Below are 142494 nucleotides of genomic sequence, written 5' to 3' on the forward strand. Positions count from 1 at the left end.
TCTCTGCCTATCCTACCATTGCCATAGGCCTTGGCCACTTGGGGACAGACACAGGTCCTCAAACTCATGGTCTCCCTGACCCTCTTGTCTCCTGGAATCCCGGTTCTCTCCCACTGTGCACCATGCTTTACCAGGTACCCGAAACCGCCATCTCCCTCACTCATCACGCCCCCCCATCACCCAATGCTGCAGATTTTATTTCCTAAATTTCTCTTAATCTATTTTCTCTATCTCCACCAGGCCCACCTCCCCTGGTCCAAGCTAGTTCTAGTGCCACGGTTTTCTAAGTGGTATATGCCCCATTATTCTGGACCATTCCCAAGTCCACATGGAGCCAGAATGTTTTTGCAGACGTATTTAATTACATCATCACTCTCTACTTAACTTGTTCACCCATTGCTCGTAGGATAAACAAAGCATGGAGTTCAAGAACTTTTATGATTTTACACTCAAGTCAGCTATGTAATGAGTTCTAGTTATACTGCCTAAATTTGTAGCCTGACTTCATCACTTATTGTCAGTGTGACCCTGGGCAAGTTACTCCCTAAATCCTCCTCACCTGTAAAATGGAGTAATAATGGTACTACCTCATACAGTTGTTGTAAGAATTAAATGCATTTAGCATTTAGAATGGTGCCTGACATATATATTACGATACATGCAATAAGTGTTAGATTTTTCTCTGTCTCCCCACCCATCTCTCCCCTATTTTCTATTCTTTGTTTAGCCACATTGGCTTTTCTTTAAGCCCTTATTCTCACCATGTTCCTTCTATCCTCAGGGCCTTTGCACATGCTATCCCCACTGACCTTTTTTTCTTTTCCTCTTCAGCTATTCAGTGCCTGCCTGTGCAGACTTCAGAATGCAACTCAAGGCCCTGGTTGGTGGCTCAGTGGATAGAGTATCAGCCCAGTGTATGGACATCCAGGGTTTGATTCCTGGTCAGGGCACACAAGAGAAGCAACCACCTGCTTCTCTCCCTCTTCCCCTTCTGCAGTCAGAGGCTCGATTCGTTCAAGTGTGGCCACAGGAACTGAAGATGGCTTGCTGGTTCAAATGTGTTGGCCTTAGGTGCTAAAAATCGCTTAGTACTCGAACATCAGCCCCAGATGGGGTTACCCAGAGGATCCCAGTTGGGGTGCATTAGGGAATCTGTTTATCTCCCCCCCTCACTTAAAAATAAAGAAAAAAGAAAAAAAATTAGAAAAAGAATGCAACTCAAATGTAATTTCCTTGGGGGAACCTTCGTGGAATTCCCTAACCAGTACTGGTCATTGTTAGTATTTTACATTTATGTTGTGATAAGAACACTCTATCTCAGGGGTCCCCAAACTTTTTACACAGGGGGCCAGTTCACTGTCCCTCAGACCGTTGGAGGGCCGGACTATAAAAAAAACTATGAACAAATCCCTATGCACACTGCACATATCTTATTTTAAAGTAAAAAAACAAAACGGGAACAAATACAATATTTAAAATAAAGAACTAGTAAATTTAAATCAACAAACTGACCAGTATTTCAATGGGAACTATGCTCCTTTCACTGACCACCAATGAAAGAGGTGCCCCTTCTGGAAGTGCGGCGGGGGCCGGATAAATGGCCTCAGGGGGCCGCATGCAGCCTACGGGCCGTAGTTTGGGGACCCCTGCTCTATCTCCACAAAAGCAGAAACTATGTTTCTTTTTGTAACTCCACCACCTTGAAAAGTGTTTGACAAATCATAAATACTCAGTGAATATTTACTAATGAATGAAAGAGGAATGAACACACACAGAGGCCTTTAAGACTGTTTAATACATAGTCAATCTGACAAGACACATTCCCACTTAAGAAGTTCTAAAGAGTCTCCCTCAACCTCAGATACTTCCCCCTCTGCCAACCACCATGCCTAATAACTCTCCAGTTAGAGTTTATCCAAGAAACACCAAATTCTCCCATCATTTGGTAAGGGTGTTATAATTTTTGAGGCCTAAACATTTACTAGTAGACACTTTAGCAAGAGATGAGCTCCTATGATTAAGCCTTTATTGCCCACAGGTGGTGCAGAGAGCATTCTGTACCCTGAAGGCACAGAACAAACACTAGAGTATCTGAGCAGGAAGGCACTTTGGGGACCACCAAGCATCTACCTCATTGTACAGATTTAGGAACTGAGGCCCAGAGAGGGAAGGGAGGGGTTTAATGTCACACAGCAAGTTTGTGGTAGAGTCAGGATGAGAACCTAGGTACCTGACAACTAGCCCAGGGCCCTTTGCACCGCCCATCACAGTTCACTAATTCATTCATTTGATAGGTATTAAGCACCACTTTGGGTAAGAGGAGGATGCACACATACAGAAAAAAACTTTGATACAGGACGGTTGATGTCTATGCTTGCATAAGAGGGCTTGTACCACGCTGTAGTCAGTTCTGGCTAAAGCAGGGCCTGCTTCATGGAGGAGGTGGTGATCACTGAAGTGGGCCCTGAAGACTTAGCAGAGAGAAGCTGGGAGAGCCTGGGCAGAGCCCTGGGTGTGAAGAGATCACATCCATCCTGGGATTCAGAGACCAGGCTTGGGGATTTGTCCAGACTGCTTGTAAACTACAAGAAAATTAAAAGGAGGCAGAGACAGTGTCCTGAAGAAAGTTAGGGCCACGCAGAAAGAGGATTAGAAGTTGGAAGAGCAGCTGCCCCAACCTGATCTTCTGCAAAAACCTCCCTAAGCCCCTGAGAGCTGCCATTCTCTCCCACCAACACTAGGTCAGTAGAGGCCAGACAGTTTTGTCCCCAGCTCCCTGCAGGCTATGCTAGGTGCACTTTCCCATAAATAGCCACTGTTGACAGGCCTGGAAGGTGGCAGCAGAGAGGCCATGGGTCTGGCTCGTCAGGGTGTATAACCCAGGAGGAGTCACCCATGTTCCAGATGGGAACACTGAGATGCAGTCTGGCAGAAGGCCGTAGCCAAGGTTAATACAGGGGATGAAGCTTGAAGGGCATGGGGTAGAGTCTTGCCGAGGGTTGGAAACTCAGGCTCTAGGTCTGTCCCAGCCTTGATCTTGCTCCTGAGCAGTGCTGTTTCTCATCAGCCTCTGTCCCCTGCAGAGGTCACAGAGGGCCAGGTCAAGACTGGGCTGCTGGCGTCACTGGATACAGCGTTGTATTCCCACAGCCCTACTTCCTCTAGCTCCTCCGCTCCATCAAAACCCTGGTTACCCTTTACCCACCTTGCTGGAGAGTTCATTGCTGGCTGCCCTGCCATCTCCCCTGGGGTAATAAATCAGGGTACAGCAGAACTGCCACCATTGCAAGTGTGGAGAGTATAAAAGGAGAAGGGTTCTGGGAACCACAAGGCTTCAGTGGATCCCAGAGAGAGCCAGGGACCCGGGGAAGCATGGACCGATGGAGCAGAATGCCTCGCTGGGGCCTCCTGCTGGTGCTCTGGGGCTCCTGCACCTTCAGTCTCCCCACGGACGCTGGCGCCTTTCGAAGGTAACTAGGGCAGAGGGTGGCAGGGTGTGGGAGTTCCCACCTTCCTAATACTGCTGGCTTTCAGATAAGTGATGTCATCCAGTCCTCACAACCAGCTGAGCAGGGAGGTATAGTGTCTGAGAGGTCAGGTGCCTCGCCAATGACCCACAGCCAGTAGTGGCCCTGGGGTCCTGGAAGCCATGCCTTTTGCTTCTGGCATAGATCACCCTACTGGGCACTGTGGGGGAACTCAGAGAGGAGCAAGACACGCTGGCACCTCCCGGCCTGTGAGGAGGTCATCACCTAATTATTAAGAAGGCTGTGGTATGGTTAAGTCTACCAAGGAAGAAGCACAAAATAGTGCTTACCCACAAGGCTTTGAGAGCTGAATCATCTGGTTTAAATTCTGCTCCACTAACAGAACTAACTAGCTCTGGAACCAGTGACAAGTTGCTTAACTTTCCCAGTCTCAGTTTACCTTTTTTTTTTTTTTTTGTATTTTTCTGAAGCTAGAAATGGGGAAAGACAGACAGACTCCTGCATGCGTCCGACCGGGATTCACCCGGCACGCCCACCAGGGGGCGATGCTCTGCCCCTCCGGGGCATCGCTCTGTTGCGACCAGAGCCACTCTAGCTCCTGGGGCAGAGGCCAAGGAGCCATCCCCAGCGCCCGGGCCATCTTTGCTCCAATGGAGCCTCGGCTGCGGGAGGGGAAGAGAGAGACAGAGAGGAAGGAGAGGGGGAGGGGTGGAGAAGCAGATGGGCTCTTCTCCTGTGTGCCCTGGCCGGGAATTGAACCCGGGACTTCCGCACGCCAGGCCGACGCTCTGCCACTGAGCCAACCGGCCAGGACCTCAGTTTACCATTTTTAAAACAGGTAATAATAGCACCTACTTCTCTAGCGTTGCTTTGAAGAGTTACTGGGCTGGCACAGGTCAAGCCTGTGCTTGGTGCCAGCACACTGTCAAAGCCCCGCGGGGCAGTGCTGCAGGGTGGGTTGTTACAAACATCACGGAAAGGCTTGAGGCAGCCCAAAGGGAGAGAGGAGAGAGACCTAGCTCAGGCGGTGCTGCCCTGTGGAAACAATCAACTCATTCAGGCTACAAAGGAGAGAGGCCGGTGGGACAGAGTCCAGTGGGGAAAGGGCTTCTGCTTGGGGAGTGCAAATGCACCAGAGAGCTTCAGGTAAAAGGGCGGGCTTTACAAAAACTAATAGTTGCGAAGCATATAAAATGCTTAGCGTTTCACAGAATCATTTCACTTTTCTCATCTCAAATCATCCTCTCAACAATCCCATTTTACAGATGAGCGCACTGAGGCTCAGAGAGGTCACATGTAGAGGCTGAACCTTGACACACACTGGGCCTTTTGTTTCCAAAGCCTCTTTCCCTGCTCCCAGGCTCCGAAGAGCAACAGCTGGTTTGGGGCGTGGGTGAGAAGCTGGGGTGCCCCAGCAGTACGCATCTGGGTGTAGCCTCCATCCCCAGGGTGAAGGCAGAGAGAGGTAAAAACATTCTCTTTTTCTCTTCAAAGAGAAAATAAAAGTAGGATGGGGCCAGGAGTGGAGAGGGAGTCATGTTTTGGAATACAGCTATAAGGATTTGGTCACCTGCTATGGGCCAAGCATTATACCAGACACTTTGGGAGACCTGAAGACAGGACAACCTTCTCAAGGTGTTTTCATGGTGGGCAGCTCATTTAATCTGTGCACTGATTCTCCGAGGTAGGTATTACCATTAAGTTCATTTTTAGAGAGGAGGTCACAGGGGCTCAGACAAGGCCCAGAGAAGCTAGGCAAGTTGCTCAGAATTACACAGGGAGTAAGGAATTCAAGCATGTCCCCACCACCACTGTGTCCTCACTACCGGACAGCACCACCTCTGTGAGCAGTTGGGGATGTGGTGCAGGCTGTGACCACCATGGAACACGGAGAAGGAGCCTAAGCAACCGTGAGGCCAGGGTGAATTGGAGTTCACTGGCATGTGAAAAGAACTTTGTGGTGGGGTGAGAAGAGAGGGACTTTCTGAAAGGAAAATGGTAAAAGTGAAGGCCAAGAGCAGAGGCTGTTCTGTTCTGAGTAAATAGCGAGAAATGCATTCATTCCTTTGGGGTCAAGCCTTTTCTGCCCCTCCATTTCCCATCTGTAAAACGGGAATAAAAAAAATTACCCACCAGGTAGGAAGGCTGAGAATTGAATAAGATCATAATTGCAAAAATACTTTTTGAATAGTAAACTGTGATATATGACGTTATGCCCATTAAAATATTATTCAGACAGGCATATGAAATGTGACTTCCATACGGTATATAAAAGTGGTATTCATAGTCACGGGCATGATGGGGTAGGTAGAATGAGGGGAGACAACAAGTACAGGAGGACTGGAAGCTGAGAAGTCTGCGTAAATCCCCAGGCTTCAATCCGCCCCCGCCCCCCCCCCCTCCCTCCTCCCCTCCCCGGCGCACACCACGGCCTTCCCCAGCAGCTAGGAACATCTTCCTTCAGGTTCCTGCAAAGCAGGGGGCCTTTTTTGGGAACTAGGAACAGCTGCTACTTCAAGTCCCTGTTCCAGTACTTCTGAGCCGCCTCATCGCTGTGAACCTATAAAGTAAGAACAACCCTAGTCAGCTGGGTTGTCATGAGGTTACATGGCGGAGTGGCAGTTCAGTATGCTGTGAGTTTTTCAGGCTCTAATTCTGCTTCCCAAAGGTGGTAGGAATGTCTCAGGACAAACAGCCTAGGGACTGGGATTAGGCTCAGAAAGGCACATCTTTCCAAGGACAGGGTGCACAGGCATTCTGGCGATGTGGTCTCTCTCTCTCTCCCCCTGCCCAACCCAATTCAATTGGTTGGCTCCACCCCATAGTCCTGGCTGGGCGCCTGCCCCAGGCATTCAGCGACCCTCAGGCTGCTGCCGGTGTCTGCTGCCACCTACAGGTCTCATGTGGCACTGCCTCTTCCTGTCCAGCTGGAGGGGGCACCCCCAGCCTTCCTCTAGTTAAGGGGGATGTCATTGTGTTTCCTCCTCTGTCTCCTGCCTGATGGAGTTTCTTGAAGGCAGCTATGACCTTCATCATTATATCTCTAGTCTCCAGCTCCGTGTAGTCACAGAGAAGGTATTCAACATGTGATATGGAATGAATGAATGAATGAATGAACAAGTGGCCTCACAGTGATCAAAATTAGACAATAGGAGGAAGGTAGTTGAGGGTTATTTACTACTACTGTAGGTGACTCGTGGAGGTTTGTGAATTCTCCTTTGGAGGCCTAAGGGCACAAGAGTCCTTCTTAGGTGCCTGGGCCAAGGTTAGGAGTTATGGTCCTAGATGTCCCCAGGGCTCTTCCATTATTATGGGGGAGTACAGAGTTCTTCTCTTTCTTCCTTTCTTCTCTGGGCCAGGATCTCCCTCAAGAAAATGCCCTCAGTCCGGGAAAGCCTGAAGGAGCGCGGAGTGGATGTGGTCAGGCTCAGGGCTGAAGGGGGCCAGCTCCCCGCGAGGCTCTCCGTCAGCAACAGCACCTCTCCCGTGGCCCTCACCAACTACCTGGACGTGAGTCCAGTCCCTGGCCCTCCCGGCTCCTTTCCCTCTTGGGCCTATGGCTTTCTTCACTCTTTCTGGCTGTCTTGGACCGAGTTGCTGAGGATCACTAAGCACCCTACCAAATTCCCATTGTACAGCTGCAAGCCTGAGGCACGGGGGTGGGGGGCAGGAAAGAGGGTTAGGTTTAGAACTGGGAATCCAGGCTCTGGGCCTCAAGCCCGGGAGTCACTGGGACAGGAGATGTGAGCTCAGACGCACGTTTCTGTGACCGGGCTCAGTACAAACCACTGAGTGGGTTCCTCAAGGGCTGGGGAACCTACCGACTTTGTTTTCAGTACTTTTATTTCACCCGCTTGTCTCACTTCTTGGGAAGTCATAAGACGATGCTAAGCCTACCATTCAGGCCCTGCTGGAAAATGGAAACCCACAGAGGCTGTGTGACCTGCCGGGTCTCGCCACAAGTGCCAAGGCGGGGGGGGGGGGTTTACAGAGCAAGACGCCAAGGCCCGATGCTCCCCAAGTCCCTCCTGCCGCCTCCTTCTCTCATCCCCGCAGACCCAGTACTATGGCGAGATTGGCATTGGCACCCCACCACAGACCTTCAAAGTCATCTTCGACACAGGCTCAGCCAACCTCTGGGTGCCTTCCACCAAGTGCAGCCCTCTCTACTCAGCCTGTGGTGAGCCCCAGACCCGCAGCGTCAGTCCCCACGCCCCGAGCCTGCCAAGCCTGGGCAGTCCTGCCTCACACCCAGCTAAACCCCTCCTGCTGCCATCTGAGCTGCTTCCTCTCTGCCTCTGCTTCCATTGCCCCTGAGAGGAGAGAGGGAAATGTCCCCCATTTTCCGAATATGACCATCCAGGCAAAACAGCAAGCTTCAGGAGTCCCCAGCTCACCAAGAAAGCCATTTCTCACCCTTGCTGAGACTGAGAGAGAACTGAATTCTCTGGCCCTCCAGGCACGCTCTCCCTAGTCAACAACTTCTTACTGAGTGCTCACTGTAACCAGAATCTTCTCCTCACCCCAGTGTTGGGAATTATTTTAAAATGCTTCATTAGAGACAAAATTCTCAGAGACACGAGCACATAGCAGGGGCCCCAAAAACATTCCTTGATTGATAAAACACATTTTTTCCCAAGCCCTCAACCAACCTCAGGACCACCCCCTCCCTGCACCTAAGTCCTCAACCACAGAAGCCGTACCCCTATGCACCTGCCTCTGAACCCCCTTGCCTGGACCTCTCTGGGACAGACCTGAGCCTATGTCCCTCTCTCAGAGATTCACAGCCTCTATGACTCCTCGGAATCCTCCAGCTACATGGAGAATGGGACGGAATTCACCATCCACTATGGATCTGGAAAAGTCAAAGGCTTCCTGAGCCAGGACATGGTAACTGTAAGTGGGACCAGCCCAGGTCATCTGACCCCCTGCCCTGTTTGTCTCCAGACTTCAGCTGCCACTCTAAGGTCCATACTTGAGGAAGATGCCATCCCATGCCCTTGGAGTCTGGGGACAGGCTCTGCCACTGGACAGAGCAAACCTGAGCCCCTGGCTCAGCACTGGGTGATTTATACAGACTTTTGCATCTAACTCACACATAGGGCTTGTCTGAGCCCTGCAGCCTCCACTCCACTCACTCCAGTCCTGCCAGAGGTCACCTAGCTCGGACTGAACTCTTCACCAGGCCCCAGACTGAAGTCAGTGTCAGAGATAGGGTCAGCTGTCCTGTTGGCATTGTGGTCAGGTTAGTTTTAGGGTCACAGAATTTAAGGTCCTACTTAAGGCTAGAATATAGGATTAGGGTCAGGGCCTGGTTTTCTTTTCCATTTGGCCTGTGTCTGATCCCTTCTCCATTCTAGGATTTCTCTAGCTCCTGGTCTGTCAGAGATAGGGAAGGGCTACTCATAGAACCTGAGAGGAAGTCAGTGTGAGCTCTTACCCCTCCCCTTGTCTGTGAAACCAGGGGGAGAGGAACATGAAAGGCAGGCCGGGCTGTGCTGAAGAAACCCACAGGCCAAATGCAGGTGGGGTCCTGAGACCCAGTCCTGCCAAAGTGGAAGCCGGGCCAATTGAGAGGGGGCCTGGGAGCTCCTGGCAGCTTTTCTATTACTGCTTGGAAGCACCACCCTCTCAGCCTTGGTTTCTTCCAGTCACTGGGCAACCGCAGTTCTCTGTAGACCCAACAGCCTAGCCAGTGGTCGGCAAACTCATTAGTCAGCAGAGCCAAATATCAACAGTACAATGATTGAAATTTCTTTTGAGAGCCAAATTTTTTAAACTTAAACTATATAGGTAGGTCCATTGTTATTAACTTAATTAGGGTCCTCCTAAGCTGGCCTTTGAGCCACACTCAAGGGGCCAAAGAGCCACATGTGGCTCACGAGCCGCAGTTTGCCGACCACTGGGCCCTAGACGCATATTAGGAGAGAGGAAATGTGTGGGGATTGATGAAATGAGCTTACCCCAATTGCTATACACTGGAACACATGCATCCCCAAGGCCCCCACTGTGAAAGCCCAGACTAAACCCAGCTGTCGGTTGGGTAGTGGACTTGGTCTCCTCTGGTCCTTCCTCCCACAGGTGGGAGGAATCACGGTGACACAGACGTTTGGAGAGGTCACGGAGCTACCCCTGATGCCCTTCATGCTTGCCAAGTTTGATGGGGTTCTGGGCATGGGCTTTCCTGCACAGGCCGTTGGTGGGGTCACCCCAGTCTTTGACCACATCCTCTCGCAGAGGGTGCTAAAGGAGGACGTCTTCTCTGTCTACTACAGCAGGTGGGCCTGGGACTGAGGGGCGGGGGAGGGATGAGGAAGGAGGCAGAAGAGCTGGCAGAGTGAGGAGAGCTGGACCGGGATCCTGACGTGTTCATGATTAGGTGGTATTCCATCCATATCTAGAGGTGTGCTATCCAATATGGAAGCCACCTTTTAAAATTTAAATAAATTGAAATTAACTACAATTTGGCATCCAATTCCCTCCCTAGTCACACTAGCCACATTTCAAGTGCCCAAAAGCCACAGTGGCTACTGGCAACCATATTGGATAGCACAAACAGAGAACATTTCCATCATTATAGAAAGGTCTGTTAGCACTGCTCGAGAACAAGAGGGAATGGGGAAGGGTGGTGGGAAGGGATTGCTGTAACCTGGGGGCCTTCCCTCTCAGGGCCTATGGTTCCTCTCACACAGAGAAATGCTCTCATTCATTCCTTAATTCCCTCATTTATTTGCTTATTCAATGGTTCAATAAATATTGGGCACTTGTGAGCCAAGCCCTGTGCAAGGTGCTCAAGGTACAACCATGAACACCATGTACAAGACAGAGTCTGGCCCTCACAGAGCCTACAGTCTCGCAGGGAGGACAAGAAACATGACACCTCGATGCAACAGCAGGTAGCACAGGGCTGAAACTGCAGGGCTTTCCAACTCGAGGCTGAGCTTATGTGCAGGTCGGCTGGGAGCTGACCAGGTTTGCGGTCTGCTCCAAGCTGTTGGGTTGAGAAAGATGGTCTGAGCTAGAGACAAGGATCATAAGGGCAAGAATACCAGGCCAGTGGCAGTGAGGACAGAGGGGAGGGTCAGACTCCAGAGACAGCTCAGAGTTAAATGAAGTGTCTGGTTTGGTGAGAGAAAGGAAAAGGAAAAGGCTACCAATTGGCTCTGCAGCCAGGTGAGTCTCGGAAGAGCTGGTTTAGAGGTGGAGCCCGGCAGGATGGCAAGGAGTTAACAGGTGAGTATGGGTGTCAGGAAGTGAAGGGCAGATGTAGGCTGCCCTGAGAAATTCAACAGGGAAAGGAATGTCAGGTAGGGGTGCAGGTAGAGATAAAGAGAGAAGCCTGGAAAAGAAGGGTGGGTGTTTTTAGCAGCTAGAGGATACCTGAGCTGAGCATGCTTGCTGGTGGAGGGAAGGCAGGGGGAAGCAGGAGATTGAAAATGTGGGAAAAGAGATGACAATGGAGGGCACAAGAGCCAGGAAACCATGGAAGGGAGGAGGGTCAGCACCAGAAAGAAGGCAGCCTTGTTGATGGAAGGGAACATCCAGAGAGATCTTTAAGTGTTGATAGAGGGGCAGAGAGAACTTGTACCAGCACACACACATGCATGCTAGATTTGTAAAAGTGCAATTAACTGTACTTGTACAAATAGCATGTGCATAGCTACACACCTGTATATACAAAAGCATGTACACATGTTGCTGGTTTTGAATGCTGGAAACCCCATCACATACACACAGAGGAACCAGCCCTACGGTAGGCACTGAACCGGGGTTGGTACTGTGTAGGTCGGAGGGGAGGAAGGCAATGGGGATCAGCTTTAGACTGGGCCCCAGGGCCCCCACCCCTATCATCTCACTTAATGCTGGATGACTCCAGGCAAGTGACTTCACCTCTTGGTGACACACTTGCCTACTTGCCTGAGGGGTAAGAAGAGTGCAAAATACCCCCTCACCACCACCAGGCTAGTGAGGCTCTATTGAAACAAAGGCTTCCTTTCTACTGTGTCTCTTTCTCTGCAGAAATTCCAAGTAAGGCGATGATAGTCCCCACATGGCCCAGACCTTCGAGAGCACCTGGCCCAGAATCATACCCACCACCTGCCCAAAACTCACTTCACAGCCTAGGCTCTGCTGGATGATGATGTCCTCTGCCCCTCCTTCCCGCTCTCCTCATGCCCCCCGCCCACCCCACCCAACAGCTCCCCTCCCATATACCCGTTCAACCCACATTTACCCATTCAACCTATAGCAAACCCAAACCCAAACAGAAACCCAAGTGAGGTTGGGGCCAATTTGTGTCTGGTTTGCTCTCTACTATTTGTCCTGATGCCTGTTCTTTTCTGTGACCTCGATGGTGATGCTTTATTGGGTGCAGCTGGACTTTCATGGGGGGAAAACGCCACGACTTGGGCTAGGGGAGGGGCGAGGTGGAGAAGCGGCAGGTGCTCCAGCATCCCAGCCTTGCCGTCCCTGCCTTCCTGGGCCCCACCTGAACCCGGGCCCAACTCCCCTTGTGCTGAGGTCCTTAGGTCTCCAGGAACCTTTGATCTTTCCTTTAGGAATTCCCACTTGCTGGGGGGAGAGATTGTGCTGGGAGGCAGTGATCCCCAGTATTACCAAGGGAATTTTCACTACGTGAGCATCAGCAAGACTGGCTCCTGGCAGATCAAAATGAAAGGGTCAGATATCCTCCACCCTCTCCACTCTCCAAAAATGCTGCTGCTAACGCGGGTGGGGCGGGGAAGGGGCAACGTTGCCATCCTGCCCTCTTACGGTGCAGGGACTTCTTAAGGCACAGCCAACATTTGTTCTGTCTAGGGATGGGGAACACTGAGATGTGAGGGGCGGTGGGGGGAGGTAGAGGGTCACTAAGCACGTGCTGAGGGAAGGGCAGTACCTTTCTTCTCCAGCTCCTGCCTTACACATCCTTCACTGCATCACTGGACCCCCAGCATGGCCTCCTGTCACCTGCCATCACTCTGGAAAGCTGTGCAGCCTGGTGGTGCTCATCAGTCTCTCTGTCTCTCTGTCCGTCTGACTATGGCCTTTCCCAGGGTGTCTGTGAGGTCAGCCATCTTGCTCTGTGAGGAGGGCTGCACGGCGGTGGTGGATACTGGCGCGTCCTACATCTCAGGTCCCACCAGCTCCCTGAGGCTGCTCATGGAGACTCTGGGGGCCAAGGAGCTGAGCACAGATGAAGTAAGAAGCTGGAGACGTGGTACCAGGGGTGGGGGAGTGCTACCTGGTCCAGACCCCCAAATCACCCCAGGCACCATTAGGTCCCAAATGAGGCCATTTCCAGCCTTCAACTCCTCACCTCTCACACTTTTCATGTGTGGCTGGGTCCTCCCTGGGCACAGGGCTGTGTCTCTGCTAGGAGGCCCCCACATACTAAAAGGGCCTTCCTTTACTCTCCTCCTAGTATGTCGTGAACTGTAACCAGGTGCCTACACTCCCTGACATCTCCTTCTACCTCGGAGGCAGAGTCTACACCCTCACCAGTGCAGACTACGTATTACAGGTGAGGTTCCACTTTGCTCTCCGGCAGCAGGCAGGAAGGGTGGGCAGGAGCCCTCAGAAAGCGACAAGTCATCATGACAGACTACCTACTAGGCCAGCAGCTCTCAAACTTCGCTGTTGGGAGTCACCTGAAAGCTTCTTAAAATCCCAACAGCAAGCCACGTCGCCTACCTATTAAATCAGAACCTATGTGGGCAGCACCTGAGCATGTCTTCAAAAGCCCCAGGTGATTCCAATGTGCAGCCAAGTTTAGGAATCATTGTGCTTGGTGCCTTGTCTGTTTTCTAATCAATGCCGTGTTCCTGTATTCCAATCCCCCTTTTACACTTAATAGACTTAAAGACGTTAAATGACTTGCTCAGGATCAGCTCTGCCAGACAGCAAGCTCATATAGTGCAGTGCCTCCTGCTCTGTGTGCCCAGCGTCTAGCACAGCGCCTGCACCCCAGAGGGGTGCGGTCCAGGATGCAAAGGAGGTGCAGTGTGGAGGGGGGAGTGCTAGGGCGATGTTGCTGAGGAAGGCTGCTGGAGTCAGGCAAAATGAGGGCAGAACGGTCACATGCTGGGCAGTGGGGAAAACTGTGTGCCTCCTGCCAGGATCCCTACAGTACTGATGACCTGTGCACACTGGCCCTCCATGGTCTGGACGTCCCACCACCCACCGGGCCTGTCTGGGTCCTGGGAGCCAGCTTCATCCGCAAGTTCTACACAGAATTTGATCGGCGTAACAATCGCATTGGCTTTGCTTTGGCCCACTGAGGCCCTCTGCTGCCCTGCGCCCCCTCCCCCCTGCCCTGGCCTAGAGCTGGAGCCCGTTCTAGGACCGTCCCTGCTTGAGCTTGTGTCTTCATGTGGGGGTATAGGGTGTGGAGCTCCTCCTGGATGTTTGCCCTGCCCCAGCATCAGCTCTTCCCTGCTTTGAGGACAAATGAAATAAAGACTTCATGTTCACAGCCCTATTGCACCTGGGTCCACTAATGTTTGAACCAGAAGGAAGGGCAACCTCTGTCACTCTGGAAAGTGATCACGTGCAGACAGGAATGTGGCACAGAATGACAAACACACTCACCTGATGTCTGCAGGGCTCAAATGGAGTTGTTTACACAACCTTGGCTGAGAAGTTTGCAGAGAGCCAGCCCCTTTCTCCCTCTAGCCCCTCGAGGACCAAGGCTAATGCTGTGACAGTGGGCTGTGGGTCAGAAAGATGCTCCCAGCTCATGGAAGCCTGCCCCAAGGTCAGGCTCTGCACTGCTGAGCTAGCCAGGCCTGCCTCTTCCTGCACTGTAAACCTCTAACACAACCCCCACCCCCCTCCACCCCGGGAGCTATTTACAGTGCAGTCCAAGGCACCACCACCTAAAAAGTGGAACAGCAGAGATCTGATTGACACTCCCTTTTTACATATGGGGAAACTGAGGTTGGGAGAATGGAAGGCGTTTGGCTGAAATCTCTCAGTGAAGTGTAAAAAAATCAAGACTAGAATCCAGTCCATCAGATTCGGGCCCTAGGGGCTTTCTACCTTGCCACAAGCAGGCAAACCTTGACAGGGAGAGCCCCCACACCTTGGCATGGGGCCACGTGCCCAGGTACACAGACACACACTGCTCTCTCTGTCTCATGAACTGGGAACAGGATGAAACCTTCTCCCATTCCTACCACTTGAGCTGTCTGCAGGAATGTCTAGTTCCTGTAGCAGGAAGCAGCATCCACCCAAAGCCACTTATGCTGTCTCTTTTCATGGTAGCTGTTCACCCCTCTACTGACCAAAAAGGGAAATGCATTGAGTAGCCTGACCAGGTCGAAACCTCACACCTCTAGAACCTAGAAGAGCAGCCTCTTGGGATTGTGTGGGAACGCAGGGCTCCTCTAGGGCAGCATTCTTGCATGGATAGCATCCTTCTGCAGAGCCAAGAACATGATTGTTTAAGTTTGCTTGCCTGCCTGGCTTCCATATGCAAAAAAGAAGGTCAGAGTCAGGGTCCTTTCCAGCTCCACGTCCTGAGGCTCCCTGACCTTAGGTAAGCAGCCCTTCCGCCACCATCATCTCCTATACTCTATACTATGATAACCATATGTGCCTATTTACATTAAAATTAAACGTCACATCAGTCACATTTCAAGTGCTGGATCATCACGGGTGGCTAATGGCCACTGTACTGGTGGACAACACTAAATAGAACATTTCCATCATCATAGAAATTCATCCCGGCAGAGCTGGATTCTGGACAGCATTAATGATGGGGTCTTGCGGTTGAAATGAATAGGCCAGAGACAACTTTGGGAAATAGAAACGGACCCCTTCTCTGTAGGGACTTTCCTGGGTGAGGCAGTGACTCTCCCACCAGGCTGGTAACTAGTGAGATGACCATTAGCACACCCACCTCCAACAGACATCACCCAATGTCCCTTCTCCATCGTTGTGTTGTTCATGGTGTGTGTGTAGGAGAATATTTTGCTTGGGCACTTCCCTGCAAGGAAAGGTCCCGCAGAGCCTTTTCCAGGAAGTAGAGGCAGAGAGCTGGGCACAGGTGGGCCAAGCAAGCTGACCTCTTCTTGGTCACAGTCGTTTCTCCCTACAGTAGAATAGCATGGGGAAACAGGAAGAGCTCTACACCAGGGAGAGAGGCTCCAGCCAAGGTAGCAGGGAGCAAGCCCTGGGTGGAGGCGGGGACGACCCAAGCGGGCCAAACCGGGACCCGGGGGCGCCCACGCACTTCGCCCTTTAGCCACGGGCCTTCTCTCTAGTCCTGGCCACTGCCCCGCCCCCACCTTTGTGTCACCGCCCCGACCCCGGCCCCGGCCCCGCCCCCGCTCCGCGGCCTCCCGGGGGGCGTCAACCCCGCGCTCCAGGTAGCGGCGCCGTAGCGGCCGAGGGTGGCAGGCAGAGCTTCCCGCGGGCCTGGGCCGAGAAGGGGCGGAAGGGGGCGTTTCCACGGCCCCCGCCCCGCGGCCCGCGCCCGTGATGTCACAATCACGGCCAGCCCCGGCGTTCCCGGGTCGGCTTGGGGCGGCGGGCTGAAAGGCGGCGAGCGCGGCAGGCAGGGGCCCCAGAGTCATGGCCTGCCCCCGGCCCCTCCCCCACCGCGCCGCCCCCCGTGCCCGGCCCCCCCGCCGGGGCTAGCGTGCGCGCGGCGGCTCCGAGGGGGCGGCCGCTGGGAATGGCTGCGCCCCCTTCGGCTCCCGTGCCGCGTTCGCCCTTTTACCTGAGGAGGCCGGCGCCCAGCCCGCAGTGCTCATGGGGCATGGAGGAGAGAGCGGCGGCCGGCGCGCGCTGCCGGGAGCTGCCGGGCCCCCTGCGGGCCGCCGCCGTCCCGTTTTTCGGAATCTCGGTGCACCAGGACGACATCCTGCCCGGCGCCCTGCGCCTCATCCAGGAGCTGCGACCGCATTGGAAGCCCGAGCAAGTTCGGACCAAGGTACCCCAGTGGGAGTGCAGGACTTGGATCCGCGCATCCTTCCGGGCGTCGGTCCCAGGGGGCGCGGCCGCTGGGCAGGAGGGGTGAGGTGCGGGTTTGTCTGTGTGCTTGGTCCGCCATCCACCTCCTGCGCTCCATTCGGGCTCGCAGGCAGGCCCCCCGCAATTCCACCTGCCCGCTGTCAGCGTGCTGCGCGTGTGGGTCCCACCCCCAGTCGCGGCGCGCGGCTGCCCCTGGCTGCCCACCGGCTGCCCACGGGCGCGTACCCAGCTGGCTCTGAAACCTGCGGCGGCAGGAACTTTTCAGGAAACCCCACACACTCACACACGTTGCTGCCCCTTCTGCACCCTGTGATGGTAGCAAAGCCTCCAGGCTCTGAGCGGCCTCTGCCGGCCCAGGAATTCGGGCCAGCCCTGCGCTGTGTGGAAGTCCTCCCCATCGTCCCGGCTTTGGCTCAGCCCCCCGCCCCAACCCCGCCACACACACACACACACACACACACACACACACACACACAGCACCTCCCCAACCCCAGATGGGCACATTCGTTGGGAAAGAGATGGGCAGAGTCTTTCACTGAGGACCATCAGGCTTACTTCCCAGCTGACTTGCATCCCCTGCCCACCCTCCCATCTCTTCATCTCTTCTGGGAGCTGCCAGTGGAGGAGCGGCCCCAGGGGGTGGGGGGCGGTACTAGGGAAGCACCTGCAGCTTGTGCTGGAGTGATAGAGGCTCCATGATAATGGGCGTTCTGGGAGGTTCAGGACCAAGTGGGGAGGCTGACAGATCCCTCTAAGGAGAGGGGTGGGCAGGCAGCATTTTCAAAATAAAAGGCCTGCCTTGGAGTGAAAGTATCAAGGCATCAAGCAGGCCTGAGGTTAATTCCAATATTGGCCTAACATTCTATCTGCCAGCCCCTCCCTCTTAGGTTCTCAGTTTCCCCACCTAGAATTAGTGCAGATGTTCTCTAAGGCCCCTTCCAGCTCTGACACACTGTGCCCTGTAAATTCCATGGTTCATTCCTCCTTGTCACCCCCTTAAAAACCTGGTCTGGTTTCAGCCCAGGGTCTGTTGTCTCTTCTGGTATGGAACTCAGAGGGCCTAAGAAGCTCTGACCACCAAAGCCCTGTGGTGTGTGCCAACCTCAATATGCTCAATGGGGAGGAGGGACAGCAACAAACCCTCTGCCTACAGGCGGTGAGAGGCAGTTGTGGGGCATGTCCTGGTGATCCTGGCCCTCCTCTGCCAGGACATTCTGGTCTGTGGAGGTTTCTTTCAGGTCCAGGATGGAGGAGGAAGGAGGGGAAGGGGGCTTCCAACCACCAAGTGATGTGCAGATTCCTCTACCACTAAATTTCATCTACGGGAGGCAGACCCAGGAGAAATACGGGTGTCTGGGCTGATGCCAAGCTACTTGCCACTATTTTTTGAACTTTCTAGTTGATCCCAAGTGTTGGGGACAGTGTTGAGCTCTTTATTAAGTGAGAGGGTAATGGATGGGGTTCTTTGTGGTTGTGCTCAAGCACCTGTGCTGGAGCTGGGCAGCCATGGGGCAAGAGCAGAGATCCTGCCCCACGCACCCTTGCGCTGCCCTCTCCCCATGCTAGCGCTTCACTGATGGCATCACCAACAAGCTGGTGGCCTGCTACGTGGAGGAGGACATGCGGGACTGTGTGCTGGTCCGGGTGTATGGGGAGCGGACGGATTTGCTGGTGGACCGGGAGAACGAGATCAGGAACTTCCAGCTGCTGCAAGCACATGGCTGTGCCCCCAAACTCTACTGCACCTTCCAGAACGGGCTATGCTATGAGTACATGCGGGGCATGGCCCTGGGGCCTGAGCACATCCGTGAGCCCCGGCTTTTCAGGTGAGGAGGGTGCCTAGGGTACTATTCATCTACATAATTTCTCAGGCCTTGGGCTCTGACATCGTTGGCCAGCTTCCATGGTGAAAAGTGGAATCCATGAATGAGTCATAAGATCTGTGAACTCTGAAACTGCATGAAAAGTGGATGTGTGTTTATGTGCATTGCTATGCAAAGAGGGAATATAGCTTTGTATATATTTTCAGTGGGGTCTTCTAGAAGGATGAGTTCTTGAGAGAAGCGCATGAGAACTTTGGTGAACAGGGGACCAAAGGACCTAGCACCCTAAATTCAAGCAGAGATCGCCTTCCTGGTCTGTGCTTCAGCCTTCTGCCCACCCCATTCTGACCTGGAAACATTTCTGAGCCTAGGAAATGAAATCTGAGCCAAATCCCCAGAGCTTCCTGCCCCTCCCCCTGCTGAGAGCTCAGGCATGCTAGGGGAATGGCCCTATCAAGGTGAGCATGGCTTTAGCAGCCCAGAGGGATGCCATCCCTCCCCCAGTGTGAGTGAGCCCCTTCCAGATTCCCTGACAAGGTGGGAGTCCAGGTTTGGGGAGCTGCTGAGGCTTCCAGGAGCTCACAGAGCCCATGGTTCCCGGGGAGCCACTCCTGTTAAATGCCTAGCTGTGTAGGACCTTCAAGCCCTGTGGGTACTGTGGCTGTGGGACCTGGAAGGAGGAGAACCAAAGAAGAGGCCACGGTGTACTCTCCTCTGATCGTGCTGGGCAGAGAGCTCAGGCAGGCTCCTCCCTTCCTCCCTCCAGCCCTGTGCAGGACACTCAGACGCGAGTTCCCAGGTGGGCTGAAACTTACTCCTGATGCTGGGGACAATGGCATGGAACCCTTGGGCTCTATTCTCTCCCACCCACAGGGAAGGAGCCTTCCAAATTCCAAGAGGCAATAACAAAGCCCACCTAGGGACTAGACCAAGAAGTTCCTTCGCTCCCTCACCTGCTACAGTGAACCCCAAGTTAATGCGCCTTGCCCTATTTGCAGGAAACTCCTGTCAGGCTCTCTAGGGACTTGGAGGGAAGTGAATCTAAGAGCCTTACCTCCACCCCCAGTGCTCCTGAACACGGATTCAGGATATTCTATTGAGTTGTATATTTAGCTGTGTGTTAGTGCCTGGGAGTGGGAGATATGTAAATCAATGCGAGGGGTTTCTCAGACTCCGGCTGAGCATCTCCCCAGGCACCCCACCTGGAGAGGTGAGGTCAGACCACGGTAGGGGGCTGGGGAGCCCTGTCTAGGCTTCCCTCACCGACTCCCCCCAGCTTTTGTACAAATAAGTTCAAATATCGGCAGGTCTTCACCATTCCTAGTGTCTGCCACTCCTGTGGATCTGATGTTGTCACTCATTCTCTCCTGAAAACAATTACCACTGTCAGGAATACTGAGGATGGATTTAGTTTCAATAATTAGAACTTTTACATTTGGGGGAAAGCCAGAAATTGGGCCAAGTGTAGGAGGTTGCCCTCCCTTGATACTTTTCCTAGGATGGACCATTATCTTTCTGGGGTAACTGTGGATCTCTGAGAGAAGGTGGGGGTGTGGAGTGGGAGGCCTTAGGGAGCCACTTCACCGTGTTGTCCTGAACCCCCCCCCCCACCTCCCACCCTTGCCTGGCCTATTGAGGCTTTGCAACACAAAAATGCTGAGTGTTGAGGTTACCTTTCATTGCTATTCCAGACAACATCCCTATTGATATTCAAGGAAACACTGTTGGTGCTCTATTCAGAATCTTCCTTTGGGAAGGGAAGGCCTGGGTCTCAGGTCTGTTTCCCACCTTGCCCAACCCTAGTGGGCTTCCTCCTATTCCAGGGCCTCTGGCCTCTGAAAGCACAGCCTTCATCTCTCATCCACTCAGTTGCTGCCACACCCCCAGCCCCCCTCACCCTTTAAGAGGTGGGAGCTCTGGTGGCTTCCGGAGGAGGAGCCCCCAGAGTGCCCTGTTATCCTGTTGGGTGATGGACTGCCCCTTCCCAGGACTTGGCAAGGGGTGGGAGTGTCGGTGTCGCTGGGACAGCTTGGCAACAAGGTTTCAGACAGCCAATGCCTTTGTTGTCTTTCCTCGTGATTATTATTTGAGCAACAGGCAGAGGCGAGGGAAGCTTGAATGTTGGAGGCTTGGCAGCGTGTGGGGGGTGGGGCTCCATAGGAGAGCTGGCAGAGGCCTGGGGGAGCCCAGCTGGGACACAGGGCCTCAGATGCTGGAGTCCTTATCAGGGCCCTCCCTCTCTGACTGGTCAGCCCTCCATCCACCCCCGCCCTCTCACAGCAGCCTGCCCCTGAGCTGCCTTCTCCCCCCACCGTCCCTCCTCTTCTCCTGGGACCTTGGATAATGTCCACAGAAGAACTTGAAAATACAGCACTGGTTTGTTTTGCGTCCTTGGCACCCAGCCTCCAGCATCAACTCCCTGCCACAGAGGAAGGGGCTGCCCTGAGCCTGCCTGCTTCTCTCCCTACCTCGGCCAGGCTCGTGAAAGGCGGACATTTCTTTCTGCTGAGCATTCCCCCCCCCTCCCTTGGTGCCCTGTGCTCACCTCCCCCTGAGGGCATGGGTCAGAGTCCAGAGGGGAGGAGGAGCTTTGCCTCATCCCCTGGTGACCCCTCTGCCCTCAGGGGTTGCTCTAGGTACATGACCTTGGGGTGGGGCAGAGTTATTGACCTGTGGCCAACAGCCCACTGCTTTGCCCTTCTGCTACCTGAACTAGGCCCAGCTCTGGTTCTGAAAAGGGAGCTGCTAGCCTAAAGATTATATCTCATTTTCACACCTTCTGCTGAGGTGTAGAGAGCTCTTAAAAGATTTATAGTCGTCTCACACTCTGCCCTCTGGCTAGTCCCCTCATGGACAGTGTAGGACCCCTTTTCTGGTCAGGAGGGGCTGAGTGGGGAGTGCCCATCCCACACTGATACTCTGCCCTTCCTGTTTTCTGCTGTAGGCTAATCGCCTTGGAAATGGCAAAGATTCACACCATTCACACCAACGGCAGCCTGCCCAAGCCCACCCTCTGGCACAAGATGCACAGTTATTTCACCCTTGTGAAGAACGAGATCAATCCCAGGTACAGAGATCTGGGAGGGGCCGAGGCTGCCACCACCTCTACCTCCTTAAGGTGATCCCACTTCCCATTCTTTTGCTCTACTCTACCCCCCCACCCCCCAGCATAGGAGGTTTAGGGATTTCAGTCATGACTGCTGAGATTCTGTCTCCAAGAAGAGTTGGGCCAGTGGAAAAAAACTGAGAAGCTTAGATCCATGTGCTTATTTTTCCTTGAGTCTTCTGGTTATGGCAAGACCCAGGGTCAAGGGCAGTATCTCCCCATTTTACTTAAAGGAGACAGGCTCAGAGACTAAGCTTTGCCCAGTGTTGGGGCCTAGTTCGTGGCAAGGCTTCTGTTCCCAGCCCAGGGCCCTATCTCCCTGAGCTGCCTTTTGAGCCATGAAGAGGGAGGGCCAGCCCTCTGAGAATGGGGTGAGCTGAGTTACTCAGAAGCAGTCAGCTCATCCACTGACAAGCCATTGGGACATTAACACTCCTGCTACTTTCCTGGATGCCTCTCATCCCCACTTGCCCCTGGGCACCATGCTTTCCAACTTGTTCAGACTGACAGCTTGCTGTTGTCTCTCTGTTCTTTTCATCCATCCTGACTTCACCTTTTCCCAAATAAGACAGGGTTCTCAGGACCTTCCCTTACGCTGTCTGGCTGGCCAGCTGAGAGTCCTTCTAGCCTTCAGACACCTGGCTCACCAGCATACCATTGTTGAGACAATGGGGGCAAGGAAGAAAAGAGTAGTGTCACCCTCCAAAAAAAGACTTGAAGACCCTTGTTCTAGATGTTCATGGGAGTGAGGTACACAGGTTTGGGGGCAGGCATCTCCCTTCCTCCTTGAGATGACAAGACAACAATGGACTCTCCTGATGGTGGGTCTCTGTCACACTTTTGCACATGTGATGATTTTATCTGGGTCCTCTCATGCAAGGGTTATTAAGCACTGCTTTGGGACTATTTGTCCAGCGTGGCCCATGTGTAGACATTCTATGTCAAATGTTATCTCTGAGACAAGAACTGGCTTGCCCCTGAGGACTAGAGCAGCACACAGAGGGGGATCCTCTGGTACCTGAGCCAAGAGGACCTTCGGATCCCTCAGCCCATCACTTTCATTTGACAGACTAAGAAACTGAGACCCAGGATGGGGATGAGACTTGCCCAGGGTCATTATGGTGATGGCAGGGCCTAGGGTCAGGGACAGTATCTCCCCATTTTACTTGGGACTATTTGTCCAGTGTGGCCCATGTGTAGACCTTCTATGTCAGATGTTATCTCTGGGGCAAGAACTGGCTTGCTGCTGAGGACTAGAACAGCACACGGAGAGCAGGATCAGTGGCAGCTCAATGACTAGAGTCGAGACCTGATACTCAGGCCTAACCCTGGTTACTGTAGCTTCCTTTGATTCCGTGGTCACTATGTAATCTTTGTGGGGTGTGACTTTGTTGGGTGGGGAGTAGGCTCTGGAGAAAAGCTGACCAATTGCCTTTGTCACACCTTTGACCTTGGGCAAATCAAGTTGCTTAACTTTTTTGAGCCTCTTTAAGGAATGATGCCTGCCCTGAACTGCCTGCCCTATCCCAGAGCAGGCTGCAGTGAGCACGCACCTGCATGAGATGAGCACCTGAGTTCCACAATAACCCTGTCTTATAACTTGCTTAATAATAACCTTGACTTGATCCATTTTTCATTTCACAAATGCTGATTGATTGGGATTTAAAACAACAAAAAATACAAAAGTGACACCGACCTGACCAGTGGTGGTGCTGTGGATTGGGCATTGACCCGGGACACTGAGGGCCCTGGTTTAAAACCCCAAGTTCTCTGGCTAGAGTACAGGCTCGTTGGCTTGAGTGTGGGGTCACCAGCTTGAGTGCAGAATCTCGGCTTGAGTGCAGGATCATCAACATGATCCCAAGGTCTCTGGCTTGAGCCCAAGGCTGCTGGCTTGAGCCCAAGGCTGCTGGCTTGAGCCCAAGGCACTGGCTTGAGCAAGAGGTCACTGGCTCAGCTTGGGCCCCCCATCAAGGCATGTATGAGAAACAATCAATAACAACTAAAGTGATACGAGTTTATACTTCTCATCACTCTCTTTCCCCCCTCTCTCCTTTCCTGTCTCTCTCTCTCAAAAAAAAAAAAAAAAATGGCATTGGCCCTGCCAACAAGTTGTGTAGGAGCCTCTGGACAAAGAGGGCCTGCCCATGCAGAGCTATGGAAGAAGGCAGGGTGTGTAGTGCATGCTGGGCAGAGATGGGAAGGGAGGCCATCTGGCTGGAGGAGGCAGCATGAGCACAGTTTGCTGACGGACGATGAGTACATGAGTTGCTTGGAGCAGATCTTCAGGAGGGACTGGGAGAGCTCTTGGAAGATAGAATGCAGAGGTCGTGTGAGTTAGAACCAGATTGTGAGGGGCTTTTAATGTCAGATTAAGAAATGAAGATTGAGGCCCTGGCCAGTGGCTCAATGGATAGAGCATCAGCCTGGCATATGGATGTCCTGAGTTTGATTCCCAGTCAGGGAACACGGGAGAAGCAACCATTGGCTTCTTCCCCCCTTCCCCATCCCCCTTCTCTTTCTCTTCCTCTCCTATAGCCAGTGCTTAATTGGTTTGAGCATGGCCGCGGGTGCTGAGGATAGCAAGGTTGGTCCAAATGCATCAGCCTCAGGCATTAAAAATAGCTTGGTACTCGAGCATCAGCCCTTGATGCAGTTGCTGAGCAGATCCTGGTTGGGGCACATGCAGAAGGAGTTTGTCTCACTATCTTTCCTTCTCTCATCTTAAAAAAAAAAAAAAAAAAAAGAAAAAGAAAAAAGAAATGAAGAGTGAATTTAGCGGTAGTGGAAAGTGATTGTGAAGGAATTTGAACAGGGGACCAGGTCAGTAACCTGACCAGGACTGTGGTGGAGGTCTGAGTTAGAGGAAGCAGGGATCTGAACTAGGGAGATCAGCTGGAGGAGTATTGGAACTGAATGGGCAACATCTTGCACTAGGGTTTCCCAAACTTGAGCATGAGATTACTCTGGGTGCTTGCTAAGTGCAGGTTCCCAGTCTGACCTTGGAGAGTGTTGGGAGATCTCTCATTGGATCCTAGGAGTCTGCAGTTCACAGATTCCCCTGGTGACTGTGAGGTGGGGTTCAGGGAACCACTTTTGGAGGAGCCCTGCCGTAGGCAGCTCCACAGAGGGTGGAGTGTAAGGGCTGAACCAGAGGCCTTGTAGAAAGAGTGGTGGCCTAGGCATTCGGGTAGGCATGGAGGTATCCGGGTGGCCAGGAAGATGGGGGGTTGATAATGGCTTTGGGGCATCAAGTGGAGACTGAGATAGGCTGAGGGGTGTGAGGGCCAAGGTGACGTGAGCTTGCACACTTAGAAAAGTCTACCTTTCCCCCGCTCTGATCCCGAGAGCTGAGTGAACACTCGCCAGACCTCAGTCTCTTCATCAGGAGCAACCCCGGTCCCCATGACCCCCCTCTTGCGCCCTCTGATGGACAGAGGAGCAGCTCTGCCTGAGGCGGGAAGGTTTCGGGATGGCTGTTCTGCCAACCTCATAGCCTTGGGAGGCTGTGGCGGTGTCCCGGCTGAAGGAAGCGTGACGGCGATGTTTCAGGTGCTTGGGGGAGGGAGGGAGAAGGCCAGGATTGTTCCCACAGTAACCATCTGCGTGGCCTTGGGGTGGGTAGTGTGGGGGTCAGACAGAGGTCAGGGCCTGGCAGCAGGCATCTTGGATGTCAGAGCCATGTTTTTCAGGCTGAGACCCGGGCAAACAAAGGAAGCCTCCTAATTCTTATCTTTTTGGACAGTCTCAGTCCGAGAAATAAAAGAATCTTAAAAGGTAGCTCCTTAAGGAGAGCCAAGAGGAAAATGCATTCTATATAGCCCTGTCCATACAGATAAACTCCAGTGCGGTGGGGTGGGGCAGGGGGTGGGAGGCCTCCCTCTTCCCCCCGCCCCCATCAGCGCCTAACATGCCCAGGCTTGGAGTGGCCCGAGCAGAGCCTCTGGGGGGCACCGGGCACCAGGTTAGGAGGCCTGGCTTGATTTCAGATCCTTGGAGGAGCTGCGGACTGATATCCTTAGTGAGGAAGTAGAAGGTCTAGCTGTGCAGTGACATCTGGAGGTTGGAAGGAAGACTGCACTTCCTTGAGCCTCAGTTTCTCCATGGGGTTGGACTGGAGACCTAAGATCCTCTTTAGCTTTGACCTTCCCAAGCCTGGGAGGGAGCCTGCTGCTCATCCTTTTCCAGGCATGGGGACACCTTAGTTGCTGAATGCTTTTCTGCATGCTCTGGTTTCTAGGCTGAATGAGGGGGTGGTGGGGCCATCCCATGGGACTGTAAGGAGGGCCTGTCTCATTTTTATCTCCTTGCACATACTCTCACTGCCCCAGATGAGAGAGCAAACAGGAGACTTGTGAATGGAGATAAAGCCCCAGCACCCTCTCTCCTATTGGTGGTTCTGCAGTTTTAAGGGTTCTGCTGACTTTCTGGCTTTTCAGTGTACATGGACCTGGGCTTCCTGGGGACCACAGTTCAGAACTTCTGTGTGCAGTGTATCCTCAGCTTCCCATGGCCTCTGATGGACCCATTCATTCATTCATTCATTCGTCAGCATGTGTTTCTTTCAGGAGCAGTGCCTATGTGTGCTGTGGGTGGGGTGGGCCAGTGTGGCCTCCATGCATCTTTGTTCCTGCCCTCACGTTGCCCACATGCAGTCTGGCAGGGGTCTGGGTCAAGGGAACTCATATTCTTAGTACAAGGTGGAAGCGGCTACACAGCAGTACTTTTCCATTGACGTCTCCTTGACCTTGTAGGAGTGAGCCCAAGAAGCAACTTCTTTGCTTTCGTATGTGAGCTTGAGAGGTCTCTCTGTGGGATGTGAAGTTAAACTTTATGATCTCTCTGTGACACCAGCTGCTAGAGCGTGAGGGAGACGTCCCAGGACATAACGTCAGCCTCCTCAAGAGAGCGCCCACACCCCAGCCCTCCCCAGGGCAGTGGGTCCCTCCACTCAAGGGGCTTCGCCAGGGAAATTCTGCTAGAGAGCATCCCCTTCCCCTAGGAATTTTTGCTACACCCTCAGAGCAGGTCTGCCTGCATCTCTGCTCTACGGCCCTTGTCCTCTTAGTCTGAGATGAGTGAATTTGGACACTCATTCTCCCCAGCCATCCTTCCTTACCTCTCTCCTGTCCTCCCCTGTGCCTCCTTCCTTATCTCCCTGTCCCTTTCAAAAAAGTAGCAGGGACACTATTCAGTCAGAGGTTATGGTGCTTTGCCAAATGCTTTAAAGCCATTGTTTTAATCAGCTTCTTAGAGTGACCACAGGACATCAGAAGGACAGGAAGCCTTAGTGCCATTTTGCAGATGACAAAAGATTGGTCATTTGTCCAGGGTCCCTCTGCAGTAAGAGGTAGTGGGGAGGCCTGGCTTCTGAGGCCAAGCACCTGCCTACTATCAGCCCTCCCTCCACTGACCACCTTTTCCGCCACTGCCAGCCTTTCTGCAGATGTCCCTAAGATAGAGGTATTGGAACAGGAGCTGGCTTGGCTGAAGGAACACCTGTCCCAGTTGGACTCCCCTGTGGTGTTTTGTCACAATGACCTGCTCTGCAAGAATATCATCTATGACGGCACCAAAGGTACGGCTTCTTTGGCCCTGGCTGGCCAGCAGGGTTCTCCTCCCGAGGCTGGTACTTGGACAAGCAACAGGAGACCTTTGGCTTAGGTCTTAAATTAATTTGTAGGAGAGAAATGGAAAAGGAAACAAACTTCCACTTGGAACTCAAGGTCCTGGTTTGTGGAGGTAGCATATTAGGCCATCCGAGTTATTGCCCCTGAATGTTTTGGGCTCCCAGGGCTTTCTAGCTGCTCCAAGCCTCCTTACAGGAAGAACCTCTCCTGATGAGAGCTTCACCCAGGGAATCTTTTGCTTTATGTCTAGTCCTCAACCATGCTGAGGACAGATGTTTTTAGATGGGGAGAGTCCAAGGATCCAGCTGTGCGAGGGTGACAGCTGGAGCTGGGGGGAGGGCAGGTGGGCAAATGGACAGACAGAGGAAGCAGCTTAGGAGATTGCTGCTGAGGAGGTCGGGTATGGTGCATTGCTGCAGAGGCCAGCCAGAGACAGCGTGAACTCCGGAGGGCCGTGCACGCTTGGCAGGCTTGTCCAGGTCTGGGGCCAGCGCTCACGGTCTCCTCTCCCTCGCAGGTCACGTACGGTTCATTGACTATGAATATGCTGGCTACAACTACCAGGCTTTTGACATTGGCAACCATTTCAATGAGTTTGCAGGTGAGAGGGGCATTATTATTTGGCCTGTGCCCAAGATGCCCTCCTGATAATGTATGGCCAAGTCCAAGGAGAGGATGAGAGGGGGTTTTGTACTTGGGGGGGGGGGTAGAGGCTAGACAGCTCCTGTCTTCTGAAATGTCCCAGCTTGAGGGGAGGACAGCCTGCTATGAGAGAGCGCCGAGTCCCCCGGGGCAGGCAGGACCCACCTACATAGAGCACGCCCCTGCTAGCCAATATGGAGGTTTCCTGCAAATTAGGAAAACGTGCCCACTGTAGGATTCCTGAGGATACTTGGCTTGGCATTTGATTTAGAAAAAAACCCCTTCCTCTGGGTACATGCAGCCCATGCCCGCGAGGCCAGCACAGGACAATCTCAGCCTCCACTTATGCCCAGTACAAACCGCGCAATTGTAAATAGGGCCCAGCATGCAGGTAAGGAGCAGAACAAGCAGTAAAGTAGCTACTTGCCTAATGGCATTATAAAAATAATCTAGGTGGAACTAGTTAACAGTATATACTCTGCAACTTGACTCCTCAACTGTAAGTCTGGGCTTTGTTGTTTGCTAGCTGTCTGACCCTTGGGCGGGTTACTTCCTTTCTCTGTGCTCCAGTAAAATGGAGATAATATGAGGGGGTAGCTGTGTGAGATACGCACACAGGTATTGCACAGACTAAGCATATCGTAGTAGTTGCTGCTGATGCTAGGAAGGGAAGCTCTTCTGCAGCTCGGCATCTGGAGCAGGCCTAGGGTAGAACGAGGGAAGGGTTCCCCAGGAGTAGACAGCAGTTCTCTAAAGGCACAGTACGTACAACAGAATCATTTGTGTAAAGGAAGCAAGGTGGGTTTTTCCAGTAGGAGGGATTCCTAAAAACAATTAGATGAGACAGAAGAAGCCAGCCCCTGGACATGGGGCTGGAGGGACAGCCCAGAAAGGCACTATGACATGCTCAACGTGATGGGCCAGCCCGAGGCTTAGGATAGGTGAGTCAGCCGTGGAGCCACCACCTGGCTCAGCCTCAGCCGCTCCCCAGCCCCATCTAGGCCAATCATGACCCGTTTGGAACCCCAGGTGATCGGTTCTGTCAAGCACTGATTATTCCTGAGGGTATGTCTCCCCGGTGTGGCCACCAGCTGCATTTAGGAGCCCGAGGGACCATGGGGCCTCAGCTAGGCAGAGCAGCTGAACTGTGGGGGGTGGCCCAGAGCTGAGGCTGGCACCAGCAGGGCCCTGGGCCTGTGCATGCTCAGCAGCCAGACCCACTGACCTTTCCAGAAGGGATCATTCTCAAACATTTTAAGTTTTTCTCACCCACCACACAGAGCAAAGTCCAGCTGGAATTTCTCCAAAGGGGCAGATTGTGTCCTGCTCCTAAGTTGAGAATGAAGAAGGAGAACTGAGCATGGGGGGAGGAGGGGAGGGGGAGGGAGCAGATTGGGAGCTAGGGAGAGAGACCGCTGGGGTTCTTGGGCACAAGAGGACCTGGAACTGGGAGCTCGGAGATGAGTTCCAGCCCTGAGCCCACCTCTGACTGGGCGTGACCTCGAGCACATTTCTTCTCTCTGGGCCTTAGCTTCTGCATCTGCACGAGAAGGTCCTTTCCAGCTGTAGTCTTGGGGCCCTAGGAGACTGAGTGTGCTTCTCCAGAAATGTGAAGCTTGGGAAGGACAGGAGAGAAGAGGGAGGAAGAGACTGGGGAAGTTAGTGTGATCCTAATTCTGCCTTTAAAAAGGCTGCTTTCCATATCGCTCTGAAGCAGGGCCTCGCCCCCGTGCCCAGGTTGAGGCTGTGTGTGTCGGGCTGGCCGCTGAGGACGCAGGGAAGGGCACACGTGAAGGGACCGGGGCTTCCAAACCTGGCCGTATTTCCCAGGCATCTGGAGAAATGGGCAGGGGGCGGGTGCCTTGGGATCTATGTTGTTACCAAGCTCTCCAACGGATATTTGAATTAGTGGGCTCAACACTGATGCAGGAAGCAGTTTGGGACAGACAGAGCCCCTCCCTTTTATCAGAGGAGAGATTTGGGCCAGTAAGAGGAAGGGGCCTGTCAGCGGTTAACTGGAGGTTAGAGTTGGACCTAAGACATCCAGGCTCTGAGTCAGTGCTGTCTCCAAGTGCCTCCTCTGTGACATCGTTTTATATAGGGCACAGGGGAGAAAGTGGTGCTTATGGGTCCCCATCACTCCCAGGACTGTCCCTTGCTCCTCAACCAGCCTGCCTCTCTCAGTGCCCCAGCTGGAGTGGGGCTCGACCCTCTACACACTGTAGGTGATCAGACAAGCTGCATTCCTAGGCATCGCCCACATGGCAGTGCTGATGGACGTGTTCAGTAAAGCAGGGAACACCTGAGCTGGAGGAGGCCCCCAGGTGGGCCAACTCCCAGCAACTTGTGTGCCACTGCCTCCACATCAGGTGTGAATGAAGTCGATTACTGCCACTACCCTGCACGGGATACCCAGCTGCAATGGCTGCGTTACTACCTGCAGGCACAAAAGGGGATGGCTGTGACCTCCAGGGAGGTGGAGAGGCTCTATGTACAAGTCAACAAGTTTGCCCTGGTGAGTGCTCGTGCCTGGGAGGGGGGAGGGGGAGGGGGAGGGGAGCCGGGAGGCGGGATGCAGTACCCATCCCCAGCTCTTACCCTCTCACAGCCTTGTGGAGGGGGAAGCAGAGCCCAGGGTCAGGTGTGAGGTCTTGGGCAGCCCTGCCATGGGCTCCTGAACCCCACCCTAGAGGTGAGATCTGGGAAGAGCCATAGGGCATCCCCATGATACTAAGACACCCTGTTTCCTGGTTCCCCGACGCCACCAGGTCTAGGCTCTCCCCTAGATTTGAGAACTACTTTCAGGAGAGACCTCGGCTTTCTACTTAGCAGTTCTCTCATTTGGACAAGTAGTCCTTTTTTTTTTTATTTAAAAATTAAATTTGCCTGACCAGGCAGTGGCACAGTAGATAGTGCGGCAGACTGGGATGCAGAAGGACCCAGGTTCGAGACCCCAAGGTTGCCAGCTTGAGCGCGGGCTCATCTGGTTTGAGCAAAGCTCACCAGCTTGGACCCAAGGTCACTGGCTCCAGCAGGGGGTTACTCAGTCTGCTGAAGGCCCACAGTCAAGGCACATATGAGAAAGCAATCAATGAACAACTAAGGTGTCGCTACAAAAAACTGATGATTGATGCTTCTCATCTCTCTCAGTTCCTGTCTGTCTATCCCTATTTATCCCTCCTCTCTGTCCCTCTCTGACTCTCTGTCCCTGTAAAAAAAAAAAAAAAAAAAAAAAAAAAAAAATTAAATTTAATGAGGTGACATTGATCAATAAGAGTTCAGAGGTTTCAGGTAAACATCTTTATAGCATTTGAACTATTGATTGAGTTGTGTGCCTGTCACACAAAGTCAAATCATTTTCGTCACAATAGGTTGTTCTTTCTAGTGTCTAACCTTAGCCCTTCATGGTGCAGTTAAACACATCCCCCTTTTTTTAGCCTTTGGAGGAAATACAGAGTGTCAGCTCTAGTCCTCCTTGTTAGCTTCCTCTGCCGACTCAGAACTCTTTGTGAGCCTTCCCCACCCGACTCTTTCTGCTCCAGTCACTGTGCTGTCAGTTCTTGATTTTGAGTGCCACTTATCCAAGGTACATGGTTTCATACCAGGTCTCCACTGGTGAGTGCAGAGGCGATTGCTAACTTATTGATGTTTGCCATGCGTAAGCAAGAAGATAAGTCAGCTGCCCCGAGTTTCACAACACAGCCTGGAGCTTAAGTAAAATCTTTGCTCACCCGGGGTTTTGGATCACCTATTCTATTCTCATCAGCACAAAGCTGATTCTCCTTCAGGTTCTTCCTCTTAACTGTTTCACACAGAGCTTTTCTCTTGCTAATGTTTTTAGTAATCATTCATACTTGCTAAGTGATCTACACCTTCTAAGTCAGGGGTCCCCAAACTTTTTACACAGGGGGCCAGTTTGCTGTTCCTCAGATCATTGGAGGGCCGGACTATAAAAAAAACTATGAACAAATCCCTGTGCACACTACATGTTTGTTTCTTTAAAGTAAAGAAACAAAATGGGAACAAATACAATATTTAAAATAAAGAACAAGTAAATTTAAATCAACAAACTGACCAGTATTTCAGTGGGAACTATGGGCCTGCTTTTGGCTAATGAGATGGTCAATGTGCTCTTCTCACTGACCACCAATGAAAGAGGTGCCCCTTCCAGAAGTGCGACGGGGGCCGGATAAATGGCCTCTGGGGGCCGCATGCGCGGGCCGTAGTTTGGGGACCCCTGCTCTAAGTCCTATAAAGGGCAGACAGTGGAGGGAGGTACTGTACAGTCAGCCGCAGAGCAAGCAGGACTCCCGGTGTGGCGGGGGGCGGGGGCAGTGAGGGAAGGTACTGGTGTCGCTGCTGTTTGGGGACAGCAGGAAGCGCTCCTCTCTAGCTTCCAGAACCTGTGGTGACATGGGTCCCAAAGGCACTTCTGGCTGTGGGGAAAGCAGTTGAAAGCTTAGTCAGTGCCCAGATTTGGGGTTTATTCCCACATCTACACTCATTTTCCAACCCAATCCACATCCTGATAGAAGAGAGGGAAAGGGCACTTTTAGGGGATCTCTAGCTGATGGCCATGTGGCCAGGGCATTGCTGAAGGGTTCCAGCCCCTCCACTGGCCAGTGGGGCTGAGCTCTGGCGTAGAGGTTCATGTCACCCTGGATGATGCCTTTTCCTAGAGGAGGTGAGTCCCCCAGTGCTACCCAGTGACTACCCAGTGACCTGAATTTTCCCAACCTGTGACTGTGTCTCTCCTAGTGTTCTGTTTCCCAGAGTGACTGTGTTCCTCTAGCTCATGGGGTCCTTGACAGGCTCAGGAGGATTGCCATGCTGACCCTCTCTGATCTGTTTCCAGGCATCTCACTTTTTCTGGGCACTCTGGGCCCTCATCCAGAACCAGTTCTCCACCATTGACTTCGATTTCCTCAGGTAAGCCCAGGGGACAACCTGGTGCAGAGTGGGGCAGGGGAGAAAAGGAGGAGCCAAAGGTGTGGGGAGCAAAGGACAGTCCGAATAGAATGTCCAGAGCTCACTCTAACTCACCCCCGAGCAGCAAGTCCATGGCCAGAGGGGTCACTCTCCGGGGGGGGGGGGCGCAGGAAGCCAGAGCAGCTCTGGGAAGGAGACTGAAGTTCTCCCACCCGCCCTACCTTCCTGGTGGGAGACGGCCCTTTCCCTACGTCCTCCTGCGACTCCGCTGCACTAATCCACAGGGCCTGGTGGTGAATGCGTATCAGTCTGAGAGATCATGAGCCCAGCCTTCATTTTATAGCAGAGGGGTCAGTGTTCCAGAGTGCAAGTGACTCACGGAGGTCACTCGGTGGTTTAGTGGGGTGTCGGACCCATCTCCCCCGTCAGTGGCCCCTAGTGATGCATTATGGGCTATCCTGATGCTGTACTAGACTGTTCATTCCTTGGTGGAGGGGCCATCGTGTGAGTGAGGTATGTCTGTCCCTAAGGGCTAGGGATCATGTTGTTCTGCATTCTGGTCCAGTCTCCTCCCCTGTCTCTTCCCCATCCACCCTCAGCCAAAAAGGCTAACTTCAAAGTGTGCACAACTATTAGAGAAATGCAGGCCAAAAGCACCATATGAGGTGTCATCACCTCACCCATTAGGAAGGCTACTATCAAAGAGACAGAAAATAACAAGTGTTGACAAGGACGTGGAGGAACTGGGTCCTGGTTCAGAGCTGCCGGTGAGACTGCTGTGGGGACAATACTGTGCCTTCGCAGAGAATGAAACCTAGACTCCCTGTGTGGTCCCGCAGTGGGCCACACACAGTGTGGTCAGTTCCTGCAGTGGAATACGTTCAGCCGTAAAAGGGGAGGAAACCATGTCACATGCTGCCTGTGGGCGAACCTTCAGGGCCTTGTGCTCAGTGACATAGCCAGTTACCGAGACAGAAACTGTGGTTTCGCTCATATGAGGTAACGAAATCAGTCCAATTCATAGAAGCAGAAAGCAGGGTGATGGTGCTGGGGGAAGAGGAAGGGGAGAGTTGCTGCTTAAGGTGTATAGAGTTTCGGCTTTGCAAAATGGAAAAGTCCTAGAGAGCTGTTGCCCAACAGTATGAATGGACTTAACATTACTGAACTAAAAAAATTAAAAAATGACCTTGTTTGGGGAAGGGTTGATCTAGTCTGCTCTAAGAAGAAAAATAAAATTATAGTTGAAGTAGAACAATAAAAAAACCCACCTGGGCTGGGGTTGACCTGCCCGGACCAAGATGGGGAGGAGGAACTCTGCTCGCGGTGTGAGGCCCCAGCATGGCGTCCCTCTCACCCCCAGTCCCTTCCCTGTCTCCTGGCAGGTACGCAGTGATCCGATTCAACCAGTACTTCAAGGTGAAGCCTCAAGTGTCTGCCTTGGAGATGCCAAAGTGACCACCCTCCCTCCCCTCCCCTCCCCGTCTGCCTGGCAGGCTGGTTCTCTTGGGCCCAGTTCTGCTCTGGGTCCATACCCTTGGACAAAGTGGGAGGGGAACAAGTGGGTATGCAGGAGGAAGACTGCCAGCCCCCAGGGGGCGCTGCTGTGACCACACTCTGCTGCTTGGAGGGGCCGAGGGACCTAGCTGAGTCCCCTATACCTAGCCAGACTTGGGCGAAGTGCCTGCAGCCAGCCAGAACTCAGAGGACAACCACCCCTGGGAGGCCCAGTGTTCCCAGGCCCAGGCCAGGTTGGGACTGGCCTTAGAGGTGTCTTACTGGTGTCTTTGACCTTCCTGGCTGGGGGAAGGGGGAAGGTGGGAGGGCTCCTTTCTACCTCCAGTGCCCTGAGCCTCCAGCCCATCTTCCCACAGGCCCCGGACGGGAAGTGCTGAGCCCAAACAGCACCATGCCAAGTCTGACCAGATGGATGTACATACCTTGGGGAGGGAGGGTCTAGGGCTGTCTTTGACAGCTTCCTAGCAGCTGCCTCATCTGAGATCTCTTTCTCCCAGCCAGATCCGACCAAGTAGCCCCTTCCCAAACCTCAGTCCAAGGACTAGTGCTCCTCCGGGGCCCTTTCTGCTCTGTGGTCTATCCCTCTGCAGCCTGCTGGCAGGGAAGGCAAAGGAGTGGTGATGGCCCGGCCTCCTGAGCCTGGCTCTGCTTCATGCTGTGGCTCGGCAGGAGGGGACGGCAGCCGGCAGCCTTGTTCCTTCTACCTTCCAGGCCCTCACTTCAAGGACCTGTCTCTCCATGTCCACCCACTTGGGACTGACTAGTGGGAGTCAAGGGGCAGGGGCCCGGGATCAGGGCTCGCCTGGCATGCAAGAGCCTGGGTAGGGTCTGTTGTAAAGGTGCTGAGACCATTGTCCCTGACTCACAATGGCCTCCACCTCCTTTCTGCCCTCACAGCCCCTGAGGCCCTAACCTTGGGCCCATAAAGTGATTAATTTGTAAATTATCTTGATTTTCTGCATTAAAATGGCCACTTCTGGATCACTGAGTCTGAGTGCAGCTGATGAGTCTGACTGGAGGGTGTGATTAGTATGCCTGGGGGGGGGGCGGGGAGGTCCCCCCTCTCTGAGGTCCCGTTGGCTATACACTGTCCACCATGCCCTTGGTGCACCATGCTTGATGCACGTAGCTCCTGGTTTGGGATAGACCTGGGCGGGGCTGGTGGTTTCTGCCTTTGACCATTTTGCTAGAATCAGTTGGTCCTGGGAGGATGCTGCTTGGAGAGAACTAGGCTGTGGATTCCAAGAACTTGGCCTTATTCAGATGATGGACCAGTGAGGCCCTGAAGGGAAGTACTCTGGACTTCTTCCTTGTCCTCTCCGGCTCCCAGTATTTGGGGGGTGGAGGGGGGTCTGCTCTGCCTGGAACCAATCTGTAACTTTCTCAGGTCAGCGGGAGGGGAGGGCAGGAGCTCAAAGCTGAGCTGGGGTACTCCTCTCAGTAGGGCTGCCCTCCCGTGACTGGACAGCAGTGCCTCCAGGGCCCCCCTGGAAGATGCCCAGTGTCCTTAGGGACAGCAGCAGCTGCCTGTCAGCTCTGGCTGTTTGGCTTTTGCCTGCGAAGTACTGGGGTGCCACGGCAGCTGCTGAAACTGAGCTAGAACCTGCAGCTGGAACTAGCTGCCTTCAAGGTCACGATGATCAGCGTGGATGAGCCCCAATGGGCGGTAGCACCGAGCTAGGGGTGCTAGGAGAAACACGGAGACCTGTGCCCAGCACAGAGATAGTGCCAGTGCTGGGCCCCCAAGGGCTCCTCATGGGGTCAGGTGGTCAGGGTGCAGCCTTCCTGTGGACTACGCGGCAGTGCCCGCCCTCCTCGTTCCTCTCAGGTCCGCCTCCTGGGGCCTTGATATCAGTGTTGGAGATGGTGTTGTAGTGGGGGGCAGGGGGTGGGGCAGGTATCATGCTGGCCCCTAAGGCCACCACCTGCACGAGGGAGTTCACCTGCAGGCGCCATCCTCATTCCTCAGTTCGCCAAGGGAGGGCAGGTGGGCGCAGGGTAGGTGAGAGTTTAGGCATCCCCCCCCCCCCACACACACACACACAAAGCTTTGGAGTCCCACCATCACTCCAGACTAACAGCACCCAGGCCTCTTGACCCTTAGCAGGCTCTGCTGGCAAAGCATGCCTGGGCACAACTCATCTCTGCTGGGCTCTGACCCTTGGCCACGGCAAGAGAGGCACAGAGAGGGCAGAGAACGGGCTCGTGACCCAGCCTTCCTGGTAATTATCAGGACACTCTGTTCCTGGTGTTGCAACCCACCTGCTCTCATCCTGCCTCTCCTGGGGCAGGGGGTGGGGCTCCAGGGCACCAACCGCAGGTTCCCATGGAGGGCTTTTCTCATCCTAAAAGCATGACTGTCTCAGGAGCTGGAATGAGAGCAGGACAAGGATTCCTGGAGTGGGAGGTGGGCAGTACAGGTCTCAGGCACCCAAGGCCACAGAGAACCTGGGATAAGGAAGCGAGAGGAACTCAGGACTGGCGGCGAGGGTGGGGGTGAGCCTAGCTAGGAGTGTCCTATCAGGCTCCCCACATTTGGTTTGGAACACAAGGGTGATAAGTGGAGACTGCAGGGGTGGGAGTAGATGGACAGAAGTTAAAATGAGCAATTCTCCTACATCACCACTAGAGGGCAGGCACTGCAGCTAGACATTCCTCTCTTCCCAAAGACTTCCTGCATCTTTTCAAGTGACCAGGGAAGCTGGGCTCCCCTGTGGGGAGGCCAAGGCCCAAAGCTCTGGGAGGACGGGCTAAAGCAGCAAAGGTTAGCAGCCAGGATGCTCCCTAGATTAAAAGGTTGGGACCCTAATTATTGGGGACTCTTCAGTCCCAAGTTTGTGGCCCTGCAACCAACCATACATACCTAACTTCTCTCCCCACCACCCTTTCCAAATTAGAAACCCCTTTTCCAGCATTTAAGAGTCTCTGCTTAAATACTTCCTATATTGGAAAGTACACTACCACTTAGACACCTTTGTCAAAATTTATGTTAAGCGAAATATCGACCCTCGAGAAGCATCAAGAAGCCAGTTCTGCCTCATTATAGCTGCAGACTGTCTGTTGCTCACCTGACAGCTTTGAAGAAAGTCTTATTCTTTTTTTTGTATTTTTTTTTTCCTGAAGCTGGAAACGGGGAGAGACAGTCAGACAGACTCCCGCATGCGCCCAACCGGGATCCACCCGGCATGCCCACCAGGGGCTACACTCTGCCCACCAGGGGGCGATGCTCTGCCCCTCCGGGGCGTCACTCTGCCGCAACCAGAGCCACTCTAGTGCCTGGGGCAGAGGCCAAGGAGCCATCCCCAGAGCCCGGGCCATCTTTGCTCCAATGGAGCCTTGGCTGCGGGAGGGGAAGAGAGAGACAGAGAGGAAGGGGGGGGGGTGGAGAAGCAAATGGGTGCCTCTCCTGTGTGCCCTGGCCGGGAATCGAACCCGGGTCCCCCGCATGCCAGGCCGACGCTCTACCACTGAGCCAACTGGCCAGGGCCGAAAGTCTTATTCTTAAAGCTCTACCTTAGACTCCTTTTTTCTGGACCAAACATCCCTGACCTCAGCCACACCTCTAATGCATGTCCACTAGGTCCCCTCCAGTCCTCTTCTCTGCAGGGTGCCTCCTTCTGGGCTCTTTTAGTGTGACAGCGGCCTTCTCTACCTTCTCTACCGAGGGGTTAGGACTGCCATGTGCACCTGGGACCAGGCCTGTGTGATGTACACTGGCTTACCACCTCCCTCTTTGTGAACACATGCTTCTTCACAAGAAATGCCATTCAGCTTTGCTGCCCCCATCCCATATTAACAGGATTAGGTTTTTTTTAACCACAAGAGTTAGTCTTTTTATTGACCCCTGTTGATATGTACTTTGAGAGTTTTAATCTATCATCTAGACATTTCAGGTCTAATGGACTTATTTCTCCTGGTGTGATACGTAGTTCTTTAAAATCCTCATTCAAAGCATAAGGTCACAGACAGAGCCCTGAAACACATCATTAGAGACCCTGGTCATTCATTACACATGGGTCTGGATTGTCCCTGTGAACACTTTGGGATGAGGGAGGGCCCATGACTTTCATGAGATTCTCAAAGGGCTCTTCCAAGAGGTTAAGAACCATGGATAAGGCTTAATTTAACTGCCCTGTTTTTGGATGAGGCCAATGAGGCCGGCAGGGAAGTCCCCCCCCCCCCCCAATGCACAAACATACAAGGCCATGTGGCTAGTTCCGGGGAGAACCCAAGCCTCCTGACTCATGTAGTTTTTTACCGCTGTGTTCTTTCTTAGGACCCGGGTGGACACTGGTGAGGTCTGGCTCTGGCTCTGGCTCTCCTCCTTGAGGCAAGGGCAATGTCTCATTCACAGTGTGTGCTATGAGCTATGAGCTCCGGGGGTGGGGGGGGGGCCCCCTTGCTTCCTTCAGATGTTCTGTCTGGCCCCACACCTGAAGCCTGCTGAGCTGCCACCAGGGGGCAGTGGTGCCTGGGCTGGTGGCACATTGAGGCACACTTGACTTGAGCCTGCCTTCCCCCTCCCCCATGCAAGCACCACATTCTGAAATAGTCTGCCTTTATTACACCAACAGAAAACAAAAAAATTTCCCGAGTGTAAACAAGAGAAATGTGCTGGTTAAGTTACTCATCATTATCTTATTAACAAAATAAAGCACTATCTATGTTTACAGTCATAAAAAAAGAAACAGCCTGGACAGAAGTTGGGCTTCGGGGAGAAGGGAGAGGGGTAGGCACAGACTCTACATCTGCCCCTGTGGGGTTTGGGGTTCCCTTCCCACCCTGTCCCACCTGGGTCTTGGGAGGCATACCAATGAGATTTAATTTTCTTAAGGAAATAACTTGTGAAAGTGATCAGGAGTGGAGGCAAGTTCCCAGTGTGGAGTGAAGGACAGGCAGGGAGACGGCAGAGCTCTGTGGGAGGGGACGGGGCAGGAGTCCTCTCCCCAGTCCCAGAGAGCCCTCTCACCCCCGCTGATGAGGGAGGAATGCAGACCAGCTGCCCTGGGAGCCCTGCTCTCCAGGACTTGTCACTGACAGCTGGAGGGGGGGGGGAGGTGTCCCATCCGCTTCCTGCTCCCTCTCCTGGCACTCAGAGCCAGCCCGGGTCTGCAGCACCAGGACAGAGCTCCTCAGAGGCTGAGCACGTTCCCATGCTGCAGAGCTAAAAACCGCTATGGGACCCTGCCAGAAAGAGTCAGGGAGGGGTAAAGAGGTGGATGGGGGAGGCCAGGGTGGTCCAGGGGCCTTCAGAGACCCAGAGTGACCACAGGCAGAAGGACAGAGTCTGATACCAAGGAAGGGAGAGGCACACAGCAGGGCCGGCAGAGACAAGGGCAGAGAAATGCACACACAGACGCACAGAACCTGAGACACCCAGTCTGACAAAGAGGTAGCAATCTGGGGACAAGGAGAGCACAGAAAGAGGCCCCCAGAGAAGCAAAAGTGGTATCAAGAGACACACCCACAAGAACTCAGCAATAGTGCCTGACACATAGTGGGCACTCAATAAATATGCAACAAATGAAAACACACACGCACACATGCATACAACACACAGCAGCCAAGAGGCACAACAGGCTAGAAGAAGATAAAAACAGAGAAGGACGGCCAGACCTTTTTGCACAAAGTACAAGTGATCCTGGTGATAGAGAAGTGATGTGTGTATGTGGAGGGGGTGGGGGTGGGGTGGGGTGTTGGTCCCATGGTGACTGGTCCAGCCAGGACAAGAAGGGAAACAAAGCATGTGGCTCCAGGGGGACAGGTCTGGAGCTGCCATACCCCTAGGGTAGGTAGACCTACAGGAACGAGGGTCATACAGTGTCCCTTGGCCATAAGCCCCAAGGACCAAGGCGCTCAGCTAGCTCAGCCTTCACCACCATGCAAGCCCTGCCCATTTATGCCTACAGCTCCTCAGGCGCGCCTGCAAGTACGGTGGGGAGGGGCCTGTATCTACAAGTACACAGCTGTGCCATCTCCTGGCACACCCAAGTCCAAGTACCAACAGAGTCCAGGTGGGCTGGCTGTGCCCCTTGGCTCGGGGCCAGGTCTTTCCCAGGAGGCGCGCGGATCAGTCCGTGAGCACCACCAGCTCCCCGTCACTTTTCTCGCCCTCCGAGTCCTCGTCCTCACTGTACCGGTACATCTCCCCATCGGCCACGGAGTGCCTGTCCTCCGTGGCCTCGGCCTCCTCCCTGAGGCTGCAGGTGTTCACGATGACGGGCATATTGGGGTCCAGGCTTCGGGGCACGTAGTGCTCCACCGGAGGCTGTGCCACCCGAGGGTACAGGACATCTGGGGAGCTCAGTTGTACCGGGCCTGCCTGCGGGCTACAGGGCAGAAAGGGGTGGGTTACTGAAGTGCCTTCACCCCCCCACCCCCCAACAGGCCTCCTCAGGCCCTGCCCTCTCACCACACAGCCTTTTGCTTTAAGATACACACTCTGCTCCCCCCCAACCCCCCACCCCAGTCTGCTTTCTGGTGGCCACATTCATTGTCAGCTACAGCCCTAACCACACGTGCAGTCTCAGGGCCATGCATATATTCAAAAGATATTCCTGGAGGACTGTGTGTGAGTCCCACTTTTGGAAATTGTATATTTAAATGCTTGCTTTGGTCAAGCCAGCAATCCTTTGATGAGTACCTTGGTTTTTAGTACTGCTGAGTTTTTACCGAGTTTGTCAGAAATGAGAGCCACAGGCACATGTCTCCGGGTACACAACAGTCCCCCCACAACCACTCAGTCACAAGTTTATATCCTGAACCACGAGGTACCCACCACACAGCCACCCCTGCAGCCACACACGAAGGCCCAACCACGTAAGAGCCCTGCGCACACGGTCTCGGCCGCCTGGGGCTGGCCCACTCACGGGGTCAGGTAGCTCTGGCGGGCATCCTGGCGCCGGGTCCTCATCAGGGCCTTGTACTCGCCCACCCGCAGCCGCTTGCCCTCCACAATGCAGGTGCGCTTGGGCCGGGGCTTGTACTTGTAGTCGGGGTACTTCTCCAGGTGCTGCCGGCTCAGCCTGGCCTGCTCCTCATAGTAGGGCTGCTTCTCCTGGTTGGTCATGGACTTCCAACGGGATCCTGGCCCAGCCCCCAGGGGCAGGCAGTCAGCGCCGGGCTCTGCCGACCACCCCCAGCCCCCGGCAGGCCCTGGAGGTGCCAAGAAGGTTTCGGTTCCCAGATATATGTGCAAGCACTTAGCAAGAACCTGGTCCAATGTGGATGGTCCTTGGATGTCGAGCAAATGAATGAATGAAGTTGGCATGTATATATATGGGCATCCAAATGACAGCTTAAAATAAAGCACCAGCACATACATTCCAAACTACTCAGCAACTTCCGGGAGGCCTCTGGTCTGCACAATTTGCATAAACAAAAGAGAAGCTACTGCAGGCCCCCAATAACACAGACTCCCTGCTCAGAACAAAATATCCGGTGTCTGTGCTCACATGGGACCTGCACAGACATTGGAGGAGCCTCAGTCTTGAAAACAAGACTCTGGCCCCACCTACATCCCATCTTGTCCTCCCATCAGGATACCTCATTTAAAAACCATTCTTGTGATACCAAGAATACCAGTATCCTGTTTCCGGCCAGAGCCAAATAGTGGAACAGGCTAGTTAGGCAGAAACTGGGGGGGCGGGGGCCTCTGTCACATGTACATAGGTACATGTATGTACACGCACACATACTCCTTAAGTTCTCGAGTGCAGGTGCAAGCAGAACCAGATAATGGTATAAGACCCTAGAACCCAGCTGCCCACATCCCTCCTGACTCCCATACTCCATCAGATTCCACCAGGGTTCAATATCACCAAAGCAAGCCCCTAACGGATCCAGCTGGCTCCTGCAACTGCATCCTGCTGGACTGTGGTTCCTGGAGCCCCAGAGCCCCACAGACCTTACCCGCCGGCCCTTACCGAGGATCTTGCTGATGCTGGAGTTGTGCATATCTGGGAATGCTTGGAGGATCTTCCTCCGCTCGTCTTTGGCCCACACCATAAAGGCGTTCATGGGCCTCTTGATGTGGCTGCTGTTTCGGGACTCAGGGAAGTGGCGGGAGCCTGGGGACAAGGGTGGAATCAGTTGGGCAGAGGTCTAGGATAAGAACAGTCCTTCAGAGCCAGCAGAGAGAAACACCCCACACTGGACCAGTAGGGAGTACTGGACGGCTCCCACAGCACCCAGGGGTGGCCAGCAGCAAGATGTCAGCAGGGGCCCAACCACGGACCCGGAGACAGCAAGGTACATACAGGGACTCCACAGACAAAGGAGAGAGGGAACAGGAAACAGACACGACCTGACCCAGCCTAGCCCTGGCAGGAAGCAGAGCGGGGCCCTCCTGCCCGTCAGCCCTGGGCCCAGAATCCTCACCGTCCACATCGCAGCCCAGCATGGCTTCCTCCAGCGGGTGCACACAGCTCTCCTCCAGCTGCTCCTTGACTGGGGATGTGTCCAGGCTGATGAGGTCCTGGGGTTGACGGGGCAACCTCTACATCAGCCTCTCTGTGTCACCCCACTTCCTTCCCCACCCCTCCCTGTGATGGCCTCAAATTCTGCCTTCCACCCCCGGGCGCCCTCTGTTCCCGGCTCCCAGGCAAACGGGAGTGGGAGCCCATACCTTACGGAAGGGCGTGTTGGGGGAACTTTCCAAGGCCCCGCTGTGGCCATGCAGCAGCTGTCGAGCATCCTGGATGGCCTTGGTGACAGCATCCCCTTCACCAAGGAAGCCTATGTGGGCAGGAAGAACAGGGACATGGGAGGGGAGTTGAGGGGTCACCCCAGCTCATGCTATGCCCCTCTGTGCTTCCTCTTGCCCCATCCCAGGACTGTCGCACTGCACACCCCCAAGGGGACACTGTTTATATTGGCTTTTGTGCCAAAAGACTAGACGTAAGAATAGTAGGCCTGGGTCTGACCTGGGGTGGCGCAGTGGATAAAGCGTCGACCTGGGAACACTGAGGTCGCCGGTTCAAAACCCTGCACTTATCTGGTCAAGGCATATATGGGAGTTGATGCTTCCTGCCCCCCCCCCTTTCTCTTTCTCTTTCTCTCTCTCTCTCCCTCCCTCTTCTCTAAAATGAATAAAAAAAAAATAAAAAAAATAAAAAAAAAAAGAAACTCTGGGCTTGCCTGGTCAAGGCACATATGGGAGTTGATGCTTCCTGCTCCCCCACCCCCTTCATATTCTCTCTCTCTCTCTCTCTTCTCTAAAATGAATAAAAAAGAAAATCTAAAAAAATTAAAAAAGAATATGACGCCTGAAGTTGTACAACCCAGTGGCCTGAATCACCAGAGGACAGGGTGCACAGACATTGTGGGGAAAAGCAGGAAATGGGTCTTCTGAGACACTGAATGCTGAAACTAAAAGGCACTGACCAGAGCCAAGTCAGACCTGCAGAGGGCAAGGGTCATTCCTAACGCTTACCCAAAGGCAGGCTGGGGGGGCTGGACTGCAGGTCCCGTGTGGCAGCCCCATGGCTGGGGGGGCGGGGCCCACAGTTGCTCATCTTCAGGCTGGGGGAGCTGGAGGTGTTGGGCAGCTCGGGGGCCTTGGGCTTGGCTGTGAGGTTCAGGGGCTGGGAGGGCTCCTAGGGGGGAGGCAGAGGGTGAGAGACACCAACAGAGACCCTCACAGAGGGACAGAGGGGACAAGCATACTCAGAACAGACAAGGGGACAGAGGGGACAAGCATACTCAGAACAGACAAGGTGGCAGCCAGCCATCCTGGCTAGGGAGGGTGGAGCAGTACCTGCAGGGGGTGGTGGGTGGCCATGGCCCCAGGCCTCTTCACAGCCGAGGCCGGGGGGCTGTGCAGCAGCTGCAGCGGGTACTCCACTGTGGAAAAGGCGGCAAGGAGAAAAGTCCTGGATGAGCACAGAACAGCAGACAGCCTGCATGATGAGGTCCCAGCAGCACAAAGTGGACAGAGGCTTGGAGCTGTCCCAGCTTGCTTCCAACCATTGCCCATGCCAGTCCCAAAGTGCTACAAAGGGCTTCTTATGCCCTCCCCACCAATGCCCTGCACACCAACAGGCAATGTCATCCTGTCCTGCCTTTCCCAACCCACTGAGCCTGGAGTCCCAAACCCACAGTGAAAGAACAGGGATACCATCTACTCACTCTACAGATACTTACATTTTATACCTACAATGTGCAGGGTACAAAAGCAGTTACTTGTTGTACAGCCTGTCTATTGTGCGTTATCTCACAATAATCCTTACTACGTGGTGTATGATAGGTGCTCAATACATTATTCTATTTTACAGATAAAGACACAGACCTGGAGGGGTCAAATGGGTGGCCCACGTATTTAATTAATGGGAGCAATGACATTTGAACCCGGCTCCCCTAGACTCCACAGCCTGTCCTCTCCCCTCTGCATGGCGCTCTCTCTTCTTCCTCGTCTATCTCAGTCTCCTCAACCAGGCCAGAATCAAGGAGTTGACAGTTCAGATGGGGAGACAGCCATATATACAAAATCACTAACCACGCTTGTGGTGATATGGGTTGAGCAGCTAGCATGCAAGACAACTTTGCTGCAAATGGAGAGACTGGAGCAGGCTTCTTGGGGGAAGCTGAGATGTGAGCTAACGCTGGCAGGTGGACAGGAGAGACGAAGTGGTGGGGTGTGAGAGCAAGAAATGGGAAATAAGGGCCCTGGCTAGTTGGCTCAGTGGTAAAGCCTCAGCCTGGCGTGCAGGAGTCCCGGGTTCAATTCCCGGCCAGGGCACACAGGAGAAGCGCCCATCTGCTTCTCCACCCCTCCCCCTCTCCTTCCTCTCTGTCTCTCTCTTCCCCTCCCACAGCCAAGGCTCCATTGGAGCAAAGTTTGCCCGGGCGCTGAGGATGGCTCTGTGGCCTCTGCCTCAGGCGCTAGAATGGCTCTGATTGCGGCAAAGCAATGCCCCAGATGGCAAAGCATCGCCCCCTGGTGGGCGTGCCGGGTGGATCCCGGTCAGGCGCATGCGGGAGTCTGTCTGACTGCCTCCCCGTTTCCAACTTTAGAAAAATACAAAAAAAAAAAAAAAAAAAAAAAAAAAAAAGAAGAAGAAATGGGAAATGAGGCCAACGTCGGATGGGCAAGGTGGGCGCAGAGGCCTGAGAAGGCTGAGCTCAGGAGTTTGGACTCCATGTTATAGGTCAGTGTTTTTCAACCACTGATCCATGGACTGATCTGCCAGAAATTTCATGGCAGTCCATGAACGAGTTAACCAACCTGATGTCATATGAAGATGATAGACTCAGTGATCTTACTCGAATTCACTTATGCTCAGGGTGATTCCGCCTTAGCAGGCCCTGAAATAATTCTGTCTTCACTGGTCCCCAAGTGTAAAAGGTTGAAAACCACCGTTACAGGCACGAGACACCATTTAAGGCCTGGGAACTGAGGACCACTCACTCACGCAGCTTTAGGAAGGGGTATCCGGCCACCTGGCCAGCCCAGGCCTCCTACAGCTTATTTCCTGCCTGCCCCGTCCAGATAGGATGTGGCCCCTGCCCTGACCACACCCCTGCCCTCCTCACTCCCGCAGCTCTGTTCCACGTTCACCTGGAACTGCGAAGGTTTGTGCTGTTGCCCTCCCCTCCCCCTCCAATCCTTCCCCTCCCGGAGTCTCCCCTCAAGCAGAGTCAGTGGGGCTGCCCAGTGAACTGTGCCCCTGGCCCGCACGCCTGACGGTGGAACTGTAGGAACTCACCCGGCTGGATTTCCCCTGCCTTCTTTCTCCCGTGGAACAGGCTGTGTGGGCCAGAGGGTTTGACTGAAAAGCAACCCCCCCTCTTGGTGCCATTATAGGCAGCATTTCTGCCCTGTCCCCATGACCACTCACAAGGAATCAATGATCATGACCTAATAATCCGATCCTACTGTTCTCCTGTCCCTGCCCTTGTTCCGACTGTCATCTCCTATTGCCAACACCACCTCACAGCCCCCACCCAGTTCTACTTCAGCTGGTCCCCCTCCATTCCCTATCAGTCAGCATGACAACACGTCCTCTACTCACAGGTTCAAGTACCCCCACATTCTACAGGATAAACCCCAAACTCTGTGCTCAGTCTCAAGTGTCCCCCCCAGCCAAGACCCCGCTACACTGGCACCTCCGTAACAGCCGTGTCTCAGGTGCCAGGGCCTCCGCCAGGACTGCCTTTCTGGTGCCCTCTACCCTCTGTTCCCAACTCCACTCTCCCAGGACCCAGCCATGTGCCACCTCCTCAAGAAGCATTCCCAGATTGCCTGGTTGTTGGAATACTACCTTCTTCCTCCCCAGACTGTAAATTCTTTGAGCTCAAAGTCCATATTTCATCACCCCCATGGCCACCCAACAACTACACAGCATCTAACATGTAGTCAGTGCCCAGTTGTGTTTGCAGAGTTTCAGTGACAGGGCAGAAGGCAAAAGTAACATGGTCAGGACAAAGACAGAAACATGAATGTACAAGATGTATAAATCTCACCTAGTATTCAAAATAGTAATATTCCAGGACAGTAATTGTACCAGAACTGGGGAGACTAGACCTAGACTGGCTAAGTGTGGAAAGTTCTTAACGGTTTTCAATGGACCATTTTCCATTCTCTCAGTGACATTCAGAAACAAGAGATTACTCTTCCATGGGACAGATCTCAGCCCAGGCCCAGAAAGGCTGCATTGCAAAATAGTGGATGAGAGTGGTTCCACGCCTCCATCCTTCACCTCAGGACCTGGCCTCCCACACTCACCTGGTTTGCAAGGGATCGGCTGAATGGGCAAAGCCAGCTGGGACTCAGGGGTGACAGGTAGAGGTTGGTGGCTTGGGGGGAAGGCCGGGATCATGACATAAGGCATATTGACCTGCTGAGAGCAAAGAAACCCTGTGTGAGTCCCCAGATGTCCAAATGGCTACCCAGCTGTGGTCAGCCCTGAACAGAGGGGAAACCCAGGGATAAGAGGCACAGGGCTTGGGACAGGGACAGTCTTCCAAAGGATCTATCTGACCCCATGCCACCTCTGTGGGCCCCTGTCTACCTGCCCTTCTGTCCTAGCTAGGGAGGAAGCTATTCTGGGTCCCTCCCTGGAAACAGGGGAAGACAGAGGAGGGGAACAGAGCAGGAATGAGCCCCCTCCTCAGGGTCATGCCTGAGTGACTGCCTGTCCCTCATGTCCCCAGCACCTCTCTGGGCAGGAACCAAGCCCCCAGCCCCCAGCTCTCCCACCACCCAGTCCTCTGCTCTTATCACCTGGATCTGCTGCTGCAGAAGGTTGATTTTGTGCTGCTGCTGAATTAGCTGCTGCTGCTGTTTAGCAATCTGGCACACGGAAGAGGAGGAAAGGGCTAATGGGTTTAGGCCCCGGGCCCCACCCCCCAGAGCCTTCTCAGCCCCAACCACACCCTGCCCTCCAGAGTGCAAACAGGGAGGAGAGCCAAGGGGGGTGGCAAGATGCACTTGGCCAACCCTCAGAATGCATTATGAATAGCCAGCAGGCCCACAGTCCCCTCCCACAAAAGTCCCCTCCCCCACCTGTACCTGGGCCACAGCCAGCACTTGCTAAGCCAGCACCCCCCCCCCAGGTGCTCCCCTCTAGGCCCTGACAGACCCCTCCCCTGAAAAGAAAGCCAGACACCAAGCCGGCCTGCCTGCTCCTGCTGCTGCCGGGCCAGCTCCATCTGCTGCTGCTGCTTCTCGAAGAGCATGGCCGCCATGTTCTTCTGCTCCGAGTGGGCCGTCAGCAGCTGGTCCCGCAGGGTGGACAGTTGATGGATCATGACCAGAAGCTGAAGCTCCTTCTCTACCAGGCTCTCTTGGGTCCCTGTTTCAGTGAAACAGCCACCATTGAGAATTTTTATTTGTTCTTCTGTCTAGCCGTCCATCATCTGTTATTTATTAAGCAACTGCTCTGTCTCAGGCCCATTAGGGCCTGACAAAGGTGACTGACACACGAGCCTTGCTCTGGAGGGGCTCCTTGCCTTGCTATCTGACAACTAGCAGCCTTAGATGTGCTACCACCAGCCACTGGAAATGCTGATGGGGGTATCTCACCCTGCCTGCCTCCTGGACATCCTCAAGTGCCCAGTGCCACAGGGTCAGGGAGCACAGCCATCCTCCCAGGAGCAGCCCAGCCACACATGGTCAGCCATGGACCAAGACAGATCAGGGGTCAAATCCCCTCTTCAACCCATCCTGCCTGGGAGCTGTTGGGCAAGTTACCAACTTCTCTGCACCTGAGTTTTTTTAATCTACAAATGAGCACATTAGACATCACTTCACAGGGTTGCTGCAAGGGTTAAAGGGCCAATGAATGTAAAACTTTTAGTCCAGGATCTGGCACATGGTCCTCACCAACAACTGTTAGTGCTTCCCTGCCCTCTGGGCATTAGCTAATATCAGATGCAGAAGTGCCAGGCCACAGACCATTTGCACTGGAATTACTCAGGGAGCCTTTGGAAAACACAGGTGCCCAAGCCCCCATCTTCTGGGGTTCTCATTCAGGAGGTGGGGATGGGCCTGGGCATCTGCATTGTTTTAAAGTGCCCTCTGTGATGGAGAAACTCACTTCATTGAGCAAATCATATAAACCTGGATGGATGACTTACCAACTTCATAGAATTACCACTGACACTACTACCCTCAATGATCAGGAAAGGTCCAGAGAACTAATGGCAAAACTGGATTCAAGCAGAATAAGTTTAACTAAATAGGAATGAATGAACTGATGGATTTAATGACTTTTTTGTTTGAGATTACAGATTTTTAAAATTTTGTTTTCCAGATAAAAGGAAATTTGTTTCTCTTAAACTACCTATGACTTCGTATTTTTGTAAGTTAGACCTTTGTAAGCAGTGTTAAAACATTTATATATTTTCTGCCTACCTGATCCCTCCAGAATTTGGAAACTTAGTAAGTAGTATTATTTTATGGCAAAATGGTTATTTGCATAAGTTCAGTAAGACTCTGTTCCCTCTATAACAGGACATAACTGGAAACTGGTTTTACTACCAAAGCTTTGATGGGAATGTCATATTTGGGAGAGATGCATAGACTCAGATATGAACAGACACCTTTAAGGAATTCAGATTGATGTATGGAAGCCAAAACAACCTTTGGAAATACTGCACTGGCCTGGTACCTTGCTTACACGGTTCGCAGCAGCATTACCGTGTGAGTACAGAATATCACTTCTTGGCAGGTGTAGAAACTTTAGGAGAAAAGGGGAACTCACCCAAACCTATAGGCACTGCAGGACTGCAGGCAAAATCTGATGGCAAGTCTTTGCCTTGGTTTTTCAGGCCTTGAGAGGCCTTGTTAAATTCAACCTGAGAATCCTTATGAAATATCCAGCAAAGCAGATTTAAAGAGTCTATGTGGTCAGCCTGACCAGGTGGTGGCACAGTGGACAAGAGCATCAACCTGGAACTCTGAGGACCTAGGTTTGAAAACCTGAGGTCACCAGCTTGAATACAGGTTCATCCGGTTTGAATGAAAGCTCACCAGCTTGAGCACAGGGTCACTGGCTTGTATGTGGGATCACCCACATGACCTCATGGTCACTGGCTTGAAGCCCAAGGTTGCTGGCTTAGGGTCACTGGATCAGTGAGCAAGGGGTCACTGGATCAGCTGAAGCCCCCCTCACCTCTGGCCAAGGCACATACAAGAAGCAATAAATGAACAACTAAGGAGCCACAACTATGAGTTGATGCTTCTCATCTCTCTCCCTTCCTGTCTGTCTCTGTCTCTGTCTCTCTTAAAAAAAAAAAAGAGAGAGAGAGCCTATGTGGTTAATTACTATCCTTGATGGACTTAAACAAATAATGAGGCCAAATTTATTAAACTTATACTTACTTTGCAAGCCTTAATTTGGCTATCTTTGGTAAAAATGGGGATCATTTTAGAGAAAAAATTTGTTTCAAGACAAAGTACAATATACCTTGTGGCTCTCAGAGTCTAGCGCTGTTCATTGTCTTTTTAGTTTTTAAATTTTTCTATGTACCAACTGGTCTGGATGCTGAGTTTTTCCAGTTTTCTTAAGAATTTGGCTGCAACCCTCCAAATGAACATTTTCATTTCCCCCCACTTTGACTTGGAACCACTGAGAACTAGAAGTGCCCTTTTCCTAAGGCCACAGAAGCTAAAGTGGGACAACTGGGTGTAAACAATAGCTCAGCTATGGACAGTCTGCGCTGCTGCAGACAGAAGACTTTGAGCCCGGAGCTGCCTGCCTTCCCTCCATCTGAAGGTGCTTCCAGCCGGACATCTAGAAGTCTTCTTGACTGCCTGCCTTCAGAACTCAGAAACCGAGATGAGTCTGCTCCAATCAGTAACCTTTGTTTTTCTTTTGTTTTCAAAGACACTTCTTATTAAACACCCGATGGCTTGTACTATGGGCTTCACTTTGGGAGCCCAATGGCATCACCACCTCCTGAAATGAGATACAACTTTAACTGAACTTTTCTCAAGACTAAAACTAGTTTGATCACAGAACTGTCGATCAGCCCATCTTCTGGAATGTGAAACTCCCAAGGATGTTTCTGAGGAGGGGACTTTGGAGGGGACCCAAGATGTGCCTCAGTGGCATATAGATATTTTGAGTTAAAGGCAAGTTTAACTTCAGGCTCAGGAGAAACTTCTGCCCTTCCCTTTATCTACCTAGAAAAACTTGAATTAGGGGCCTTGCCCATAAGAAATGATCAGCGAGCCTGATTAGGCGGTGGTGCAGTGGATAGATCATCGGACTGGGATGCGGAGGACCCAGGTTCAAATCCCTGAGGTCACCGGCTTGAGCAAGGGGTCACTCAGTCTGCTGTAGCCTCCTGGTCAAGGCACATATCAGTAAGCAATCAATGAACAACTAAGGTGCCGCAACAAAGAGTTGATGCTCCTCATCTCTCTCCCTTCCTGTCTGTCCCTATCTGTCCCTCTCTCTTTCACTTTGTCTCTGTTACAAAAAAAAAAAAAAGAAAAGAAATTATCAGTGATAATCTCTTTTTGACCCACATATATGGCAGGGCAATATTTTATTTATGAAACATCTGCTCTTCTTATCACCCTGCACTGACACTGTGAAGCCCCCAGGGTACGTTACCCCATCCCTAGCTCAGAGTGTCTTGTGTACCCATGGTCCCTTTCTATCTCTGAACCTCATGCATGTGGGGTCTCTAACTTGTGCCTGTGCGATTCCCATATACATGTATGTATTAAATCTGGTTCTTTTTTTCTTGCAAATAAATAAATAAATAAAATGCCCTTTGTGAGTGTGATCAACCACACTGGGAACATTATCACTCTAATGAACTCATTAAACAGCCCTTTTATTCACTTAGTGAAGTACTATTGGCCTAGAATTAATTTTCAAAAGTAAAAGGGGATGTTCGGATCATTTTATAGTTACATCTGGGAAGTGGCAATGATATGCCCAACCTACCAAGGGTCCCTGGTAAGAGCCCAAACCCATATCCATGCAATTTGATTCCCACTAGGGCTCTCCCACACGAGAAGGAGCCGGACCTAATGCTTGGTCCCCAGGCGTCAGCGTGGCACAGGCCAGGCCTGAGGGCACAGAGAGCACAGTGAATCGCCCTGTGGGCCCACACTGTGTGGCCAGGCTGGGAGAAGGGACAGGGGCTCAGACATCCCTCCTCGGCCCAGCCCCCACGGCCTTCACCTTTGACATCTTTTGTTTCCACAGAGCTCCTTCCCAGAAAGCTCTCCCTCCAGTCGCTGGACAGCAGCCTCTCGATGGCGGGCACCACTGGAAGACAGCAGGCAGATGAGCACCATCCTTCATGACCCTCCCCTCCCTAGTCCTCCTGCCCCAGGCCCCTGGCTCTAACTATGGCAGATCTTACCTTCTTTTAAATTTTGGTTGAAGTCCAGCTTCTCCTGGCTTCCAGAAGCAGCCTCAGGGCCTCCTGGTCTCTTGGGTTCTGGGGACCCATTGCTCTCTGGTGAGCTACAATCCTATAAGACACACTGAGTGTGACTGTCACTTCTGGGGGGCCAGGGGGGCAGGCTGCGCAAGGCAGAGCACCCGGGAGATGTACACCTCAGGGTCCTCCCTCCCCACCTCCCCTCCCCTTGCTTTCACGTTGCCTGACATACTAAAAAAGAATAAAAGGTTTCAAGACAAGAGACCTGGCACAGTCCAGGCTCAGTGACTCACAAGGTACTTGATCCCACATGAGTCCCTGAACTTCTCTGAACCTGACTTCCCTCTGCTAGAAATGGAAATGCTCGTCCCTGTCACAGGATCGCGCTGGAATCAAGGGAACAAATGCACATGGACGAGGTTTGCCACTGTAAAGCCAGCGGCCAAAAGCCAGCTGTGACCTCAACCCCTTTCACACGCCCAGCACTCCCGCTGGGCTGGTCACTCCAAGGGCCCCTGCCCTATCTTTCCCTGAGACACCGACCCCTTCCTCTCTTCTTCTCATCTGACTCCACTACATTCTTTAAGGTCCAGTTTGAGGACCTACTTCACTAGGACGTCTTCCTTGATCCCCACCTAGGCTCCTAACCCTCTACCAGACAGTCCTCCAGGCTGACGCCTATTCAGAACCCTAAAACTCTCCTATTTTCTCCTCATTTGGCTTTTTTCATTATATATGTCCTTTTTATATCTCTTACATGGGATCACAGAATTTTTAAGAGCTGCCAGAATCCTTACTGGATGAGAAACTACATTGTCTTAAACAGCAGTTTAACTCTGGCTTTGTAATAAGACTGACTTTTAATTCAGATGAAGAAGCTGGTACCTCTAAGCCCAGCTCTGAGTGTATGTATCCTACCTCCAACTAGTCCTCGGGGGAAGGACTGGCCACACAGGTGAGCATTAATATCAGAGGAGTGAGTGCAGGAGGGAGTCTGTGTCCATCCACTAGCACAGGTGGCCCGAACACACTTGGCAGCCCCGTCCCCACTTCACTTAAGTCTTGCCCCAGAGATGCCCATTTCTGCCTGCCCCCTCCGCCCAGCAAGGCGGGGGCGGGTGCCTGCCCGGCCTGAAGCAGAGGCCAGGGGTGGTGCATGGAGGTGGTGGAGACACTGGGGAACTAGGGACACTGACCCAGGAGCCCCGGGGAAGTGCTGGGCACCTGGGCTAGAGCTTGGGGGTCAGCACCATCCTGGGTGACTCGTGCTGGGTCTCCGGGCTGGGGTTCAGCGGTGGCAGCCAGGCCCTGGGGAAACTCGTGGCACGGCTCCTTCTTCCCCTCAGACTTGACAGCGCAGTTCACCATGGTGCCACCACCATCCAGGGCCAGCTGGGCAGAGCCCGGGCTCCTCATGGACATCCTGAGGGAGGAGGGGCAGAGTGAGTGAGGCGAGTCCTGAGACCCGGAAACCGCAGTCCCGCCCTGTCCCAGCCCCACACGGACACACCATAGAAGGCCGGAGCCCCCCCTGGAGACCTACAGAGGGAAATTAAAATGATTCTTCAGTCCTTTCTTCTTCTTCTTTTTTTTAATAGGAAGCTGTAGAGAAGGCTGGGCCCAACCTTGGTGCTCCCTGCCTGTTGCAATGTTGGGACTAGTAGGCTGATGGGTCTACCTAAGGAAACCAGAGAGTGTCAAAGGGCTAGTTCTCAGCCCCCAAAAGCCAAGGTTATACACACAGATATGTGTGTCTGTGTGTATACATATTTGTAAGTAGTTACCAAACTTAAAAATCAAGAGGTTATCCCATGAAAATGGGGACTTGAATTTCTCTTGAAGTTGCACTGTGTAAACGATTGGCTAGAAGTGAGGTACCTCTTCGAACAGGCCAGTCTGCTTTCCGCCCCACCACTCCCTAAAAAGGGAAACCAAGTGACAACTACCCTATGCAATACAATTATTCTTTATTTCTCTTATAGTAGAGACAAGATACAAGAGAACTATTTCTCATATCCATGTATCTACCAGAAGTGGGAAACTAAACAGGCTTAGAGGTGGGCCAGTGGCTGTAAGAGCAACATTTGCATATATGTACTAGTCTCTCTCTGGCAGCTGGCCCCAGGAGGACTCTGCACCCCTGCTGTAGGCAGACTGAGCCCGCGTTCCACTGCTGCCTCCCCACCTGTCACATCCATAGAGGAGCAGGGCGATCACAGGGGCCTGGGACTGCTTTCCGGTGGTCTTGCCGGGCCCAGGGCCACAGAGCCAGATCCCCGCTGTCCCCCTGTTCGCCCTTCAAAGGCGCCAAGATGAGACCAGGGGGTTCACGCGGCTGGTTTCACCAAGGATGCATGGGTCCTACCTTGGACACTCAATTAGCTGAAGAGTGACTTTGGGTCACTTAACCTCTCCATACCTCAGGTTCCTCATCTACAAAACGGGCTACGAATTGTTATTTGTACGGTGTCTGAACACTACCCGGCTGCAGTCAGCACCTATGTGGTGTCTGTTAACCACAGCAAGCTGGGAGGCAGCACAAACCTCAGCAGGGCCTGGAGGCCTGAGAGGCAAAGTCATGGGTCCCTCACAAATCAGAATCTCTATGGATGGGGCCAGGAATCTGTTTAAACAAGCCCTCCAGGTGATCTGATACATACTGGGTTTGAGAAGCATTGTTAAATAATATTTTTAGGTATTTCTTTAGAGGGGCATTAATTTTTTAGGAGGGGAGTATAAGGCAAAAATCAGATGTAGTGAAACATCCCTTAAATTAAATTGCAGGTGTACTATGTATATTTGTATATTACATCAACACTTACAGCTAAATATTTCTTATAACATGTAATGAGTGACAGATATGATGTGCTGCATACAACCCATGAAATAAATTATTCGATGCCATCCTATGGATCAACCCAGACTCTCCGGCCACTTTCAAAGGACAGGGCACCCTGCGGGCTGGTGTGGGACCCAGGACAGGGCACTGCCGGGTGAGGAGGGGCATAACTGACCCTAGGAATGTCAGCCCAGAAGAAAAGAAGAGACCCCGACCCAGCCCACCAGGATTTTGGGTCCAGTTCTGGGTGCCCTCCCATCACCCCAGAACGTGGAGAACATCCAGGAAGTGGGCAGCTCGGCCCATCCGGGCACAGGGAGGGGCGCGGAGCCAGGCCCAGCCGGTGGGCCCCGCTGGGAGAGGGGTAGTGGAGGGGTATTATCCTGAAGCTGAGGGCAGCAATTACATAACAAACAAACCCCGGCTCAAGCTGTGAATTAATCAAACCGCTGAAAATAAAACCTTCCTCTCAGGAACTTCAGACAAAAGAAATGAAAACAACCAGGCTGGCTGGGAAATAAAAGGCAGCAGGGCTGAAAGGGGGACAAAAGGAAACCAGACAATAGGGTGTTGGACAAAGGCAATAAAGCCAAAGGAAGTGTGACAGGCGAACAATGCAGGCCTGTGGGCTTCTGATCCTGCCCGGCTCCGCGCCACCTCGCCCCACACCCACTGCTCCGCCGGCCTTGGTGCAGGCGGGCCACCGGGTCACCTCCTTGCTCTGGACTTGGGTCCTTAAGGGCATTTCTCCTCCATTTTGTCCCAACTTCGTGGCTGGCCTTTTGGCCTCTACCTCCAAGCCTTTCCTCCCCAGGCAGGGAGCCCAGAAACCCCCGGGGCAGCGTGCGAGCTTTGATGAGCGGGACTAAGGCCCCAAGGCCTTGGTGGAACTGGGCTGCCTCTCCCCAGTGCCAAATGCCGCCCCTCTGGACACCCCCCTCCCCCCATGTGAAGGTGCAGACAGCGTAGGTGATTCTCTGTTCTAATTAACTCTTGGTCAGCAATGCCCAATACGGCCACTCGCTGTCACATGCAGCTACTGAGAACTTGTAATTGGCCAGTCCCAATGGAAATAGGCTTGGTGTAAAATACACCCGAGTTTTCAAGGATTAGAATATAAAATAGCTTGTAAATAACTGGTTATTGATTACCTGTTGAACTTACAATATTTTGTTAACACTGGGTTAAATAAAACACCTTGTTAAAATTCATTCACCTGTTCCTTTTGAAAGTGATGTGTGTGGCTCGTACTATATTTCTGTTGGGCAGTGCTGCATTAGGACAGGTTCTTCCTCTCTCTGTGGTCTTTTCTACCCACACCACCCCTCAAAATCCTCCAGTGGGCACAGTGGATTATCTTTATATTAGGGAGCCAGTCTCCTGGAACTCCCAATGGCTCATCTTGGCCTCCGGCCCAGCGCCTGGTAACAAAGAAAATGGGTCCTGGTGACCAGCCAACCTGGCTGGGAGGTGTCAGTCTGTTCACCAGGGCGTGATGCCCACCAAATAACCTTGCCAGAGCCTGCTGCCCAGACAAGGGCCCTTTACACCCACAGGCTCCAACTCGGTGGCCGGCACCGGGCCCTGGCTCTCGGCTGGTCCTCTCTGACCCAATTTACTGATGGAGGAGCAATAGCACAGGCCTGACGGCTCCTCCTGGGAAGCGCCTCCTGGGTCCCACCTTTTGGGAAGAGGGTCCACGGGCACTTCTTTTCCTCCCCTGCCCCGCCCCGAGCACTGACCTGCTCAAGAAGAGGTCTCTTTCCCTTTCAAGCCTGACGCCCACAGAGATGAAAGTCTCTGAGGAGCGTGGGTACCAGGTTCCGGACCCCAACCATTGAGCTCTTTCTGAATGCAGAGCAAAAGCTGCATGTGATAATAAGCTAAAGAGAGAAAGGACAATGAGATGGAAGATATGGAGTGGACATATAGCCGTGGTCACTGCAGCTGAGTGTCCCTGTACAGTTCTTCGATCTGTTAAACAAGATTCCCCAGGAGTGGGGAGGTATCAGTGGAATGGAGTGGAAAACTCACAGGCTGTTGGGTTCAAATTCCTGCCCTGCCACCAGCTGACTGGAATGACCTAGGGCAAGTTAATTAACTTCTGGACCCGTTTACTCAACTATATACTGGGCATAGTAACCCACATTGCTCAGGTATCCATGAAGATGAAATAATGCAGGGCTAGCATCCACTCAGTTGTTGAAAGCCCAGGATTCTCCTAGAGTCAAGTGGTTGAGAGAAAAGCCTCTGGGGTCAGACAGACCTAAGTATATTTAAAACCCAATTCTGCTTAATTAATTGCTGTGCAACTTTGAGCAAGTGTCTTAACCTCTCTGAATCCCAGTTTCCTTCTCAGTAAAATAGAAATTGGTAAAACACACACACACACACACACACACACGCACACGCACACGCACACACAATATAAAGGGATAAGCCTTCCACTAATGCTCCAGACCAGCTGTTCTCAACCTGTGGGTCGCGACCCCAGTGGGGTCGCCTAAAGCCATCGGAAAATACATAATGCATATCAGGTATTTACATTCCGAATCATAACTGTAGCAAAATTATAGTTAAGAAGTAGCCACCAAAATTATTTTTTGGTTTGGGGTCACCGCAATATGAGGAACTGTATTGCGGGGTCACGGCATTAGAAAGGTTGAGAACCACTGCTCTAGACCTTGTAAAACATGCCTGTTTTTACATTTTCATGGCACCCTGAACTTGGCAGTTCAAAGTACTTATCATAGTTGGTAATGATATCTTACATGCTTAATTTATTTCTGACTCACCCACTAGCCACACAACCAGACTCAAGGCGCTGTGGAAAATACCAGTTTTTGCTCATCATGTGGCCCCAGAACTAGCACAGTGCCTGGAGCAGAGTAGGTGCTCAAATAAATATCTGTGCGAGGATGGGAAAGTATAATATAGCTCAGTTGCATAACAAAAGGCAGACCTGGATGCATCCGGACAGCTGTAATACCCTCATTACTAGACAGATGCTGCTCTCTTAGGCTTATTTCCCACACCTCCGCCTCCCACACGTTTATCCTTAGCTGCCTTTTCCTTGCATCTAAGATCTTCCTATGAGTGACCTAAATCCCCTAACAGCAAAGCAAGTCCATTTCCTTTTGTTTTTACTTTGGGACAGGTAAAAACATTTTCCATACCTCTCAGACTTAAAAACTCTGTTGGAGCCTTCCCTGAAGTTACTTTTTTCTCCAAAGACTAAAAACACCCTCAGATTCCTTTACCTCCTCCTAACCAAGCATGCTCCACACTTCAACCATCGACACGGTTTCACAGAAGTTTCTAAGCTCAGCAGCTCTTTCCCTGGCACCCCAGTAGCCAAGGACTCCTGGCACACAGATAGATGTGAGTTATTGGACTACCCCAGGTCCCGCCTGGGTCCTGGTCTGAGGCCACAAGAGCACAGGCCCGCCATCGGCCACCCACTCTGGTGGAAGTGCTCCTGTCTACCTGATCGCCTCCCTCTGGCCCAGACTCAATTCAATATTTTGTACATGGAGAAACTGAGGCCCAGTCAGGTCATGTTCACATGGCTGTTGGGGGCAGCACTGCTTCCGAACTACAGAGTCAGGGGCCCCAAACCAGCTAAGACATGAGCAGTATCCCTGCTCTACCCTCCCTTCCCTTCTCGGGAACCCACACGCCCCATAGGCCTTCTGCTAGCTTCCTTCTCCTCACCTTAGTTCAACTGAGCATCCATTACAGGTGAAGGCCCCTGAGGGGAGAGGGCTCCGCCATCCTCACCTTTGATGCTGTAGAAACTTGAGCTGGTGCCTGAGAGGCCCTGGGGCCCCCAATCCAGTGCCTTGGTCAAGGCACAGAGACACCTGCCCTCGCAGAAGGCCAGTGGCTCAGAGCAGCACTACAGGTGCAATCTCCCCCCCCCCCCCCACAGCCAACCCGCTCCCAGCTCGCCCACCCACAGGCGCGCACACCGAGCCCCCTTTCTACCCCAAACAAATCACCAGCCACTTCCTCTCCAATCAACCAACAAGCAGCCCAGCTGGACTGGAATCAAAGGAGTTTTCACTCAGCCCTTCCTCCCTCCACCATGACGGCCCCCTCCACTCCCCACCCCAAATCTAGATGCAGATAAAGACAGAGATAAATTCCAGTCATCGAAGCATGACGGGTGACTCAGACCCAAAGTACAGGAAGACAGCCGAAAAGACAGGCAGACCCTCATAAGGGGAGCCAATGACTATGCCTCCCCACTGGGTACACACCAAGTCCCTGGACTGCAGGCTCCCAGTCCCAAGCTGGCCCTGAGTGGGCGGTGCCAAGGGCATTGCCAGGGAGAGGCCTATGCTGCAGGGGTGGGGCAGGACCTGAGTCCCAGGGGAATGGCACTTCCTCTCAAAGCTCCAGAGACTTGAGAGCCTCAGGCAGCCCTAAACAATAGCCCGAGGCGTGGGTGCCCAGAACGGTGCCCCGGTGCCACATCCTGCCATTCTTCTCCCAGGCCGCACCCTGCCACCCCTTCCTGGCTACGCCCGATCCTGTCTCTGATGTTTACTTGGAGCTGGGGGCTGGGCCAGCTGCAGACTTGGGACAAAGCTTTCCTGAGAGGCCCCCTCACCTTCTCCTGCCTCTGCAGGCCCAGGGAGTGTGCCCATCTGGTCTAGCCCAGCTTAGGAGGGGGCCACATCCAACACTCCCAGACCCTGGGCTGTTTGGGACTGGCCAACATTGTAGAGCAGCCAACACTAGTCAACAGACACTCCTTAAACTCCCAACTTCCTGTCCTGCCTGCAAGAGGAGGCAGCTTCCCCACCACCTCTGGCATAGAAGTCCAGCTCCCAATAGGGCTGCCAGAATTCAGCTGACCCCCAGCCCACAGGCGTGAAGGACTGAAGGAGTAGGAGACACAGTAGCTGTGATGTCCCCATCTACAGCCCTGTCCGGTTGTTAGACCACTGCGGCACCTGAGCCTTCTCCCAGTGCAGAGAGAAAGCCCAAGAAGAGAGAGAGGGGACAGAGGGGACTTCTAACAGGCTTGGAAGTGCTACTGAGATTCCCAAGGGAATGAGTGTCTGCCCGACCAGCCTGGGTAGAATTGAGAATAAACAAACAGGGTCTCCAGGGGTCCCTTCTCTGGGGGCAGGACCTGGTACTGTTGCCAGCCCCTCCTGTGCCCCATCAGCAGCCCACCCACAGTGCTAGGAGGCAGCTGCAGGTCCTGTCCTTGTCTCCTAGTGGCTAGGTCCAAGGCGACTTCCTGGACAGAGGAGTGTGTCTGGTCTTCTGCATGAGTAGTGCCCAGCCAGGGGCCGGCACATAGCATAAATGGTGCAACTAGGGCTGGCTGGCCTTGTCAAAGGCCTCCCTTTTGGGATAGCTGTGAACATTGACCAAAGGGAGGGAGGCCAAAAGAAAAAACGCATGGCATGACAGAGCATTCACTTGGGCTCACTCCTGAATGAGCGGCTCACCACACATTTCCCCACCCTACCCCAGGCCAGCGAAGGTGGCATCTAAACCCAGGCCTCACAGATGCCCCGGGCCCACTCTGCCTCTCCCCCACATCACAGGATCTGGTCCAGCAAAGAGCTGCCACTGTCGGCACCAGTCACAGGATTCGAGTTGTTTCTGTCTTGAGTCATGGCAAAAAAGAATTAGTTCAAAGAAGCAAGGCCACTGTGGCAACTTTCAGAAAAGACTCACCTCTCAAAACCTCAGTGTCTTCATGTGCAAATGGAGATTCCAGTACCTACTTGGTGATTAGAAGATACTATATAATTAAAGAATCTGGTACAGAATGTATGTGCAGGGGAGGAAAGAAGGGGAGAGAGACCTAAAGCAGCAAAGGGTGTCTCTTGCCCCCACCCCCAGAGTTCTGGGGAGCAGGAGGGTGTGACCCGCTGGCATTGCTGGGAGGCATCTTGGCATGGCTAAAAGAAAATGGGCTTTGTTGTTACCCTGACCTGTGTTTGAAGCCTGGTTCTACCATGCACTACCTGTGTAAACGTGGGGAAGCGTCCATTTCTCCAACTCTAAAACAAAAACAAATAACTATCTTGAAAAATTATTAGGAGGATTGAATGTGATGTTTGCCAAAAGCAAAAAAAAAAAGTTCGCTCCCGGACCCTCTCACCACACGTTGGGGAAGGCTCCCCCCACCTCTGCATGGGCACGTTGCCCTCTCCCCATTTCGTGTGCCCCCTGAAGGTCTCCCTCTCTTCCACTGTCTCATAACCCCATGTAGGTTGTCTGAACGTTCTGTCACTGTCCCAATCTTCTGGGAATGTGTCCGGCAGGAGTTTACACTGAGTCAGGCGTCCAGGCCCTACATGGAGCAGAGAGGCAGAAAGAACCAGAATTTGCCAAGGAAAGCCCACATACTCAGTGCCACCATGTATCTGGCCAAGCCAATGCGCCTTCCCTCCCCGGCTGAGGACACAAAAGCTCTGCAGAACTCACGAGCCCCGTCAGCTCCTGCATTTCCTCCAGAGCCCAAGTGGGTAAAACGTTCCGTTAACCACTCCTTGCTGTGGAGACCAGAGGGATGACTACAGAGGGAAAAGGACCAGTGGCAACCAGCTGGCTGAAGTCTCACGGTATAGAGTGACATGGAGGCTCTGGGGACACGTGTCGTTGGTTCCAGCCCCAACACCCTTTTCACCAGCAGCATGGACAGGCCAGCTTACTCTCTAAGCCGACCACTTTCTTTATCTGCAGATAGGACTAGTAATAAATACCCAACAGGGTGGCTGCGAGGAAGAAACAACACCACAGAGACAAAGGCCAGTGCCTGGCGCACAGCCACAGGGAACACCTGTAATAGACATTATCACCATAATCTGGAGTTGGAGGGTGAGGCAGGACAGGTGAGGAGTCACCCAATTCCATACTGCTCTCTGGAGGAGCCCAATGAATACTTGAGACTTAACCTCTTCACACCATGGATTCTCAGAATAAATACTGTATATAAAATTGTTTAGCACAATATCTGGCACGCAGCAGACTGGCGCTTAGTATTCTTGCAGTTGAATGAATGAATGAATGAATGAACGAATGAATGAATGAATGATTGTACTTCCAAAGAACCTCCAGTCAGAACTTTCGGCCCCAAGCCACTGTTGTGTTTTGAAGACTTTTCTTAAAGGTATTTCAATTATCAACTTCCACACATCATTCTAAGGGTTCCCGGGAACTCACAAACGTGTCTGATTCCTCCCCTAGTTCCTCTCCCTCTCCCTGCCTCAGCTACCCACTGCAGGGGCAGGGAAACGGGTCAGCAATCAGGATGGGTCAGTGGTACAAGACGGAAAGAGGCGTCAGTAAATGCTGGTCTCCAGGAAGGCCAGCAGGTAGTCCTGACAGAAGCACAGCCTTGAGCCAGAAGGTCAGCATGCTAATAATCAGCACATCCACTTCATCCTCACCCCCCCTCCTAAAGCTCCCCCCAAAAATACATCTCCGGAGAAGGCCTGGGGGTTTCCAGAGGGGTTTAGGCATCTAGCTCCGCAGATGGACCAGATGATGGAGGAACAAGGAGGCAGTGGTCATGGTGGCAGAGCCCCAGGGGCCGGACCTGGGCTCATGTGCCTCACCTTTGGGCATCCCACTCAGGTCCGCTGCTGCTCCTCGGCCTCCCCTCCCCACCGCGGCGGTGCTGGGTGGGCCGCCTCCTGTGCCGGTGTGCGCCTAATCACCAGCATCTCTCCAGACAAGCTCAGTCATCGGAAACCCCAGTCAGCCTCTCCGGTTCAAGCAGCATTTATTCTTCCAGTGAACAAAGTGTTCCGTTCTTTCTCTCTCTTTTTCTCTGCAAAGGCCGCATTTCCTCTCCCATTATCTGCCCCATCGGCAGCCAAGCCTGCCGCAAAAGCAAGATTTCTTCTCTCGTTTTATTTTCATAGTCCCCTTTATTTATGGGTTATGTTTTTTCTTCACTTTGACTCCATTTCAAAAGGGCAGGGAAGCAAGCAGAGGAGAGCAGTATCATATTCTCTGATTTCATCTAAAATGCTTACCCCACAATCCCCCCCCAAAGCAGTGGCCTGCACCCCAGTTGGCCTGGGACCCAACCTTCCTGCACCAACACCCTCTGCAAACTGAGGCAAGACCACCACCCCAAGCAAGGAAAGAGCCAGCTCAGGCAACGGGGGGAGATAAGCTATGATTTGGGGAAGAATCTTAACATCTGGAGTCCACAATGCTAATAATAATAAAATAATCATTGTAGACTCCAAGGATTTAACAAGTGCTAGGCACTAATCAATTAGATGAGACTCTTGGGACAATCAGAAGAGTTGGCAGATGCCAGCTACCAATAACTGGTGGTCGCTGGTGACGTGTATTAACTAAGACCCCCCCCCCCTGGTCATAGCTAATAGTTACTGAGCATTTACTTGGTATCAAGCACTGCTTGAGTCAATTTTACTTACATCAATTTATTAAATCTTTACAATAATCACCTGAGGTAGATGGTATCATTATCTCCCTTTTACAGACAGAGAAATCCAGGCACAGAGGTGACCAGAGCACAAGCAGTCTAGTGTCAGAATCACCTCTCAACCAGACAACAGGATCGGAGCACGCAATATGCTAAGTGCCAACTGTAAGAATTAGCTCTTTTACTTCTTTCAACAGCCCTGAGATATAGTTACTATCATCTCTGTTTTACTAATGAGGACTTGGGAGGCTTAAGGGAGCTAAGCGGTTGCTCAAGGCCATGGCCAGTGAACGGCGATGAAGACCACCAACCAAGCCAGAGACCTGCTGTTAAGTCCCTTCTTTTAAGCAGCGGACTGTATGATCTTCTTTTCCTCTTGTCTGAGGTCCCAAGAACCATAGAAAAATCATTCTTGGGGCCTGAATTGCCGGCTCCTAACCCCCAACCTCTGCTGGGTCAATGTAGCTAGCATGAGGTCCTAGTTCAGCTGATGTGAAAGAAGTCAAAAGCAAATTTGGGGGCCAAAACAGCCCTGGTTTCACAGGTTGCAGCCCTCACTCCTGCCAGCCACACCAGGTGGGGGTCAATGTGCCTACCGCACCCCATGCAGAGATAAAGGGACTCATAGCCAGGGGCCCCACCACAGTACCTTCCCAGTGAATCAGGGGCATGGTTCTGGAGGTCCCAGGGCTGCCTTGTCCCTGGCCACCCTTAGTTATTACTTCTTTATTTCCCGGCCATCCCTCCATACCATCTGTCCCCACGCCTCCGCCCCTGCTTCCTTAGCTTCTCAGGCGTTACTGACTCTCAACAGCACCGAGCAGAGCAATGCACTTCGCAGACCCCGCAACACATATGCCTGAGTGGCTGCAGTCATTCTCATTGTCTTGTAACTTTTTTTCTAAATATAAAAGGAATGCGTGGTCGTTGTAGAAAATCTGCAAAATTTATAACAACATAAAGAATAATAGAAAAGTTAGTAAGCCACCCATTTCCCATCAACCTGGAGGAGGCCACTGATAACACTTGGACACAGTTCCAGATCTTTTTTTTTTATGCAGTTTCCTTTTTCTTCACTGAGCTCATAAGCAAGTTTTTATACTTTCCCCACACTTAATAGACTATTTCAGGGGATTTCTCAGGTCACTAAAAATTGGACATTATTAAAAATTCTTTATAAAACCACGTGTATTGGTCGTACATCTTCCACTCTGTGGCCACATCACATCATAATTTACCAATGGCCATGGTTGAAACAATCAACTCATTAAATCTTGTTACTGAAACCTCCTCCTCCGCCTCTCCTCCATGGCCAAGCCAACTCTAGCAGGTCCCGGACATTCTGCTTCTGTGACAGGTGAAGAAGAAAGGGGCCCCGACAGTCAGCAGATTGAGCAAGGCAGGAGAAGCACCTCCCCTGCCTCCTGCTGATGGGCTGGGGAGTAGGGGATGGAGGACGGAGGCTCTGACGGGGCCGGAAGCTGGGGCCAACGTCTGACCACCTCTGCAAGGGGGAGGGCTGTCTTTCAGGAGAACCACAATGAGACCCTACTTGACACCCATTACAATCACAATTATATATAAAAGAAAGAAGTCTTAGCAAGGATGTGGACAGTTGCTGGTGGGAATGGAAAATGGTACAGCCGCTGTGGACAACAAGATGGCAGCTCCTCAAAGAATTAAATATAGAATAACCATATGACCACATGATCCAGCGACTCTACTTCTGGGTGTGTACCCAGAGGAATGGAAGCAGGGTCTTGGAGAAAGGTTTGTACACTGGTGCTCATACAATATTATTCATAACAGCCAAAAGCAGAAACATGGACCCAAGTGTGCGTGGGGGGAGAAATGACTAAACAAATGTGATAGATATATATAAGGGAATGTAGGCCTTAAAAAGAAAGGCAGTTGTGACGCATGCTATAACATGGATGAAGCTTGAAAACACTATGCTAAGTAAAACAAGCCAGACAGGGAAAGACTAACATTTCAGGATTCCACTTCTCAGGGGTACCTGTAGTAGTAGTTAAATTCACAGAGACAGGAAGGAGAAGAGAGGCTACAGGGGCTGCAGGAAGGGGCAAAGAGGGGCCTACTGTTTAATGGGCACAAATGTAGTTTGAGATAAAGCACAGTTCTGGAGAAGGACAGTGGTGGTGATAGTCGCACAACATGAGAATGTACTTAACGCCGCTGGGTACACTTAAAGATGGTTGAAATGGTAAATTTTGTTATGCATATTTACAATGAAAAAAAAATGGAGGATGTGAAACTGCTAGTAAGTTGCAGTTTCACGGCACCTTCCATCTTGCAGATGGGCAGAGGTGACAGTACAAACAGCTCACAGACTGGGGATGAATGTCAGATTGGGCACCAGGGAGAGCCTGCCCCGCTCACAAAGCCATAATTAACATCACTAATTGAAGCGTCTAGAAAAGGCCCAAACCAGACAGTGCCAGACCTGCCCCACCAGCTAGAAGGCCTTCCCCTCGAAGCCTCCCTCCCAGCAGCGATTAAAGGCTTCCACCTGCCTCGCAGACACAAGGTATATTTAGGATCCCTCAGCGGGGAGGGAAAGGGATCTGGGGACAGGAAGACGGGGAGAGAGGAAGAGATTTAGTCTTCCCTCAAAATCAGTTCCTCAGCTTTCCCAGAAATCCTTCTCAGGGTGGTGCTTTCAAGGAAAACACTAGGCTGACACCTGGTTCCAGAACAGGTGTGTCCTCGACCTGCATTACCCTGGGCTAGTTATCCTCCTGCTCTGGGTCTCTCTCGAGGTTTACTCCTGGTGTCCTCACCGTCTGGAGAGGACACAGTGACAATGGTCCAAAAAGAAGGTCTAAACCAGAAGGTCTGTGCTAACAAAGGGGGTGACTGGGGCGGGGGGCGCCTGGGGTGGGGCCACTTAGGGAGAGAAGGAGGGAAGTAAGTAGCCGTGCCAGTTCACAGGGACTCACCCACTTATTCTACAGATGCTGGCTCCTGTGGGCCACCAGATCATCCCTGTCTTCCTCCGTGAGTGACAAGCTGGGACCAAAGTCTCATCCAGGCCTAAGGTTCATTTGAAAGTTCCGTTTTCTATGACCAGTGCCTTTAGGGTAAAAGTTACCCCAAATACTTCACCAGGTTTCAATGTCTCTAAGAGCTGCCTGTGCTCCGTAATGCACTGCTATAAACACTGCCCCATGAATAAATAAGAGCGAGTATTTTGAAAAAAAAAAAGAAAAAGAGTGCAGGCCACATGGATGGCAGGCCACCACCAGGTACCCTTAAGGATTTCCTATGGAAACCAAAAAAGCCACCAGCATCTCTGTCCAAAGAGGAAGAGAGATGAGTGTGGCCTCCCCTGCCCTGCCTCCCCAGGCCCTCTCTCTACACCACCACTACCCAGCCCGGGGCTGTCAGAGGCTCTCTGCCCTTCCCCCCACAGCCTTCGGCCCTGACCCAGGGGATGGAGGTCAGTGATGGGGTCACTGGAGGCGCCAGCTCCAAACCAGCTCAGTCGCTTAGGAGGAATTTAACCCTCTTGCTGCCGGCTCGTGACTATTCACCCTAACTGACCTACCTGTACGAAGGGGGAAAAATTGCCGAGAGGGTCTAGCTGGCCCGGGTTGAGAATTCTGAGTGCACGGTGGAAATAAGCACTGGATTTGGAGGCAGAATGTCTGCTTCAGCCCTGCCTCCGCCACAAACTCAGCCTTAATTCTCCGAGCCTGGGTTTTCCTATTGGTAAATTGGGAGTCAGAATACACACCACCAGATTGCTGGGTACCTTGGCAGAGTGATCTTCTAAATGTCAAAGCACTTCATATACTTGATGGTTGGTTTATAAAGCCTCAAACATGGGGGTGGAGGGTTTGGATGCTTTTAATTCACGGCAGGATCTAGGACACACCACCTCACCTTCCCAGCTCTCAATTTTTCCATTTGCACGTGGAGTGAATTCTTTCTTCTTCCCCAGAGATAAAACCATAAGTGGGGGAGGCGCCATGGACTTTGATGCTGTGAAATAAATACAGGTGCTGCTAAGCCCCTGATCCCTACCTTCAGGATGCAGCCAAATTGGCAGAAAGCTACTGACGGCACCTGCCATTATTGTGATTACCACAAGCTGAGCACTTCACAGATATTTTCAGCAATGACAAAACCCATTTTATAGATGAGGCAACTGAAGCTGAGGTGTGAAGGCGGAGTCACATTTATGGTCTGCCTGACCCAAGCACAAGGATCTGGGAGAAGAGGCTGCTACCCACAGACACTGCAAAAGTAATTAACCCTCTCGTTGTGGGCGTGGGTGCCAACAGGGCAGCCTTCATTTCCTGCCAGGCTCCTGCAGGCAGCTCCTGAACACCCAGAGTCCAAAGATTAGTGAAAGGCTGTTGATTACTATGAATTATTAAAATACACCAGTAGCTGGGGTTTTGTGAATGTGGTAGTTTCTGGCTTCAAAGTGATCCCAACTACATGTAAATTTCATTGCTTTTATAAAAATCCATCGCACTTGGTGTAGAACTGCCCCCCTTAGTGAACATTTTAAGGGGCCACACTGGGCAAAGGACAAAAGGTAGTGTGCTCTGAGACAGACTGTCATTTCTGCTAGGCCTGGCAACGCGCTGCTCAAAGCCAGGCTGTGAGAAACAGTGTGTTCCCTTTTCTGGGCTTCTCAGCACCAGCAAGTAAGGGTCCCCTCCTATGCCCACCCCACCACCACAGCCCACCCCTGCTCCCAGCTCCTGGGCCACTTGGAGAGCAGCTCTCACCCTTGTTTCTTGGAGGAAATGGTTCACTCCAGTAACACAACAACTACAGCAACAGTAACGGCACCAAGTACCTGGAGAGGAGTCTCAGGTGCCAGATGCTGTTCTGAACACTCTTCATATAATCCTTTCCATTTAATCCCCCCAACATGCAGGCCTGATTGTCAACAGTGTTTTACAGTTGAGGAAGCTGAAACACAGAGAGGCTAAGTAACTTGGTCAGGGCCACACAGCATATCCATGAATTGCATCTGAAGGAAAAATACTGTGGGAAGCTAAGGGAGGTGTCACAGCTGACAGTCTGTCCCCACCACTCTGGACAGGTGCTTCTCCTCCTTTCCCAGGTCCTACAGAGGCCATACTCATGACCCAAAGGAGGCAAGAGAGCCACACCACCCACACCCCAACACACACCCCAACAACCACCCCACAATGGCCTTCATACCAATCCCAGCTCCCACTCACTGGAGCCTCCTATACTCCAGGCCCTGCACTAAGTGCTGTCATACACACACCGCTTCACTGAATCCTTTTCGCCTACTGGGGTACTATTCATTTCCCACTTCATAAATGAGAAAACTAGGCTCTATGGAAGTTCTGTGTTTGCCTGAAATCACACAGCTTAGAACAAAAACAGCACTGAAACCTGAGTGTGTCTGACTTAACCGTCGCCAGCCTCCCAACCCAAGGCTGTGGAGATGGAACTGTCACCATCAGTCCTGGTGCCCTGGCCAACTCGGTTGAAAGACTTTGTCCCCACAACGCAACTTGGTTTCCGAGGATTTTGTCTCACCTCCCCAGATAGATAACAGCTTCCCTATGGACAGGCTCTGGTCCCTCCCCCAGCCTCACCTTCACATAACCAGGGCCTGGTAAAGCTTATCCATTCCCTATCCCATTTATTCAAAAACATCTACAAATTACTATTCCTCCATCCTGAACAATATAAATTTGCCCATTCATCAAGAAATGGCACATGCTGGACTTCTTAGGAAAGCTAGCCACACACTTGGGTCCCAGTGGAACCAAAGCCAAGGAGGGCGGCGTGGGTCAGGGCAGAGAGGGACGAGGAACACCCTCACCGCCCAGGGCCGCACATGCCCACATCCCGGGAGGCCACTCGCCCTGGCAGGAAAGGGAAAGCAATCTTGATTACCAGGCAGTTCAGCATGATTTGAAAGCAGCAAAATGTCTTTAAGGAAAGAAAAAGAACAGGGATCTGTTGGAATATGTCATAGAACGAAGAGACGTTTCGGCCTGAATGACTGAGCCACCCATTCTGAAAGTTCTCTGGAACATTCTCTGGTGCCTCACTGTCACCAAAGTCCTCACTCCTTGGCCTGCTCTGACCCCGGCGGTCTCGGCCTACCTGCAGTACCAGCCAAGGCCCTCAGTGTTCCCCAGCAGGACTCCACTGCACCTGGTAGAGAGGTGCCTTGCTGCTATTTGTCTTAGCAGGACTGCGGTTGCTAATGGAGCCCCCAATCTGGTGCTGGGCCCAGAAAATGTGCTCCACACACACTTTACTGAACTGCATCTCCAAGTTCATCCTTTCATGAACCCCTGGCAAGAGCCTTGAGCTAGCCAGGGAGGATGTCAACCAGAGAACACAGGACAAGTACCCGCCCCAGGACTGAGTGGCCATCAGCTGTGTGAGGATAATAATAAGATAACAGTCCAAACCTCACAGCTGGAAACCAGGCCCATTCTCTCACTGTCCAACATCCCTCTCCCCCACCACCCGACGCACACATTCTCTGCCCGGGCTCTTTCCAGAATCCCACAGACACTTCTTCCCCTCCAGCGAGTCTGCCCTTTCCAGTCATGCCACGGTACCAAGCTTGGGGACCTGTTGGGATTGCAGGATTCAACCGCTTAAGTGTTTCACTCCCCTTGAAGCAGCTTGGGACCCTCCTAGACTTGAGGCAGAGGCCAGGGGATAGGGCACCACTGACCCTGACCCTGACCCTGAGAAATCCCCCATTTCCTGAAGAAAGGCTAATGTAGCTACGTCCATTCCAAGCCAGTCGGGAGAAGAATGAGAGAAAACAAGGGAAGAATAAGACCAACTTACATGAGGGGTGGATGGAGAAAGGGGATTTGCTTCCAGTAATGGGGACCAGTGACAAGCCCAGGGAAGTGCAGAGGCCAGCCTGGTGGAGGAGGCGCCACAGGTGCTGCTCCTGCCCTCTCCATTGTCTTCCGGGACCCCCAATACAACCTTACACACACACAGCCCAGGCACCGCAGAGCTCTATCTACTGCCCCAATCTCGCAGCCGGGGAGCGAAATTCCGCCAGTTCAGCACTCTTGCAGAAAGGGGGTTGGTTTGCTTGTGCGCCACTCTTTCCACAGAGGTGGTCGTCTTGCCTGCTCCCCTCTACAGGGGCCCTCCCACCCACAGCTGCTCTCCTTTCCTTGTAGGGATCTCCCTGGGCCACGCCATCTCAACAACCGTAAAGCGACTCTGTTCCGAATGTCCGTGCCCTGACTCCATTTCATGGAAAAAAATCTGGAACCCGAGGCCAACAGGCATGAATGTGAGAGCGGAGCCCGTTCACCCTGCTTACAAGAGCTACTTGGGTTCACGTGGGGATGCGTCGCCATTCGGAAGGGCGTCTCCCCACACAGGGCTGAGCTCAAATTGGCCCCGAACTGAAACTCCCCTAGCACAAGCCAAGACACCACACAGTCAATCATAAAAGTGTTGGCCTGTCCTCTTTCCTGTTCAGCCTCTCGCCATGGCCCCTAAGAGTCTCCCCAACACTGGAGAACAGAATGTGCTTGGCTGGAGACCTGGATGTCATAAATTGCTGCTAATAACAGATTCTCAATCTGGAAAACAAAATAATAGAAGGCCTGGCCCTTCCTTTCTGATTCTCTGATCCCCAACATTATTTTCTGCATGGCTGAGAAAAGAATGCCTCCTTCGGTCAAAGTCAGAGAGGGAAATGGATTCCTACCATCCCAGGACCCCCAGGGGCTCCCTTTTCCCCACCAGTTACGGTCACAAAAGCCAGGCCCCACGGAGCAACTTCTGTCTCTAATTTCACTGTATTTTCACAATTATCAACCACCTGCTCAGTGTCAAGCACTATGCACCTGAGGCAAAAGCTCCCTGGTCCCCATTCGCAGGTGAGGGCTGCCGCTGGGGAGTGGTGGGACGGCTCAGCCTGTCTGTCCTTGCTGGAGAGCCATGGCTAGTCCAGCCTTCTGTATCCCCCTTCACCCTCAGTGAGGGTGGGTCCATAGCGGGTGACCCAGAGCTGACTCTGTTCCCTGTAAACCTGCTCTCACTGAAAGGGGTCAGGGGAGAAATGGGACAGGAGGGAGAAGGCATAAACAAGCGCAAAGAGCGAGAAGCAGCCACCTTTGCAAAAAACAATATGAAGGTACTTGGGGTTACGACACAGTTCTGTTCCTATGACAATGATGTCACCTGAATTTTGGTGTAACTTGAAACACACCCTAGCCTAAGTCACTTACCTATCCTAACACAGTCGTAAAACCATGTTCTAGATCTAGTCGTAATCTAGAACAGGGGTCCCCAAACTTTTTACACAGGGGGCCAGTTCACTGTCCCTCAGACCGTTGGAGGGCCGCCACATACAGTGCTCCTCTCACTGACCACCAATGAAAGAGGTGCCCCTTCCGGAAGTGCAGCGGGGGCCAGATAAACGGCCTCAGGGGGCCGCATGCGACCCGCAGGCCATAGTTTGGGGACGCCTAATCTAGAACATAAAAACATAACTCAGCCACAGAAAAAGGAAAAGGACAAATATACTGTACTGTACACTGTACTGTAGTATTCTGTCGCGCGAGACCAAACAGGTTTGCCCAAGTAGTTCGTAAGTATGCCGAAACATTCACGTCTCAATTTTTTAAAGTTTTTATGGAAGTGAGCTTCATAAACTCGAAACATCATATGTCAAGACTGTCATAGCCCAAGGACCCCCTGTAGTATAAAAGGCAAATTTGAATGTGCCTAGAGATAGATTATAAAGTTGTGTTCAGTGTATTGGTTATATGCAAATTGCATGTAAATATGTATATACTGTACCTGAAAAAAATCCAAGTATCGCTGCTGCTCTTTCTGCCTCTCTCTCACTCGGGGCTACCTTGGAAGCTATCTGCGCACCTGGCCAAGGCATCCCCAAGTGCTGTCCCAGCCACATCTCCTGGCATTCCCCTCTGCACCAAGTTCTCTCCTTGGCCTCACCCCATCTCGGGGCCACTTGAGAAACCTGAGTGCAGAGGAGGAAGAGAAAATGGAGATATGCGCATGCCAGGTACAACCAAGGTGGAAATGAGGAAGAGAATGGTGGCCTCTGCCCAGGCAAACACCCTTCTTGTCTGGTCTTGGGATGCGCTTCCTGCAAATGTCAGGAGACCCAGTGGGCTCCAGACATTCTTCAAAGCCCCAGCCCTTCCCATCACCAGTTCCTCAAAACCAAGGGCAGAAGTGGAAACCCCAGAGCGGGTTTCCACTTGTTCTGCTCAGGGTCAGACGTACCACATGGAACAGCTCATCCCTGCAGACCCACAGACAGTGTGGGACAAGGAAGTCCCCTACTTGGAAGAGTCCCAACTCCAAGTCTGCCTCATCCACAAAATGGGCACTCAGATCCCCTCGGCCGTTCCTGACTGGTTTCATGAGGCACCCCTGAGAAAAGCCATGCAGAGGGAGGCGCACCATGGGAGGCATCGCCTGGTGCAGACACGGGGCTGCCGCCGAGTGTCTGACCACACATCTGGAGTTCGAAACTGCAACAGAACTGACCGGGATGGCTATCATCACTGTCATCTGACTCTATCGCCACAGCAGCACAGCATTCTTGTTTCAACCCAGTGGGGTCCTGATGGGCCTTCCCAAGTTGCAGATGAAAAAAGCGAGGTTCCAAGCGGCCAGGTGACAGACCTGAGAATACATGAGCCGGAGCTAGACCAGGGCCTCGGTCTCCTAGGTGCCCACCGGCTCTTAAGCACCAGCACTGCAGTCACAGGAGGATGTCAGAGGGCCAGCAGTGCTTCACACACACATCCACCCCCGACAGGCAGGGTGGGGGCCCACTGCCTGAGGCGCAGGAGGGAGCAGCACCTAGACTGGTACCACGGCCATAGCCGCTGTGCAGTCAGCTCTCTCCACCTCGGTCCAGCAGGCCTGGTGCCGCCCCGCGAAGGGCAATACCTGGCCCCTCTGGTCCTGGGCTTCCCAGCCTGACTGATCTACCCATCACTCATTGCCAGTTCAAAAATCACGGAAGGAAGGAGACACACAGTTATTTCCACATTACAGATACAGAGACTGGGGTCCCAGAAGGGTTCTGACGAGGGCAGGACCACACAGCGCGTCCCTCACAGCTCCCGTCTACTCTGCCGCCGGGAACAGCAGCACTCGGCACACCTTTCTCTCTAAGGCTCACTCCCCTGGCCCCAGGAGCCCATCATGCGGCTCAGAGAAGTGAGGTAAATGGCCCAATGTCGAGACTCAGAATCCGGAAGCTTCAAATTCAGAATTTTCTGACTCTAAAACTGGCCTGACCTGTGGTGGTGCAGTGGATAAAGCGTTGACCTGGAAATGCTGAGGTCGCTGGTTCAAAACCCTGGGCTTGCCTGGTCAAGGCACATATGGGAGATGATGCTTCCAGCTCCTCCCCCCTCTCTCTCTCTGTCTCTCCCTCTCCTCTCTAAAAAAAAAAAAAAAAAAAAAAAAAAAGAATAAATAAATAAAACTGTATGGTGTTTCACTAAACAATCTTCTCTATAAATTGAAGACTATTCCAGAGTGAGTGAGACTAGTTTTTCATAATGTACTGAGGAGGAAGAAAAAAGACACTAAGAAAAAAGTGAGGTCCCAAGAGGTCAAGTGACAGACCTCAGGGCACACGAGCCAGACCAGGACCTCCGTCTCCTCGGTGTCCACTGGCCAAACCTGGCGGCTCACCCTGCAGTAAGCTGACATGAGCCTAAAGCTTTCGCCCGCCATGCAGGCCCTTCTCAGCCTAACCCTGGCCACCCAGCTGTTGTCCTCATAATCCAGGTAGGTATAAACATCGACGTGCATACCTCTAGGCAGGCTCTGGCTCAAACGGTGTCCCTACCTAGAAGGCCTATCCTACATACTTGACCAGAAAACTCCTATACCTCACTCAAAGCCCAGCTCAAATGTTCCCCACCTTCATAAATCACTTTCTAATAATCCTAGCAGAGTTGCTTGTCCCTCCAGGGCATTCCAGATGCCTTTGACATCCTGGTCTGTAGTACTCGACTGGACTGCAATTATTGTTTACCTGTCTACTTCTCAGGCTCTGGCTAGATGTGAGTCCTTGATACTCTCTGAGACAGGGAAAACGATGGCCTTCTCTTATAGTCCTTGTTGTACAACAGGCATCACACCAGGTAGCTCTTCACACAATGTCACCAACCCCACCAGGTGGGGACTATTATCACCCCCACAGTCCAGATGAGGAAACTGAGACTCAGAGGTTAAGTTACCTACAAAAGACCACACAGGCAGTCAGTTCCAGAACCTGCCGGTCTGTGCTGGTACTGTATTATTTCTCCTTGCCTCCCCCAACCTGAATACACTTGGCACGTGGTAGGTGCTCAGTAATAAAGAGGTACAGAAGGAGGAGGGTGTTGCTGCACCCCAGCCACCTCCAGCCCCAAATCCTACCTGGAACCCCTTGGCCCAGTTCTCCCTACTGGTCCTCCCACCTTCCATCACTGCTAACATTCACTGCCTCTTTCCTCCCCAAGTGCCAGGTGCCTTTCCCATCTCCCATCCACTTCTTGCTTAGGCGCCCAGCAGGGGTGGGAGTCTTGCCTGTCGGCTTTCCATCAGGAAACAGGCTCACTGTGGCCTCATGAGGGGTGGGGCTAGTGTGACCCTCCCCCACCCCCCCACCCCCGTCCTGCCCCGCCCCCAGCGGCTCTCGCCCCCCTTTCCACACCCAGTCAGGACTGGTTTTACTTCACCTCAAAGGAGAAAAAACAGGCACCGAGAGGAAGGGGGAGTCTGGAGGTCAGCATCTGACCTTCCCTCACTCCCAGCACCCCCTGGCTGACCTGACCACTGGTCTTGGGCTGGGAGGAAGGGGGTTGCTCCCTTGGCGCAAGGAGGAGGAGACAAGAGGTCCTTTGTGTCTGCAGAGCTCCTGAGACACCTGTTCTCCCTCCTGCCTGCGGCCTCCCTCCTGGCCAGCCTGTGTGCGGCCTTGTTTATCCTGCAGCCCTGGCAGCCGGGCCCAGCCCGCTCCCAGTGTGGGGCTCTGGGCTTCCAGCAGCCCCTGCCAGCACCTGCCTGGTCCTGGCAGCCCTGGAGGCTGCTGGCCAAGCACAATCACCCTGCTGTTGACACAGTTGGAGGGCAGGGAGGGACGGGAGGGGAGAAGAAAAGCAGCAAAGGCATTTAATGCCAGCCTGGTTAATTTGCAGTTGGCCCTAGCCAATCCTGCAATCCCACCCCCACTCCACAGCTGCCTGGGAGAGGCTCGGGCTTCCAATACCTGGGTTGCATGGGCCACACACCACACTGTGCCAGAGTCCTACTTGAACCTGCAGCACCACACCTCGGGCAGCCACCACACACCCCATGCATATTGGTGAAGCCCAAAATTCATCTCCCCTGTGCTGACTGACACACACAACTCATAGCTACACAAGACCTGTGGGTGCCAGGAGCCCCTAACCACCCTGCCTTCAAATGCCCCACACGCACCCTCCCCCCAAAGTCAGGATGACCATCTGACATATGGTTGGTGACCCAGATGGGGCCCCTGGGAGACAGATGGGTCTGCCCTTAAAATCTTCTCTTTTGACTTGTTCTTGCCAAGCTCTCTCCTCCTCATGCTCCAGGTCTTTATGTTTCCTCTTACATGAAGTCTTCCCTGACTGCCCAAATCCAGTTGTGCTACCCCTCCTGGGTTCTCCCATATCACTCCACCCCGCACCTCCCCACCTTCACTTTTGTCAGTCAGTGTCCAGTCGATTATTTACCTCTGTCTAGCTCAAAACTGTGTAAGGGCTGTGCTGGTCTCATAGCCCCAGAGCAGCAGGGCACAGCCTCAGGCAGGCACTCCCTGTGTAGATGCTGAGGGGATGGGTGAACTGAGCAGGCCCCCACTCGCCCAAACATCCACTGCTCCTCCACACCTTCCCACTCTGTGTCAATCAACTCCTGGATTAATAAGGCCCTTGGCTGGTTAAAAGGTTCATGTACTTCAGGAGTTACCTGTTAATTTGTCACCAGCACATGAACTTAGATTGGTAAACTCAAGTAGCCAGTTATCTCCTCAGAAATCGAAGAGCAGGATCCTGAAGGGCAAGGGTGAGTGGATGTTCATGATGGGAGAGGAGGAGAGGAAGGTAGGAGACAGAAAAGACCCTGTGGTTTGAAGACCAGCAGAAGGTACGGGCAGAGGGGTTGTCAAGGGAGGCAGAACCTGCCCTCCTCTCTATTTGCCCTATCAAGTCTTTCCTGCCCCATCCTAAACCCAACCAGCCTTGACTTGGGAATCGTGGGGTACCTGTTACCTATGACCAACCATCCACCCAGGACTCTGACTCCACAAGGAAGGTACCGACGGTCCGACTCCAGAGCCTGTCTCAACTGCCCAACTCACCCATACCCACACATGCTCACAAGCCCTCCCCTCCATTCTTGTTCTCAAGCTCTGTGCCAATCGATACCTAGAACAGAGTGAGTAACCAGCAGTCAAGAATCACGTCCAGATCGGGGGGGGTGTCATGTTAAGGAGTATGGCTCTACGGCCAGGTCATGGAAGAGAAGGGGACTCACATTATGAAAACCAAAGGTTCTAACCTCACACCACCTGTCAGAATAATTATGATCTATCAAAAAGATGACAAATAACAAGTGTTAGCAAGGATGTGGAGAAAAGAGTACTCTCATTCACTGTTGGTGAGAATGTAAATTAGGGCAGCCACTGTGGACAACAATATGGAAGTTCCTCAAAAAATTAAAAATAGAACTACAGTATGACCCAGTAATTCCACTTCTGTGTATTTATCCCCAAAACCCGAAAATACTAATTCAAAAAGACATATGTACTCTTATGTTCATTATTGCACCATTATTTATAATAGCCAAAATATTGAAACAACCTAGGGTATTCGCCATAAAAAGACTGAAATCTCGCCATTTGCGACACCATGGATAGATCTGGAGATTAATATGCTAAGAGAAATAAGCCAGACAGAGCAAGACAAATACCATGTGATTTCACTATATGGAGTGAGCAAAAGCAGCTTTACAGTTGTTTGTATGGCAAATAATACAATAATCAATAAATGTAGACTCACAACTATAAACCTACTTTTGCCCACTCTGAATGTAGAACCTAAAAAACAAAACAAATAAAACAGAAACAAACTCAGATACAGAGAACTGATGGTTGCCAGAGGGAAGGGGGCTGGGTAAAAAATGGGGAAAGTATTAAGAAGTACAAACTTCTAGTCATAAAGCACGCCTGACCAGGCGGTGGCACAGTGGATAGGGCATCAGACTGGGATGTGGAGGACCCAGGTTCGAGACCCCAAGGTCGCCAGCTTGAGCGCTGGCTCATCTGGTTTGAGCAAAGCTCACCAGCTTGGACCAAGGGTCGCTGGCTTGAGCAAGGGGTTACTCGGTCTGCTGAAGGCCCGTGGTCAAGGCACATATGAGAAAGCAATCAATGAACAACTAAGGTGTCACAACAAAAACTAATGATTGATGCTTCTCATCTCTCTCCTTTCCTGTCTGTCCCTATCTATCCCTCTGTCTGACTCTCTCTCTGTCTCTGTAAAAATAAATAAATAAATAAATGAAATAAGGCACAAGATGTAATGTATGGCACAAGAAATAGAATCAATAAGATAACTATGTATGATGACGGGTGGTTGCTAGACTTAGGGGGATCACTTTGTAAGGTACATAATTGTTGAATGACCATGTTGTACACCTGACCTGAAACTAATGTGTGGTACTATTATACGTCAAATATAATTAAAAATAAAAAATCTAAATGTCAAAGAAACAAGAAATAACCGTTAGTCCTTTATGCTCTGAGCCGGTTCCAACAAGGCCATCATGCACAGCTACGCAGACTGGGCACTGCACACTCTAAGAGCCACATTCACCTAGACTTAGATACTCATTACAGTAATTCTCTAGCAGATAGCAGTCAAGTTCAGCCCTTCAATTTCTCAAATACCAAAGAGAAAGCTCTCCTGCTTCATACCTCTACCCCAGGCCAGATGTTACACGAATCCCCTTCTCTGTTCTCTGACCCTGTTTCCTGGTTAGGGTTCCTGTGAGTGAAGGCTGAACTCATCTCCCCAACCAAGAGGACAGGCCTCCCCTCCCTGCACCTCCCACCCTAGCTAGGAGACCCCACTGACCTCACCCCTGACTCCCTACTACTCCTCTCTCTCTGGCCCTCACTCTGGCCAGACTTCCACACCATCCACTGCTGGTGTGAGGGGGCAGCTGTGGTCCCATGCTCACAATGACACAGGAGGGAAAAGCTGGGCTTACAGAGAGGGAAGGGAAGGAAGGACAGGTGACTGCCCACTGCCTGATGCTCTACCGACAGACTGGGACTGAAACCCCAACTGCGTGCAACCCAGGGACTCTGGGCGACTGAGGCCCAGGGAGGAGGGATGAAAGGAGCGCCTCCTTCCCTCTCCCCTCAGCACTGCCCGCCTGGCTCTTTTTCTTTCCCCCCAATCCACTCTCCCCTTTCCTTCTTGGTCTAATGTCCCCACTGTCTCCATAGGGCTTCAGTAACATTGCCTGGTCTCCCAGGGGCCAGAGGGGGCTGACCAAGCCCCTAGCTAGCTGCCTTTACACGCACGTGCGTGCACACCCTCTCCACCAGCCAAGAAAAAGGTAGCCAGGCAAGACAGATAAAAGGCAGGGGCTGGAGGGGCCACTCCCTTCTGCTTTCAACAGCTCCCTATTCATTCCTCACTGCCCTCTCCCCACTTGCCTCTGAGAGCCTGGTTGTACCTGCTCACAGGCTTCTTTCCAGCCCCTCCCCACTGACCTTTTATTCACCCTTCCTTCCCCACCCCACCCCACCTCACCCCTCCAGGGACAGGCCGGAACCAGAGCCTCAAAAGGATGGGTGAATGACTTCAGGCTCCTTCAGCAGGAAGGTGAGGGGCACGGTTTCAAGAGAGCTTCACACCCCACACAATAAAACAAAACTTTCCTCACCCTGCACTCTGAGGAGGGATCAGGACTTGCCAGGCAAGAGCTAGTTCTTTGGACTCAGCATGAGGGCAGCTGAGACCAAGGCTTCTGGCCATTTCTTACCTCCTCCCGGGTGCGAGGCCAAAGCAGGAGGCCTCCAGGGCCGCCCAGCCCGCCATGGGACCAGTCAGCTATCACTGGGTTCTAGTCCAGCCTTACAGGCTTCTACTCATATTTCCACTATTCCCCTCTTGCCAGGAACCCTTCTTTCTGAGAATATTTAGTGTTGGTCAAGCCTCAACTCCTTTTGGTCCGCCAGAGAGTAAACTGATGACTACTTTTTCTCTTTCACTGTTCTGGCAATTCTAGATATATTTAAAATCCTTCCCATTCTGATTACAAAAGTACAACATTATTGGGCTACTTTTGGAAATTATAGAAAGACACAAGTAAGAAAATAAATACAAACCACAATTTTTTTTTAAAAAAAAGAAGTCAACAAAAGCTGTTGGGCTAAGGCAGGCCACAGCAGCTATGGGAGTTGGGCGAGGGCTGCTTTGCCTCTAAATGGCTACCCACTCTCATCTTGGACCCCCAACCCTGGCTTCCCCTTCAAATGGCTGGGCCTGACCCCACGGTGTCTACCTCTGCCCCAACTCAGTACAGGGTCTGGAATTGCAAAGGGCACCTCTAGCCGAGCCAAGGAATGGGACCCAGCACCAGGACCCCCACCCCTTCTGTGGAGGGGCATAAAGGGGGCAAGACCAGGCCCTCCGGAAACCAGTTCTCACCCCATCCAGTTCCACAGGCTGCACATTCCATTCTGAGTCAAACAGGGGCGGGGATGGGGGAGGTAGGGTGAGGGGAGGAGACCAGTCTGGCCTCCTCTGGGGCGGCTCCCCCAGGGAGCTCCAAGCCTGGCAGGGATCACAGCCCTAAACCACCACGGGAAGGGAGCCAAGGGCTCCTGCCCAGTCTGTGGCCCCTTCCTGTTCTCTCTTCAAGTCTAAACGCTGAAACTCACCCAACCTTGGACATCTCCCCAGATGATACAAGGGGTTTAAGATAGCGGGTAACATTAAGACCCTCCCCCCCACCCTTAGGTTCTCTATGGGGCTTCATGCCAAGGCCATTTATTTTATTTTATTTTTCTTCTTTTTCCAAGTGCGAGGAAGGGAGATAAAAAGCCAGACTCCCCGCATGTGCCCCGACCAGCATCCACACAGCGACCCCCATCTGGGGTCAATGCTTTGCACATCTAGGGCCATGCTCACAACCAAGCCATTTTCAGTACCTAAGGCAGAGGGGCCGATATGCTAGAACCAATCGAGCCATGGCTGCAGGAGAAGAGAGAGAGAGAAGGGGGAAGGGGAGGAGTGAAGAAGCAAATGGTCGCTCCTCCTGTGTGCCGTGACTAGAAATTGGACCCAGGATATCCATATGCCAGGCTGATGCTCTACCACTGAGCAAACCGGCCAGAGCTGCCAAGGCCATTTAAATGCCACTTCTTTGGGGAGGGGAGTCTGAATGCTGTGTTGTGTATCAAGGGCACGGGAACTGAATTCAGATTTCATGGCCTGTGTCAGTCTTTCCAGGATGACCAAGGGCACCTGGGTAATGACGATATTTAGGAAAAAAGATGGCAATTGGAGAGACTGCCCCACTTCTTTCTTCTCTTGTACTACCCCATACACACCTCTCCCCACCCACCACTTCTCCGGCTGGAATCCTCAACCTTTGGGTACAAATCTCAGCCTCTGTTGCCCTCCCAGCCTGTCCCCCTGTGCACACCTGAGTTGTGATGACAGTTCACACACAGCACATCCTGGGCTGTGTCTAGGCCTTGGTTTTGCCCACAGACGACCTTGGCAAGAGGCAGGGAAAACCCCAGCTACGTTCCTCCTGACCTCACAGCCTCTCAGAGGTCTAACCACTGTTCCACCCAAATCCTCCTTTATAGCACCTAGGAGTAGGCACGGGGGCCGCAGGGCTTCTGGCCCCTCCCAAAGCTGGCAGGTCACAGGACCAGAGGTGTGTTCAGGGGGCAAGAGAATCAAGAACACCTTTGGAGTAGCAGATGGCAACTGCAAGGTTCCATGCCATGAACTGTGCAGGGTGGACAGAAATCTTTTCCTGGGGGAGGCACAGGGCCTTATCACCACCATGAGGCTTGAGGAGAGATGGACACATGGGTCTCTGGGCTAGGTCGTCCATGGCATTCAAGCTGAACTGAATGTTCTACCTCACTCCACCCCACCTTTAAGTGGAAACTACCATATCATTGCTGCTTACAGAAAGTACTTTTATTAATTCAAAAACAAACAAGACCCTGGCCGGTTGGCTCAGTGGATAGAGCGTCAGCCTGGCTTGTGGATGTCCCGGGTTTGATTCCCAATCAGGGCACACAGGAGAAGCGACCATCTGCTTCTCCACTCCTTCCCCTCCTCCTTCTTTCCCCCCCCCTCGTTCTATTCCTTTCCTGAAGCCATGGTTCGAGAGCATTGGCCCAGATGCTGAGGATGGCTCCGTGGAGCTTCCACCTCAGGCACTAAAAATAGCTCCAATGTGAGCATGGCCCCAGATGCGCAGAGTATCAGCCCCAGATTGGGGTTGCCGGGTGGAGCCTGGTCCGGATGCATGCAGGAATCTGTTTATATCCCCTCTTCTCACTTGGAAAAAAAAATACTAAAAGTTAAAAAAAGAAAAGAAAAGAAACAAAAAACAGTATCACCCCTAACCAGATACGCTGGCAGAGGCTGAAGGTGGCCCTGCTGACCGGCCTAAAACAAATCTCCCAGGTCTTTCCAAAGAGCTGGTAGAAGCACTAAGAAAGAGACAGTCAAAATGGGGTCACCCAGGCAAAGACTCCCATCCAGGGCCTGTCTTCCTGTTTTGGGACAGGAAAATGGCAGGAGTGGTGGAAGTGATCCCCACAGGCCCTGGCTCCTCCCCTAGTAATAAGCACTGTGACTGCCTACCTGGCTAACACATTGGGGTTCCAGGAAAGAGACCAGTAAAAGGTGAGGATCACAGTGAGTTCCAGCAGGAGTAAGCCCTCTTAAGCAAACACTGAGCCTAAAAAATAATTCCCATTCAAAGCACGATTTACTGTGAGCCTGGCCAGGCCTTTCCAGTACAGAGCCCTTTGCAAACACTCAGCTTCACCCCTGAATGTGGCTGGGGGAGGGGCACACGGGCACAGTTGCATTTGAATTCCACTTTTTCCAGAGGCATCAGCTTCAGCTTCCTAGTGATCTACTCAGGGAGCTACCCAAAAGGGCCAATCTCAAAGCATCCCCAGAGAGGAGAAAAGCTTTGCAGACTCAAATGTAGCCCAAGGCAACAGCAAACTCCAGATCCTTACCATTCATAGAGCCCTAATGCAGACATGATCTGATGTGAGCCTTCTATGTTCTAAGAGGCAGGGATTCTTGTCCCATTTCACAGATGGGAAAACAGAAGCTCAGAAATGTTATATACCACGTATGCCCCACCCAACTCTAAATCCTTCTTACTTACTTTATACATCATGTTGCCCTGAATTTGCTAATTATCAAAGTAGCAAAATATTCAGGGGGGCCCCCTGTCCCCTTACCCCTGTTAAAGAGTTAAGATGGAGATAAGGGTATAGCTGAAACCTGAGACAGTTCCAAAGCTAAGGCAGCATTGGAAATAGCCCTTCACCATCACTCATTCCCGCACTGCTGATTATGAAATCTGCGTTGGGGTGAATGCCTTCTCTACGCAAAAGCAGAGTGTCCTATCGGGCAATGGTGTGTTAGTGAGACCTGTTGTCTCTACCTCCACAACAATCTCCCACCCTAATCCAAGACCTCAATTCCATACAGAACCACCTCCCAGCAGGCCTCTCTGCTTCTATCCTTGTTCCCCTTCAAGCTATCCTCTACTTAACAGCTGACACAATCTCTCTTTTTTCCTTTTCTTTTCACTTATAAAAGCAGTTTGGGACCATTGCATAAGATTGGATAAATCAACAGAAGATACAAAAGGAAGTAAAAAAATGCTGTATGTCCAGTATCTTGAATTAACCTCTGTAAAAAGACAGCCATCTAGTATTCGTTCTATGTATGCATGATATACATGCATATATATATATATATATATATATATATATATCATTACCTTTACAAAGTTGGTACTACACTATATAGTTTCATATCATTTTTTTACACTTACTATAATAGTTTTCAGGTAATAAACTATTTTTTTAAGCGAGAAGAGGGAAGATAGAAAGACAGACTACCACATGAGCCCCGACCAGGATTCACCCAGCAACCTCTGTCTTAGCTATCCTCAGCTCCCCGGGCCAATGCTTGAACCAACTGAGCCACTGACTGCGAGAGGAAAAGAGGAAGAGAGGGACAGAGGGAGGGGAAGAGAAGCAAATGATTGCTTCTCATGTGTGCCCTGACTGGCAATCGAACCCGGGACGTTCACACACCAGGCGGATGCTCCATCCACTGAGGCAACTGGCCAGGACCAAAACTGTTCTTTTATGACTATACTTTTTGTTTTGGGTTTTTGGGGTTGTTTTTTTTTAATTGTATTGATTGATCTGAGAGAGAAACATCAATTTGTTGTTCCACCTATTTATGCATTCATTAATTGATTCTTAAAAAAATTTTTTTGTGTGGAAAGAGGAGTGGAGATAGTGAGGCAGACTCCTGCATGCGTCCCAATGGGATCCACCCAGCAACCCCATCTTGGGCCAATGCTTGAGGTACCGAGTTATTTTTAGTGCCTGAGGCTGATACACTCCAACTATCCTCAGCACCCAGGGCCACCTCAAACTACTTGAGCCACTGGCTGTGGGAGGGGAAGAGGAAGAGGAGGAAAAGCAGATGGTCACTTTTCCTGTGTGCCCTGACCAGGAATTGAACCTGGGATATCCATACACTAGGCTGACACTCTATCCACTGAGCCACCAGTTAAGGCCAAAAATTTTTTTAATTTATTAATTGATTTTAAAGAGGAAGGGAGGGAGAAGTAGAAGGAGAGAGAGAAAGAAAGAAAGAAAGAAAGAAAGAAAGAAAGAAAGAAAGAAAGAAAGAAAGAAAGAAAGAAAGAAAGAAAAGAAAAGAAAAGAAAAGAAAAGAGAATCATCACTCTGTTCTTGCATGTGTCCTGACCAGGCATTGAACCTGCAACCTTGGCATATCTGGATGATGCTCTTAACCAAGTGAGCTACACAGTCAGGGTGGAGCTCTTTTGGTACAGCTGACACATGCACATGGTACTACATTGGTAATGACAAAAGAGTCTACAGTAAAAACACGATTTTTTTCTCCATCCTATCCCTGAGTCCTGGTTACCCTCCCCTGGGGCAACTCTGATTACCATTTCTTGTGTACCAAATAATCTTTTAAAACCATAAATCAGATCATGTCATGTCCTTAGTTAAAACTCTCCAATAGCTTCTCATTGCCCTGGCATAAAATTCAGGCTCCTTACCAGTCAATCCCACCAGGTCCAACCAGTCCCTGCCCTCTGATTTCTCCAGTCTCTCCTTCCAGCCACTGCTGTTGCAAACCCTGTTTTGGCCTCAGGGATTTTTCATTTGCTGGACTTTCTTCTGGTTTTTGTGCTACTGGCTCCTTTTTATCCTTTAGGCATCACTGAGCTGTCCTCTCCCCAGGGCAGCTTTCACTGATTTCCCAATCCAGAACCACCCCTGCCCACCTCCCAACACATATGGTCTCTATCATATCACCCTCTTGTATTTCTTTCACATCTCATGGGATCTAATATTATCTTGGTTACATATTTCAAGTCACTCACTGCCTGTCGCCTGCCCCTAGAATGAAGTCTCCCTGAAGGCAGGGACACTACCTATCTGTTCACCCCTGAAGCCCTGCTGGCACATATAGGTGTTCAACAAATTTCTGTTAAAGGAATGAATGGAGGTGACTGCATTGGTTGGTTCTCATCACTGAACACCCACTTGCAGGATCTCCAAGCACCAAGAACCAACTTCCTCGCCATCCTCCATCAATGCCTGGGGTGGGAGTTAGAGGGTCAGAAAAAGGAGAGAGAGGAAGGAGCCCATTGTGTGAGACAGTGTGAGTGGCCAGCAGCCACCTGCTCTTCCCCTCACCCAGCTCAGAATCAGCCAAAAGCTGTGATAAATCCAAATTCCTAGAAAATATTCTACATGCATGTGGAAAGCTGGAGGTGAAACTGTACACGGCCCATCACGTATACCCAAAATCCCACATCCATTCTATCCAGGCAGCTAGGATATTCCAGGTTCCTAAGCGAGCCCCAGCAACAGGCAACACAGACACTCTTCCCCAGGAACAGCCCCAGACCATCCCACCTGACTCCTCCCCAGGGCCCGAGACACCTGGGCTCCTCTCTTCAGAAATTCACCTAGCCCCAGAGATACAAATGCGTGTCCAATCCTGAGCCAGCACTCAGGCCGGGTATTCAGGGAACATCCCTGGTGGAGACACTTCCTTCCTGGGGCCTGATTCCCACTGAGAACACTGCTGTTGAACCAAGATTGATTTTTTTTTTTTTTTAAGGAGGGAATGAAGAGCCTTTCATAAAAATTGCGAAGGAAGAGAGGGAAGAGGGAGAAGGGCAAAAAAAGAAAGATAAAAAAACTTAAGACGGAATTAAGGAGTAAGTTGGATTTAACAAGCCCAAAACAGGAAAGGGTGGGAAATGTGAGGTTGCTTCCTTCCCAGAGGTGGACAATTATTATAATTGATTAAATAAGCACAACCCCAAAGTGCTCCTCTGGACTCTGTACAAGGTAGGTTAGTAATAATGACAAGAACAGTTAACATTTCCCCAGCACTTACTGTGCCAGGCACTTCTATGAGCTTCACTTTATTAAGACTTTTAATCTTGAAGACAACCCTGTGAGGTAGGTGCTGTTCATATTAAACCCATTTTTACAGACGAGCAAAGTGAGGCACAGAGCAGGGTTAAATTGCTCAAGATCCGATTGTCGGTGGCAATACCTGGATCTAACTCCAGAGCCTTGGTTATTAAACACTAAGCAATACTTGGCTTTCAGTGATCCAAATTGAGGGGTCCCTACCTTCCTAGAGTTCCTGCCTTTCAAACCACTACTCCTCAACTAATTATTGGATACCAGTTTCAAAGATGTGTGCACAACTCTGCCCATCTAGAAAAGTTAAAAGACTCGCCCGAGCTTATGAGATGCGGAATTAGGACCAAAATGTGCTGAATTCCAGCATCTGGAGTGCCACTTCTTAAGGAAGCCAGGGAACCTGGAAACTCCTCCTAGAGCAGCAGCATCTTCGGCTGTCTTCCGCCAGATCCCTTCACCAGCGCCGAGGCGCCCTGCCCGGAAATTCCCACAGAGTCAAAGCAAACTTCCCAGGAAAACTCCCCGGCTTCCTCCTAGCCCCTGTCCAGGAGCCCCTGCCAAGAGCGCCGTTGGAGTCCTTGCAGCTGCTGTCCACCCTTCAGGGAGGGGGAGCTGCCGCTCGTGCGCTGGGGTCCTCCCGGAAAGGTCCAGGGCTGAAGTTCAAAAATCACTTCCCGCCCAAGCACAGCTCCCGGCCCCGCCCGGGACTCTCCGGCCACCACCAAGTCCCTGCCAGCTCCAATGAAGTAACGAAGCAGCTGCCCGGCTGGGTCCTGCAGCTGGAGACCCCGCGGGCGATCCCTGCGCGACTCGGCAATCCAAGCAGACTGTGTGCGTGTGTGTGTGAAGCGCGAGGAGGGGAAAGGAGGAAGGGAAAGAGGGGTGGAAGGAGAGATGGGGGGGGGGGGGAGAGAGAGAGAGAGAGAGAGAGAGAGAGAGAGAGAGAGAGAGAGAGAGAGAGAGTGTGTGTGTGTGTGTGTGTGTGTGTGTGTGTGTGTGTGTGTGTATGTTTACGTACGGAACGCGCGGGGTGGGAAAACAATGGCGAACCGCTGGGAACCGAGCGACTAGCCCCCCACCCCCCACCTCTCTACCCCCAGGCAAGATTTGCTCTTTACATGAAATAGAGATGAAAAGATTCACCTCCAACAACCCAGGGCGGGAGGTGGGGGTCGTAAGAAGAGACTAGGTGGGAGGTAGGAGGGAGTGAGACGGGAACAGCCGGAGTATAAAACAAACAGGATGCAGCGCCCAGCTGGTCGGTGGGGGAACCGACCTGGGAGGGTGGGAAGGGTGGCTTTGGCTACAGACTCGCAACCACCAGGGTACAGTGAGGCGGGGGGCATTCGTCTCGACGCTGGCACCCAAGTCCCACTCGGGGTGCGCACAGGTACCTTAGGCTTCCCGCTGGGAAATCCTATAACTAGGCGAGTAGACAGCATGGTCTGAAAGACCTGATACCACTCGGCCAGGGGCGGGCGTGGGGACCCCGCAGGTTCGGCTGGCGCGGAGCGCACAGGCACCGACACCGCAGCCACCCACCGCCTCACCAGGCGACCACTCCTCTCCACAAGGACACTGTCTGTACCCGCGAGGAGCCCCCGCTGGCCGGCGTTGCTGGGGAAATATGGGGGGTCCGTCCTTCCTCGGAAAACTTTGCCAAGGATGGAAACTCTCAAAGATGAGAGCCGGCGTGTGCCCAGAACCGTGCAGGCGCGAGTGTCAAACTTCCGAGGGCAGGGAAGGGGCGCCGAGGGGAGCACTTACTACTCAGCCCGCCGCTGGGCTCCGGGTTCGCTGCTCCGCGCTCTTGCTGCTCCTCCGGCTGTCCTAGCGCTGGCGGCCCGGGCTTCCAGCTCACATGCCCCGCCACGCAGCGGTCGGGCGTGGAGCGGGGAGGGGCACGCCCCCCGCTGTTGGCCAGGGACTTGCTCCGGACTCGGGGCCGACCCAGTGCGCGCCCAGCGACCGGCCGCCGTCCGGAGCGGAGCCTTCCGCGAGCCAGGCCGCTCTTCGCCCTCTGCCCTCTGCCCTCTGCTGCGGCCGTCTCCCTGCCTTCCGCGGTCCTGCCCAGGACTCGCCCGGACGCGGCGCGGGCCCGCCGCCCGGCTCTCCGGCTCCCGGGCTCCGCGCCCCGGCTCGGTCCCAAACAGGCCCCCCGCGGCTGATCGCTGCGCCTGGCCTCAGACCTCGCCCGCCGCTCCCGGGAGGGTGCAAGGACCCGCACTCACACACTTCAGTTCCAAGCCAGGACTAGGAGCCCGACGCTCGCGGCTCGCGGCTGCGAGGAGACTCCACAGCCTCAGAGGAGAAAGAGGGAGGGAGACAGAGAGGGCAGGGGGAGGAGGAGAGAGGGAGGGAGGGAGGGTGGGGAGATGGAGGAGGAGGGAGGGACAGAGAGTTCCCTCCTCCTCCCTGCAGCCAGGTCCATCCTGGCATCAACAGCTGGAAACCTCTGGTGGAAAGAGAACCAAGGCTTCTGAATGGCAGGGTGGATGGGGTGGAGAGAATACAAGAAGAACGTGATTCTATCTACTCCCAGTGCCCAGGAATGAGGGTCCCAACAGAGACTCTTTAACTCCTTAGGGCAAGACCCACTAAGTTGTCCATCCAACTCCCCAGCCTCCTAACCCCTTCAAATAGACTCGATTTAAGGTTTTTAAAACTTCCATTTAAAAATCTCCCTTAGAAACCTGATCCCACCTGCAGTTAGACAGCTTCCTGTTGTTTCAGACCAGTCCCTAGTTCTGTCATTTTGCACTGGCAAACAAGTCCTTTATCTTTTTTCCCTGGCTTACTCTATATAGGTGGGTGTAGGGTCCTTGCTGGACATGGCCTTTCCCCCTCCCCAGTCACATGGGCCCATGGTCACAGATTCTGACTGCAAGCCATAAGATAAAGGATAGTAAAACTGTAACTAAGGTTTTACCAAGAACAATGGAATTGAGTCACCAGATATGTATCAAAGAGGGACCATACAGAACTGCAGTGCATACCCTTCCCCCTACCCACTGTTTACCTGCTTGCTTGCATGTAGACAAAAAGTTTTGCTTGAATAACCACCAGGGCTTAGCTATTTAAACCACAAACCCACCCACTGGACATGGAACTTTCACCAACTGGCCACCATCAATGCTGCCCCTGTATGTAAGTAACCAAGGCTGACCGCTCCATCTGGTCCTCCTTGTGGTTTCTTTGGAATCCCACAACAACACCAGATTCAATTCTGGGTCTGGACCTCCTGTGTTACAACTGGTGTAGCCAACAGGTTTGTACAATCCCAAGGAACCCCTAAATTGAGTCAACTACCAGTGACATGTGAAGTGAAGGAATGCCAGGGGTAATCCCAAGCTGTCCAGCTAGCTGCATATGGCATGACATTTCCATATCAGTGGACTCTTGGGTCCACCAAGGGACTGGAGAGATGCCCCTGAAAGTCCTGTTAGTGTCTTAGCCACCCTGAAGGTGATGAGGGAACATTTGGGATGGAGTAAGAGGAAAGACTTAAGGAGAGCCACGGTGGCATTTGCATGGCTTCTCCTGGGTACTTTGCATGCAGAAGGTACACAGTTAGCTATGAATAGAAAGTATAGAGTTTGGAGGAGGAACTTAAGCTAGAAAGGGACATGTGGCTTATGCAAGCTGATAATAAAGAAGCTTTGGGAAAATAGCTGGAACAGACAAGCAAGCAGTTAACACAGTGGTAGTCAACCTGGTCCCTACCACCCATTAGTGAGCGTTCCAGCTTTCAGGGTGGGAGGTAGCGAAGCAACCAAAGTATAAATAAAAAGATAGATTTAACTATAGTAAGTTGTTTTATAAAGATTTATTCTGCCAAATTTAGCGAAAATCCGACATAAAGTACTTGGTAAGTAATTATGATATTATTATATGCTTTAACTTGCTGTAATTCTGCTTTATAAATTTTATAAAGTAAAGTTACTTCCCTACTTTATAAATCACCATTACTGTGGAACCGGTGGGTGGTTAGAAAATTTTACTATTAGCCCTGGCTGGTTGGCTCAGTGGTAGAGCATCAGCCTGGCGTGCAGGAGTCCCGGGTTCAATTCCCGGCCAGGGCACACAGGAGAAGCACCCATCTGCTTCTCCCACCCCCTCCTTCCTCTCTGTCTCTCTCTTTCCCTCCCGCAGCCGAGGCTCCATTGGAGCAAAAAGATGGCCCGGGCGCTGGGGATGGCTCCTTGGCCTCTGCCCCAGGCGCTAGAGTGGCTCTGGTCGCAACAGAGCGATGCCTCGGATGGGCAGAGCATTGCCCCCTGGTGGGCGTGCCGGGTGGATCCCGGTCGGGCGCATGCGGGAGTCTGTCTGACTGCCTCCCCGTTTCCAGGTTCAGAAAAATTAAAAAAAAAAAAAAAAAAAAAAAAAAAAAGAGAATTTTACTATTAACAGATACAAAAGTGAGCGGTAGGTATAAAAAGGCTGACTACCCCTGAGTTAACAGAATTAGCCTGCCGCTTTGCTTGCAATCGGGCCACCTTGGCTCTGGCCTGAGTCAGAGCCGTAGTTTCTCAAAGTGGGTAGACCCGACCACTGAAAGTGACTCTGACTCCAATGGTTTCCAGGCCACGCAGACTATATCCCTGTGGATTTGGTTGATGGCACGGTGCCACATGACATGGCCTACTAAAGTAATATCTCTTCCTCTTTGGGGTAGTGTAATTGCAGCAATTTATCCACGAGTTTGGCATGCAGCATGCTATTTGCAACCCTAATATGCAGGGACCAGATATGGAGACCTTTATGGCTGACATGAGGGACCAAGTGGTACAGACGGTTCTTCCCATGTATCTCGGTACTCTCATTCCCATTCTTCCCCCCAATGTGGGACAACTTATACAGGTTGCAGTCCAAACAGTCTCCAATTTAGAAGTAGAAATTATGAGGCAAAAAAAGAGGGTGAGACAAAGGGAAGAAAGCAGGAAAAGAACAAGAAGGGAGAGGCTGCCACTGGCAAGAAACCATCAAGGTTTCCTGTAAGCAGCTATGGATAGACCTGTGAAGTGGGAGTAGACACTGCCAGGATTGATGGGGAGCCCAACTGGGTCCTCCTCGCTCTTTGGCAGCAATTAACAGAAGAGCAGAAGTGGCAGCCCTGGCCTAAGACAAGTATGTATTCCACGGAGTAGACTCCATCCATGGCTGCCACTCCGTCAGTCACACCACTACCAGACATCAAGGACTTTCTGGTTAAGTTGCCCCCTGCACACCCCCAGGATGACTGTGAGGGAGGGGGTGACTTTTTGCTCCTCTAGGAAGCAGGCTGAGGGACCCAAGTGCATGGGGCCACTGGGGACTGGAGGCCACATGTAAAACTAACCATTTATTGATCCCCATGAAATATCCACTGGGTATTGGCCCTGCATGGACACTCATAAATGGCAACCCTGAATACTTCAAGGGGCCTTTATCCATCATGGATGACTGGGGGATCCGCTATCCTTGTGCCAGCCGTCACTTTGACCCTCGGGATGGGACAGCACTCCCCTCGTTCCTTTCGAATGTATATCTTCCCCATCCCTGAGTATATTGTTGGAATTTATGTACCGGTAGGCATGAGTCTGCAAACTACCATTAAGGCATTTCACTTAAGAGCAAGGGTAGTGAAAGCTGTGCTACGGTGACACGCTCAGCATGTCCCCCTGCAGCTACCAGCGCTTCAACGGGTAGTGAGTGTCTGCCAGTCCCGCCTGCCAAGGGGGCATGCTGAGATAACAGCAACTGTACAGGAATTGGCCAAAGTAAACATAATTCGTCCCGTTCACAGTCCCTACAATGTGCCCATGTGGCCTGTGCACAAGCTGGACAGCACCTGGCACGTGACAGTGGACTATGAAGAGTTACTGCATGCCCTCACCCCTTGCATGCAGCAGTTCCCAATATCGTAGACTTGCTAAAAGCTTTGAGTCACCAGCTCGGGACATATCTCTATGTTCTCTACCAAGCTAATGCCTTCTTTTTCTGTAGCTGTAGTTGAAGATAGTTAAGACCGATTTGCTTTTACTGGGAAGGGGCAACAGTGGACCCTCACTGTGTTGCTTATGGGATATCTACACAGCCCTACTATCGCCATGTGCTTGTGGCAACTGATTTGTCAGCCTTGTCCAGGCTGGCAGAAGGGCTATTGTATCATTACATTGATAATATGCTAACCTCTGATTCTCTTCCTGCCTTAGAGAAAGCAGCTCCCTCTTTGCTAACCCACCTTCAACAGCAAAGATGGGAGGTCAATGCGCATAAAGTATAAGGCCCTGGCTAACCTGTCATTCTTGGGTGTTATCTGGTCAGGTAAGACAAAGGTGATTCTGGCCTCGGTCATGGAAAAGTACAGGCCTATCTACAACCACAGTGGGCCAAGAAATTGCTGAAATTTTTAAGTGTGTTAGGATATTGGAGGGTCTTCATTCTTCATCTGGCCCAAATGGTGTGAGCCCTTTATATACTACTGCAGAAAGGGGCTGCTTGGGATTGGGCTGAGTACCACGAGCCAGCTTTTCAGGCCACTAAGCAAGCCATAGCCTCCGTCCAGGCTCTGGGCATAATCAGCCAGAGCCAGCTGCACATAATGTGTTGCAGGCCCTACAAGCCATGGCCACAGAAACTACCAAAGTAGAGGCCCTAGGACACAACTCCCTAACTTCCTGGCAGATGTCCCTGGGGGCTAATCTTAGCTATGCTTTAACTGGTGTAGTAGGTTTCCTTCTCATTTTGCTTGTTTTTGCTTGTAGCTTATACTGTACTTGTGGTATCTGGATGCAATGTGCTACTAATGCTCTACCCACACCGGAGTACTTGTGGAAGAATTGTGCATAGATTTTGAGGTGGAAGAGCAATGCTGAGGTGGAAGGTAGGGTTGGTTGATGCTGGATGTGACCCTTCCCCTCCCCAGTCACATAGAGCCCGTGGTCACAGATCCTGACCGCAGGCCATGAGATAAAGGGTAGTAAAACTGTAACTAAGGTTTTACTAAGAACAATGAAACTGACTCACCAGATATGTATCAAGGAGGGACAATACAGAACACCACATTCCCTTCCCCCTACTCACTGTTTACCTGCTTGCTTGCACGTAGACAAAAAGTTTTGCTTGAGTAACTACCCAGGGCTTAGCTATTTAAACCACAACCCCACCCAGCGGGGTGTGGTACTTTCACCAACCCAACTGCTATTGGTGCTGCCCCTGTATGTAAGTATAAAGGCTAAGTCCATTCTATCTGGTCCTCTTTGTGGTTTCTTTGGGATCCTGCAACAACACCAGACCCATTTCCAGGTTTGGACTCCCTGTGTTACAGGGGGTGGATTTCTTTAATTCAATGTATGGTATCTATTAAATACCTACAATGCCTGGCCCAGGTGGTGTAGGAGACACCAGGATAAATGAGAGAGTGCCTTGCCTTTTCTGGATTCCCACTTTGTAAAGGAGACAGATGAGTGAACATTTAATACAGTGAAGTGCAAGAGAACTGAATTGAATTGTCCTGGATGGGTAGCTAAGTTGGTTAAAACCTTGTCCTGATTTGCCAAGGTTACCCTGGTATGCCAAGGTAACGGGTTTAATCCCCAGTCAGTGCACATATAAGAATCAACCAATGAGCCTGACCTGTGGTGGAGCAGTGGATAAAGCATCAACCTGGAATGCTGAGGTTGCTGTTTTGAAAGCCCAGGCTTTGCCTGGTCAAGGCATATATGAGAGTTGATGCTTCCTGCTCCTCCCCTCCCCTCTTCTCTAAAATAAATAAATAAAATAAAAAAAAAATAAAAAGAATAACCAATGAATATATAAGTGGAACAACAAATCAATGTTTCTCTCTCTCCTTATCTCTCTCCCTTCCTCTCTCTCTAAAATCAGTTAAAACAACAACATAAAGAGTGCTGAGATAAGGTAAGCACATGGAGCATGGGACCCACCAAAGGCACTAGGGTGTGGGGACAGGATCAGAGTCTTCTTGGGGAAGGTATCATGTGAACTGGGTCTTGAAAGGACCGATGGGATTAGAGTAGGTTAAAGGAGTGGCAATCATGGAACTGCAAGTAATGTGCCCACAGTGTAGGTGACCAGAGTACCAGCAAGTGATAGTTAGCTGGGCACATAGACCTTCTAAGGGCATGGGATTTCATCATTCCCCAGTGCCTTTCTTGGCTGAGTCTTTCTATTCACCTTTTAGTTCTCGGCATAGACATCAGCTTCTCCAGAAGCCTTTCCTGACAGGCCATTCCAGGTCAGGTGTCCCATCTTTGTAAGGATTCCAGAGCCCCCAGCTGTATATAGTATGAAAACAGTTCATTTGTTTATCTCCCCCCACTGGACTGTAAGCTCCATGAGGTCAGAGATGTGTCCAGGGGTTAGTAAAGAGCCCTTGAAAAGTACTTGTTGATCAATGGGTTGATTGAAGTGAAATGGGGTGTCAGAGAATGAGTCTAAGAAGAGCCTCTGCTGAGATCATTCTAGCTGGGGCAAGGAGGCCAGTGACCAGACAATGGCAATAACCTGAAGCAGGTCTGTGCTATCCTAGGGGTAGGGAAGATGGAAAGGAGGAGTCAGGTGGGGTAGGAAGGTAAGAGAAATGAATATTAATTCTTCATGGTCTGGCTTTTGGATAACTATGGATAAAGGCATTTCAGAAACCACGAGAGTTACCCAGGTGCAGTGATGGGATTCAACCAGTTTGCACTGGTTCAGCAGAACTGATGCCTAATTTTTTGTTGGGTTTGGCGAACCAGTTAAAGTATCATGTGTAATCAGGGTTCTCTCTAAGGCGGATGCCTGGGCAGCTGCCCAATGTGGAAATCACAAATTTACATTCCTTACCCGTTTTTACTGTTCATCTGCACAACAGTGTATTCTAAGCACCTGTGGTAAATTCCGTCTATAGGTGAAAGAAAGTTGATGGAACTATGCTTGTAATATTTATTTATTCATTTCATAAGACTCATTATACCTTTGATGAAATACTACATTTTAATTCCCTCACATTTGTTACTTCAGTAAACATAACGTAAAGAAAAAAAGTGCCAAACAACCAGGGGGTGACAAGCTGTCATTTCTTTCAGCTTTGTGTTACACCCAAAATTCCCTCAAGATATTATAAATGCACTGGTGTTCCTCAAACAGTGAAACCAACAGGGAGCTAGGACACAATGAACCAATAGAAATATAGATTTCAGTGGTTATCTTAGCACTTATTTTGGAAGCTGTGGAAGAACGCTCACAAGTTTCCCTTGATGATCAGGTTTGTTGTACACATTATTCAATTGTATTTAATCTGCATAGTCTATGCCATTTATTAATTCAGCCTAGAAATTTTTATTTAGTATCAATAAAATGAAGAAAATGTTTGTTCTGACTGCTATTTATCAATAGTATAAGCACAGTGCTTTGTTTATGATATGACCACAAACAAACAAAAAGTTCTCTCAAGAGTCTGAAGACAGACATCTTAGAACCAACAGTGTAATAATTTTTAATTTTCAGTAACCACCACATTAAATGGAGGATGCCGAACAAGTAAAATCTTTGCTCTCTAAAGTCGATTCCGTTGATGTATCTGAGATTACAGGTCATAGACTGGGTAAACCAGCTGCAAACAAAACGTGTCCCATGACGGCTGAGCTGAAATGCCCTAAATAGTCACTGCACATTCAAGGCATTGCTAACAAAAGCATCAAAATGTTAGGTTTTGTTTATCACTTCATGAAGGATTTTTGTAACATCAACATGCTAAGAATCCTGTACTGTACTCTGGTTCAATCTACCCTGAAATTTAACGCAACAGTTTGGAACCCATAGTACAAAAATCATCAAAATAGCATCGAAAGAGTATAATACAAGTTCTTAAAATCAGTATCCTATAAACGTGGCCATTTTACTTATGATATACCTCACATAATGATGTGGAAGTACTTAACCTACCAACATTACTGCATAGGAGGAGGGTGATCGTCTTAAATTTCATATACAAACTTTGTAATGATCTGCTGCAGGGGTCGGGAACCTATGGCTCACAAGCCAGATGTGGTTCTTTTGATGGCTGCATCTGGGTCGCAGACAAATCTTTAATAAAAAAAATGTTAAAAATATAAAACATTCTCATGTGTTACAATCCATTCATTTCCTACCACTCATGTTCATGGCTGCGGGTGGCTGGAGCCAATCACAGCTGTCCTCCGGGACAACACCAAATTTTTATTGGATAATACCTAACGTACACGGGTTGTTATATGGCTCTCATGGAATTACATTTTAAAATATGTGGCATTCATGGCTCTCTCAGCCAAAAAGTTTCCCGACCCCTGATCTGCTGAGTGTCCTGCTCTCCTGGAGACGTTCTGTTTTAATGGTCCTAAAGTCATAACTAGAGAAAGCAAGTTTTTAAAATGTGAGTTTCTGTAGAAGAAACAATGCTTATTTCAGTGACATAAAGAGAATGATGAGAGAATATAATGAACTGCCTCTTGATATTAATATAATTAATTTATCATTATGCAGCTTTTATAATATTTGTTGTTTATTACTTTGCTATTGTCTGTGCAACATCTTAATAACTTGTACTCTTTATTGCCTATTGTGATTCTATGCATGCGTTGCCATGTAACTTCCATTGTTGGTACTTTATATTTTTCCATGTTCTGTAATTATATATTCTATTGTTCCCTTATATATTTGTCCTTTATTCTCGAAATACCTTATTTCTAAATACTTATAGTGATGTAGTTTCTACATATTGTTTGAATCATGATTTTTTTTTCTACTCAAGCAATACCAGCTTATTTTTGTGATATTTTTGTCTTGTTCCAGCTATTGGCTTACCTTGTACAATTCTTTTTCTTTTTATTCTAATTATTGCCTACTCTTTATTCTATAATTTCTTCTGATTGTAGTAAGATATTATAAAACTTTTGAGTTCTTTATTACATAACCTTGCTTGGTTTTTGATACATACACTTTTCAATAAATTTTTGTACAATATTTTGTAATCTTTAATAAAGGACATTACTGCACATAAATAAATACTATAATATATTAAAATAAAACGTTTAAAAATTTTTTTTGCAGTAGCCCTTAAAAGGATGAAAAGGCAGCAGAGGTTGACAGATTTTTTTTCAGTAAGATACTAAAATTGGTATCTGTTATATCAGAATTGGCCTTGGATGGTACAAAACAGTCACAAGCACAACCACTCCAACCTGAAGAAAGCATCACATCAATTATTGAAATGAAAAGTGATAACAATTCCAAAATTGAATATAGTCTTCCTGAATGCTGGACAGTGCAACAATATAACAATTTTAAAGAAAAATATGATTGACTGGTAATTTCTAACAAAAAGTTAGGTTGCAAGTATTGTGTAAAATATGACTTCATAAAAGAGAAAAGTGTTCATGTGTCAAAAGAATGGAAATGTTTTCAGATTGAGGCATCAGGGGAAAATAAAGAGGTACAAAAGCTTCTCTAAGGAAAAAAATGAAATAACATTTTTTATCAAAAGCTCATAACATTTGTAAAGAGAACTTAAAAAAGTGTGAGCAGGATTCAATAACAAAAGTAATAGATACAATGAATGAAAAATATTTAAGTACTACTTGCAGAGTATTTAATACAGTTTATAGCCTGGTATAAAGATGTAAACAATTTTTTTTTTAGATTTTTAAAAATTCATTTTAGAAAGGGGGAAAGAGAGAGAGAGAAAGAGAGAGAGAGAGAAGGGGGGGGGAGGAGCAGGAAGCATCAACCTCCATATGTGCCTTGACTAGGCAAGCCCAGGGTTTCCAACCAGCGATCTCAGCAGTCCAGGTCGACGCTCCATCCACTACACCACTACAGGTCAGGCCATAAACCATTTTTAGACATAGAGGATGAGATAGAAGTACAAATTAAAAATGGATTAAATATGGGAATAGGATTACATTCATGTAAAACTGCTGTGAAAGTAGTTCATTTCATTGCAAAGAAAATTTAAAAAGAAATATTTACTAAAATTATTGAAAATATGGGCCCTGGCCGGTTGGCTCAGCGGTAGAGCGTCGGCCTAGCGTGCGGAGGACCTGGGCTCGATTCCCGGCCAGGGCACACAGGAGAAGCGCCCATTTGCTTCTCCACCCCTCTGCCGCGCTTTCCTCTCTCTCTCTTCCTCTCCCGCAGCCAAGGCTCCATTGGAGCAAAGATGGCCCGGCGCTGGGGATGGCTCTGTGGCCTCTGCCTCAGGCGCTAGAGTGGCTCTGGTCGCAACATGGCGATGCCCAGGATGGGCAGAGCATCGCCCCCTGGTGGGCAGAGCCTCGCCCCTGGTGGGCGAGCCGGGTGGATCCCGGTCGGGCGCATGCGGGAGTCTGTCTGACTGTCTCTCCCTGTTTCCAGCTTCAGAAAAATGAAAAAACAAAACAAAAAAAGAAAATATGTTTGATTATTGACAATGCTTCAATGATATCTTGCAAACCAGTTATTATACTTTTCTTAAAAGTTGATGATTCAGTTACATCATCAACAATGGAAAGTTTAAATAATGTTGGGCTTACTAAGAACTACCTAGAAAAAAATTTAATAGGATTTTGCTCCAATGGTATCAGCGTTGTGCTTGGGAGAAAATCTGGAGTGAGCACTAGGATAGCAAAAGAGTTTCCAAACATAATAATATGGCACTATTTAAACCATCACCTCCATTTTGTTTCAGATGATTCAATAAAGGAAATAAAGCAAGTAAGTCATTTAAAAATATTTATTGATAAGATATATACTATTTATCATCAATCCAATGATAACCAAATTGAACTTACAGAAATATCCAAACAACTTGAAATTTAAATTGAAATTAAAATTATAAAGATTAATAGAGTTTTGGGAACAAAATGGGCTGCCTGTGGTTTAAGGTCAACCCTAGTTGTGTGGAACACTTATCCAGCACTACCCCACTATTTTTTATTTTTTTATTTTTTAGAGAGAGAGATAGACAAACAGGAAGAGAGAGAGATGAGAAGCATCAGTTCTTAGTTGCGGCACCTTAGCTATCCATTGATCGCTTTCCCATATGTGCCTTTACGGGGGGGGGGGGGGGGGAAGGCTACTGCAGAGTAAGTGACCCTTGCTCAAGCCAGCGACCTTGGGCTTCAAGCCAGTTAGCTTTGGGCTCAAGTCAGTGACCATGGGATCATATCTATGATCCTGCACTCAAGCTGGTGAGTCCGTGTTCAAGCCAAATGAGCCTGTGCTCAAGCCAGCGACCTTGGGATTTTGAACCTGGGTCCTCTGCATCCCAGTCAAATGCTCTATCCACTGCACACTGCTTGATCAGGCTATATCACTATTTTTATTCAAATAAAAAGTATTTAGGTATGGCTGCTCATCTTGAAAATATATATTTTATAACCGATTTGATGATTGATATTTTAAACAAAATTTCTCTTCTTTTAAATGTACTGCAAACAAATATAGACAAAATAAAGGCTGAAAAACTCGTGAGAAGATCTATTAAAGCATTTCAAATACTTTGAAAGGAAAAGGATCTATACAAACAAAAAGTTGATGAATTAATTACTTCAGAAACCTTCAAAAATATAAAATTTGTAGAAAATCATTGATTTGTTGGGCTTCCTCGGGAAAGACTTTAAGAAAATATCATAATGAATTTGAAAAAAAGACTGATGATTGTGAACATCTAAAAGCAAGTAGTAGCCAATTTTAAGACAGGAATAAATTACAATTTCTCAAATTTTTGGAGCCAGATTACTGGAATATTGCAGTAGCATGAGTTCCATGGAAATCAGCTGAAGAACAATTGCTCATATCTAATGACATTTTTAATTACCAAATTGATATTAATGATTATCGAGATTTCGTGAAAAATGTTTTTAAAAATTCCCAGAACTATGCAATTCCTGAAAGTGTTCAAAGAGCTAAAAATATTGTCAGAACAATTGCTGTAAGTTTAGCAGAAGCAGAAAGGGGTTTTTCAAAGATGAATATAATATGTTCAGAAAAGAGAAGTCAGCTGTTTCTAATACATCAAACACAATGACTATTAGTCTAATCGGCCTACCCCTAAAGGAATGGGATCCTACTCCTCCAGTGAAAGGATGGTTAAGGATAAATCACACAGCTGATGATGCTCAGAAAAAAGTGAAGAAAATTGCAAGTGAGGATGCCAATCAAGAAGCAATATGGAAACATCTTAAATAACAGTTGTATTGTTTTTGTCACATATTATTTAATATTTTTTCATTAATATTGTATAACTCTTTCTTATAACATAATCTAGTCTTGTGTACCTCTTATATTATTATTTAAGTATTAAGTGCATGAAATAATAAACTACCCTTTGGTATATCTTTTTTTTATACTTAGAATGGTCATTAGGGTAGAGAACTGGTTGTTAAATTATTTGAATCCCACCACTGCCCAGTTGCCACCAGCCAACATACCCGTGTTTGTTATATAGTACAGAACTTGGGTGTGTTTTTGTTTGTTTGTTTTTATATACCTGGGTGTTTTTCTCTGGCTCCTGCTCAATCTTCAGTGGGTAGCTTCATTATGGGTCCCTTCCTGTAGCTAGCTGTCCTTAGCCACAGCAGACGAAGAGAGGAAAAAAGAGAGGTAGGAGGTGGGATGTCCTCTCTTCAACAATCCCTATCCCCTATATTTTACTTCACAAGTGTCCACTCTTCACAATCATGGCCACTAAACTGAAGTATTTTTAAGTACCTGCCTACTATGTTTTATGCGTGGTACTATGGTACTACTTTTATATATAGTATCTACTTGTACCTTATCTTAATTCTGTGAGATTGGTATCATTATCCCCATTTTAGAGAAAATGAAGCTCAAGGTCTTAGCCAATAAATGATAAAAGTTATTGGACTCTAAAAATTCTAGGCCTTTCTATATTATCTTACAATTTTCTAGGAGCAACCATCAGATCTACACCATTTAACCCAGTTGACTACTTCTTCCTTGAAACACACACTTCATGACATCACACTCTCCTGAACTTCTTCTGACCTCACTGGTTGTCCTTTCTCAGCCTTCCTTATTCATACTCCTTTCCCCACCTTTGTCTCCAGGGGGGTGTCTCCTGTGGGCTCTCCCCTGCACCACATTTTCCTTTCTTTCTACCTTCTCTCTCTAGGTAAAATTGTATCTGTTTCCATAGTTTTAAATAACTACGTGCTGATGATTTTCCCAATTTTTTATTTAAATTTCCAAGTGCATTAAATCTGTTTAATGAGCCTGACCTGTGGCGGCGCAGCAGATAAAGCGTCGATCTGGAATGCTGAGGTCACCGGTTCACGACCCTGGGCTTGCCTGGTCAAGGCACATACAGGAATCAAGTTGATGCTTCCTGTTCCTCCCCCTGCCATTCTTTCTCTCTTTCTCCTCTCTCTGAAATCAATAAATAAAATCTTTAAAAAAAGGAAGATATTTTAAAAACAAAATCTGTTTAATACACTTCAAACTCATGTATCCAACCACACACTTGACATTTCTACCCAAGGATATCACAGACATCCTAAACTTCACATGTTCAAAACTGAACCTTCAGCCACTGCTGCCAAGCCTGCTAACACTCTGCACCATCTGCCCCATGTCAGTAAATGGCCCTACCACACCAACCCAGTGACTGAGGCCTAAAACCTAAGAGTCATCCTCAATTCCCCCTTTCCTGTCTAATCAAATTAGTGCTGTTGATCTATCTCCAAAAATACACACCAAGCCACCCACTCCTCTGTCTTCACTATTCCCACCCCAGCCCAGGCCACCACCAGCTCTCAGGCAGACCACCACGGCATCACCGCTTCTCAGAACTGAGACCAGCTGCAGCCACATCATTTAACTGAGACCTTTTACATTGACATGATTAATATTTGTTCCAGAAATTTCTTGCCCAGGAAGATAAGACTGTAAACCAGTAAATAACCTCATTATTTGCTTTGGAAACTTCCTGAAAATCAATTTATCTGAACAATAGACTGCTCAAACAACCCCCTCCTTGGGAAAATAGTTTGCTTAACCTGGCAAAACACTAGTTCATCAAACAGTGGTTTATTTTCCAAGATCCTTCCCTCTCTGTGTCCTCCAATCCTAAATTGTTATCTCACAAATTTTGCCCAGTCCTGATCATATCTTTCATATTGAAACATCTGTCTTAAACTAGACTTCAAACCCTATAAATACTGCTTTACCTAGAAAGCACTCCCCAAACTCTGCTGTGCCCAGAGCAGGCTCCTCTTCAGCCTCTGGCCTCAACACAGACGCCCTTCCATCTGTCCTCCTCTCCATCTAAAATCAGCCTCTACCCTTTTATCCTCCTCGCCCCTGCTTCTTTCATGGCACTTAGCCCACAGTGGTACTTATTTTATCCGTTTTCTGTTTTCTTGTGCTTTTTCTATGTCCCCTTTAGACTGTAGGCTCTGTGAGGGAAGAACTTTGTCTGCTCTACTTTCTATTAATTTCCAGAGCCCAGAGAATAGTCAGTCCTCATTTAATGAAGTCAATAGATTCTTGGACTTGAAGGAAAATTAGGTTTAGAAACCAATTTTACTATAGGTTAATTGATATAAATAGGAGTTAAGTTTCTAGGGCATCTCATCAACCTTATAATCAAATGATGTTATTTGAGGATCTGTTGTAGATGCTCAAAAATATTTGCTGATAAAATGACTTTGGCTTCAGTGAGTGTCCAGTTAGTTCACTTCCTGTGGCTGTCAAGCCCGGTCCTGAGACACCGGTGGGGCGGCAGTGCCCAGGGTGCTGGGGTTCCACACACTCCCTTTAACTTCCAAAGTTAGAGACAAGGTATAAAGTGCCAGTTCCCTTGGGAGAAGTAATAAAAGGTTTAAATTCACAGAATGGTGTGAATTACTTTCCTGGAGCAGGGTCAGGGAAAGAAAGCTGAGAGCCAGAGAGTTGAGGAGCTGGGAGAAGGACAGATCCAATGAAATCCCTGTCTCACTGCTTTGTTTGAAGCTCTTTCTGTTTCCCCCCACCCCCACCCGCTGCCCTCATCTAACCAATGGCCATTTTCTCTGTGTCAAGGAGGAGAGGATGCTTGTAGGTCAGGTCAGGTCAGGGTAAGTCAAGCCTAATGAAGCTTGTCTGGGTACTGACTAAGGAAGGGCTTTTCTAGATCTGTATACTCAGACGGGGGAGTCAGAAGTGATCCGTCCAGGAGGGTCTGCACCATGGTGCCTCCCATAACAATTTTTCAGTCAGGCACTCCCTTTAGACCACGCCTGGGGGGGCTTCTAATCATTTCCACTTGAGTTTTTCCAGGGTCACACTTCACAGGATGTTTAGTTTGCCTATCAAAGTGTCAGCTCTGGAAGGAATCAGCTTTCCAGAAGTATTTCCAGCTCCTCTCTGTGCAGGGAAGGGGAAGACATCTTGCTCAAGGCCTGCACTTACACACATGATCTCTTATAGTCTATTGACAACTCTGTGAAGATGGGGTGTAAGGCCAGTGGCCACTGCCGTGGCCATGCAGATTCTCGTTAGATTCAGGCAGATGGTAAAGAAACAGTGGAGCCAAAAAATGATGGGCCATTCCTTTATTCAAGTCTTGTACTGGCGGATGAGCAAACAGCCAGGGAAGAACGCTTCCCTCTCATTCAGAGCTCCCGAAGCCCTGACTCATTCTCCAGTTCCATAGCACAGAGAATCTTCTCTGGTTCCTCCTGGAATCAAAGGCCCCAACCAGCCTCAGTGGAGCTCCAAAGCCACCTCTACGCTCCTTCTCTCTCTGCAAAACTGGCTTCTTCTTCAGCATTCTGCATTCTCTCTGTTCTCCCTGCAAAACTGGCTGGACCCACAAAGACCCCTCCTCCAGCAAACATTAGCAAAACAATGGCCTCTTCCAAGCAGGAATGCAATCTGCAATTTGCAATCAACTGCCCTGCTCAGAGGGCAAGCACACACGTGGCAGCCCAGTGCCATTTTTTAACAATAAAAGTGAACAAACTAAAAAAATACAAATGACACTCAGAGGGCAAGAAAATTTTCAGTATCACATAGTGAAGGGGCAAGAGCTTGGCATTTGAAGCAGATATTCTGGCCCTCAAATTCATGCTTCCTCTGCTGTCCATCTTCACTTCTTATAGGGTCTTACGGTCCTTAAATCTGAACCATATAAACTAGCAGTTGAACAGTCAGACTGCTGTCCCCACACTGAGGACTTTCCCAAGGACAGAGGATGTAAGGTCGGTTGGCAATGGGGGAAGGGGGAAGGTCATGTGAGGAACCAGTTCCGGGAATTTTGGCTGGAACCGCCCACACCCATGCATGCCAAAAGAAACTTCCCAGGAGCCCTTTGAAAAAGAATGACTGTCTGTTAGCCAATGAAATTTTGCCACGTCATATCAACTTGCCATTACCCTACCAACCCTATAAATTACCCCCCAGTGGAACAATCTGCATGACTTCTCTGGCCTCTGTCTCTCAGACCCAGAGAACATTGTACGGGAAGCACTTTACTAAATAAAGCTTTTGCTATTCCACACTTCGTGGCTATGCCCTTCTTTCTTCCTCGGTGGGAAAATACCTTACAGAGGACTCAACCCATACCACCCTCCCCCAATATGTTTGCAGGTGCACACACACAGGGACCCCATTCAATGCATGTGCTCAGCCAATGCTGGTGACTTGAGTCTTTCTCACACACACACACACACACACACACACACACAAACACACACACACTTCCTAAACCACTTCATTCTTTACATGCTTGGCCACCATGGGGAACTGGGCAGGGGAAGAGAGCTGGAGTAATTAGTTTCCCCTCCATAGCAGCCAGGATTCTCTCTGTACATTTAATTAGTAGGCCCAAACACTGGGGGTAAAGATCAGGCTTCGTATCTTGCTGATCAACGTGCAATGAATGCAGGGCAAAGGCACTCACATGTACACAGGCACACACGTGCATACACACAATGGTTGTTTTTCTTTTATCTTTCCATTGTCTCTTGTCCCTTCCCATAGACAGGGTGCCATTGGGCTCTACCTGAACAAAAAAGGCAGCTGATTGAGGGAGAGAGGGAAAGAGGTCAAGAGGTGTTCCCTTTCCAGGAGCCTGGGCAATTAAAAAAACCCTGATACTGCCTCCTCTGTCCTCTTCACCTCTGCCCCTCATCACCTGGCTCTGGCGCCTCACTCCCACCACCTAACTTTTATTTCTAACCCTTTTTCCTGTCTTGAGGAGGCCTAGATCCTCATCCTGGGAGGAACTGGCAACAATCAACAAAGGCACCATGGAGAAAAGACAATTAACAATCCAGAAAGGGGAAAGAGAGGCTTTGTTCTGGTCTCCATGACAACGAGGGGGGGAGAGAGGGAGGAGGAAGAGGAGGAGGAGGAGGAGGGAAGGGCCATCCAGGGAGGCTGATACTTTCACTTTCCTTTCATCCCTCCCCTATCCTGCCGGGTCAGAGACTGGGGATATTGAAGGGAACAGGGCTAGGACGGGCCAAGTCTGCAAGCTGAGATTCGAGGTGGGTGACTCTAAGGTTCAATCCCCAGCTAAAAGTCCAGTGGGGAATTAAGGCTAGAGAGAAAGCCTTGGGGACTGACTCCAAGGCATCCTCCCCATCCTCCTCCTGTTCTGAAAGCTTATCTTGTGCTGAGAGAGTAGCCAGAGTCTCTGCTCTGGACAGCTCATGGTCAAAAGGAGCTTGGGTGGCTGTGGGTCCTTCCTCATCACAACACAGTGGGAAGTGGAGTCATGGCGGGATGGCCACCAGAAGTAGCAGAGCCCACTGCAGAAAGACATACAACAGCCCTGTTCCAAAATGTTTAAGAATTCAAGATGGCAACAGCAGAACATTTAATCAAGCTCAGGGTTCTTCTGAGCACAGGGCTTATTCAACTGCACAGGCTGACTGCTATCAAGCCAGCCCTGTCAGAAGGCAACTTTATGGCCTGGGCTTTCTCTGACTGCTTGGGGGGTGGGACGTGGCGGGGGCGGGGGGGGGGGTAGACGAAGGGAGGGACGGAAGGAGGGGGAACAAGAATACTTACTTTTGGGGGAAGTCTTTCCTTCCTGGATTTCCATTTCCTCAACTATTGGCAAGGAGATTGAACTAGGTGAGCCCTGCCTTGCTTCTCCTATGACTCTGTGCTTCCTTCCCCCAGATGAAAGGAGGACTTCTCAGGCTTCGCTCTGCTGCACACAGTTCTGACCTCCACCTTTGGAGCAAGGGAGAAGACAAGCACAGAAAATTCATTCCCATGAGTGAGGGCTGGTGCCCAGCCCTCCCAGGCCTCCCTATATGGAAGAGGCAGAAGACAAAGAAGTGTACACTAAGCTCCAAAAGGCTGCGAGAGATCATGCTGCCAGTTTGGGGGAAATTAGAAGGCATTGCTGATCTCACAAGTGTTTCTAGCTAAAGCAGAAGTTTTTTGTCCTAAGAAGCCAAGTACACTAGCCCAGACTTTTGAGTGGGCCTCTATTAGCCATAGGACTCTGGCTGCTAGGACATTCCTTGTTCCCAGGAGCCCTAACATCATGTGAGAAAATGAGTTATGGATTCTAGAGTCTTATTCTTCTAGAGCTCAGCATTACTGTCCTGCAGGTCCAAGTGAAATGAAGAATATTAATCAGACGCTAAAATCAAGAAAAAGAAAGTCAGTTCCATCAGAGGTTTCAAACCAGGCAATCGGTCAAAGTCCTGCTCTCTGCCTTTATCTCTCTTCCTAGAAGGTCTCCTTTGAGAGACTCCATGACCTCAAAATACAACTATCTGAAGATAGGGTCTTCACAAAGGGAATGAAATTAAAATGAAATTAGGGTGGGTCCTAATCCAATGTGTCTGGTGTCCTTATAAGAAGAGGAAATTTGCACAGAGGTTACACACCCGCAGAGAGAAGACAGTCACCTGCAAGTCAAGGAGAGAGACCTGGAACTGGTCTTTTTTTTGTGATGCTCACAGGACCCAACGCTGTCCACATTTTGATCATGGACTTTGAGTCTCCAGAACTATGAGATAGTATATTTCTGCTGATTAAACCCCCAGTCCATGGCACTTTGTTAAGGCAGCTTACATGGATGCTTCGAGGTTGGGACGTTGCACAGCCTGGAGGATGTGGGACTCCAGGAGTGCATGTGCGTGAGAGACAGGCTTTTGTACTTACACTGCAGGGCTATTTTAACTGGAAACAAAATTAATCTATTACTCTCTTCCCGCAGAGCGCAGTCTTTTAAATTTTTTATTTCTTTTGGTTTAACACATTTTATTGTTTTAATCCCTTTAGTCTTTTGTTTTTCTGGTTTTAATGATTTTACTTACCTCAGTCATTTTTAATCTCTGTTTTGTCTTCTAGCTATTTTATACAATTTTATCTTATCTTCCAGATTTATTATTACTGTATTCTTTTTATTCTCCCATCTTTTATTTCTAACCTTTGCCTTATTGCTTCTTTGTTCTATCTTTTCATTTCTTTTACGTTTATTTGGTTTATTTTTAGGTTTTGTTATCATTTGCCTGTTGCCTTTTTTTTTAACTTTTTTTTCCCATTGTTTTATTTTTTGTTAGTTTATCTTTTCATTGACTATTATATTATTTTTCACATTTTGCCATTTTTATTCTCTCAGCTTAGTAAGTGCGAAGGCTGGAAACACAGCCCTCAGGGGAGAGCTAAGAGGCTAACGCAGGCCCAAGCTGAGGAGGCGGGAGGCTCAGCCTTCTCGATCTGACCCTTCAGCACCTCCCAATAGCTAGCTGTTCCACTCCTCCAAACCTGGCCCCTTGTAGCTAAAAGAATTAATCCGTGCAATTTAGGAGATCTTAGGATAAAATCGTTTTAGGAAGATACCAGGTTTGCTTGTAGTGATAACACGTGAGAACAGCCAGAAGAGCCCGGCTGGCTCACATCATTTGCCATAAAACTGCTCTCTATACACCGCGTCATCTAAATTTCACCATCACTGGACATTAGACCAAGGCTATAAAGAAACCACACTGCCTGTCAGGGTGCCAGTGGTAGGTAGGAAATCCACTTCAAGGAGAGCTTTCAACATTAGGTTTAATTTTAATGAGAAACTAAGTGGTCTTGATGCTTGCAACAAAAGGCCCTGGGAGGGAGTACAAGGAGGGTCTTCTGGAACTCTTAAATCCGGCCGCTTCTTATTCGTTTATTTACTTGATAACTATGTACTGAGAACCTACTCTGTGCCATGAATTTTGCTAGGCAATGACAATGAGGTGAAGAGCAAAAAGAGCTAGGGGTCTTTGCTGTCATAAAGTTTATAGACTAATGACAGGATGCTTACCTATGACTGTTCTACTTGGCCTTCCTTTCAGGTAAGATTTTACAGGAAGTTATTATGTCGGAAGCTGCTAGTTGTACCTCCAGTATCGAAAACTAGAGTAATATATAAGTTTTAGCTGAGAAAATGACAGCCACTCAAAAGACTGTATTTCCCAGCCTACCTTGCAGCTTAGTATGGTCATGTGCCCAGGTTCTACCCTGCAGGACGTAACCAGAAGTGATACACACAACTCCCTGGTTCTGCCCTATTGGACTTACAGAGAGTGATATCTGCAATTCCCTGGTCGTGTCCTTAACAAGACTTCTTCCCATCCTGTCTTTCACTCTTCTGGCTGGAATGTGAGTGCAGTGGCAGGAGCTGTAACAACTATTTCAGGCCCTGAGATGAAAGAAGGAGTATGGTCTGTGATACCACAGAGCCCCCATAAAGCTCTGTACTGTTTATTCTTGGACAATTACAACAGAGACTAATAAACTGTTATCTTCAATACGCCACTGTGACATTGGCCTTTCTTACAGCAGCTGAATTAGTTCTCTTTAGTATGTAGGTCTTCCCTAGAAGTGTCTCTTATTTTGAGGTGATCCTGGAATCATATCTTTCCAGAACTTTTAAAGAAGAATTAAAATACCTCCTTACTGGGTTACTTCTGTAAGCAAGAGAGTCCTTCCTGGTCATCAGGATTCATGAGGGTGGGTCATCTGCTTATCCGTGGCTGGACCTCTGAGTCTATGTAACCCTTTTTACTATGTCCTGTTATCTTGAGTCCTGAAAAAATAATCTAGGTCTTAACATTTGTTCTGACTTTAGATATTTTTTTTTCATGACAAACTATTTATGAAACCTCAAGAAACTATTTTGTTTAAAAAATATTTTATTAGTGGAATCTATATGAATGACCACACTGACCCCACTCTTCTACCAACAACGTGATTCTTCTCTAAATTTTCTACTGTTGACTTAAAACTCTAAATTGGCTCTTAAGATATTTACTTCCATGCTCTCCAGTCACAGATGCAGTGACTTCTTTGGTGCTGGTGCACTCCCTTTCATCAGTCCTGCCCTTCTGCAGGCAGAAGCCGCATGAAACCCTAAAGACTGAAAACTCTGTAGAACCCTAATACTGTGAATTTAACCTTGCTTCTATTCAACCAGGTGACAATCTCTTACATCAGTCTGCTTGAGTTGTTATAAGAAGATATCATAGACTGGGTGGCTTAAACAACATAAATTTATTTCCTATAGTTCTGGAGGCCAGTGTCCAATACCAATGTGCCAGCCAATTGGGTTCCTCATGAGAGCTCTCTTCCTGGCTGGTACATGGCCACTTTCTCCCTGTATCTTTACATGGTAAAGAGAGAGAGAGTTGTCATCTATACAAGGACACTAATTCCATCATTGGAGTCCCACTTTATAACTTCATCTAAACCTAATTATCTCCAAAAGGTCCCACTTCCAAATACTATCACATTGGAGGTTAGGACTTTGACATACGGATTTTTGAAAGACATAAACATTCATTCTATAACACTCCTCATCCCACTCCTCTCTGTCTTGTTTGTGGCTGCATTCTTCAGCCTCTAAAATAAATAAATTGAGTCATAATCTTGCATAATTGCTAACTGTCAAAGGATAATGGTTACATTCATCTAGAAGATTCCTTAAAGTTGCCTCCTAATATCTCGGGTATTTTTCTCAGCATGGGGTTGTATTTAATTCTCAGTAAAAACTTTGTACTTTAGGATGTAATAATATAATACTTATAAAAAGGACTAGATTCTACAAAATTTTCATTTCTAAGAATTAGACCCTTTTCTTTACATTTTTGTGTGCAAAAAAATAAGGCAAAACCTGAAAATGCTGAGGTCGCCGGTTTGAAACCCTGGGCTTGCCTGGTCAAGGCACATATGGGAATTGATGCAGCTCCTCCCCCCCTTTCTCTCTCTGTCTCCCCTCTCTCTTTCTCTGTCTCTCCCTCTCCTCTCTAAAATTAATAAATAAAAAATAAAAATTAAAAAAAATAAGGCAAAGATGAATTGATGATTTCAATCTCAGTGGAACTAAGCTTCTAGATTCTTAAAATTGTAATTGGTCTATGAGGGGATTTGTGGTAAGTAAATATCCAAGATGGCCTCCAATAATTCCCACTTCTTGGTGTGCACATTTTCCCTAGTGTAATCTCTTTCCATTGAGTATGAGATGGACTTAGTGACTCATTTCTAATGGATAGAATAAAGTAGAAGTGACAATGTGTGTTTGGAGACCAGGTCATAAAAGACAGAGTGTTATTTGAATTATTCACTCTGGGGGGAAGCTTCTTGCCATGTCCAGAAGTCCTGTGGATAGGTCCACATTGTGAGGAGCTGAGGCCAATCCTACTGTTACGTGAGTGCCTTGAAAGTAGACCCTTCAACCTTATAATCAAGTTGTTAGAGATTGTAGCCCAGGCCACTAACTTCATGAGAGACCTCCAACAAGACCCTGATTCAGAAACACTTAGCTAAGTCACTCTTGGATTCCTGACATTCAAAAACTGTGTAAGATGATAATAAAGTTGCAAAGTTTTGGGGTAATTTGCTTGCAGAAATAAGTAAGGAGAGATTAGATAAGAATGTCAGTATCAATAACTCCACAGCTTCAAATATATTTACCTTCTTTGGATGGGATAGACTGTCTGCAAAAAAAAAAAAATCAATAGTTGGGAATCTGAGAGAATATTTATTCTCTGGAAAGCATGACTGAAGCACCTGCATAATTGATGTTCTCCTGAATCTCTTAACATGATGCTGGACACAAAATTAACTAATTGATTAACTGATGGCTGTTTACTGACACTTGCATTGTATTTGCCTTATTTAAACAAACATTTAGTCGATTCACAAAGCTCTTTCTGGAGTAAAGAAGAGTGAATCCATTTTGCCTGGTGAATCCATTTTTAAAGTCTTCTCTGACATCTTTTCTGACTACCCTCTACCTCCAGCCTCATCTTCCCATTTGTCGTTCTTCCTTCAGTGAGTCTATACCTCTGTTATGGCACTTAGCACTGTACTTGTCTAATTGTTTACTATCTCCCTCATTGGGCTGGGAGATTTTTAAAGGCAGAGACTGAGGTATTCATCTTTGTTCTTAGAACAGAACACAGTCTCTGGCCCTTGTTAGAAGTCTTACATGAACAAATAAGAATATATTACTAAAGGAAAGAATAAATAAATGAAAAAATGAGTTGACCTTGGAAGAAAACTAAGTTGCTTGAGGAAAATTTCTTCTCCCTAGGATTTCTGTTCACCAATGAAATAAAAAGGGTTGGACAAGATTATGTCTAAGACCCCCTTTCCATTTAGACCTCCAATGACTTATGATTGAAGATGGGAGTGAGAACCCATGCCTTTCTACAACCTTCAAAAAGTAATGTGAGAAAGAAAGTAATGAAAATAAGAGTGGAAATCAGTGAACTAAGAAACAGACCAACAATAAAGAAAATCATGAAAGCAAAGGCTAGTTCTTTTAACAGATCAACAGAATTGATAAACCTGTAGACATGTTGATCAATAACAAAAGGAAGACACAAATTATCAATATCAGAAATGAAAGGGACGGAGCATCAATTCAGATCTTACAGATAGTAAAAGGATAAGAAGAAAGTATTATTAAGAACTTTATAGACTACTTCTGACAATTTACATGAAATGGACAAATTAGTTGAAACAGAGATAATAAAAACACTGACCCAAGAAGACATAGAAAATTGAATAGCCCTATAACTATTAAAAACCTGAACTTAAAACTGAAAAATATTTGGAAAATCCTATCAATCACTTAAAGATAAAATATACTAATCATACATAAATTGTTTCATAAAACAGAGGAGAAAGAAATACTTCCCAACTCATTTTATGAGTCTAGAATTACTCTGATGCCACAACCAAATATAAGGAAAGGAAACTACAGGCTACGATCCTTCATGAACATAGACACAAAACCTTAACAAAAATTTGCAAATAGAACACAGCAATATTTAAAAAAGAGAAATCAGGACCAAATATTATAGTTCAGAAATCCAGGACACACAAACAGTAAAGAAAGAAATAAAACTGTCTTTATTCACAGCTAAAATGATATGTATGCAGAAAACTACAGAATTTTAAAAAAACTGCTAGAACTAATAGTCAATTGAGCAAGATTGCAAAATATAAGTCAATATACAAAATTCAGTTGTATTTCCATATATTTGTAACTAACTGCTAGAAATGAAAAAGTGCCATTTACAGTAGCATCAACAAACATGAAATAACTAGAGATAAATTTAATAATAGATGTGTAAGACATTATACAAAAAATTATAAAACACTGCTGAAAGAAATTAAAGATCTAAGTGAATCAAAAAGTAATATGAGAAAGAAATATACAATGTGAGAAAATAATGTGAGAAGAGGTATACAATGTTCATGAATGGGAAGACAATATTGTTAAAATGTTAATTCTCCCAAAATTGATCTGTAGATTCAACACAATCCCAATCATAATCATTACTATAGACTGAATATTTGTGTTACCCTTAATTTTTTTTTAATTGAGAGAGGAGAAAGAAGAGGGAGAAGCATCTACTCATAGTAGTTGCTTCCTGAGTGTGCCTTGACCAGGCAAGCCCAGGGTTTCAAATGGGCAAACTCAGTGTTCCAGGTCAACACTTATCCACTGTGCCACCACAGGTCAAGCAAACCACAAACTTTTTATTTTGAAATTCTTATCCCAATGTGATTGTATTAGAAGGTGGGGCCTTTTGAGGGTGACTAGGTCAGGAGGGCAGAACCCTCACAGATGGAATTAATGCCCTTATAAAAAAAAGTCCCCACAGAGAGCCTTGGCCCCTTCTACCTTGTGAGGATACAGGAAAAAGATGGCCATTTATGAATGAGGAACTGTGTTCTCATTAGACATTTAATCTGCTGGTCCCTTGATCTTGGACTTACCAGCCTCCAGAACTGTGAGAAATAAATTTCTGTTATTTAACCCTATGGTAAGTTGATAGTATTCTGTTATAGCAGCCTAAATGAACTAAGGCAATCATCCAGTAACTTTTGTTGAAATTGACAAACTGATTCGAGAATGTATGTAGACATTCATAGATACAGAATATCCTAAGGTATCTTAAAAAAAAAAAAAAGAGCAAAGTAAGATTTAAATTACTTGACTTCAAGATCTGTTACAGAGCCCTGGCTCGGTAGCTCAATTGGTTAGAGTATTGTCCCAACAGATCAAGGTTATAGGTTTGATCCTTGGTGAGGGAACATACAAAAATCAGCCAATGAATGCATAAATAAGTGGAACAATAAATTTATGTCTTTTTCTCTCCAAAAATAATTAATTTTAAAAATCTTTGGAATTTTTATAAAAAGACTTGTTGTAAAGCTACAGTAATCAAGTCACTGTAGTACAGATGTAAGTAGGGACACATAAATCAGTGAACAGAATAGAAAGTCCAGAAACTGGCCCACATATGTTTTGATAATTGACTAAAAAATTATTCCTTATTGATTTGAGAAAGAGAGAGACAGGAAAGGAGGGGGTTAGGAAAAAGAGTGAGAAACATCAACTCATAGTTGCTTCACTTTAGTTGTTCATTGATTACTTCTCATACCTGCCTTGACAGGGAGGGGGTGATCAAGCTGAGCCAGTGACCCATTGCTTAAGACAGTGACCTTTCAAGTCAGTGAGCTTGGGATCATGTTGATGATCTCACACTTAAGCCAGGGATCTCCTTGTCCAAGCTGGCAAACCCATGCTCAAGCTGGCAACCTTATGGTTTAGAACAGAGGACCTCAGCATTACAGGTCAACAGTCTATCCATTTCACCATCATTGGTCTGGCTAGAGCCTTAGGTGGAATCAGCAGAATATATCAATTGATTGTGGCAAATACTGCCACAATAACTTAAAGAGAAAAGGATATCTTTTCAACAGTTTATGGGGAAAAAAAAACTTGATTTCAATCCTCATAATATATAAAGCTATATATTGTTTATAGACCTAAACACAAGAACTAAAATGATACAATTCTAAAAATAAACATAGGAGAAAACCTTTGTGACCCTTGAAGTAAGAAAAAAATTTCTAGGACACCATAAAGGAAACAATAAATTTTACTCCATTGAAATTAGAAATGTCTCTTCAAAGGATATCTTTAGAAAACAAAACAAAACAAAAAAATGAAGTCATGTCACAACCTGGGAGAGAGTATTTACAATACACATCTCTGACAAAGGACTTGTATTCATAATATATAAAGAAGTCTTACATTCAATCATAAGACAACCCAATTTTAAAAAATGGACAAGAGTGACCAGTAGTGGTGTAGTAAATAAAACATTGACCTGGAATGCCGAGGTCACTGGTGCAAAACTCTGGGCTTGCCTGGTCAAGACACATATAATATGGAACTACTATGAGTTGATGCTTCCCACTCCTTCCTCCAATCCCTTTTTCCTCTCTCTCTATCTCTCCTCTCTCTCTCTCTAAAAATAAATAAATAAATAAATAAATAAATAAATAAATAAATAAATGGACAAAAGATTTGAACAATCACTTTGCCAAAGAAAATATATTAATGGCCAATAGGCATATTCAACATCATTAGCTATTAAGAAAATTCAAATTAAAACCGTAATGAGATTTTACTAACTGCTCTTGAAATGGCTAAAAGAAAAAAGACAATACCAAGTGTGAGCAAGGGTGCAGAATATAACCAGAATGCTTATATATTGCTGGTGGATACAGAAAGTGCTACAACCACTTTGGAGAATAGTCTGGCAATTTCTTATAAAGTTAACATACACTAACCACATGACCCAACAATTCTCCTACAAGATGTATACCCAAGAGAAATGAAAATATATATCCACAAAACTTTTATACTTTTATAACAATGGAGGAAGTTTTATTCATAACAATTCCAAACTGGAAATAATTCAAATGTCTGTTAACAAGTATGAATAAACAAATTGTGGTAATGTCACACTTGGAATACTACTCAGCGCCAAAAAGAAGCAAAGTACTGATATATGCAATAACTGGGTGAAGCCAGACACAGAAAGGCTCATACTGTAGGCCTCTGGTTATATGAAAATCTTGAATTTGCAAAATCCTTCCATAGTGACAGAAACCTGATCAATGATAGCCTGGGCCAGTGGTTGAGGAAGACAAAGGACCAAGAGGGAACTTTTGAGGAGTGAGGAAAGCAAATGTTCTGTATCTTGATTATGGTTACATAGATTTATATAGATGTGTCAAAACTCACCGAACTGTATACTTAAAATGGTGTATTTTCTTTTAAGTAAATTATATCTCAATGAAGTTACTTTTTAAAGAAAATGCAGTATTGCTGTGCCTTACATTGAAGGAGTGTGGTTTGAAGCTGGTCTCAGTCTCTGTCCTCTCATACCCCTTCAGCATATTTCCAAGCCACAGCAGGGGCTCCTTTCTCTGTGGAAGGTCTCTTTCCCAGCACTTCCCCCCGCCTGCCATGCCCAGCCAGGACCTTTCTTCATCAGCCTCCACCATCCAAAGCTGGCTTTAAATATGAGCTGCTTGTGCTTCCCCAGGTAATGGCTTGGGGCCAATGCTGAACGGCCTTAAAAAGTTGTGTTCAACTGAACATATCAGCCTTACCAGCTCACACATATTAGCCTTACCAGCTCATACTGGGTCTTGGCAAGAATTAAAGACTGCACACAGAGCCTCTGGGACCTTTGCCTTCAGACCTTAACACCTCTTTATTATTTATTTTTTATTTACTGATTTTAGAGAGAGAGGAAGAGAGAGTGAGAGAGACAGGAATCTGTTCTTATATGTGCCCTGACCAGGGTTCGAACCAGCAACTTCTGTGCATCTGCACGGCACTCTGACTAACCGAGCTATCCAGTCAGGGTCAGACCTCAACACCTCTTATCCTGTGGACCACCAGGGCCAGGTTCTGTAGCCTGCGCACCGTTTCCCAGTCCTGTCCTAGGCTGCTTGGGCTCTTCCCCACCCTGAGTCTCATCTTCTTTTCACATTTTAGCTCACCCTGCCCCAGATCCTCTCCAGCTCCTAAGACATCATTCCATTTTAAAAATCCCAAATAGAGCTGTTTAAAAGAAATACAGGTGTGCAGTGATGTGACATAGGCCCACTGAGGACCCATTAGAATCCCCTGAGAAAGAATACCCTGGGCTGGCCGGTGTTTGTTCCTTCCCTCCTGGCAAGTGACATGCAGAGCTGGATGACCTCCTTGTTGCTCACATTATTGATGGACCCTATTTCCTGCCACCACTCAGCTCCTATCTGGGGGTAGATACACAACCCTTTGGGAGCATAGGGAGAAATCTGAGCCAAACAGAGGGAGAAAGGGTTGCCAGGACGGCTGAGAGGCTTGGTTAGGGCTTCTTTGCACCCCTGCTCCAGGGAGAGGCTGAAGCATGAAATCCAGGTGGGAGTAGAGGTGGGAGTAGTGTGCGGGGAGGTGGTTGGCAAAAAATCTCCTGGTCAGAGACTGACCTTTGGGGAGCTATGGCTCTCTGCCCCCAGCCCCTGGTCCTCCTACTTTTGGATGGCAAAGATGATGCGATTGCCCTGGTCATGGGAATGGCTGAACGCATCTGACTTGGAGACAATGGCTTGGCCAGCGCATGTGGGCGAGCCCAGGAGACTGGCTTGGGTCTGTGGCTTCCTGGAAGGAAGTGAGGCATTGTTTCAGGGGTTGTGTGGGCCCGCTGGAACTCCGTACAATGCAGGGAGCAATGGGTGCCAGGTCCAGCCCACCGACAATCCGGGAACTTGTTTATTGCTTTAATGACCCCTTGGTGGATCCACCTGGAAACAGACTTGCTAATGAGCGGAGACAGAGCTGGCACAGCCCCAAGGGAAGCCTGTCGGGCCAGCTCCCCTGGAGGCACTGAGAGTGTGTGGCCTGAGACTGGGAGAGCTTGGAAGTAGAGACCGACTTCTGTCTGGGAAAACCACAGAAGAAGCTCATGATTCTCCATCACTGTCCTACTCTTGCTGGGGGTGGGGGGGTCATGAGAAGGCAGAGTGGGGGAAGTGGCCTGAGGCCGAGAATGGGAGGCATAATTGGGCTTCCCATTCTAGCTTCTGCTCCAAACTGCGGATGGCTTTGACCAATCTTTCTAAGCTTTTTGGGCCTCAGTGTCTTCATCTTTTGGAAAAAGATACCCAAATCCTTCCTGCTACCTCCCCACTTCCCCAGGGTATAGGGACTAGAAGGTAAGATCAGACATAGCAACTGCTTTGAAGTTCTTGGAAGCAAAAACCTTTTAGACATCAAGGCTTTTCATGTTTGCTTCTTTACCCTGTGGCTGGGACCTGAGACTTGTGGAGATGTACTGTCTGGGACTTGCTTTTCCTAGACTGCAGACACCTGCCAGGGACTGAGACAAAATTAAAAACCACCCTACATCAGGACATCTGGAACCCATGGGTGGGCAGCATCAGAGGGGGCAATAGTGTGCTGGACTCAGCCCGTCTCATCTCCTAAGTGTGTTAAATGTTCAGGAATGTTAGGTAGCTTGCAATAAGGCCACGGTAAGAGTTTTTACACTATAGAAATCAGTAATCTCTATAAATCAGGGCTCTTTCTTCTTCTTCTTCTTTTTTTTTCTTATTCTTATTCTTTTTTATTTCTTTTTTTTTGAATTTTTCTGAAGTTGGAAACGGGGAGGCAGTCAGACAGGCTCCCTCATGCACCCGACCAGGATTCACCTGGCACGCCCACCAGGGGGGCGATACTCTGCCCACCTGGGGAGTCGCTCTGTTGCAAACAGAGCCATTATAGCGCCCGAGGCAGAGGCCACAGAGCCATTCTCAGCGCCCGGGCCAACCTTGCTCCAATGGAGCCTTGGCTGCGGGAGGGGAAGAGAGAGACAGAGAGGAAGCAGAGGGGGAGGGGTGGAGAAGCAGATGGGCACTTCTCCTGTGTGCCCTGGCCGGGAATTGAACCCGGGACTCCTGCACACCAGGCCGACGCTCTACCACTGAGCCAGCCGGCTAGGGCCTCTTTTTCTTTTCTTTAAAGCTGGTTTTCCAGGTAGGGTCTGTGGAGGCTCACTCAACGTTGCCCTGACCCCACCTAGGTCTCACTAAGCAGTCCCAGCCAAAATGTGGCATGTTTTCCCTCTGGACACAGACCCCCCAGAGACTGGAGATTTCAGCAGCTAAGAAAATGGCCCCAGACCAAAAAGTAGGGGGCAGGAGTGGTCAGTGAGTTGGGAGTTGCTGATCTCCAGCGCCAGAGCTAAAAGAGTTGTCTCTTCTATACCACACTGAGGTGTAAGAATCTGTGAGTCAAACCACAGCTCCAGTTGTGTTCTGGGTTTTCTTCTACCCTGGTTCAAACACAACAGGGATGGGACTGGGAATGGGGTTGGGCATGAAAATGGAGATAGGGATGGAGGGATGGGCATGGGGATGGGGATGGGGATGGAGGAATGGGGGTGGGGATGGGCATGGGGATGGAAGAATGGGCATGGGAATGGGCATGGGGATGGAGGAATGGGCATAGGGGTGGGCATGGGGATGGGGATGGGGATGGGCATGGGGATGGGGTGGGGATGGAGGAATGGGCATAGGGGTGGGCATGGGGATGGGGATGGGGATGGGCATGGGGATGGAGGAATGGGGATGGGGATGGGGATGGAGGAATGGGCATGGGGATGGGCATGGGGATGGAGGAATGGGCATGGGGGTGGAAATGGGGATGAGGATGAAGGAATGGGCATGGGGATGCATGAATGGGGTTAGGAGGCCATGTGAGTTGAACATAGATATCTATGAGGACACTCTTGTAGGAGCATAGCTCAGAGACCTCATTAATTATTTGGAGAATTGTTTGTTTGTTTCCTTGTGTTTTGGGGGTTGTTTCTAATCAGAGAAGTTTCTCTGTAGGCTGAAAAGGAGTGATGCTCACAGATTCTGCTGAAGGCTTCTGATATGACAGGCAGTGGGGGATAAAATTATAAAGCTGAAGTAGAAAGCTGCCAATGATCCGGGATGGGGCAAGGGACAGCTGTGGGCCTGAAAGCCAGAGAACCTGGGTTCTAGTTCTGGCTCTGCCATTTGATCCAGAGCAAATCACTCCCTGTCTGTGGGCCTCTGTTCTCTCACCTGTACTCTGTGGTCATCAGAAGGTGATCCCTAGAAGTCCTGCCTGCACTCATGTTTTCTGACACTGAATTCATCTTTGCTGCACTGTACTTTCTCTTAGCAAGGTCCCTACTCTAATAGGTTGACACATAAGCTTAGATGTCGTCCCCTGCCCTGCCCTGCTCTCTAAGCAATGTCTATATGTGGCACAGTACATCTTTCACAGTTAAGGGCATTTACTCCAGAGTTCAGGAGGTCCTGGGCTTCAATTTCAGTGCTTGCTTCCTATTAGCTGTGTGACCTAGGGCAGTTTGACTTCTCTGATCCTAACATCTCATCTAAAAAATAAGAAATAAGAGTTATCAGAGAGACTTCTCCCTAGGGTTATTGGGAGAAGTATGTGGGATAATCTATGTAAACTTTTGGCACAGACTGGCACTCAGTGGGTGTGCAGTTATGGTATGTGTGGTTGATTCTTTATTCTGAGGGACACTGCTCCCTAAAGCAAGATGACGTGGGTAGGCCCAGGAAGGACCTGCTGCCTAAAAGAAGTAGGAGACCTTGAATCCTCTGCCAGGGGATTCAATGCATCTCCAGGCAGCCTTACTAGGAAATTTAAGAAAGTCATGACCTCCCTGAGGACGCTCCCATATTGTCACAGGAAGCTGCATATTTGATCTGAGGGGAAGGGGCAGGGTACTGGGCTGGTTTTGACTTGGGCAAGTCAGTTCGCTGCTCTTATTCCCAGTTCCCTTGTTTCTGGCATAGATTTCTGCCCTGCCTCATTGCCCCAGACAGATGAGGTCATGCTGATGAGCAAAAGAAAATCAGTTAAAATGTTTTAGAGTACTCTATAAAATGTATTATTATCACAAACAATATCTCCATGGCCCAGGACAACCCTTAGAGATTTATTTGTGGGTAGAAGAATTTATTCTCTCCCATTCTTTTCTGAGGAGCCTCCATACCTTGCGGAGCTGAATGTCCAGTGTAGTTCACAGTCCTGGCTTCCACCCTCCCACCCGTCACTCTACTGGGAATTCTAAATGTATTTTTAGGGAACCTCATTCCTCCGCCCCAGTTTCCTTTCCAGGGCATGCCTGGGAAACTCTTAGAACTCCGAGTGGAGGCTGCTGCAGGGCCGTTCTGTAGCAGATTCCTCTCTGACCCTGGGCTTTGGTGCCCAAGAAGGTGGATCAGGACAGGAAGCCCAAGGGACTGAGATGGCCAGAAAGACAAAGGTGTGGCAGAGATGAGAATGATAAATTCAATAAATTCTGGGGGTGAAGGACACAACTGTTGAGGCCCCCATGGAGAGAAAATGAGTCAACAGCCCAGCCACTGTCCCTGGGCCACCTTGAGCAGGTTAAGGGCAAGGTTCCAGGCTTTCGCTTCAGAAAGCTGGAGGTGGGGCAAGCGGGTGAAAAACACTCCTCTGGGAGTGGGATAAATGGCCTTCACTGGCAACAATACAGATCAGTTATGACCTCATTACCCAAGCCCTATTCCAAAGGCCCAGTGGGTGGGTCTCTTCCGCCTGGTCCTTCCAGGTTTAATTATCTGAACAGTCTTTGGACTTTGCGAGACTCAACAGAGAAAGAAGATCTGCAAATAATTAAGCCTTCAAGAAAGAAGTGTCTGTAGGTGTGGGGTAGGGGGCAGAGAATATGGAGGGTCCCCCCTTGGTGCATCTGTGTGGGTCTGGGGTATGGACAGAAAACTGCAGCAGAGAACAAGAGGCAGCTGAGGTGGACAAGAGCTCCAGGGACAGACAGAGAACTGCAGTGAACCTTGAGGGTCTGCCATCTCAGCCCAGTAAGGCGGCCCACAGAGACAGCTGCCCTCTGAGGATCCCTCTTCCTCAGCCTTCTCTACAGTGTTCCTGGCACTTTTGCAAATACTACGGTTGTAGGCAACATCCTTGGAGGGACTCAAAGAACTCAAAACAACACTAAACAAGTCAGCGTAATTATTTCACTCACGGCTCCAGCATACATAGATGCAGGGTCCAGGAAAGTTGTCTCCTACTCTTTAGACTTGGGCTCAAGCTATCTTGCTCTGACACCATCCTGGTAAAGTTCTTGAGTGCTCAGCAATGCCTCTCGCTTCTACCTTGCCACAGGTTGTATCTTATTTAGTAGACTGTATTACACAACTTGCCCAGGTCCACGTTCTGCATTATACACATCACTCAAATACAGCAGGGGCAAAGATCAATTTCACATATAATCAAACTTATGAAGGATGAACGCCTAACACATAGTTACACATCCTGTTAGGATCTGAGCCAGACCCATGGTGGTCAGAGGAGTTTGGAGGTTGCAATTCATCTGCCTGATCCTTATTTTCTAGCAGAGGTACCTATTATAGGCCCTTAATGAGATTTTCATATTTTCTCTACCATGTTTTCCCCTGGATTCCTGAATAACGCCATTAGAATCATGCCTACTAGTGCCTGAAGGAACAGTAGAGGTCATCAAACCATTTGCCAGTTGAGGAAACAGTGTTCTTTTCTTACTTGAAGCAAGGTCTCTGGACTCCCATTTGCTTTCTAAATTATTTTTCCACTGGTTTTCCCTAATTAGATATATCTTTATTGATGGTAGTTTGACATGTACGCCCTATCACATGGTTTGTTAACAGGACGATGGACACTCACCCTGGATTAAACTGTAGCCCCCGCAGCCTACACAGAAGACAGAACGCAGGTTGCCTGTGAGCATTAGACCCATCCCCCACTGTAGTATTGAGGTTCTACTGTGTTTTAAAATTACCCTGCTATATTTATATATTAGTGTTCTTTTCTATTTTAAAAATGCTTTCCTATTGTGCTTTGGCTCACTAGGGCAATGTTTTTCTCCTGGTTGTGCCGATAGGCTTTTCAATCAAAAACAAGAGAAAAATCCACATGTTTCTATTTCTTTATATATCTCTGCTTTTTCAGGAAAATAAATATTTGTTGAATTGAATTGGAAAAATTTTTGAGAAAAATGTTTCTGTACCTTGTGTGTTTTGCTGTTATTGTTGTTAAATAAGTGCTTTTGGTGACAGGTCTTTTGTTCTGAGAAAGGGCTTTTTATGTTGGGGTGGGAGGATGCTGTGTGTCCAGAGGGCTGTGTTGGAAGTTTTAAAGTGAAAGAGTCCTCAATCATGCCATCCAGCAATGGTCCCCATTCTTCCTTTTCTTCCCCCCCACTTTCTGTCGGCCTCTTATTCATCTGTTCCCTCCTGTCACCCCTGCCATCACCCTGCATCCTCCCCACTACAGTGTGATAGGAGAGCAGGACCATTATGCAGCTTTTAGTGCCCTGAGGAAGACAGAGGTCCCCGCACCATTGGAAGCTCCACAGAACCCATTGGACCCAGGGTGCAGAGGAAGCAGTAGTATCCCACTGGAGATTTATAGAGAGCTTCTCTGGGGTGCAAGTGCCTGGCTATTGAGGTCATTAACTTACCCAACCCCAAGACTATTTCCAGTGCTCACAATTCACCTTGCTCTCTCAAGGGTAGTTCCACACAGTGAGTTTCACTTAGGTGAAAACACTAATGTACATAGAGGTGCAAATTGGGTCACACCCCTTCCTCAGCCAGCAGGGAGCCCTGCTATCCCAAAGGCCAAAAAGTCTTGCCCCAATATATCTCTAATCAAGCCCAGGTGAAGAAAAGTCTCTCAGATGTAGTTCCTTAAGTACAGCTACCATAAAAGGTTCCTTTTGACCAGTTAAATGAAGAGATGAGTTATCCAGTTACATACCCAATATACAATGTTAAAGCATAAGATAGCTGCTATATACATTCTTGTTCAAAAAAGGAAAAAATGGTCCATAGCAATTCTGAAACCCAGGCAAGGCAGATGGAATAATTCTCCATGACTCTAGGCTTTCCCCTCTGAACTCTTTGTTCTGACCTCTGTGTCACGCCTTATTTTCCATGAAAGCTAGCATGTGTTTGCAGCTCAGTAGTTTTCTCAGCTTGCTTCCTTTCAGTAGAATTCTGGGAGTCCAAAGGCCTCTTTCAATTTTGTATTTGATGTATAATATATGAAAAAACTTAGAAAAGAAGATAGCCCAAAGACTAAACTAAAAATATGTTCAATAAATGGTAACAATTTTAGATGAACGTGATAGGCAGAATGGACCTCTAAAGATGTTTACATCTTAATCCCTGGAAACTATAAATATGTTACCTACGTAGCAAAAGGGACTTTGCATATGTGATTAAATTAAGCATCTGCAGATGAGGAGATAATCTTGTATTATCCAGGTAGGCCTAATGTAATCAGAGGATTCTTCTAAGTGAAAGAAGGAGGCAAAGCATTTGGAAAGAGAGGTGATGACAGGTGCAGAGTGATGCATAGAATGATGCAATTGCTGGCATTGAAGATGGAGGAAGGCAGCCACAAGCCAAGGAATTCGGGTAGCCTCTAGAAGCTAGAATAGACAAGGAAATGGATTGTCCCGACAGTGAATGCAGACCTGTCAATTCCTTAATTTTAGCCCATTGAGAGCCATCTTGGATTTCTAATTCCCTGAACTGTTAGATAATGTTATAAGCCATTAAATTTGTAATAATTTGTTATTGCAACCAAAGGAAATTAATATAGGGGGTATTGGTGCCCTCAAGATATAAATAGGTAAGAGCAGATTTGAGGCCAAGATTTATGTTTTGGACATATTAAGTTTATGGAGCCCGGGAGCAGATGTGTAAGGAATGGCTGGGTATTGGAGGCTGGAGCTCAGGAGGCAAAGCCTGGGCTGGGGAAAGAGACTCAGAGCTTTAGGATCAATGGCAGTCATAAAAATGAATGAAGAATGAGAGTGAGGAGGGGTGCAGTATGGAAGGCAATCCAAAAAGAAGAAGCAGAGGTGTCCTTGAAGGAGAGAGAAAAGGAAAAATTAGTGAAGATTAATTAGGGGATTCACATTCCCCTAATGCATGTGGTAATGTGATGACATAGTTAAGAGTCTAGTTTCATTCTGCTTATTCCTTGGGGTCTGTTCTTTATATTTCAGGTTGCCCGAATCCCCAGAGTCTGTCTGGAAAGCCTCATGAGATGCCGACTGGCCACTCCCAGAAGCCAAGGAAGGAGGAGCAGGGAAGCAACAGACAAACGTGCCTCTGCAGCAGCCCTATCATTGTTCTGGGAGTGAGGCCCAAGACCTGGCTCACGTTTCAAGAGTACACTCTGGGAGCCTTGGGGAACAGAAGGGGGCAGAGGGACCATCAGGATGAAGCTGTCTTTGTTAATTCTTTGACATTTAACTCAGGAGCCTAGATTTATCCAACACCGAGGGAACAACACAGAGCCCCTAATCTGGGGGCCAGATGAGACAAACGTGGGACAGAGCTAGGAGGACCCGGTCGTGCTGTGAAGGGAGAATGCTCCTTTCCAGATATTTCCTTTCTTAGATGGAGGCCTTGGTGACTCATGTACCCTGCTCAGCTCTGGAGGCGGAGGGCTCCTTTCAGCCTTCTTCCTTACACAAACAGTCACAAACAAGTTTATCACTTAGGAATGTTTTTCAATGACAAGAAACAGAGAGGCCAACGAACAAAGGTTTAAATAAATTGAGATTTATTTTCCTTACATAACAAGAAGTCTGGAGGTTGACGGTAGTTGGCATTGGTTTCAGGCATTATAATATTCGAGATAACATCTTGTATTTTTCTTGGCCTTTTTCTCAGAGTCACAATATGGATGCCATAGCTCCAAGTATCACATTCCCATTCAAGGTGGGCAAAAGAAGGGAGGGATGGTACCAGATACAAGGGTTTCTCAAAACCCAAACAGGCTTTTGCTTACATATAAATGGCCAGGAAATTGTCAAAGTCACCTACAGCTACAGAAGAGAAGAAAGGTGGATTTTGTTTTTCACCCTCCAGAGTAGAGAATGGTAAAGAAAAGCAGATTTAGAATGGGTATTGGGTAAGCCAGTCTATGATGAAAACAAAGTTGTTTGATTTAAATGGCAACTCCTCAAAGGAGATGTTTTGTTTTATTTGAGGACAGCTGGGGCTTAAGAGACCTCTGACCCCTATTAGGGACCTCTCACTTACCACAACCAGGCTGACCCCAGATGAACTATCCAGGCACCTGGCACCATGAGCTACAGCCTCCTAATCTCTCCCTCTCTGGGGTTCCTGTCTTACAGAGCCACACCACTGAAGGAGAAGATGTCTGTCTTGGCTTTCAAGTAATAAAACTCAGGGCTGTTTTTTGAGGCCAAAGACTCAGTTAACTCAGGAGGAAGTAAACCCAGTTGTCTGGGATGGTGACTAGTTCTCACCTTTCAACCAGCTGCTGGGCCTTGGTGAGACAGACGGTACCCAGGTCCGGGACACAAAGCCCTCCTTTTAGGCAGCTCTGCACCGTTTCCTCTTCCCTCATACCCAGCTCTTTTTCACCTGGTCCCACCTCACAGTCACACTGTTTGCCCTTAGCTTGGACCATCCTCCAGTTACTCTCTCTGACCTGCGGATGGAGCATCTCGGAAGCTGACTATGTTGACATCCATCTCCTCCCTGCCCACACACATACTGCCCACCCTAATGCAGTGTGCTGGCAGTGAGACCCACCTCCCTAACAGCAGCTCCATGTCAGGTGCACACACACTGTTGGAAAGATGTGATTCTATTTCATGTGGAGGGAAGGCTCGGCCCCCTCCCCATGGGAAAGGATCAGAATTGAGAAAAATTCAGACCAACTTTCAGGCATGACTCACACTTGATGCTCAGAGGGTGTCTTGCCCACATGAACAAGAAGTCAAGCACCCACTGACTCTCAATCAGGCCCGGGGTCTCCTGCATGAGTAAGAGCCCACTTCTGCTTGGGTGAAGGGAGCCCCTTGGCATTTGCTTAAGGAGCTGGACCTTCCTTGTGGCAGTGCCCAGCCTGCTTGGGAACAGAGCCAAAGCAGGAGGCTAGCGCAGCAAGAACACTGCATCTCCTAGTGATTAATGGACAAGGGTCACTCGCACTGACCCCTTTCCTGAGTCCCAGCAGCCTGGGACAGGGGGAGGAGTGCAGGGCAGGGGCCGGCTGATCCAGAAAGCATTTTGAAAGGCCTGGTTTGAATCCTCTGCTGTGTTGATGAGGGGGAGGACAAAGAGGGAAAGGGATCCTCTTATAATGAATTGATAAGAATAAAAATTGGCTCAGCATCTTTGGGAACAATTGGCCTTACTTACAAATATGTAAATGGGCATGGGTATATCTCTGCTGAAGATTATTTCCCACATATGTTCTGTTACTAAGGTTACTCTGAGTCTGGAGTAGGACTTAGGGCAGTTGGGGGACATACATTTTTTTTTTTTACTTCACACACTCCCATATTTGCATTTCTTGATGAGGAATACATGTTACCTTTCTAATTATAAAAATAGTGAGTATTAACTAAGGGGTCGGGAACCTTTTTGGCTGAGAGAGCCATGAACGCCACATATTTTAAAATGTATTTATAATTCCGTGAGAGCCATACAATGACCCATGTACTTTACACATTATCCAATAAAAATTTGGTATTGTCCCAGAGGACAGCCGTGATTGGCTCCAGCCACTCGCAACCATGAACATGAGTGGTAGGAAATGAATGGATTGTAATACATGAGAATGTTTTATATTTTTAATGTTATTATTTTTTTATTAAAGATTTGTCTGTGAGCCAGATGCAGCCATCAAAGAGCCATATCTGGCTCGTGAGCCATAGGTTCCCGACCCCTGCCCTAGAAGTTTTTGAGCCACCGAGGACAAGACATAACTGGTAAAGGGATGTGGGGTCTAGTCTGAGAAGAGCAGCACATCCAGCCTTCTCTGCTGGGTTGCCTCATGGCACCCAGTTTATTAAGGTGAAGAAATAAATATTAGAAAATAAAAAAATAATATAGTAGTTCATTAAAAAGATAAAATACATTTAAAGAAATAAAAAGATTATTAAAACGATATAAAAAGCTGTGTGCAACTAAATGATGAAATGAACTAAAAATAACCCCCAATTCAACTCTCAGCTCTCCAGCAGTGAACGCTGAGGTTGCTGGCCAAACGCTCGCTGGTCCTCGTGAATTCCCCTTTGTTCTGACTGCACTGACCTAGGAGGGTGAACTGGGGAGGCGGGTCTCCCCTCTACTACACTGTCCTAAGTGAGGACACAGGCTGCTCCTTAAACTGCTCACAGCTGAGCTGGAATCTGGTGAGACTGTCAGACATAAGCTCGGTGAAGACTTGGGACTCTCAGAGGGACATGAGGTTGTAAAGAAACGAGTTAGAACCAGGTGCGCTCCCTGAGTCCCCCAGCCCCATTCTCAACCTGTCCATCTATTCCTCAGGCCTGCCTTTTCCTCCCTCAAAGAGCAGATTTTGGGGAGGGGAACATCCAGGCTTTCTTATGGGTATCCTTGGAGTTCCAAAGCACTATCAAGCCCACCTCTCCAAGACCTCCCTCACTCTTGGGGTCTGACCCACCCTAAGGCAACTGACTTTGTGTGCAACTCTATTGGGACCAAAGGGATAGTCTAGGACTTGACACAGCTGAGTGGAGCATTAAACCAGCCTCTCTCTCTCCATTTAATACTCTTCCCAAAGTTGGGTTCTCCAGTCTGCAGTAATTTCACGAGGAGCTACCAATATTCCCCTGAGATTGGTCTAAGTTTCCCTCAATTCTGGCTGTGAAAAGGCATCTCTGCCAGGTGGGAGAGGAGGTAGTGCCTGGCCCTCCTCTGGGAGCTTCCTCTCTGCGCCCCGTGTAGCAGTAGCTAGAACAGGGCCACATCCTCACTTGACTTATAGAAACACCATCCATATCCCCACAGAAAAGAAACATCTGTCACGAGGGGAGAGATTCAATACACACTGCTGCATCCTCACCATGGAGGATGAAAGCTCAGGAAAGGATGATGAAAACATACATGTGGGGATAGGGAAGGCTGCATCTAGTCTCCCAGAACAAAGGAATACTTGCCCAGAAATAAATGCCCGCCACTTAGAACAACTTCTTGTTTTGAGCCTAAGTGTTTTCCAAGGCTTCAAAAATCCCAGAACAGCCTGACCTGCAGTGGCACAGTGGATAAAGCATCAACCTGGAACGCTGAGGTCACCAGTTCGAAGCCCTGGGCTTGCCTGGTCAAGGCATGTATGAGAGTTGATGCTTCCTGCTCCTCTCCCTCTTCTCTCTCTCTCTCTCTTCTCGCTAAGATTAAAAAAAAAAAAAAAAAAAAGTCCTAGAACCAATTTTTGGTTAAGGCTTGAGCTTAAATTTTGAGGACTCCTCACCACCCAGAAATCTCCTAGGAAAGAAACTTTCCCAAGAACAAAGCAATCTGGCCCCAAGGGAGGGGCTCCTTCAAACCCCAACAGTCTGCTCCCAGTCACAAAGTAATAACACAGTAACAATCAAAACAGGAAGATGAGATAGAAGAATGTAATATAAAATAACAAACTACAAAATAGAGATAATGATCGAGGTAAGTAAAACAGAACTAGAGGACTAACAGATTAAAAGACTAAGAGAGAGAAATGAGCTTTTCAATTATACAAAAAATATAGTCAACAATTTACAAGATTAGAAGCTGAGGTTATAAAAACAAAAAAGGTTTACAGTGTTCCAAAAGACACAAGGATCATGGATCTCAGCAGCCAGCAGGACTGGGTCTACCCCTGCTCACACGTCAGGCTTTAGACCTGATTTAGCCATTTCTAACTTCCCTCCCAGACCGCATCTCACTGCTTTGAGACCTTTGTTCCTGATTTTTACTGATATCCATTCACAAGGTGGTATGCAATTTCTCTTTATGCCAGATGTCCCAAAGCAAACTTGATTGGGAACTAGTAAAGTAGAGGTCTGAAATATATCCTAAAACCAAAAATGTTGTCATCCTTTCCTTGAAGGCATAACCTGATCTGGCCTGCACTTATTTGTGGCAAAGACTGACCTTCACTGGGGTGAAGCTATTTCTCGGATGAATACTAGTGCATTTCCTTGCAGAAACACTGATGTGTTTGATTACAGGGTCCTAGCATAGACCCTGCATAAGGAGCTGCATGCACCTTAATTATCTTTCTAAAATTCTGAAACACATCTGGCCCTGAGGTTTCAGATGAAAGATTGTGGATCTAAATTAGCATCTTCTGCCAGAGAGAAGAATGAATATAAAAATGATAAAATATACTGCTCACAAAAATTAGAGGATATTTCAAAATGAATATGAAGCAATAAAATACCCCTTAATTTTTGTGAGCATTATATTTACACAGTGGAATATTATACAGCAATGACAATGACTTATCTTCACTACATATAATATAATGTTGAGAGATAGAAGCCAGGCACAAAAGCACACTGTTGGAATTCTCAAGACCACCTTGCTTTTGTCTGTTCATCTCTTAAAATATATATATAAAGTTCAAACACAAGAAATTTAATCAGGTAGGATTTCTTTCATCAAATATAGGCCACCTCAGAGAATGCACTGCTGACCCCCCACACTTACAGCCCCGTCACCAGGGCAGGACCAGTGTGCTGTCTCTCACTCACTCTGGCTGTCTTGCTCTGCTTTTGTATCCAGCTCCTCTTTGCTTTCCCCAGGTGGAGTGGCTCAAGGGATGGTAGCAAATCTTGTCTTTTCATGCTTTTGTCCCATATCCATTTGGGGTCCCTTTCCACCCCCTCCCTGGCTGTTCACATAGGCGTTTTATCTTCCTTCATCCCTCTCCTCCTTGGCTGATGGGTTGTGGATCCCCATGTGGCCTGCTCTCTTCCTGTCCTTGTGCCTCCACTGTCTGATCCTTGGGATTGGCTGATTTTAGGCTTTTGTTTGGGCTGCAGGGCTTTCTCTCTGCCTCTGCCTCTCTCTCTCTCACTAACCTCCCTTCCTCCCGCCCTCTTCTCAACATCCTTTGTGGGATATGCACTTTTATCTCCCTTTGATTTGCTCTATCCTCTTTGTAGAAGAAGAATGAAAGGCTCAGCTAATTGTAGCAGGAGGGCAGTGAAGCCCAGTCCCCGTCCCAGCACCATCCCACCAGCCTGAGCAGGAATGGAAATGAGGGCAATTCAGACTCCCACCCACCCCCTATTAGCTCCACATCTCTCTCCTCCATGGGCAGTCCACGGCCCCTCACCACTGGTCCATTTATACATACATTCCCTGTGCATGCGAGTGTGCCAACAATCATGCTAGGTACTGGGGGCTGCACAGCAAGCAAGAGAGTTGTGTCATCTCTGAGTTCACAAGTTATAGCAATAAAGTGGCCCAGGGGTTTGAGAAAGAAACTAAGGTAATGCCTACAGCAGAGAGACCCAACTCAGAATGGGGGCAGGGCCATCACTGAGGAAATGATATCTAACTTGGGCACTTAGGTGAGAGCGGGGAGGGAAGCAGGTCCTAAATGGAGAACATTGAGTCTAGTGGGGAAGAGAGTGAGGAGTAGAATTTATTGTATGAATTTATGAAGCATAAACTGCTAGGGGCCCAGTGATGGAGTCTTTTTAAAAGCTTGGAACTTATTCTAAGGATACAGGGTAATTACATCAGATGGGTATATGACAGATCATATTGTGTTTGAGTGGTGTAGAGAATAAACTGGAACAGAGAAACACTAGAGGAAGTATTAGAAGGTCTATTCATTTCCTATTGCAGCTGTAACAGATTACCACACATTTGGTGGCTTAAAACTATATAGATGTATTGTCTTATAGTTCTAGAGGTCAGAGGTCCAATGTCAGACTCACTGGGCTAAAGCTAAGATGTTGACATGACTGGTTCTTATGGAGGTTTGAATGGAAAATCCATTTCCTTATCTTTTCCATCTTCCAGAGGCTACTTTCATTCTTTGGGCCATGGCCCCTTCCTTCATCTTCAAAGGGCATCACATAAGTCTTTGCTTTCATCATCACATCTCTTGTCTATGTCTGACCTTCTAGCCTCCTCTTATGAGGACCTTTGTGATTATATTGGACCTACTTAGATAATCTAAGATAATTGTCTCATCTCAAGGTGAGTTTGATACTCATTTCAAGATTTTTAATTTAGTCACAAATGCAGAATCTCTTTTGCTATGTAAGGTGGCATATTCATAGGTTCTGGGGATTTGGATGTGGCCATTTTGGGGGACTATTGTTCTGCCTACCATAAGAGGCTATTGTGGTATCTTAGGCAAGAGGTAATGATAACTTTAACTGGGCAGCAGTGGGGATGGAGCCAAGGGGATTGATCTGAAATAATTTAAGAAAGTTGACTGATGGGATGTGAGCAATGAGGGAGAGGAAGGAGCAGGGATCACTTTCAGCTTTCAGGCTCCAGCAGTGGACGAGAGGAGGATATTAATTACAAGAGAAAAACTAGGTGTGGAAGTCTAATACAGGGCGAGTTAAGTTTGAGCTACTTCTGAGACATTTAAGAAGAAATACCCAGAGGGCCGGTGGGCTGTATCTGGAGTCTAGGAGAAGGGTCGGAGAAGGCAATAAAAGGTTAGAGTAGGGGTCAGCAAATTATGGCCAGCAGGCTGGCAGCCTCTTTTGCAAATAAAGTATTGTCAGCCCATTCATCTATGCATTGTTTATGGCTGCTTTTGAACTATAGAAGCAGAGTTAAATATTTGTAATAGAGATTATTTGGACCACAAAGCCATATGTCCCATTCTTAAAATGTATGCCAACACTTGGGCTGGAGAATCATCAGCCCAAAGGTGATATGTAGGAGTGTAAGATGGCCCAGAGCAAACACATGGAGTGAGAAGAACAAAAGGCTTGAGAAATCCATTCAAAGAACAGGAATAATACTAGAAACCATAGACGGGTATTGAGAGTAAGATGCCAGGGACATAGGAAGACAACCAGGAGGGTTGTCTTGCTGCAGAAGATAAGTGTGGCAGTTTTAAAATATGTCCACAAATTTTTTGATATTGTGGAATCAGAATATGCTGCCCCCAAATATGCCACTTTAGCATGAGGATTATTTTGAGCTGAAGACAACTAAGAAACAGCAAACACCAAAAAAAGCTCTCTGCCTTCCTTCATTATTTGTGTAAAAGCAGGTCTCGGCTCTTAATCACCAGAGATAGCACTGAGACACAACGAACCTTACTGAAATAACTCTTCTCTTCCATAAGTTTTCCCCATATATTAGTTTTCCACTCTTGGAAACCTAAACGCATTTTTTTTTGTCTTATCACTTCTCTACAAATTTATTGTTTTTTTGTTGAGATGCTATAAACCGAAGTTCTAATCACCCTTCTGACTTACTCATTATTGTTTTTCCTGCATGTATGAGCTCTGCTTGTGTTAACAAACTGTTTTTCTCTTATTAATCTCTTTTGCCAATCTAATTTGTAGGGCCCCAGCCAATAAACCTAAGAGGGTAGAGGGAAAAAGTTTGGTATTTCCCTACAATATTCCTCCATTTAAAAGGCAGTCTTATTCTCCTCCTCTTGAGTATGTGCTAGACTTAAAGGCTCACTTCTATGAAATGGAACAAAGTGGAGGTGACAATATGTGAATTAGGAGGCTTCGTCATGAAATGACTACAAATTCCTCCTTTGTCTTTCCGGAGGAAGTTATGCTATGTTGTGAGGACTCACAGACAGACTGTGGAAACCTCCACATAATGAGGGACTGAGGCTTCCTGCCGAGAACCAGAAGGGAACTGAGGTCTTCTGTCTAAAACCATGTGAATGAGGCATCTTGGTAGGTTCCCAGCCCCGGCCAAGCCTTCAGATGACTGCAGTTTTGGCCAACAGCCCAACTATAAGTAGATGACTTTGAATAAAACCATCCAGCTCTGGAATTCATGCCCTACAGAAACTGTGAGATAATAATTATTTGTTGTTTTAAGTGAGTAAAGTTTTGGAGTAATTTGTTACACAACAAAGATAGCTAATATAATCAAGTAAGTGTTTCAAGAAAAGAGTGATCAACCATGTCCCTGCAGCAAAGAAGTCAAGCAGAATTTAGCTGGTTGCACCCATAAGTGAAATTCTGGTGGGCAGTGAGTTCTATGGATTGTTCAAGAGTTGAGGAAGTCTAACTAAGCTTTTGTAGAGGTCTCTTGGCAAGGAGTACAATTGTGTGAAAGTAGCAGTCATTTGTTTTTTCACTTATGTAATGCCGGAGGGGATAAAAAAAAAAGGAACATCTGGGACTGGTCTAGCATTAGTCCTTACTTACAAGATGGTTTTGGCCCATCACAATGTGAACTTGGAGAAGCCTTATTTTTTTAAAAAAACTCCTCCCTGTGCCTTTGGCCAAGAGGCTGATGGAGTAAAATCAAATAAAAGAATGTTCTCTGCTACTTCTCTGAATTCCTCTGGGTAAAGTCAAGACATCTGTTGATGGCTTTATTATTTTCAGTAAATGATCCTAAGTGACTTACTTGTACTTTAGTCAGTCATCACCTGATTGAGCCACTCTTGAGTGAAAAAATGTTCCAGGAATCTGACTTTAGTTTCCACTTGTCACATAACACTTGTCTCTCAAAAGCATCACAGAACTCTACATCAAATAGACTGATCCTTTCTCACTTACATTCTTTTGGACATAGATCAGCCAGTCTGGAGAGAGAATTAAGCTCTGATGTTCTAGGCTTCCACTGTGAGTAATGAATTAATTTATCTCCTTTGCATTTAAATAGTACTAGTTATGTACCATCTTTTGGAGAATTGAGAAAATAATCACTCAAATAATTTTCTTTGTATTGTGGTTCAAATGAGGAACCCTGGTTGAGAAAGACACTCACATGGTATGTTGGGCTTTACGGCTGCTTCAGCTTAAAGTACTCTGTTGACTTAGCATGAGATTGCTAGGCTTTTGAATTTGGTGTTACTCCATATTTAGACTCTTATCATGATTCCTTACTTCTTACATTTTATTTACTTTTATTATTTTAGTTTTAAAAAGTTATTTGGGCCCAGGCTGGTTGGCTCAGTGGTAGAGTACCGGCCTGGTGTGTGGATGTCCTGGGTTCGATTCCTGATCAGGGCACACAGGAGAAGCGTCTATCTTCTTCTCCACCCTTCCCCCTCTCTTTTCTCTCTATCTCTCTCTTCTTTTCCTGTAGCCATGGCTCCATTGGAGCAAAGTTGGCCCTGGCACTGAGGATGGTTCCATGGCCTCTGCCTCAGGTGCTAGAATGGCTCCGGTTGCAATGGAGCAACGCTCCAGATGAGCAGAGCATCATCTGCTAGTGGGCATGCCAGGTGGATCCCAGTCAGGCACATGCAAGAGTCCTTTTAATCATTCACTCTCCCCCTAATTTCATATTACTAATTTATATAGCTTCTGATATTCTACTACTTGGTTTTTTTTGTTGTTTGTTTGTTTTTTAATTTAGAAATTAAATTTAATGAGATGACATTGGTCCACAAGAACACATAGGTTTCAGATAAACAGTTGAAATGCTATAGAGATATGTACCTTAATCACTTTTTACTATGAACTAATTTGGCACAGTTTAATTGTTCTTAAAGTGCTGCCTTTTCTTACTGTTTTATACCTCTTTCTTTTGTTCACTTAAATTTTTTGTTCTCAAGCATATTTTTTTGTTTCTTCTTATCACTTTTAACTTTATGGTTTATCTCTTTTTAGAATGTCTTTTACTATAGTTTTGATTTTCCATTTATTTTAATCTCTCTTTATCTCTTTATAAATTACTTTTTTTAAAATAACTTTTTTTTTTTTTTTAATGAGAGAGAGAGAGACAGAGAGAGGGACAGATAGAGACAGACAAACAGGAAGGGAGAGAAATGAGAAGCATCAATTCTTTGTTGTAACACCTTAGTTGTTCATTGACTGCTCTCTCATATGTGCCTTTGATGGGGGGGGGGGGCTTCAGCTGACCCAGTGACCCCTTGCTCAAGCCAGAGACCTTGGGTTCAGGCCAGCAACCATGGGGTCATGTCTATGATCCCACACTCAAGCCAGCAATGTCAGGGTTTCAAACCTGGGTCCTCAGTGTTCCAGGTCAGTGCTCTATCCATTGCACTACCTGGTCAGGCTCTCTTCCTATTGAATGATGTGGGACCCATGAATAAGATCAATTTCACTCCCATGATTAGGTTATGTTATCTGACAAAATTGGAGGGATTCTGCAGATGTAATTAAGATTACAGATCAGTTAACTTTGAACTATTCAAAAAGGAGATTATCCTGGATGGACCTGACCTAATTAGGTAATCCTTTAAAAGGGACAGGGCTCATCCTTAAGTTAGAGATTTGAAGCATAAAAGAGATTCTGCAGCTGGCCTGGAAGACCAGCTAATAGCCAGCAAGAAAATAAGGACTCCTGTCATACAACCAACAAGGAAATCAGCTGTATAACAACCTGAAGGAGTTGGAAATGGACTTTCCTGTAGCTGAGCCTCCAGGTGAGGACAAACCAGCTGACACTTTGATTTCAACCTTGTGACACCATGAGCAGAGACTAGCTAAAACATGCCAGATTCTTGACCCACAGAAACTGTGTGATGATAAGTGGGTGGTGTTTTAAGCCACTAAACTGTGGTAATTTGTTACACAGAAATTAAGAAAACAACAACAACTAATCCAGCCTTGGCCGGATAGCTTGGTTGGAGCACCGTCTCCAAGTGCAGAAGTTGCTAGTTTGGTTCCCGGTCAGGTCACAGACAGGAACAGATCTATGTTCCTGTGACAGATCTATGTTCTTCTCTCTCTCTCTCTCTCTCTCAAATCAATCAATCAAAAAAAATTTTAAAAACCACTAAATTTAATTTTAAAAATCTAATCAATCATCAGTAGTATCCTGATAAATCTCTTGAACTGCTGAAATGGAGCTGTTTGTTCATATGACACTGTCAAGTGTACCTCTGAGGAGGTAAAACCTACAATCTCCATTCCCTAAACCCTTTAGACACAGAGCAAAGCCTTTGTACACATCACCACATATCAGGGAGAGGAGCTAAGTAAAAAGTCTAGTTTGGGCTAGGATTCTTAACATAAAAATGATTAAGGTCAACAAATAAACAAAAACGTGGTCTTGAGCCTTCTAACAAGACTTCCTGGAAAGAGGTAAGGTGTAAGAACCCAAACTTGGCATAACAATTATATTTTCCAAAAATAGGCAAGACACATTGCCCATCTCGTGTGATCTTATAAAGTGACTTTGACACTTCTCCCATTGAGAAGTGATTTCCACATCCTCTTCCGTTGACACCAGGCAGACTTGTGAGAGAAATAACACTGTGACTTCCAAGGCTAAACCTCCAGCACATTCATCCTTGAAGTTCTCAGCCATCATGTAAACAATACCCTGAGGTCTCCATGGAAGAAGCAACCTGAAATTAGCTCAAGCAGGAGACCATGTGGAGAGGTCCTGTGACTGCCTGAGAGGGAGAGACATCCCCCTAAACTGTTCAGATCCCTTTTGTTTCAGCTCTAGCCAGCTGACTGCAGTCCTATAAGAGATCCCAGGCCACAACTATCTAGCCAACCCTACTCAAATTTCTGACCTACAGAAATAGAGATAATAAAAACATTCCTTACAGTTTTAAGTCATTAAATTTTAGCGTGATTTGTTATGTAACAACAGATAACCAGAACATTTGAGTTTGAAATCCTGCTCCATAGGTGAATCTCAGTCTTGACTGGCCTCTCTTCTACTCTTTTTTTTTTTTTTTTTTTCATTTTTCTGAAGCTGGAAACAGGGAGAGACAGTCAGACAGACTCCCGCATGCGCCCGACCGGGATCCACCCGGCACGCCCACCAGGGGCGATGCTCTGCCCACCAGGGGGCGATGCTCTGCCCATCCTGGGCGTCGCCATGTTGTGACCAGAGCCACTCTAGGCCTGAGGCAGAGGCCACAGAGCCATGCCCAGCGCCCGGGCCATCTTTGCTCCAATGGAGCCTTGGCTGCGGGAGGGGAAGAGAGAGACAGAGAGGAAAGCGCTGCGGAGGGGTGGAAAAGCAAATGGGCGCTTCTCCTGTGTGCCCTGGCCGGGAATCGAACCCGGGTCCTCCACACGCTAGGCCGACGCTCTACCGCTGAGCCAACCGGCCAGGGCCTCTCTTCTACTCTTACTACTAAAGACTTTGCCCGTAATCTTCCAGACCAGAATTATATAAAGTCCTTCTGGTGTGTAAATTACCTCAATCTCATTCTTTTTTTTTTGAGATTTGGAAAAGTTTGGCTAAAGCTGGGATGATCTTTAATGGCTCTTCCAGTCTTGAGCTACCAGTGTTTTGCTGGGTTAAGTGAGATGAGAAGATCACATATAAAAGTTAGGCTAGATACAAAAGACAAAAAGTATGAAACATGACACTGACCTCAGAGAATGAACAATATATTTAGTGTTTTTTTAAAAGTCAAGCAATGCCTGACTGGTGGTGGTGCAGTTGATAGAGTGTTGACCTGCAATGCTGAGGTCCTGATTTAAAACCCCAAGGTCACTGGCTTAAGCGTGGGCTCATCCAGCTTGAACACAGACTCACCAGTTTGAGCGTGGGGTTGCTGGCTTGAACGTGGGATCATCCATGTGACCCCTTAGGTGCTGGCTTGAGCCCAAGGTTGCTGGCTTGAACAAGGGATCACTGGCTCGGCTGGAACCCCCACCTTGTCAAGGCACATATGAGAACCAATCAATGAACAACTAAATTGCCACAACTACGAGTTGATTCTTCTCATCTCTCTCCCTTCCTGTCTGTCTGCCTCTCCCCTACCCAATTAAAAAAAAAAAGAGTTAAACAGTAAAAGTCAAGCAATGACAAGTGATCTATTCAAAAGTGTTGTGATTTTATGTTAGCATTAGATAGAATGATCATTTTATTTAATACCCAAATAAAAACAGTTTTTTTAATTTTAATTTTTTAAAGATTTTATTTATTGATTTTAGAAAGATGGACAAGAAGTAGTTGCTTCACTCTAGCTGTTCATTGGTTGCTTGTTGTATGTGCCTTGACCAGGCAAGCCCAGGGTTTCAAACCAGTGACCTCAGCATTCCAGGTCGGTGTTCCATCCACTGCACCACCACAGGTCAGGCAGTATTTTTACTTTTTTAAATTAAATTTATTGGGGTGGCATTGGTCATAGTTTCAGTTGTCTCATTTCCTAATGCATTATCTGTATACTGCAACACGCATTCACCACACTAAAGTGAAGTCTCTTTTCATCACCATTTATCCCCTTTAACCTCTCTACCTCCCTCCACCCACTTTCCTTCCCATAATCATCACACTGTTGTCTGTGTCTATGAACTTTTTGTTTCTTTGCTTAATCCCTTCACCTTTTTCACCCAACCCTCCAATACCTTCCCCTCTAACAGCAGTCAGTCTGTTTTTTTCTGTATCTATAAGTCTGTTTCTATGTTGTTTGTTAATTTATTTTGTTCATTATATCCTACAAGTAAGTGAAATTATATGGTACTTGTCTTTCCCTGACTGGCTTATTTCATTTAGCATAATATTCTCCAGGTTCACCAATGCTGTTGGAAAAGGTTATATTTCCTTCCTTCTTATAGCTGAGTAGTATTCTACTGTGTAAATGTACCACAACTTTTTCATTCACTCATCTTCTGATGGGCATTGGGCTGTTTCCAGATCTTGGATGCTGTAAATAACGCTGCAATGAACATAGAGGTGCATATATTCTTTTGAATCAGTCTTTTGGGCTTCTTTTAATATATTCCCAGAAGAGGAATTGCTGGGTCATAAGGCAGTTCCATTTTAATTATTTTTTTTTACATGAGAAGAGAGGAGATAGTGGAACAGCCTCCCTGCATATGCCTGGACCAGGATCCACCCAGCAACCCTGTCTGGGGCCAATGCTTAAATCAACTGAGCTATTTTTAGTGCCTAAGGTTGATGCTTGGACCAACCAAGCTATCCTCAGTGCCCAGGGCCAATGCTGGAGCCAGTTGAGCCACTGATTGCGGGAGGGAAAGAAGAAGAGAAGGGGGAGAGAGGGAGAGAGTAGCAGATGGTTGCTTCTCTTGTGTGCCCTGACCAAGAATTGAACCTGGGAAATCCATATGCCAGTCCAATATTCTATCCGCTGAACCAACTGGCCAGGGCCATTTTAATATTCTTGAGGTAATACCATACTGCTTTCCACAGTGGCTGCAAAAGTCTGCAATCCCACCAACAATGCACAAGGGATTCCTTTTCTCTACATCCTTGTCAAAGCTTGTTGCTTATTGATTTATTGATGCGAGCCATTCTGATAGGTGTGAGGTAATATCTCATTGTAGCTTTAATTTGCATCCTCTAATGATTAGTTATGTTGAACACCTTTTCATAGGTCTATTGACCATCTTTGGAGAAATGTCTATTCAGATCCTTTGTCCATTGCTTAATTGGATTATTTATTTGGTGTTGCCTTTTATAAGTTCTCTATAAATTTTAGATATTAAGCCCTTGTCAGAAGTATCAGCTCAAAACAGTTTTGAAAATAAAAGGGGGAACTCTTGCTAATCACCTTGGAAAACCAGGCATAAACTTGGACTGTCCTGGGCAAACCAGGACATGTGGCCTTCATAGCTATAAAAAAAATATAAGGAGAACCATAGCACCTATTATCATTGTCATACTCACTTAGCCACCCGTAACTTTATTTAAACCTAACTCTTCTACTACTTTGCACCTACTCCCATGCAGCTGGACATGGCTGGGAACACACATCTCCACTGGCTTGTCTGCTTTAAATTCATGGCCATTGATTTTATGTAACCCTTAATGTTGCATAGCAATCGTGCCATATTTCCCACTCTCCTGGACACTTTCACATCTCCTCCTTTTTCCTCCCAAACATTACTTCTTTCTCTATCCTTACACAGAGTTGAAGTTCTCAACCCATCTACCTGCATTCCTGTTCCTGTGCCCATGTGCTCTCTCTGCCTTCTCTCCTGCTATTGTGCAGACACTGTCCATGCTCCTTTTTTTTTTTTTTTTTTACAGAGACAGAGAGAGAGAGTCAGAGAGGGGGATAGACAGGGACAGACAGACAGGAACGGAGAGATGAGAAGCATCAATCATTAGTTTTTTGTTGCGCATTGTGACACCTTAGTTGTTCATTGATTGCTTTCTCATATATGCCTTGACTGCAGGCCTTCAGCAGACTGAGTAACCCCTTGCTTGAGCCAGTGACCTTGGGTCCAAGCTGGTGAGCTTTGCTCAAACCAGATGAGCCCGCGCTCAAGCTGGCAACCTTGGGGTCTCGAACCTGGGTCCTCGGCATCCCAGTCCGACGCTCTATGCACTGCGCCACCGCCTGGTCAGGCTGTCCATGCTCCTTGATGACGGCAACCCCTCCACTTATAGATTACATCCTCCCTACTCTCACCTGCTCCAGATTTTGCCCCATCAGTTTTCCTTCTCCCTTTCCTTTTTCATTAATGTTTTCCTCTTAACATTTTATAAAAATATACTGTTCTATCACCCATCTTTACAAAAGAAACCCCCACAAAAAACCCATCTTGACTCCATTCTCCCCAGTAATTTGTGACTCTTATTCCCTTTACACAAAATTATTTGAAAGAATATTCAGTCTCAAATTTTCCTCTTTTTATTCTATCTTCAACCTACTCCGCTGAACCTGCTCTGATCATGGTAGCTAATGAATTCTGCAGGCTCCATCCAATGTACATTTCTTGTCCTCTCAGCAACAGGGGGGGTCTCTCTAAGTTTTCCTTGAAAGATGTCTTCACTTGGCTTACAGGACAAGCACTCACCTGGATTGATTCCTACCTCTCTGACCATTCTTTCATAATCTCTGTTGGTCCCCACCCCCAATCCCAGAGACTTCGGGGGCTTGGTTTTTAGGTCTCACAGCTTTCTAGCTGCACTTACTTTTTAGGAGATTTTATTCAGCCTCTGAGCTTTCAATTCCATTATCTGATCAATTCCCCAATTTGTAACTCTAACCTGAACCTCTTTCCAGAACACCAATCTTGATTATCCAATGTTTACTCAATATCTTGGGGTAGATGTCTAATAGACATTTCAAATTTAATGGGTCCAAAATTGAATCCCTGCTATTTACCCTAGCACTACTCCTTCAGTCTTACTGGACACAGATAAACGGCAACTCCATTATTCCAAGTTACTTGGACAAAATAGCTTGGTGTTACATTTGACTCCCCTTTCTCTCATATCCCACAGTCAACCCATCAGCAAACCCTATCTGTTCTACCTTCAAAATGTCTTCAGAATTAGACAGCCATCATCTCTTACCTCTAACCATCACCTCTTACCACCATCTCCCAGCTCCTAACTTGCCTTCTTGCTCCTGCTTTTGCTTCCCTTTGGTCTATTCTCAGCATAGCAACACTGTTATTAGATCCATTGTTAAGTCCTAAATCATATCATGCCACTTCTCTGCTCAAAACTTGTATTTCACTAGGGTAAAGGAAAAAGCATGTCCCCTCCCCATCACCTCTTTGACACCTTCTCTTTCTCTTCCTCTCATTCACTCTGCTTTAGCTCATTGTACCCTGGTAACCTCCATAGATGTCAGGCATATGTATTTGCTCATGTCCCATGAGCAAATGATCTTGCCAAGAGCCATGTGAGTTGAATGTGGAAGCTCAGAGCCAAGACCTTGATTGTGATTTTATGAAAGATTCTGAGCCAGAACCACTCTAGTTAAGCCATTCTGTCTTGTTTTCCCTTAGAAACTCTGCAATATAGTCATCTTCAGCTGTTAAATTGGGAATAATTTGTTATACAGCAATAAATAACACTGACATCATATCTAAACCCATCCCATGATACATTATATCGACTCCCCTGCTTTTTTATTTATTTATTTTACAAAAGTACTCGTGAACATTTAACAGACTTTCTTCTATGTGGTTTCAACCTACCAGCACACTGACCCTACCAACACCCTAATCTTCTCCTCAGCTCTTCTGCTGAAGAATTTGGCCTTCATAATTGCAGGCTGCTTTGGGAGCTTCCCCTCCAGAACTTTAAGTAGCAGCATCACACTACCTCTTACAGGAACAGCTCCAGCCTTGTTTTTGGTAGCATTTACCTATGTCTGCTCACTGACCAAGGGCCACAGTTTATTAAAGTTGATAGTTGGGCAAAAGCTCTGGTTCTTTTTCAGTGGTAAT

The 142494-nt window shown here is 48.7% G+C and overlaps 3 protein-coding genes across 7 annotated transcripts; 2 read left to right on the top strand and 1 right to left on the bottom strand.

The window, feature by feature from the left end:
* The first annotated feature begins 3338 nt into the window (after positions 1-3338).
* REN (renin) lies at positions 3339-14039 on the top strand. 2 transcript variants are annotated; one of them, XM_066366072.1, is made up of 9 exons: positions 3339-3470; positions 6848-6998; positions 7545-7668; positions 8266-8384; positions 9570-9766; positions 12047-12166; positions 12542-12686; positions 12910-13008; positions 13604-14039. In XM_066366072.1, exons 1-9 carry the CDS (start codon positions 3373-3375, stop codon positions 13763-13765), a joined length of 1215 nt encoding a protein of 404 aa, XP_066222169.1. In that variant the 5' UTR covers positions 3339-3372; the 3' UTR covers positions 13766-14039. The 2 variants fall into 2 exon arrangements, with proteins under 2 accessions (XP_066222169.1, XP_066222170.1); XM_066366073.1 differs by lacking the exon at positions 12047-12166.
* Positions 14040-16097: 2058 nt separating this feature from the next.
* On the top strand, positions 16098-35089 carry ETNK2 (ethanolamine kinase 2). Of its 2 annotated transcripts, none has more exons than XM_066362003.1 (8): positions 16098-16422; positions 18030-18289; positions 21231-21353; positions 26828-26970; positions 27540-27623; positions 30108-30179; positions 32520-32593; positions 33976-35089. In XM_066362003.1, the coding sequence occupies exons 1-7, from the start codon at positions 16165-16167 to the stop codon at positions 32576-32578; spliced, it is 999 nt and encodes a 332-aa protein (XP_066218100.1). In that variant the 5' UTR covers positions 16098-16164; the 3' UTR covers positions 32579-32593; positions 33976-35089. The 2 variants fall into 2 exon arrangements, with proteins under 2 accessions (XP_066218100.1, XP_066218101.1); XM_066362004.1 differs by having other exon boundaries at positions 16105-16422; positions 30034-30179.
* Positions 35090-38492: 3403 nt separating this feature from the next.
* Positions 38493-88362, bottom strand: SOX13 (SRY-box transcription factor 13). 3 transcript variants are annotated; one of them, XM_066362006.1, is made up of 14 exons: positions 58509-58527; positions 53180-53378; positions 51935-52046; positions 51751-51837; positions 47729-47901; positions 47331-47399; positions 46833-46947; positions 43866-43951; positions 43542-43704; positions 42735-42844; positions 42488-42584; positions 42034-42177; positions 40978-41194; positions 38493-40437 (listed from the first exon to the last, which is right to left on the bottom strand). In XM_066362006.1, exons 2-14 carry the CDS (start codon positions 53375-53377, stop codon positions 40179-40181), a joined length of 1830 nt encoding a protein of 609 aa, XP_066218103.1. In that variant the 5' UTR covers position 53378; positions 58509-58527; the 3' UTR covers positions 38493-40178. The 3 variants fall into 3 exon arrangements, with proteins under 3 accessions (XP_066218103.1, XP_066218104.1, XP_066218102.1); XM_066362007.1 differs by lacking the exon at positions 58509-58527 and adding an exon at positions 87815-88362 and having other exon boundaries at positions 38496-40437; positions 46833-46944; XM_066362005.1 differs by lacking the exon at positions 58509-58527 and adding an exon at positions 87815-88362 and having other exon boundaries at positions 38496-40437.
* Between the last annotated feature and the right edge of the window lie 54132 nt (positions 88363-142494).

The sequence above is a fragment of the Saccopteryx leptura genome, chromosome 2, assembly GCF_036850995.1.
Source record: "Saccopteryx leptura isolate mSacLep1 chromosome 2, mSacLep1_pri_phased_curated, whole genome shotgun sequence".
Taxonomy (NCBI): Eukaryota; Metazoa; Chordata; class Mammalia; order Chiroptera; family Emballonuridae; genus Saccopteryx; species Saccopteryx leptura.

Coding starts and splice junctions, on each gene's coding strand:
- ETNK2 (XM_066362004.1), top strand. CDS start 16,165: ATGGCTGCGCCCCCTTCGGCTCCCGTGCCGCGTTCGCCCTTTTACCTG. Junction 16,423..18,029: donor CCGAGCAAGTTCGGACCAAG/GTACCCCAGTGG, acceptor TCCCCATGCTAG/CGCTTCACTGATGGCATCAC. Junction 18,290..21,230: donor CGTGAGCCCCGGCTTTTCAG/GTGAGGAGGGTG, acceptor TTTCTGCTGTAG/GCTAATCGCCTTGGAAATGG.
- REN (XM_066366072.1), top strand. CDS start 3,373: ATGGACCGATGGAGCAGAATGCCTCGCTGGGGCCTCCTGCTGGTGCTC. Junction 3,471..6,847: donor GACGCTGGCGCCTTTCGAAG/GTAACTAGGGCA, acceptor TCTCTGGGCCAG/GATCTCCCTCAAGAAAATGC. Junction 13,009..13,603: donor GTGCAGACTACGTATTACAG/GTGAGGTTCCAC, acceptor GCCTCCTGCCAG/GATCCCTACAGTACTGATGA.
- SOX13 (XM_066362006.1), bottom strand. CDS start 53,377: ATGTCCATGAGGAGCCCGGGCTCTGCCCAGCTGGCCCTGGATGGTGGT. Junction 52,047..53,179: donor ACCCCCAAGCTCTAGCCCAG/GTGCCCAGCACT, acceptor TGTGTCTTATAG/GATTGTAGCTCACCAGAGAG. Junction 41,195..42,033: donor CAGCATCAGCAAGATCCTCG/GTAAGGGCCGGC, acceptor GGGCTGGGCCAG/GATCCCGTTGGAAGTCCATG.